This window comes from Heloderma suspectum, chromosome 4 (assembly GCF_057233095.1).
Source record: "Heloderma suspectum isolate Gila_16-S chromosome 4, 16-S_ref, whole genome shotgun sequence".
Taxonomy (NCBI): Eukaryota; Metazoa; Chordata; class Lepidosauria; order Squamata; family Helodermatidae; genus Heloderma; species Heloderma suspectum.
In genome coordinates this window covers 241,511,862-241,651,119 of record NC_139461.1, presented here as the reverse complement: position 1 = coordinate 241,651,119, position 139,258 = coordinate 241,511,862, and the positions used below count along the sequence as shown (strand labels likewise).

Below are 139,258 nucleotides of genomic sequence, written 5' to 3'. Positions count from 1 at the left end.
GCTCCCCCTCCTCTCCTTGCAGTGGTGAAGGGTCAATTCTTCAGTGAGATGCTGAAGATGCATTGTCAGCATCTGGGGAGTTCAGCTCTGCAACCCACAGCTTCCACCACCCCTGCCTCTGGGAAAAGCTCCTCTTGGCCCCCTCCCCTTGAGTAGGATGCATGCCAACAAGGTGATGGGCCTGTGTGACCCACCAAGCCATTTCTAGTTCACACTCACAGATGATGTGGAGTACCTGAGATTGCAAAGGTTTTCTATCGGATCCTGAGTATAAAGAAATGTTGGGCAATCACATCTCTGCACTGAGAGTGAAGATGGGAATGTACTACTCAGGAGTGAGGGCACAACCTCCTGCATGTTTCATATATAATTGGAAACCAAAAGGAAGACAGTGATAGAAGCACCTGAATGTCAAGCGTCACAACGGTGAGTCAAGAAAGCTATTTTATTATCTCCATCCTTATATACTGTAACACACACACACACACACACACACACACATCATTTTAAATTCCATCAACCATAAAAGATCAATCCTTTTTACAGATCCTTTTTCGGAAGGGGGCATTCACTACTACATCACAACAGAAGGGATCAAATTAAGGGTCAGGATAAACTGATGATGGGGAAAGGAGGCAAAGAAACTTGAAATGAGTGTCACATTCATCTACTTTGAGTTCCTCTTGTACTTGACCTAAACCTTTTAGCCCCAAGCTCTTTGGTGACTCCTGCAAAAAGCCTTTGGTGGGCAAATGTTCATAATTCCAGAGATAATGCTGGACGAGGTTATGTTTCCCATAAGCAGGAATATTTGTCAGATCAGTGAATAGTCTCTAGCTCAATATTTTCAACCTTGCCCAACAGATGGATTTTCAAGGTTGCCAGCAGAGGTCTTACCCACTCCTGTGTTCTGCCCCTGAGCCACAGACCCTACCATCCCACTGACAATCAAAACATGTCCCAACAGCATTTTTAAGCCTTTGTGCTCCCTTGGAATTCCCTCTGCAGTTACAGCAGCTATACCTCACCTGTGGTGGGCGAGGTGGAGGGTGGGATGAAGATAGCAATGCTAACCTTTCACTGCCCCTCTCCCAAACTTAAAAAACAAACAAACCCATACCTGACCAATTATATGTTCCAGCACAGCTGATGGTCAGCACAAAACCTTCCAAATAATTTGGTGTTTTAAGCCTACACACACACACACAAAACAAATGTTCGCAAAACTCTGCAGATATGAAAAATACACTCTGCTGTCTCTATACAGCAGAGCAGAGGAGGAGAAAACTTCTTCTGGGGACAAAGGCAAAGTGGGTGTGTCCAAAAGCAGGGTGGGCAGGACCAACATGTGATTCTTAGTCATTTAAAGCCTACTCGGAAGTAAGCAGGACAAGCCTCTGCATGTCTGCTCAGGAGTAAGCAGGGCCAAATCAATGAGCCGCACTTTCAAATAGCATCCCAAATACCAAGCCTCTGCATGTCTGTTTAGTAAGCATGTCTCCTCACAAATAAGTAGGAAGCCTTTTTAAGTGCTCAGCAGGGAGAAGCTCTTCTTTCCAATCAGCCGCTGATCAGAGAGAAGACCTTTTCCCTGCTGCAAGAGGGGTAAGAAGCTGGCGACCAGATAGGAACCTGGGCTGGGTGGATCCATGGAAGTTCTCCTTGCCTGCTGTAGAGCTTTTGAGTTGCTTCTTTTAACACCTTCACTTTTCTTTTGACGTGCTTCTTAATGCTCAGGCATAACACATATGTCAAGCCCAACCCCTGTCCTTCCATGTGGAAGTGCTATACTCCCTGCTGATGAACAGGACGCACAAAATGAAGCATATTAATTTCCGATTCACTGAGCGGTGAACAGAAAAGGGCAGGCATGCTGCAGTGCAAGAAGGGCAGCAGGCATGAGGAGGCTCCTCTTAGGCAACCAAAGGCACTGCCCCCACACTGGGCAAGCAAACAAATGCCAGATTTCCAGGCATTGCCAGTTTGCCTGTCTGGTTGATATTGCCCACAATTGTGCTCTGGCTATAGCTGCCCCTCTGGCCACAGGTGTTACTGGCTCCCTTGTTCCAGACTCAGCCTCTCCTTCTGGGCACGACTGCCGAGTCTCTAGTCGCAGGCTGGTGGGGAATGGGGAGCTGCCATTCATTGCTGATGCCAGCTATTTGTTGGCGGCCTACTTAATGCCTCCCCATGTCAGCCTGTCCGATCACTCAGCTGCTGGCTTCTTGGTGGTGGGATTGATTGGGTAATAACATCACACACTGTGCCCCTGGAAGCAAGCAATGCCGCGACAGCAATCCATCAAATGGAAGAGAGCCATGCCTGCTGGGTGAAGCCAAGGCCTTTGGACCTGGTGTTCAGCAGATGTGCCTCCTAAACTCTATGACAGTGCAGAGCCACCTCTGGCCCGCGAGCCTAACCTGCCCCGTGGGGTTGCCCAATCTGGCCTGTGGCACCCTTCGCAGGCCCTGCCCCCTGCCCTCCCCAAGCCCCTGTCCTGGGGAGAGGAATCCCCACGTTATCTCCAGTCTCTGATCAGATGTAACAAGGGGATTCCCCTCTGCACCACTTGGCCTCCCAGTGGGCAGCCCCATGGGCAGCCTCAGTGAAGGATGAGCTGTTAGGAAATAGCAGCTAAAAATGCATTCCAGAGCTAAACGTTAGTGATTGCATGGTCCAAGGAGTTTCTTTCTCTTCCCCAAGTGTTAGCCGCTTTCATATGCTCACGGGCTTAGCCCCTTTTCTGGAAGCAGATCTCATCCAGAGGACAGTTTTTGTTTTGTTTTTAAATAACCTATGACATTTTTATCCCACCACTCCTCCAAGGAGCTCAGAGTGGCATATATGTTCAGGGGTGTGTATGTGTGTGTGTGTGTGTCCTGGCCCCTATTTTATATTCACAATGACCTTATGAGGTAGGTTAGGCTGAGAGAGGTTGGCTAGCCCAAGTTCACCCAGTGGGGTTCACAGCTGAGTGAGGATTCGAATATAAATACTACAAGTAGGACCTGTAGAGGATGTTGCAGTGGCTCTCCAAACACTGGGAATAATCCCCTCCCCTCTTCCAAGCTGGTGGGGGAGAAGATAAATCTCCCTCTTTTCCAAGGCAGGTAGCCAGTCCCCGTTTTGCAAGCCTGTTGGGTTCTGGGAGTTTTCCTTCCTCTTCCCTTGCTGGGAACTAGCCAGTAGATTAATTAATTAATGCAAAGCTACCCTGCCAGTGGAGACTGGTGGCTCCAATTTCAGTGGGGCTGTGAATGCATTCTGGGTTTCAGTCAGAAAAAGCCAGAACTCTAAAGGAACTATCCAAGGTGCTGAGCCCTATCCCCAAAATAGGTTCAGCACCTTGGGTAGCTCCTTTAGAGTTCTGGCTGGCTTCGAATGAAACCCAGGATAGAGTCACAGCCCCACTGAAATCAGAGCCACCAGCCTCCACTGTGCCGTGCACCCTCCTACTCCCCTGCTGACTAAAAAGAAACACCTTCTGCTTGCTTGCTTGCTTGCTTGCTTGCTTGGCCAGCAGCCAGCTATGGTCAAGACCCTCAGTTACTGACACAGCCAGGGCAACATGACAGCTCCAGCTCCCCTCCGCCTGTTCTTCACAGCACCCATCTGGTGAGAGGAGGGGTCAGGGCTGATGGCAGCCGCTACTGTGCAGATGCCTTGCATTGAGTGCAGAGCAGTTACTAATGGTGACAGAGCAGCATGAGGCTTGTGCCTGTGCTCTGCACTCATGTAGCCAGGCTCCACAGCAACTTGGGGTCAGCATGCATGCACAGTTCTCTTCTACTCCTTTTCTGGGAAGTTTTGCACTTTCTAGAGAGTCTGGGGTTACCGTTGAAGCAATGCGCTTCTGCAGCCTTCAGGGTTCCCTCAAGTATGCAGCATCCTTGTTTGTTGGTTGGCTTATTTTGCCTCCAAAGTGATTGGCACAGGTCCATCTGTGTTCAGCATTAGAGGGAATAACATAAATTCCATATAATTTAGCATTTACATAGCAAATGTAAAGCGTGCAAAGCACTTCACATGCAGTAGTTCAGTCATCCTTACAGCAGCCCTATAAACTAAATCACTACTATCATGCCCCATATTGGATATACAAGTCTGAGGCTCTGTGAATAAGAATTTCTCACAGATTTTGTAGTATTTGCAGCTGCAAACTCTGGGAAATCATGTACACAGGACACTGGGATCAATGAACAAAGGTATTTTAACAATATGTAGTTCTACAAGAATAACACTGCTGCTCTGGGTTCCTTCTTTGCTGCACCAGAGGGAGGGAAAGCAGCAGTCATGCATCCCTCCATCGTGCCTGGATACAGCTTCAGCTGAGAGCCCCCTCCCTCCTGCTACCAACTCTCACTGCCAAGGACAACAGATGGAGAGGAAGCAGCAGCCCTTCCACTGTGCCCATGACCTGCTGAACTTCGCAAGTAGGAATCTAGTCCCTGCCAAGGGCCAAGTATGTCAAAAGGGCCCATGCCCATCCCTACTGCCTCTGCCCCCATCCTCCTCCTTGCTCCCCACCCCCTCTTCTGGCTGGCTGGTCAGCCCCGCTCTGCTCCCAAAAGGAACCTATCTGTATACTATGCTCATCATCTAAGGCCCCCTCTGGATGCCTCTTCTGAGGGAGGCTTGGAAGGTGGCAACAAAGGAGAGGGCCTTCTCAGTGGTGGCCCCCTGATTCTGGAACAATCTCCCCAGCAAGGTCCGTGTGGCACCAACACTGTTACCTTTTCAGCACCAGGTGAAGACCTTCCTCTACTCTCAGGCCTTTGGCAGCATATGATAAAGTTGATCAGGTCCTGGGACTTCTTATTGTTGATGGTTAACATTAATTAGATGTGTGTGTGTGTTGTCTGATTATATGTTTGTTTGTAAATGGTCTGTATATTATGTGCAATATTGTATTTTTAAGGTTTTTAATCTTTGTAAACCATCCAGAGAGTTTTGGCTATTGGGTAGTATAGAAACATAATCAGTGCAATGAAATTAATTTGATTTTTTCCTCCTCCCATCCAATCAGGCCTTGTGTCTGTAGTTGGCATGAGCAGGCACCTGCCACCGAGGGCCCAGGAGGTCAGAAGGGCCCATGCCCAACCCTATAGCTTTGGCCATTCTTCCTACTCACCCCTGTCTCCTGCCACTTTGCTCCTGAAAGGAAGTGCCATTGCCAAGCAGGTGGGCCCCCGCAGGTCTCCCATTTAAAAGGGGGGGAAAGGTTATTCACATTTTGAGTAGCAGTGCTCTGAACCAATAAGGCGCTGCAGATTCTGCAGCAGACTGGCTTTTCCCGAGTTACGCAGATTCCACAGACATGGTCTGGTGTGCGTGTTTTTACGTTTGGGGGAATTCGTGCAATTTCATTCATTTGCAGAGGCACACTTGTACTAATGTGCATTTGCAAATGAATGAAATGTTCAAACAAAAAATCCAGTTCCATCAATGAGCAGATGATGGAAAAAAAGATTCTGACAACCTGTAAAACAAAATCTGTGCATCTCTAGGTATCGCCCCCCAAACAGCAGATTGGCACAAACCAGATGTTATTTTAATAGTGTGGTTAGCAACCATATCTGTGTTTTTAAAGATTCATAGTAGGCATATGTGTGTGTGTGTGTGTGTGGGAGGGATGATTCATGAGACCACAACACATGAGATAGCGAAGTTGAACCTTCCCTCCCCAGCCACAATTCTAACATAAATCCTCCCCATGTTTCAGTTAGCATTACAGAGAGAAAAAGTTCCCATTGGCCCCCAGAGCTGTAATTGCAACACACACAAAGCATAAATTTTGTCAGGACTTCAGCTGTAGACAAAAACTCCCCTTTTCATAGGTGGCAATCCCAATGAGGCAGACAGGCAGGGTAGACAGAAAGATATTTATTGGGATGCCCACATATGAGGACAGGAGGTTTAACCCTTCTGTCTACAGCTGCATTCCTGACAAAATCCCTGCTCCATGTGAGTTGCATTAGAGCTTTGTGTGTGTACGCATGTGTGCATGTTCATGTGTGCATGTGTGCATATGTGTATATACACACACACACACACACACACACCAGCTATGGTTGCTAACTACACTATTAAAGGATCATCCGACATACTACTCCAGCAAAGGACTGGAGTCAGTTGAGAGTTTATATGGTAGTCAGGTTTGGTGTTTCTTGCGCCACCTCCTCTGAAGAAAAATGCTGGTGCTTAAGGGGGCCACACCCTATTCCTCACAGGTTGGCTGTGGCAGGCTGGGGAGTCTTTGGCATTGGCCAGTGTTTTGAAGTAAGTCCTAAGAGAAAGGCAGAGTGACCTCCTCAGGCTGTGGAGGTGGTGGCAAGCCTGGCTCCCGGGGCCCTGCTTGAAGAGTGGGGTCTTCTGGGGTCTGCTGTTCTTCTTAAAGCTACATTTCTATCCAGCTGTTCCACCAAGGCAGTGGGGGGGCAGAATCTGAGGCCTGAGGTTCCAATCTGACCCTCAGGGGTTACACAGATGGCCACGTCCTCTCCCTCCCATCCCAACCACCAATCGTTTGGTGGTTTCCTGGTTTTTGTGTGGCTTTTTCCCCCATTCTAAAAGGATGTTACTGGCAGTAACAGCTTTAAGGTAAAATATGCTGGCATCTTTGGGATTTTAGCCCTGCCCCCTTTTGCCTTTAGCCCCACCCTCCTTTGCCTTCATCTCCACCCACTCTAGACTGTAGCTGCTGAGAGTTGCTCTGAAACAGAACATGGCCCTCAGGCTGAAAGAGGTTCTCCCCCCCCCCCGCTCCAAGGAGTTCAGTGTTTCCCACCCCACCCTGCCCCAATACTCCTTTATGCTCTCAGGGTTCTTCGGGTAATCCAGCAGCCAGTGTTGTTCTTGCTCAGTGTCCTCAGACCTTTCACCTGACAACAGGAGGGTCTGCCACCTGGGTCATGACAGCTTCCTAGAGATATCTCATTGGCCACTGTGGGAACCCAGACGGTGTTCTGGATGGACCTTTAACATGATCCAGCAGGACGTTTAGGTTCTTGCATTAGGTCTCTCATGTTCTGTCCTCCAAAGAAAACTCACCAAATAGCCAGGTGAAAACTCACCAAATAGACTTCCAGATGTCATTGGACTCAAACTCTCCAGGCAGCATGGCCAATGGTCAAGAATGATGGGAGTTGTTGTGCAAAAACACCTGGAGAGCTACAGGTTCTCCACCCTTGCAGTAAAGGTTGTCCTGAATTCCCCTTCCCCTCAATACACACACAACTTAGATAAGGAAAATATGTATGTGTGTATGTATATGTGGGTGGGGGAGGGTTGGGTGCCAGACAATGAATTGTAATTTAAATCTTCTTGGAAGGCACAAAAAATAATAATTTGCTTTGTGCTAACCAAGAATGAGAAATGAAAGTTCACACTTCACTGGATGCATCTGCCTGTGAAAATTTATTTTATTTAGCAATTCTAATGGGTCAATTAAAATATATTAGCATGACAATTTCATTTCTTTTCTGATCGGTTACAAAGTAAACAGGCAAATTTAAACCCTTAAGCTGTGAAACAAACTTCAAGACACCCCAAAAGGAATTTCAGGAGGGAGAAAGATTATCACTGGAATGGCCACACATCTCACACAACACCCTGGGTGCTTCCAGGCGGTGGGCCCCTGGGGCGCCAATCACTGTTTGTCTGTTGTAAGCTAAAACTGGAATTCACATTGACTGTACACGCTTCAGCAGGTCTAGTACTTTTTTTGGTGTGTGCATCTCCCTATGATCTATCACAGTCAAGTCGACAGGGTTGTTCTCTTCCCTTTCCTATCCCCTTGTAGTCGCCACCCACCTCTTCTACTGACATTTTGAAGCAGGTGCTTTGCAGCCCCATTTTAGCTCCTTGTATATGTGTGTGCAAGCTGCAGCACAGGGTAAGTGGTTCACATCTTTACTTCCTAGTAAACATGGTTAAAGTGGGCTGTAAATCTCAATTTATCCTGGTCATTTTCACAATCCGACTAGGAATCTCACCCATCTGCTTGCTTTTTCTACCGCTTGAGTTTTCTGGTGGTTTTCACAGCCCTGGTAGGAAACTGGCCTGCTTGCTTTTTTTAGTCAATTTCACAACCAGGCTTTTGCACTGCAGAATTGGGTTATATTGTCAACCCACCCACTTCTCCCAACATTTGAATGGGGCTCTTTTGATTCACTGTTTCCAAAGGCTGTTCCTTCAAAGGGAAAGGAAAGCAGCAGTTGAAATTGACAAGCTGTATGTCAGGTCTCCCCTTCTAAAAAAAGAAAAAAAGGCAGGTCCTCTACAATTTCAGAGTGCTCCTATTCAGCATAAATAAATTTTGAATAATAAAAAGTAGGGCTGTGCATGGCTTCGGTCCAAATCCTGGATTCCAAAGTGGATCAGGGTGATTCGGACTGCTTTGGTCTGAAACCAAAGCAAATCTGGAGCAGTCCGAAGTGGGTCAGAGCGATCCAAAGCAGTTTGGATCGCTTTGGACAATTTTGAAGCCCAGACAGCCTGTCTGAATAAATGTAACAACTTGCTAGAGAAGGGAGGGGGAGAGGAGGAATTGGGAGGAGGGAACTGAGCCTTGGAAAGTGACATCTCTAGGTGCTAATAGGGCTGAACTTTTAACCCAGCAGTTTGTTTCCTTGCTTTGTACTGCTTGTTCTTTGGCTCCCCCCACCCACCTTTTGTAGTTATTATTCCTTCCCTTCCCATTTTCCAACTCTCTAAATTCTTATTAAAAAATCAACTTTTCTTTCTTCCCTTAATGAGATCCTCAGGTCAGCGGCAGGTTTAGGACAGACAAGAGGAAAGTACTTTTGCACTTCAAAAAAACAAAAACAAAACTACACCAGAGATTTGGCCAACCTAGACAGCATAGTAAGAAGCAGAGACATCACCTTGCCGACAAAGGTCCGTCTAATCAAAGCTATGGTTTTCCCAGTAGTAATGTATGGCTGTGAGAGCTGGACTATAAGGAAGGCTGAGCGCCGAAGAATTGATGCTTTCGAACTGTGGTGCTGGAGAAGACTCTTATGAGTCCCCTGGACTGCAAGGAGGTCAAATCAGTCCATCCTAAAGGAAATCAACCCTGAGTGCTCATTGGAAGGACAGATAATGAAGCTGAAGCTCCAATATTTTGGCCACCTAATGCGAAGAGAAAACTCCCTGGAAAAGACCCTGATGCTGGGAAAGACTGAAGGCAAAAGGAGAAGGGGATGAGATGGCTAGATAGCATCACGGATGCAATGAATATGAACTTGAGCACACTCCGGGAGAGAGCGCAGGACAGGAAGGCCTGGCGTGCTATGGTCCATGGGGTCACGAAGAGTCGGACACGACTGAACGACTGAACAACAACAACAACAACAATTGTCACCTTAAACACCTTCTGATTAGGATCTCTAATCCCCTGTGTGGCTGACAGGTTTTTTACCCTTTGTTTTAGTTTCTGAGAAAAGGAAAATTTATGTAAGGCTAGCACAAAAACTACTAGACCAAACTGTCTGAGGTTTGGCAGGTTCAGTCACCTCCATAGGGGCTGCCAGGTCCCCAAATTTCATGCACTTATGTGGAAGCACTGAAAAATTATAGCTTTTTGCTTTGTCAGATTTTCCTGAAAAAAGCAAATTTTACCTGTGGCTAGCACAAAAACTACTGGACCAAACTGTCTGAAATTTGGCAGGTTCAGTTACCTCAATGGGAGCTGCCAGGTCTCCAGATTTCATCATTATATCATAAAAACTGAAACAGTTATGGCCATTTTTGTTTTCTAGTGCAAGTCAATGGGAGAATATAATCTGAATAATTTGGATGTCCAAATTTTGCTTTGGATCTGGAGTCTGAAGTGGATCAGGTCAGTTCTGAATCAGTCCAAAGCAGATCAGGGCCAATTTGGAAGCTCTGAATCAGTCTCTGAAGTGGATTGAATCAGCCCTAAAAAAAAGATTGAGCAACAGTAAAAGGATTTCAGCCTTACAGCCAGATCCTACATGTGTTTACTCAGAAGTAACTGCTGCTGTGTTCATTGGGTTATCTCCCTGCTTTTTAAGCTCTGAGACATCTTTAGAGATGTTTTTAAAAAGCAATTTGCGGTGGGGGGGGGGTGGAGTAGGGAATATCCAGTATTTTTTGCCAAAGCAAAACAAAGCACTTATCCCCACCAATGTAATTGTGTTATTCAAATAAACAACAGCACCACCTAGAGGTTATGTAGCAGAAAGTACAGAAAGGCAGGAAAAGAAAAATAACTTCATTTAGAGCTCTGATCTTAATTCTGCAACAAAATTGGAAGCAGAAATAGCGGGTGAAACAGCCTTGTCTAGAAAAGCTTAAAAAAATGGCTTTGCAAATGGAAATGCACAGCAGGGAATAGGGAAAGGAAGGGTATTCCTAACACCTTTCCAAGGGACAACTACTGCGACCCAACCTCAATTGCACATTTCCCTGTCCACACCTGCTGAAAAATTGCACTGCCCTCCCACTCTTCCCTTCCTTTACTGGTTTTTTTGTGGTTAGAAAAAAGAAAGATGCAGCAATCAGGTTGATTACAAATGGATTGCAATGTTATCCAGACCCTCCCTAAAATCCCCTGAATGAGGCAGGGCAATTGCACTATAAAAGCTTCACCTGAAGCACTCAGCATCTCTCTTTTACTGTTTGGGACTCAATCCACTGAGAAGTTCTCCTGCATATGCTTCCTTGAAATGAATAGGAACTGCGTGAGAGAACTTCCCAGTGGATTGTGCCCTTTCTTTAATAACCTTTCTTGTCATCCTGACTGCTGCTATTTAATTCTTCCTCCTTTTTGCAACATTCAAAGTTCTGAACAAGAGTTTAGAAAAAATTTAATTCGAATAGCAAGCCAGCAACTGAACGAGCATGCTCTGAAATGAGTGAGAACATTTGCAGCAATTCCTTTAGGCTCTCTGTATTCATCAAACTTGCTTTGTATTCGTGGATATTCTCTCTGTCTCTCTCTGTCACTCTGTCTCTCTCTCTCTCAAAGCACATAGTCCTTGAAAAAATACTGCAAAATATGACTATATCCTGCTTATCTGCAAGAGGGATCTACCCTATACATTAGGATTAATGAACCTTACCAGTTGTGTTTTTCAAAGGGGTCTCTGTGAGTGAGATAGATGTTCAGCTCCTACTAACGGACAGCAACTGCTAAGCATCCAGGAGGCCTGTGTGCCATTGTGCACTTTAGTCATTAATATGCTGGCTTTGTTGCTGCTTAAGCGGTGCCAGGAGACCTGAGGGGGGCAACATCCCTGACCAGTCTCTCCCCTCTCCAGGATGGGAGTGTTAATGTGAAACATACTGGGCTTCATCCAACAGGGCCACTCCGCTTATGCAATTGACATAGTGCTAGCATAAGCAACCTCTAGCACAATGCTAATAGCGTAAAGCTGGTGCAATGCGTTTCCCCAGAAAGCCCATCATGCCAGATTTACGCTATTGGTGTTGCACTAGAAGCTGCTTGCGCTAGTGCTAAGTCAATTGCATAAGTGCACTGGTTCCATTATATACCGCCCACTGTTATTTCCCCCCAGAAATCTAGCATGTGCAACAAAGCTCAAGCCCACTGAAATGCATATTGCCCCTTCCATTACACCCTCCCCCATATTTTTCTGCTGCTGCTACTGTGTAACTGTATTAATTATTCCTTGTAGGAGGAGCAACTCAGTTAGTTAGTTAGTTAGTTAGTGTGCAATCCTATGCAGGTTTAGACACAAAAAATCCTACAACTCACAGCATTCCCCATGCTGGCTGGGGAAGGCTGGGAGTTGTGGGACTTTCTTCTGTCTAAACATGCATAGGATTGCACCCTTAGTTTGTTATATAAAGATATATATTTCCACCACACACACACACACACACACCTTTCTGGTGCTTACACACCACTAAGGGCAGCTAACAACAATGAAAACCAACCATAGCATACAATAACCCCTCATCAACCCCACTCCCCAAATACAACAAAATGAAAACAGAGACAGGTGTAGCAGATAAAGCACAGGCATAGTGTAAAAACCTAACTATCCAATATAACAATATCCTGCCTAAATAAAAAAGGTTTTGTCATATAGCAAAACAACATAAGAGAGAGGACCAACCAAACCTCCTGGGGCAAAGAGTTCCACCATGTAGGTGCAGCTGCAGGGTAGGTCCTTCCTCTCATCCCCATCATCCAAGCCTCTGCCCCAGTTGGGTCATGGAGAAGGGGCTCTCCATCAGATCTTAAGGAATAGGCACACTGGTACGGGAGGAGATGGTCCCTAAGGTATCCTGAACCTAAGGCACTGAGGGTTTTAACAGCCATTACCATTGCTTTGAATTGCGCTCAGAAACAAATTGGTAAACAGTGTCACCCTTGCAGAACAAGTATAAAATATGATCCCATAGAGGAGTGCCCACTGGCATTTTTGCTGCTGCTTCTTGGATCACTTGTAGTTTCCAAAGACTCTTTGAAGGCAGCCCCATGTAGAGCACATTGCAATAATCCAGTCTGGATGTCATTCAGGCATGGGCCACCATGGCTGGGTCTGAGCTCATGAGCAATGGGTGCTGTTGGTGCACCTGCCTAAGCTGGACAAAGGAACTCCTAGCTACAGGAGCTACCTGAGCATCCAGGTGCAAAGCTGAGCCCAGAAGCACCTTTAAATTGCATACCTGCTTCTTCAGTGGGAGGACTATCCCATCCATAACAGGCTGAATTCATATTCTAGAACCTACCTGTCTCCTGACCGGGAGCACCTCTATCTTGTCTGGATGAAGTCTCAATTCGCTAGCCCTCATTCAGCCACCAGTTTAGAACATCAGCAGCTTCCCTGGTAGTAGATGAAAAGGAAAAACAGAGCTGTCAACCTACTGATGACAAAATGCACCCCAAATCCCCAGACTGCCTCTCTCAGTGGTACCATGTAGATGGTAAGTAATACAGGGGATAAGACTGAACCCTGAAGAACACCACACACCAGTGACCAAGGGATCAAACAAGTCACCTTCTGACTTGTTTGATCCCAACATCACCTTCTGAAACTGACCCTTGAGGAAGGACTGGAACCATCCTAAGAGGTACCTCCTAAGCCCATCCCTGGTGCAGAAGGATACCAAGTTCAATCGTATCGAATGCTGGTTCTGCTAGACCTCTCAGCTGCATTGAGATGCCACCACATGCTCATGTACCTTGACCCAAAATGGCAAATTGGGGATGGGTCAGAAATTATCCAACATGGTGGGACCCAGAGAGGGCTTCTTTAGTAAAAGTTTCACAGCCAGCCTAAGGCTGGGTGGCATTACTTATTCCAGAAAAGATGTATTTACTACCCTATTACCCATTCAACCAGACTTCCCTGGCTGCCTTAGGCAGCCAGGAAGGGCAAGGGTCAAGCACACATGTGGTTGATCTCATGCTACCAAGGATCTTGCCCACATCCGCAGGCCATACAAATTGCAACATATCCATTAGAGAAGGACAAGCAGGCACCATATGTGCATCATTAGAATCTGCTATAACCATGGAATTCAAGTCAGAGAGGATGTGAGTGACTTTATCCTCAAAATTAGGGGTGTTGGAGAAATCCTCAGTGGAGTGAAAGGACATCAGATTCCTAAGAATTGGACCTGCAGAATCCACAACGGACCGGCTCTCCCTGCTGGTGTTAGCACCAGCAAAGAGAGAGAGGGGGTTGTCTGTGGCTTGCAGATTTCAGCTTTATTTTTTTTCTTAGTTAGGCAATTATCACATAACTAAGCACTTTATGGCCACCTTTTGTGTAAATTATGCTAATTACGGCCGTAATTTGCCCAAGATACGCAAATTGTGGCTGCAATTTGCATATCTTGCCATTTTTGTTGGGAACCGCACAGAGAGCTTTGGCCATTGGGTGGTATAAAAAAATGAAATAAATTAATAAACAAACAAACAAATTCTAGAGAAAAAAATAAAGCAGAAATTCACAAGCTGAGCCAGGGACTCCAGGGAAATCCATCAAGCCCCAAGAGGGCCAGATTTCCCCATGACAGTCATCCCTCAGACTGGATATCAGCAGATTCGTACATCCCTACTCCAAATGCCTAGCAAAAACATCACAGCAGGCAACCAAGTTGTCTTCCTCAACTTTAATCAGTCCTTGATGTAACAGACCTTTCACAAGATGGAATAGTTCACTGGATGACACTATGAGGATTCAATGGTGGCAGAAAAGTTCATCTGATTGGAGTTTAGGCTTACCGGAACCTATTAGAAGTGTCCACCCCACAAAGCAAGATGTATCTAGATGTTTTTCTGACTACTTTGGGGGAGTTTTCTACTACCATAACATATGATATTGTTGAAGCCCTGGTCAATCTTTGGAATAGGGAAGTGTCATTGACACAGTTGCTCCTGAGCATCCTTTCCCTGCTGCTGGAACCAGTGAGTCTTTATTGAGCAGTGAGCTCAGGGCAATGAAGCATCAGGGATGACAACTCAAGCAATGGTGGAGGAAAACTTGGGATGAATCCAATTGGACCAAGACTAGAGCCCAAAATGAGGCTTAGATGTCTTGAAAGGGGGATTAGACAAATTCACGGAGGATGGGTCTACGATGATAGCTAAATAGAACCTCCATGTTCAGTCACAGCATACCTCTGAATACCAGATGCTGGGGACATTCAGGCCTCTTCTTATCTACTTACGTTCAACTATGAACCAGCTGTGAAGAAAAGTTAAAGCACTGGCCCACATAATGCTTGCTGTGATCAGCTAGATCAGCCTTCTCCAACCTGTGCCCTCCAGATGTGTTGGCTGGCTGGCTGAGGATGCTGGGAGTTATAGCCCAAGAGCTAAAACATCTGCAACTGAAATGGATGCACTGCTCAGAATTCTTTTTCCTCTTGAATTCATTACCACTCCAGCTCTCACAAATGGCGCTCAAAACTTGGCAAATACGATTCTAGGATTTATTTGTGCCTGAGACAAGACTAGGGAGAAGGCTGTAGAAAGGCTCTTTTTCTATGTCACAAAAGAGAGTAGAACATGGAGGTTTAGTGTGGTGCCATGCAGATTTTATGGCCAAACCATAAAAGCACTGGGCAAAGACCATTCCCTCCCTGCCACCGGAGGCAGGCATTTGGCCTGCCAACCTCCCGATTTCTTAATCTCCCTGCGCTTTTTAAATTGCAAATTGTGTGCGTTGCATTTTACTCTCTGACTCGTTTTGATTATGATCTGTGTTTATCTGCTGTTTTATTGTATTCATTTTATTGTATTTATTCATTGTTTTACTTATCTTGTTGTACACTGTCTTGGGCATTTTAATGGAAAGATGGGATAAATATATGTTTAATAAATAAGTAATAATACCAGTGGTTTGGGACAGCTTTGCTGTATAGTAAACCTTAATACAAAGGTCCTCTGAGGCCTGGGGTGGAAAACTTCATCACTGTATTTTTTTTTCCCCCTGCAGTGTTTGAGAATTCATATCACTTTATTTCTCTGAGCAGAGCCTGGCTATTTGTTTGATATAAAATTTTTATTGTAAGTTTCAACTAAACAAAACTGAACATAAAAAAGGAATATATATGTGTGTGTGTGTGTAGTGTGTGTGTGTGTGTGTGTGTGTAACTACATGCATTGAAAGTATCAATTTCAATTGGCTACAACACTCTAGAAAAAGCGGATTATATATAAACTTCAACAAAAGCAGACCAAATATACATGTGCGCAAGCACACATTCGCGAGTGGATGCTGCAACAGACTGATATACAGCACTAGAAGGATAAATGCTCCCCCCCTGTAATGCCATGGATTGAGAACCTAACAACGCTATCAACATTCAAACAGGTGGTATGTAGGTGCCACTCAAGCCTGGCTATTTCTAACTCAGCTATGATGGACACGTGTCCTACCTTACAGAGGACAGTCCTCTGTTTGAAGGGCTGTCCTGTCCAAGTCAGGTTTAAAGATAAAGAGCCCTAAGAAGGGAGAGCAGCAGGGGCCTTGAAGCTGCCCATCAGCAGTTAGCACCTGGACAGAAAAGTGAGCAGGCACACAGGTCACCTGGTCGCAGTCTTCTCCACTGTAGTGAGGTGCATTGTATTTCTATTTAAATTATAGCAAATCTTTCTAAATTTGCATCTATTAAAAAAAAGCATGTGCACATTTTATGCAAATCTGAGTCCTCATTTGACCTCTTTTTTGGAGATTGGTAAGTGGCCACCCTAAACTCAGCTAACATCTTCCCTGCTTAAACCATTTGCTCCTTTGTCGTAAAGACAAGATTCAGGGCCAAGTCATACTTTACGAAGTTTAAATGGCAGATTTATTTAACATATAAATGGCAGACGTATTGCCATGTGTGCACTGGTGTTTGCAGAAATGAACACCATACAATGTGAACAGAGCACAAGTCTGCAACAATCTAGTGGACATACTCTAGGTAGTCATATAGTCAGTAATGCTTCTGCAGCACATCTGTACTGCATGTCCTTATGTTACACTGCAGGTTCCATGTTTACTGCATGCCCCTGTATGTCTCAAGTCATGTATCTCCCCCTTCACACTTTATGGTGTTCTCTGGGAGACATGCAATGCACTCATGCAAACATGAATGTCCCATAAAGTGTGAATCAGTCTTCAGCTGGGTTAACATTGGCCTGATAATATAACATCCTGATTTATAACCCCCTTGAGTTTGATTTTATCATAGAAAAGCAGGGTGTAGAAGTGTTCAAATAAACGTATTTTTAAGTCTGCATTCTATGTAACTCAGGCACTCACTTCCAGTATTTTTTCCCTAAAGACAAGCTGGTCTAATAAAAGATAGTTTAATCGTCATAGCTACATGCGCACACAGTAGCAAAATTAGCAAAGGGCAGCATTATGGACTCTTGTCCAGGGTCCAGAACAGGCACGTATAAGATGGAACTGGTGTGCTATCTGCCATTAAAAAACAGTAAACAATGTAAAGCTCTTCCTTTTCATTGTGCATGTTCTAAAACTGGACTTCACAACATGGCTGTTCCTAGGCACCAATGTATTGGTGGGGGTGGCGTGGGGGAGCTTGAAAGCAGCTCTCCCATCACGCTGCCTGTTTAGACGCTCACACAAGGAGAAGGAGGGGCGTTTCCAGAAGAAGGATCAGCACGATGCTCCCAGTCCTCTTGGCTTCAGAAATAGAGGTCCATGCCTCACACCTCCTCCTTTAGTTCCAGGGAAGGTTTGGGGGCTGATGTCTGTGTTCAGCTCAATCCCTTCCTTGTTTTGTAGCCAGCCCTTACCCCTATTTTTGTTCCCACAGATCTCTTCCTAAAGTTGGTGAATGTCCAGGGTCCAAAAATTGGCTACATGTGTCACAGGGCTTTCGGAAAGGGTCATTCTGTGAGGAGTCCAGTAGAGAAATCTCAGCACCTTCACAAAACTGAATCCATGACTCCTTGCAGGAAGCCATAACAGATAAGCCCTTTGAAAAGTGCATAGCAAAGATACAGCTTTGGTTTCCAGCTAAGGACTGTTGCCTCCCATCACCCGTTGCTGTTCCCCCTGAAGTCATTTGCTGCAGTTTCTTCATCCCATGCCAGAGGTCGCTGCACATGATGGATGGCAGCCCTGTTCTAAGGCGGCTCGCCACACGGACAGTATTGAATCTGCTATGATCATGGATTTTGATCTATGAATAGTGACAGCTGACTGATTGGAGGACATTTCTGGCTGGCTGCGTGGAATGAAGTGGGGGCTATATGCTATAATGAGTATTAGGAATGTATTAAGAGGTAATATCAGTAGAACAGAACAATGTCTCACGCTAATGCCCTCTTTCAGCCATATAAATTCCAGGCAGAATCAAGACATTTCCCATTTTATCACGTTCGATCACATTCCCTTTATTTTAGCTGCACCTAATGATAGATAATCATTGCATCTGACAGGTACCGGTACAGCAGAATGACAGCTGCTCTCTGTCCTTTTATTAAGGAGCTGCTTTCAGGCCATCTATAGAATTATTGTTGGCTTCAGCCCACTAAATAAGGAATATACACACACACACACACACACACACACACACACGTGTCTCACAGTGCATGAAGCATGCACAAGTTGCATGCCTTCAGAGAGAAGGTAGCTTCTCCCTAAATACACTGCTGTATTTGGCTGGAACATTCATTTCTGGGGAAAGGGAAATAGCAAAACGGAATAAAGTAGGTGCTTATACAGAAAGTTCAGAAACATGGGTGCTTCCAGATGATGCGTGTATTGTGCAATCGCCCTGCCGCATTCATGGAATTTTGCAGGGAGTGCAGGTGACATTGTCTTCCATTTGTAGCCCCCGCCCCTTGTTTCCTCATCACTTCTTCCTTCAGTTTTCTTACCAGAAAAAAAAATATTTTAAGGAAGAAAAGATACAATTTCTGCACAATGCTTTTCATATGGTAACAATAGGACCCCCTCCACCTGGAAGCACCCTATATATCTATTCAGTGCCAGATGCTTTGGTAAGGCACTTTCTTGAAAGCACAAGAGGTGGGGCAGAAAAGCAAAAAATAAAAGATCTTATGATACTTCCAACTTTCTTGGGTTCCTTGGGTAAAATCCAATGTAAATCCTATTTAGAATAGACCCACTGATATGAATGAGACTTAAGTTAGTCATGACTAACTTAAATTCCATTCATTTCAAAGTGTCTACTCTAAGTAGGACTTAAATTGGATTTTACCCCCTGTGCAAATTGAGAATAAGGACCCTGCCCGGGGTGGGGGGAGGAGATCTGGTTCCCAGAATAATGCTTAGCCCTCCTTGCTGTACTCTGGTGCCAGCCATGTATCTGTCCTCTTATGTATGCTATCTATCCACTTTTGGGTCCACTTCTTATTTTTCTGAATCTCCATTATCCAGCTCTCCACTATATTAATGCACTGTATCTCCCATGTCAGCATAATGTTTTGCACTTTCTTGAAAGGATAATGATTAACCAAACACATTTCATATGATAAAGCCTGCCATGGTGTGTGTGTGTGGAGAGAGCAAGATACTCCTTGCATAGTTGTTTTCTGTATCCTGTACATCATTAAGTTAGTGATACATCTATGCATGTTGCATATGCTAGAATAGGAGTTCTTCCCTAAAGCAATAACAAGATGGAAGACATTGTCATGGACTGGCAATTTTATCAATCAAGCACTGCTCTTTTGGATAGCTAGCATTTTAGTAGAAGTGTCAACTACTGAAGTATCTAAGGGCGCAATCCTATGCATGTTTAGACATAAGAAGGTCATAAACTCCCAGCATTCCCCAGCCAGTGCTGGCTGGGGAGTGCTGGGGGTTGTAGGACCTTCTTCTGTCTAAACATGCATCAGATTGTGCCCTAAAAGACACAAATAAAGGCCTCCCATAGGGAAAGAATTGCAAGAGACGGATTCCTATGAGCCCACCTATTTGGAAGTTACACATTTTCTATCCAGATAAGCTTTATGGATGGACTAGACTAGATGTATGACAAAAGATGACAGCCACATTGCCCCCACCCCCCACCATCCCTGCCCCCTGCCACCATCCTCGAATTTGATGCTGTAATTTGCAGTGGCAAAAAAGCAGCGATTCTGCTTGAAATCATGGGGAACACACACCTTGTTTTCAAACCAAATCGCACTCCTGGGAGGTTTCCAGGAGTGGGATTCTCCTTCCAAACATGGTGCATTGTCCCTGCATACCTTGGGTTGGATCCAGATTGATGCTGGATAAGCTGCCCTGGTGAAACTGGACTTTCTCACCCCTCCTTCCCTCGGCAGCCCTTCCAGCCCCCTGAAAACAGGAGTCAGGCGTGTCTACTAAATGGGGTGAACTATGGTGTGTGTGGGGAAGGGGGAATCCCCAAAAATTTGGCAGAGGGACCTTGAGCTATTCCTCTTGCGGAAGGCAGATCCCAGATCCAACCCCTTGTTTTTAAACAAAATCACTGCTTTTTTGCCACTGCTGCAGAGGCAAATTCAGCAGAGATGGGGGCAGGCAGTGGGGGCCACACAAAAGGCCAGGGGACCGCATGCAGACTGTGCATTCCCCCCCTCCCCAGTGAGTGTGCTTAGGACTGTAGCCTTAGTGTGCCATCCGGGGAAAGAAAGGATTTTCCCCTCCCAATTTGTCTGGCCCCTCCACCTTCCCAGAATTTATGCTGCCTTGAAGCTGGCCACAGTACAGACAAAGTGAACAGATCTCACCTTGTTGAACTGAGTTACCCACGTTGTACCCTTTAAATTAACATCCCCCTAGCCACTTGCTCTCACTTCTCTTGCGCTCATTGCCTCCTGGAGAGCAGCCAAACCATGCAACATGACCTGATTCTCAAATGACAGAAAGATTCTGGCCCAGGGAGTGTCACCTCCTCTCAGTCTCATGTGGAAAGGGAGTTCCAGGGTCACCAATTTGTTGACTCCTCTATCTAGGACTAGTAGAAGGGTAGACAACCACTGCAAATTTACCACCTGATAAATTCCTATTTCCTAGTAACTCTCCTTGGGAAATTGTTGTTCTCGTTTTGCCCCTTGTTAAAGATTTCTATGCTGGAGATGTCTCGACTTTGGGTTCAGCTTCCTCCACCAAGTCTCTAGAAGTTAAATCTCCAAGTGCGGAGCAAATCCACCTTTTCTCTAGCACACATGCATGTAAAATGCACGTTGTGAATGATGGTGCAGCGCACAACATGTAGCAGCAGGAAGGATCCAGTCTCCAGCCATGTGGGAAAGTTCAGGGGTCCCCAACACGGTGCCCGTAAAGCTCTCTGCTCCCTGCCTACTTCAAGAAATTATTTTTAATAAAAAACTTGAAAAATGTTGAGGCGCCAGATTCTCCTTCCTGTTCCTGAAGCTGCGATTGATCAGCTGTTTAGTGGGCAGGAAGAGAAGGAAAGAGCAGTTTCCTGGCCCCGCCCAATCTTCTTCTGCCCACACAGATCTTTCCCCTTTCCCCTTTCCCCTTTGATCTCTCTCTCTCTCTCTCTCTCTCTCTCTCTCTCTCCATTCCCAGCCTCTAGCCTCATTATTTCTCTCCCCGCAACCCCCCTTGTTTTGCCATTTCTCTCCCTTCCCCTTCCCTAGCTGTCTTCTTTCTTTCCTTTCCTAGCCCTTGGCTTGCTCTTTCTCTCCTCCAACCCCCTTTTTGCAACTTCTCTCCCTTCCCCTTCCCTAGCTGTCTTCTTTTTTCCCTTCCGAGCCCCTAGCCTTGCTCTTTCTCTCCCACTCACCCTTTATCTTCCTATTTCTCTCCACTCCCAGCCTCTAGCCTCACCATTTCTCTCCCCCCACTCTTTACCTTGCTGTTTCTCCCCCTTCCTAGCCTCTAGCCTTGCTCTTTCTCTCCCTCTCACCTCTTTTTCTTGCTATGGTGGGGGACAGAAGGCTGACCAGGGGGTTGGGGTAGGGAAAACTTTTTCTTTTCTTTTGGGGCTGGGGGCATTTTCCTTTCCTTTATGGCTGGAGAAAAGGTGTGTGTATGTGGACTGGATGAGCAGAGCAACCTTACGTATGCCTACTCAGAAGTAATTCCCACTGAGTTCTATGTAAGCATGCTTAGGATTGCAACCTTACATTGCAATCCTCAGTAGAAGCCATTTTTGGGTGGTACCCATAGCAATTTCTCAAATTCCCAGATGGGCCCACAGGTCTCAAAAGGTTGGGAACCCCTGGAATAGTGGGTGGGAGCTTGGGCAGTCATCTTTGGTATAAGCATTGGTGTTACAACGATATTTGTATTTTTGTCTGTGAAATGCTGGAGAGGATGTCGATAGAATTAGGGAACCACTGCTTGAAATTGCCACCTTGGAAGATGGTTGCTACTAGGGCTGTGCACCACTTTGGTCTGAAGCCCAAATAGTGAGGTGAAGTGGGCTGATTCAGAGGCGCTTCATCTTGCTGTGAAGCAGATCAGAACAGCAGTGAGGCATCCTGAACCAAAGAGGGTCACCTACGAGCCACCTTGGTCTGCCTCGTATATTCGGAGCTCTTCTTATGCCTTCTGAGCAGCCCAGACGGGCTGCCTCCAAAACGTATCAACTTGTGAAAGTTCACATGGAGCGGGGGGGGGGGGGAGAGGAGGTGGAGGCACTAAATGTATCAGATTGAGAGAGATCTGGCCACTGGGAGGGGCAGAAGATGAGGGAGGGGGGAAGGGGAGGGGAGAGGAGAGGAGAGGAGAGGAGGAGGGAGGGAGGGAGGGAGGGAGCTTTGCTGTGAGTCAGCCTCCGTTTGCTCATTATGAGAGAGGTGGTGTTACCAGAGAGGAGAGGACTAGAAGCTAGAGTAGTGGTCTCCAAAGTGGGGTGCACGCACCCTGGGGGGGCACAAGACAATCCATTGGGGTGCGTGAGCTGCCTGATAATTGAGCAGCATCCTGCTGCCCTGGTGAGCTACCATTGTGTGCGATGATGGTGGTGGTGGCGGCAGCAGTGGAAGGATGGGTTGGGAGCTGAGGGGAAAGCTCCATAGCATTTCTCTCTTGGTTCCAGTCCTATCCTGCCTCTACTGCTGCCACCAAAAGCAACTGTGCCAGTCTCTGTCAGGCACGGCAGAGGAAGCCTTAACCCTTCCCACTCTCCTTTGGAAGAATGAAGCCAAGAAGAAAGTGTGTGCTGTGACAGCTATGTTAGTGTCTCCCCACCCCATCCTTCTGTAATATGTTTACTGTTCATTCTTGTTGTTTGTTCATTTAAAAATCCAGAAAATTTCACTGTAGTTGCTTATCTACCCCCTCCACACACACACCCCTTTTCAATTCTCTCTCAACCATTAGTTTGCCCTTACTTTGATTCTGTCTAGCATACATACATACATACATATATCTTTCCTTTCCTTGTTCTTGGTTCCCCTCCACCTCCCCTTATCAATTCTTGTATTCCTTCCCTTCCCATTTTTTATCTCTTTTCCCTAAAAAAATAATAACAGTTAAAAACCCCTTTCTCTTCTGTTAGGATTATAGTTAGTCCCCCCACACTTTTGCTTGTAGTTTAGTGTTTGCTTTTATTTTTTTGCTTGTGTGTGTGTGTGGGGGGGGGGGGCTTGTGCTGTGTGGACAAGAGAACAGTGTGTGTCAAAGGAGTGCACACAATCTACATTTCCAAAAACAGTAGGCAAAGGACTACATACATTAACAGCTATTATTTAAATAATACAACACTTAGTGTTGCAAAGCAAGCAAGCATCTTCAGGGTCTTGGCAGGGGCAGAGGTGGTCGAGGTGCTGCTGTGCCATCCTGGCAGGGTGGCTGTGTTGCTTCCTGCCTCTGTCAGTCCAGCAGACAACTGTCGTTGCTCTTCGTTCATGTGCCCACCTGGCAGGGTAACTGTCTTTCTTTGCTTCCTGCCTACCAGCCAGAGTTTTGCCAGGCAATTCCGCCAAAGAGACCAAAGGTTATTGACTGTGAATAGAAAAGTAGTACTAAGGGAAAGGGGTTATTTGCACTTCAAAGAAAACTACAGTGGATTTTAGGGATAGTCACCTCCTCACCGCTTCAACACCTTACTTGATCATCCCTTTATGAACCTTGGTTTGAGTTTCTGAGAACAAGACATTTTACCTGTGCCTGCACAAAAACTAGCAGGCCAAACTGTCTGAGATTTGGCAGGTGGGATGCCCTTTAGCAGGGCTGTGTGATCCCCAACTTTCATGCACTTCTGTGCAAGCAGTGAAAAGTTATAGCTCTTTGCTTTGAGAGATTTCCTTGAAAAAATAAAATTTCACCTGCACCTAGCACAAAACCTAGGGAGCCAAATTATCTGAAATTTGGCAGGTGGACACCCTTTCAGGGGTGCTGAGAGTTTCCCAAATTTCATGTATGTATCATAAAAAGTGAAAAAGTTATGGCAATTTGTGTTGTCCCATGCAAGTCAATGGGAAAACGCCAAAAATGAGTGATTCGGATGTCCGAATCTCACTTCAGATTCAGATCTAAGTTGAAGCGGATGGGGTCCAAATTGGTCTGAAGTGAAGCAGGGCCATTTTGGAAGGCCCAAAGCAGTATCCAAAGTGAAGCAAGGGGTCTGTGCACAGCCCTAGTCGCTACACCCACTGATGAGCTAGATGGGCCGACAGTCTGATAGCATCTGTTAAAGTCTGAGGCCTACAGAGGCAAGGAAAAGAAAAAGGTCAGGCCTAGAGGCCTGGAGTTTTTGTTGGGAGGGGGTATCCCTGAAAGGAGTAGTCTCATTTCCCCCATTAAGTTTCATTTCTTCAGGTTTGAAGGAGTACTTTTGGTTTTGAGGGAGGAGGGAATATAAAGAGAGCCAGTAACAGCAGGGTTGGGGAGACCAGAGCCTGAAGAGGGAGCAGGAAGCAGCAGCCTGGAAAAGTGTTAAGTACAGCTAAGGTAAAGGAACTTGCATTTTGCAACTTTTATTTTCTTTTAAAGCCTTTTGTATCACTCAGCTCTATTGTGTAAATATCTTTACTGGTGATTTGCTTGCTTTAATTTACCAGTAAACTGTGTGGTTAAACCCTGTGTCTAGAGTGTCAATCACCCCATGCCTACAGCCCAAACCCCAGGTTACTGGAGAGGGGGAGGTAAATGAAGGAAGGCTGGATTCTTAAGGAGGCAAGTCATAAGGGGGCCCAGGTCATAAAGGGAACCCTGCCAGCATTATAGATTTATAATTAATTATTAATTAATTATAATTAGCCTTCACAGCATTAGCATTCACAGACAGTGGTGCAGTTAGGTAATTTTAGACTTTGGACTTAGCGGTTGTACACTGACTACCACCCCTCTTTAGAACATAGTGTGTATTATTTCACTTACTTCAAAAGGTGGTAAGTCAGTCATTTGAGTCATTCCCTCCCCATTCTGCTGAGTGAGGACCTGGACCTCTGCCCCAAAGTCCTACCCTGATGGCACCACTTTTCACAGAGCTAAAAGGAAAAAAGGGGGGAACAGTTCATGAAGTGACCATTTATTGCTGCGTGAGAAGCAGCAGCGTTTTTGCCACTTTTGTTGTTCTTGTTAAAGAGCAAGAACAGCCTTCCCTAACCTGGGGCTCTCCAGATGTTTTTTGGACTACAACTCCCAGCATTGTTGACTATTGGCCATGGTGACTGGGACTGATGTGAGCTGAAGTCCAAAACATCTAAAAGGCACCAGGCTGAGGAAGGCTGAGCTAGATGAAAGCTACAGTGGCATACAGGATGGGCATTCAGTATCCAAAGCAATTTCAATTAAAAAAAATAAACAAAAGATCTGCATTTAAAAACGTATGTGGATTGGGGTGAAGGGAGGGGAGAGATGCATTGCTCATTGCCAGTAAATTTCAGGAGTGCTATCTGCCTTTCCTAGTATGCTCTCTTTATCTCTTGTTGCTGTCTCCCAGTTTTCTTCCCATGGGCAGCACTGAAACAAGTCAATGAATATGATGGAAGAACCATAAAGAGACAAGATTCTGATTTGCACCCTCTTTTGTGTATATTCCAGGGAATGGGGAAGGTACTATGGAGCTTTAGTTTTGGGTCATCTCTGGTCATCTCCTGCCTTTGCACCCCATCCTCCAGCCACACACAGCAACCCTGACTCAGGTGTCCATCCTGCTGCCAAGCCATGCTTCTTGGGCCTTCAAGGTCACTCTAATTGCTCCCTTGTGCCTCAGCCAGCCTCTGTTTCAGCCCATTTTTGCAAGAACGATAGAATTTCTCAGTTCAGTGATTCAGATAATCCCTCTGGTCTCAGAAACAAACAGCAGTAATAAGGGACTATAATGCCCTGGAAACTTATTTCAGATTTCTCAAACTTTCCACAGGTTTCTCATCTAGAGGAGAAGAAATGAGAAGTAAACTAACCTTGAAGGGCATTTTCTCTCTCTCTCTCTCTCTCTCTCTCTCTCTCTCTCTCTCTCTGCATAATCCCTTTTGTGTTTTTGTTACCAGTATTGGAGATGTGACTTCCAGCAGCAGGCCTCCCACAATCAGAGCTGAAAATGGCACAAAGTGGAATAAGGTGCACCTTCGCTTTGGTCAGGAGCCAGCCAGGTCAGCCTCAGCTGAAGACAGTAGTGCAGCCAGGTAATTTGAGGCCCTGGACTTAATGGTGTTCTACTCCCCGTCTTTAGATGCCCATGCATATTACTTCAGTACTAGTCCTCGTCTCCCCGGACGCTAGCGAATCCACGGTTTAACATCGTTTCTACATTTCTGATAAGATAGACCAAACAAACACTTAAAAAAAAAAAACAAGTGACTCATCTACCCTGATATAGAAGAAATACTCTGAGCATGTGCAGTTTCTCATTTAAAACTCATTTTAAAACTCATTTAAAACTCACTTAAATCATAGCACCATCATGACTACAGGAATAAAACAGAGTTTGCTTCCACTGCCCTGATGTGCTAAAAACATTCACTTTGGAATAAGCAGCATTTTGTTGTAGATGAGGGGAATATATTTTAAAAACATAATTAATAAAAGGAATATATCTTAATATTCCCCATGTGCATCTTTGCCTGGCCCGTCTATAAAATGTTTTTGAATAGAAGAAAGGATGCTGTAGTGACTGGCATTAGCCCAGTGGGCCCCAGCATGCGCATGCCGGACTAGGTGCTGAGGCTAGGCTGGTTCACCGTGGCCTCCATCACTTGCTGCTCTTTGGGTAGACATTTACTTATTTATTTATCTATCTGTGATATTTATGTACTGCTAAATATAATAAAATCCCTAAGTGGTTCACATTTGGGTTGTAGGTCCCTGGATTTTGCCCCCAAAGCTGACAGGCTTGGGAGTGAGTGCAGAACAGCAAGGCTCTTCTCTCCCGCCCCTGCCCTGCTCCTGCTGCCCCCAACTCCCACCTGCTGGGCCAGCATCCAAACCTTCCTACCACCCCACCAGAAGCAACTGAGGGCTGCTTTATGCACGACCCATTTGCTATGTGCAAATTGTATGGGAAATGATGTGTACATTCCCTGATGTAAGTGAGATAAAATAGAAGGTTTGTCAGACCTGAAAGGGTGCGTGTGGGCGGGGCCGGCCCTATCATTATGTAGATTGAGGCAACGGCCTCAGGTGGCACATGCTGGGAGCAGCAACAGCCATCCCCTGGTCATCTCACCTAGCCACTCAGAATTCCCCTCTCTTAGAGAACAGAGCTGTGTGCCACACAGCCTCTCCTGTACCGTCTAAGCCAGCGTGCTGCTCTCAGGTGGAGGATGCTATCCTATGGCCAGTGTTACAGTCAGATCTAACTACCAGTCCTGTGTATAGGAGTGGAATGGAGTGGGTGGGTGCCATCTTGTCCTCAGGCAACAAAATGTCTTGGACCAGTCCTGATGTGGGGTGTGGGCCCCATCCAATGTCCTGCATGAAAATGGTAGCCATGTCCAAAAGTCCTGGCGCATTTTAATATAGGCTGCAAACTTTGTTTGATCTATTAAGGATCAAGGAAACAGCAAGAGGGGAAGGCATGTATGTGTCCCAATACAGAAGATTTTTTCAGCCCCCCCCCCCACAACTCTTTATCATGCCCTATTGGAAAGGACCTTCCCTCCTCAGCGGCCATTTGTCTTTCTCCCAGTGTGTTGCAAAGAATCTTTCCAATGCTTCCTCTGTTTTACAATGCTCAAAAGTCGTTTCCGAAATGTGTTGGGCATAATAAAGAGTTTTTTTGAGCACCTGAGAATATCTTCTGTTTTGTGATATATTAAGGAGCCAAAGCTTTTGTTGATTAATTGGTGATGGCAAATTTTAATCAGAAAAGCTGGGAGTTTAAGGCCAGACTAGTTGTTATGGTGGGGCTTTGTTGGTTTGGTAATGGTATTGTGTTCCTGCCATAGGAAATGAAAAAGAAGAGGGCCTTTCCTTCTAACAATGAGTTGTAACTTCTCTTTATTAAATTGTTACATTATCTTAACTGTTCTTTCACTATCCCAAAAGGTTTTAGTGACATGAAAATTCATTTAAATTTAATTGATTAATTAAAAGGCAGGGTATTAATCAACGAAAACCTCTTTCATTTTCATATGACTTCCATCATAAGCACCACAGAGCCTGCACGTGAGGTGGGTGGAGTGTATCTACCATCTAAGGCTAGTACCATTTCTGTATGGAGCAAAGAAAGATGTTCTTGCATTGTACAGATATGTGGATTCATTTTACAGGCAAATATAAAGGGGCCCAATGCTAGCATTGAATCTTGTCCCTGAATAGTCTCAGGCAGCAGTCTGAAACACATTTATTAGGGCAGGGGAGCATCCTTCAGCCCAAGGGCCAAATTCAATTTTGAAGACGCTCTCAAGGGCTGCATTGCAGAGGCGGGCAAGCAAAAGCAAAGGAGTGGGGCCAGGGCTGGCCCTACCATTAGGGAGAGCGAAGCAGCTGCCTGAGGTGGCAGTTTCTGGAAGGTCGGGGGAAGAGGCATGGTGTTGGAGGGCAGAGCTGTATGGGTGCCACAGAACTTGCCCTATATCCCCTAAACTGTCCTGCTGCCCTCAAGTGCAATAGAGGCAGCCAGTGTGGAAATACGATTCAACTGCCAGGCTGGTTGACTTCTGTACATGGCATGTTGTCCTTTGCATCAGTCAGCAAAACATCTTGGGCCAGCCCTGGGTGGGATTCAAATACCAGCATATTGTAGCTTCAAGCTCTTACGGCCAGTAACTCAGCCTTAGGAGAGGCATTTTAGTGTTTTAGAATTTGGAGTGGGGTGGGGACTGCACAAAAGCTAGGAAACAACCAAACAATTGGTGGTTGGGGGAAAGGAAGTGGGGCCAGGGAATGAAAGGGGCCCTCTAGGGAACCCTGGAGGGCTAGATTGAGAAAGTCATATTTGGCCCAGGGGCCTTAGTTTCCCCACCCCCTGTATTAGGGAATAAACCCCTCTGAACACAGTGGAACGTCTAACTAAGCATGCATAGGATTGCACAGTCAATGGCCCTAAAATAAAATGGGCATGGTTTAAAGTTGGCCAGCTGCAGGGCTGAACTGAAGTCAGAGACAAGCCCTGGAACTTGTTCACAATACCGGAGCCTAAGTTTGGAACATGCTAAGTAATGGGGTGACATTTCGAAGCATGTTCCGAGTGCCTTTTCCTTGCCACAGTTGCCTTGGATCAGAGGAGATTTCCCAGACCGGAGCGCAATGTGTTCCGATTAGGGTGTTCATATGTCCTACTGTACAGAGGACAGTCCTCTTTTTGAAGGTGCCCTCCATTTGAAGGGCTGTCCATCCCAGATTTAAAGAGAAAGAACCCGAAGGAGGGAGAGGAGCAGGCACCCATCAATAGCACCTGGACCACAGATTGAGCAGGCACACAGGTCACCTGGTCACAGTCTTCCCCATCAAAGTGTGAAGTATTCTATTTTTATTTAAATCATAGTGATTCTTTCTAAATTTGCATATCTGCATCTAAATTAACATATACAAATTTTATGTAAATCCATGTCCTCTTTTGTCCTTTTTTGTGGGCAAAGTATTTCCTCCCTTTTGATTATTCATAAGTGGCCACCTTAGTTCAGACAGTTGGAGCTCTGGTGCATTTCATTTGGCCAGGCATCATCTTTAATGTCAGTGCATGAATAATAAGTTCACATTCTTTTCTCTGGGGTTTTTCCTTTAGCTCCTTTCACATTTTTCCTCCCTGTACCATCCCTTCTCTGCCCAGAGAAGACAAATATTTTGCAGGCTGTAGTAGGCTCAAATTTCCTGACAGTCAGCTAACAAAGCCTTCTACCACTAATATTAAGCCACTTTCCCTAAATGAAATTCCAGGTGATGCCACCTGCCAACACCCAGGTGGCACCATCTGGGAAGCAATCTATAAACCTGCCTGGTAGTGGTGGCCATTTATAATCTGCATAATTATCTCCAAATGGTCCTGCCATTCACAGTAGTTTGGATCCAGAATTGTCATTCCACTAGCAGAAGGATGCTGCTGGTGGAATGGGACTTCTCTATTCTCTCCTTATCCCTGTAGCCCCCTGGGCACCCTTTAAATCTGCTCTGGAAGATTGTGGGTGGCTCCAGAGAAGATCTAGGGGGAGAATGCAGAAGTCCCATTCTGCCAGCAGCATCCTTCTGCGGACAGAATGATGATTCCGGATCCAACCCAGCATCTCTAGAAGATATACAGAAGGATGCAAGAACCCCACATCAGTAACAGTAAACACCTAGGTGAAATCTACATGGCAACAGTTTCTGAAACGTCTTCTGATTTCACCCAGATTTTCATGAAATGGCTTTGGTTTGTCAGCAGCACACGAAGCAGAAAAAGCGGAGCATACACTACCTAAAATCCCACTTTCACAGGTCGAATGGCCCTTGAAAACCACCATACTTCGGGGCTGTGTGAGCAGAGTCCAGCGAGTAGAACTGAACATCATCAACCACGTAGGTGCTGCTCAGTGAATGAGAGACGCCTGTTCCCCACCCCTGTCCATGCTCCCCTGCTAAGGGAAGTTTAATGGAATCACTGAATTAAGCTCCTGTAGTTTCCCCCACACTTCTCCCCTCTCATCCAACATTGGGATATTTTGGAAGGTTAAAACAGTGCTATTGCAGTATTGTGAAAAATCAAAACAGCCTACTATGATATTATGAAAGGGTAAAACAGTGCCACTGTGATATTGTAAATGGAGAATTGAGCTGGCTTTCTCAGCTTGCTGTTGCAGTCCAGCAATGCTCACCCAGCTCAGATTCGGCTGCCTTCCTCCCTTTCCATCCATTTGTTCTTCCCACAAGCTGGGTGAAATTGACATGCAGCTGGCTGCCTGATCAAGGGAAGCCATCATGGGAGGGGAGAGACAGGACGGGATGGGGTTGACTGGCTCTCTGCAGCGACACACCCCAATGCAATTAGCTCCCTCCCACTCCTCCCTGTGCTGCAGCCACGGCTACTACCACCTTCCCTCCTTTCTCAGCTGTCTCAGCCTCTCATGGGGGCTTTCTGATTATGCTCCATCTTTTTCCTCCCTTACAACCACCCGATGCTCCCTCCCTGAGGAAAGCAAGGGATAAAACCCTACGCTGGAGCAGCTGAGACCTCATCGCCTTCACTCTTGCAGTCCAGGAAGAGAGAGAGTTTCCCCCTCCACTGCTCTGCCTCTCCCCGCTGCGACAGTGTGTGATCTTGTGAATGGTGAAAACAGCACTACTGCAATATTGTGAAGGCTACTGTGATATTCTGAATAGGTAAAAAGAGTGCTCTTGAGATATTGTGAATGGGATGATTAAAGGAGCACTACTGCAGTGGTGAAAAGAAAATCCGATGCTGTGAAGAACAATATTGTTTAGGAACCTGGAATGTAAGATCAATGAATCAAGGTAAGCTGGAGGTGGTCAAACATGAGATGGCAAGACTGAACATCGACATCTTGGGGATCAGCGAACTAAAATGGACAAGCATGGGTGAATTTAATTCAGGTGACCATCATGTCTACTACTGTGGGCAAGAATCTCTTAGAAGAAATGGAGTAGTACTCATAGTCAACAAAAGGGTGGGAAAAGCAGTACTGGGGTACAATCTCAAAAACAATAGAATGATCTCAGTACGAATCCAAGGCAAACCATTGAACATCACAGTAATTCAAGACTATGCCCCAACCACTGAGGACGAAGAAGCTGAGGTTGATTGGTTCTATGAAGACCTACAACACCTTCTAGAACTAACACCAAAAAAAGATGTCCTTTTCATCATAGGGGATTGGAATGCTAAAGTAGGAAGTCAAGAAATCACCGGGATAACAGGCAGGCATGGCCTTGGTGTACAAAATGAAGCAGGACAAAAGCTAATAGAATTTTGCCAAGAGAACACGCTGATCATCGCAAACACTCTTTTCCAACAGCACAAGAGACGACTCTACACATGGACATCACCAGATGGTCAATATCGAAATCAGATTGATTATGTCCTTTGCAGCCAAAGATGGAGAAGCTCTATACAGTCAGTCAAAACAAGACCTGGAGCTGACTGTGGCTCAGATCATGAGCTTCTTGTTGCAAAATTTCAGCTTAAATTGAAGAACGTAGGGAAAACCACTAAACCATTCAGATATGACCTCAATCATATCCCTTATGAATATACAGTAGAGGTGAGGAATAGATTTCAGGGATTAGACCTGATAGACAGAGTGCCTGAGGAACTATGGACAGAGGTCTGTAACATTGTTCAGGAGGCAGCAACTCAATCCATCCCAAAGAAACAGAAATGCAAGAAAGCCAAGTGGCTGTCTGATGAGGCTTTACAAGTAGCTGAGGAAAGAAGAGAAGCGAAAAGCAAGGGAGAAAGGGGAAGATATAGCCAAATGAATGCAGAGTTCCAGAGAATAGCAAGGAGAGACAAGAAGGGCTTCTTAAATGAACAATGCAAAGAAATCGAGGAAAACAACAGAATGGGAAAGACTAGAGATCTCTTCAAGAAAATCAGAGATCTCAAGGGAACATTTTGTGCAAAGACGGGCATGATAAAGGACAAAGAAGGCAGGGACCTAACAGAAGCAGATGAGATTAAGAAGAGGTGGAAAGAATACACAGAAGAACTATACAGGAAAAATCTGAATGTCCCTGATAGCCATGATAGTGCGCTCACTGAACTTGAGCCGGACATCCTCGAGAGTAAAGTCAAGTGGGCCTTAGGAAGCATTACTAACAACAAAGCTAGCAGAGATGACAGTCTTCCAGCTGAGCTATTTAAAATCCTAAAAGATGATGCTGTTAAAGTGCTGCACTCAATATGCCAACAAATTTGGAACACTCAACAGTGGCCGCAAGACTGGAAAAGGTCAGTTTACATTCCAATTCCAAAGAAGGGCAACGCCAAAGAGTGTTCAAACTACTGCACAATTGCACTCATTTCACATGCCAGCAAGGTTATGCTCAAAATCCTACAAGCTAGGCTTCAGCAGTATGTGAACCAAGAACTACCAGAAGTGCAAGCTGGGTTTTGAAGAGGCCGAGGAACTAGAGATCAAATCGCCAACATTCGCTGGATCATGGAGAAAGCAAGAGAATTCCAGAAAAACGTCTATTTCTGCTTCATTGACTACACTAAAGACTTTGATTGTGTGGATCACAACAAACTGTGGCAAATTCTTAAAGAGATGGGAGTACCAGACCACCTTACCTGTCTCCTGAGAAACCTGTACGAGTGTCAAGAAGCAACAGTGAGAACCACACATGGAACAACCGATTGGTTCAAAATTGGGAAAGGAGTACGACAAGGCTGCATATTGTCATCCTGCTTATTTAACAGAGTACATAATGAGAAACGCCGGGTTGGATGAATCACAGGTCGGAATTAAGATTGCCGGGAGAATTATCAACAACCTCCGATATGCAGATGATACCACCCTAATGGCAGAAAGTGAAGAGGATCTAAAGAGCCTCTTGTTGAGGGTGAAAGAGGAGAGTGCAAAAGCTGGTTTGAAACTCAACATCAAAAAAACTAAGATCATGGCATCTGGCCCCATCACTTCCTGGCATATAGAAGCTGTGACAGATTTTATTTTCTTGGGCTCCAAGATCACCGCAGACAGTGACTGTAGCCATGAAATTAAAAGACGCTTGCTCCTTGGGAAGAAAGCTATGGCAAACCTAGACAGCATAGTAAGAAGCAGAGACATCACCTTGCCGACAAAGGTCCGTCTAATCAAAGCTATGGTTTTCCCAGTAGTAATGTATGGCTGTGAAAGCTGGACTATAAGGAAGGCTGAGCGCCGAAGAATTGATGCTTTCGAACTGTGGTGCTGGAGAAGACTCTTCCGAGTCCCCTGGACTGCAAGGAGGTCCAATCAGTCCATCCTAAAGGAAATCAACCCTGAGTGCTCATTGGAAGGACAGATACTGAAGCTGAAGCTCAAATATTTTGGCCACCTAATGCGAAGAGAAAACTCCCTGGAAAAGACCCTGATGCTGGGAAAGACTGAAGGCAAAAGGAGAAGGGGACGGTAGAGGATGAGATGGCTAGATAGCATCACCAATGCAATGAATATGAACTTGAGCACACTCCAGGAGAGAGTGCAGGACAGGAAGGCCTGGCGTGCTATGGTCCATGGGGTCATGAAGAGTCGGACACGACTGAACAACTGCGATACAATGAATGGTTAAAAGAGTGGTACTGCAATATAGTGAAAGGTTGAAACAGTGCTACTGCAAAGTAGTGCTAAGCGGGAAAAGAAGCCTGTGTCCAAAAATGCCCTACTGCTAATGGGGGGAAAGAGGGAATGGCAGGGGAAAAGAGACAGCCCCACCCCTTGACCAGGATGCAGCCTGGTCACAGAAACACCCCTAGGCATGCCCAGGATTGAATGTGGAAGGATGGGGCACACTGCAGTGCAACCGCGTGGGAGCCGTGTTTAAGGAAAGCAATGCACTAAAATGACTTTGCGAACATGCGCCTGTTCCAGAGGGAACCTGCGAGGTTGCTGTAGATTGGCCACAGCATCATCTGTCACGAATGACCCCGATGTGCTCTTGCTCCGCACTAAATCAGCCATGTAGATTGGGCCCTAGATAGTGGCACATCTATAATACATAAAAACATGTGTGCAAATGACATGGCAGTCCTGCTCACATTAATATGGAAATACACAGTCACAACCCCCTGGGAATTATGGCTGCCCACTGCACACATAGCTTCACATAGCTTCAGGTGTGTGCCTTTCTGGTAAATGGTGGGCTTCATTCTAAATGTTCAGTTGTTACTCTGTTGCGTGGGAAGTTCACAGCAGGGAAAATACAATTCTAACTTCCATAGCAGGCCACCCAATCACATGCACTACATGAAGAGGGCATGTTTCTACACTGGTTCTGGATTGAGGCTATGGTAAGTATAAAACTACCCCCACCACCACCACCACCACCATGCCCTTTCTTCCATATCTGAAATGGCCTCTGTCTTTTCTGCTCTGGCTTATCATGTGCCATTTAGTAAATTCCATCACAGCAAAATAGCCAATTAAAAAAAATTCTAGACATCCATCCCATTTGTACAATGACAAAAGAAGCCTATTCACATTTGGGATCTTCTCATCCTTTTTCAGTACAGCTGCTGTAAATGTATAGTCTTAATTGCTTGACAACATCTGCTTAGCATTAAATCAATGCACCCATTTAGTCAGATTTAGTTAGAGACTGTGGTCCTGGTGGAACACTTGAAAGTCACACTTGCATTAAAGCCCTCCTTCCTGTTCTCCATGTACCCAGGGACTTGGTGTCCCACAGGAGGAAGTGGTTCCTGAGCTTGAAGTCAGCTTTTCCCCATTCGAAAGTCCAGATGTTTATGCTGACAGACCCTTTTCATTACCTTTAATGGATCGAAATTGAAGAGGACGAACCTCCTGCAATAAATGTTTAGAAAAGACTAGAAGTTAGGTTGTTAAGCAAAAATGTCCTTGGGACAGATCAGACACCAACCAAATGCAGGGTAGGCATTGTTAACGTCTCTCTTCTGCATGTTGCCTTATAATGAGATGGTACTCACTCTTTTTTTCTCCTGCTTTTTAAGTTGTTGTTGTTGTTGTTGTTGTTGTTGTTATAATACAAGCCATGTGCATGGTGCTTTATGAAGAATATCTTGGAATTGTTGTGATCTTGGAATTGTTGTAGCTGAATATGAACCAACAATGTGATGTGGCTGCAAAAAGGCAAATGCTATTTGGGGCTGCATTAATAGAAGCATAGCTTCTAAATCCCAGGAAGTACTAGTTCCCCTCCACTCAGCACTGGCTAGGCCTCATCTGGAGTACTGTGTCCAGTTCTGGGCACCACACTTTAAGAAGGATGCAGACAAGCTGGAGAGGGTTCAGAGGAGGGCAACAAAGATGATCAGGGGACTGGAAACAAAGCCCTATGAAGAGAGACTGAAAGAACTGGGCATGTTTAGCCTTGAGAAGAGAAGACTGAGGGGAGATAGGACAGCACTCCTCAAGTACTTGAAAGGTTGTCCCAGAGAGGAAGGCCAGGATCTCTTCTCTATCATCCCAGAGTGCAGGACATGGAATAATGGGCTCAAGTTACAGGAGGCCAGACTCCGGCTGAGCATCAGGAAAAACGTCCTGACTGTTAGAGCAATATGACAATGGAACTAATTCCCTAGGGTGGTGGTGGGCTCTCCCACACTGGAAGCATTGAAGATGAGGCTGGTCAGCCATCTGTCAGGGATGCTCTGACTTGGATTCCTGCATTGAGCAAGGGGTTGGACTCACTGGTTTTGTAGGACCCTCCCAACCCTACTATTCTATGATTCTATGATTCTATGAACATATATGACAGACCTCTATACCAAGGGGTATACAATATAAAATATAGATAACAGGGAAACAACAGAGGAAGGAGGAAATGGGCACATGGGTAAGCAGTGGAAGAATTTGTGATTATTTCCCATATAATTCCTATAATCCTTACTAAGTGTCAGTTAACTGCCACTGCCTCTACAGGTCCTTTGTTTGACCAGTCAAAAAAGCAGCATAGTGTTCTCTGAACACACTTCAGTGGCATGGAAATATGATACCCTCTAAAAGGCACTTACAGCCATAATCTCTGGGCGTCACCAGTAAATGGAAGAGACAAAAGCAGCCAGCAAATCCCATCCATGACTTGCTAGAATTACAACTAAATTTGCAGGAAAAGCTGGCCTCCCAGTGAGCCACTACAAATGGAGCGACCTCTTCTGAGATTGGATTCACTACCTGATCTTACCCGTGTTTACTCAAAAATAAGTTGAGGCTTACTTCCAAGCATGTATATGCTTAGGACCAAGCCTTCGCAACACACTCATGCAAAGCATGCTCCAATTGCAATATTTCCCTTGGGCAGCCATCCCACAGCTCTCTCTTTTTCCTGCGCTGGAAAAGAATGTTATCCATGCCACTGTCAAGAAACATGGAAATGAAATTGACAAGGATCATCCCCTCCTAAATAAGATGTTCACTGCCGCACTGGAGAGGTAGAGTGCACATCCTTGCTGCTGAGGCAAAGGGTAGCTTCCTTAGTGTTTGGAAATACTGTTGGTTGGAAGGGCTAGAATGAAGGGCCAGCACCTGAATGATATTGCAGAGGACCATTCAACATCTATTTTTTAATAAATAAATGGTACGCAAGTGGTACAGCCATGACAGGGAGAAATTGTGTTGTCTGTCACTAATGATATCATGGTCATTATCCAACAGATGCTGGCTTCAATATTATGTTCCTGTTCAAGGTGCATATGTGCTCATGTACAAAGGTTTAAATTTCACTGTACGTAGAGATGAATGTGTATGTCGGGGGGGGGGGGAGTTGCGGAGTTGCCTGTCTGTGATTGTTCTTGCACTTGTGGATTCCATGTGTATATTCTCTTCTATGCACTTGCAACTTCATGAATGTTGATAAAGGGAGGACTGAAGCTCAGCGGCAGAGCACCTGCTTTGCATGCAGAAGGTCCCAATTCGAATCCCCAGCTTCTCTGGTAGGACTGGGGAAATTCTTGCCTGAAACCCTGGAGAGCCACTGCCAGTCAGTGTCAACAATACTGGCTAGGTGGTCTAACTTGGTATAAGGCAGCTTCCTATGTTCCTAATGGGTATATTAACATATGTGTATGTACACATAGTTGGAGGTGTGTGTGTGTGTGTGTGGATTGCATTACTGTGGCTTGTCAGATAAACAGTGTCTATCCATCAAGTTAGAGCTTCTGTATGCTGGGAGACCAGGACCGAAGGCTCTCATGTGATTGGATGCTGCGAATATTGATTACGGCTTGATGAATCTGCACTGTCCCACTGAGTAATTACAGGCCATTTCACAGTGTAGCATCATCCATCAAACCCCCGGTAACACTAAAGGAAAAAGCAATCACATGTTTGGAAAGAGCTTCCCCTTCCTTTCCCACATCCTTCTCCTCTCCTACATAGACCACACTCTGCAATCCTAAAGGCATTTACTCCTTGATGATCCCATTCATGTCAGTAGAATTGGTTATATATTAGTAGTTTCTGAATTAAAAATATTAGAATGGCCAGGCTGGTTCATACCATAGTCCATCTGTCTCTGCATCCTACCATAAGAACATAAGAGCTGTGCTGAATGAGACCAAAAGAATATCTAGTCCAGTATTCTGTTCCCAGAGTGCCCAACTGTAGGCCTATGGGAAGCCCACAAGAAGGACATGAGTGCAATTCCATCCTTCCACTCATGTTCCCCAGCAAGTGGTACTGAGAGGTATACTGCCTCTGATAGTGGAGGCCATGACTAGAAGCCACTGATAGCCTTGTCCTCCATTAATTTGTCTAATCTCCTTTTAAAGCTGTCCAAGTTGGTGGCCATCACTACATCTTGTGGCATCAAATTTCATAGTTTGATGATCCTCTGTGTGAAGAAGGACTTCCCTTATCTTTCCTGGGTCTCCACCATTTAACTTCATTGGATGAGCCTCATGTTTAGTATTGTGAGAGAGGATAAAAAACCCTTGTCTCTTTCCACTTTCTCCACACCATGCATAGTTTTATGCACCTCTATCATGTTCCCCCTTACTTCCCTTTGTTCTAGGTTTATAAAGCCCCAGACATTGTAACCTTTCCTCACTGGGGAGTTGCTCCATCCCCTTCATCATTTTTATTGCCCTTTTCTGCACCTTTTCCAGCTCTACAATATCCTTTTTGAGGTGTGACCAGAACTGCATACAGCATTCCAAGTATGGCTGCACCATAAATTTGTATAAAGGCACTATGATATTGGCAGCTTTATTTTCCATTCCTTTCCTGATGATCCCCAACATAGAATTTGCCTTTTCGTAGGAGCTTCACTCTGGATGTCATTTTCACTGTGCTATCCACCACAATCCCAAGATCCCTTTCCTGGTCAATGACCACCAGCTCAGACCACATCAGCGTATATGTGAAGTTAGGAAGTTTGCCCCAGTGTGCATCTCACTTGCTTACACTGAACTGAATTTGCAATTTTAATGCCCACTTCCCACCCCCCAGTTTGCAGGGATCCTTTTGAAGTTCTATACTATCTTTTTTGTGTGTTTTAACCACTCTAAATAATTTGGTGTCATCAGCAAACTTGGCCACTTCCCTGCTTACCCCTAACTCCAGATCACTGATGAACAAGTTAACAAGGACCAGTCCGAGGACTGCCCATCAATAGTGGCCAGCCAGAAGCCAGGAGAAAGTACAGTGCAATGACAGTATCCAACCTCTGTTGCTAACCCATGACATCTGGCAGCCAGAAACATACCGTCTCTGAACAGAGTTGCAGTTTTGATTGTCATCTTGTAGCTCCCAATAGGTCTATCCCTCCTTGTATTTATCTCATCATTTTATATGACAGCCACCATCACAATTGCAGCCTTGATGTCTGATCTGCTTTCAGCTGTGCCTGAAGGTAGTCTTGGATGGAACCCAGGAGAGTAATTACATTGTCAGAGCTCACCGCAGGAGCAAATTGGTGTGTCTGGAAACAATAGACAAGGAAGCAAGTCTTAGGTAAAGCCTCAGTGTGTCCTGTTTCAGCTGCTATTGTGCATTGGAAAGCTGTGCATTGTGCATTGGAATTTGCTACAGAAGCAAAACAACAACAACAATACCCAAGTATCTATCTGAGGCTGAGTATGACCTGCTAGCCATACCATAAGTGCTTTAAAATTTTCAGTCTGGTAGCTGTAACCATGTGGACAGGAGAACACCTCTAGCTTCTGGCTACAGAGCAATGGAATGTTTTTCCACTGGAAATGTTTTTCCACTCTCAACAGCTTTCAAAACTGAGCTAATCATGGGCTACAAAGCCAGCCTTAAGTATTACATAGAACGGTAGTGGCATTCTGGACTGTACCACTTTTGACTGCAAGAAGGAGTCATATTTTTGAATGCACTACCTTTGAATATACACAACTCTCCTAGCATGAAGCAAATCAGACATGAAAGTTTAATATTGTCCTTCCCCTTTCAGGCTTCCCTGTTTTCCCTGAGCAATCCTCACAGTAGCTGGGGGAAATGAATTTTCCCAACAACAATATATTCAACTATTCCTGTTGTAATATTTTTGGGGTGGCTTGGACTTGAATGGATAATAAAGACCCATTAGTTTAACAAATACCTACAAAAGACATATTACACGCATGCACACACACACGCGCGCGCGCACACACACACACACACACACACACACGGATCGACACCACTGCCTGTAGTTGTTTTTTAGTCTCCTTGGGGGCATGGCTATGGGGACTGCCATGATGAATGTGTGCACTTCAAAATTTATCAGTACACCACTGATTTCAAAAAGAGTCCAGACTGAAGGGCTGTCCATGGATATTTGTGGTCAACATCAGAGGGAGAGAGAGAACACAAGGCTGACTTCATGGGAGTAACAAACAGTATTAGAACAGTTGCAGATGGGAAAAGCCAATCACATCAAGCTAGCCCTCTTTCATCAGCACCTCAGAAAGGACAGAGCAGCTGTTAATCTGATGTAACACTTGATATTGAGTTAATGCATCTGTCAATAAAATGAGTAGAATGAATGCTAGTGTATGGGCTTGGGTTTACTTATACTTATTGCATGCAACAGGATTTTGCCCCTCTGTTTATTCAGTAGGGAAGCTTCAAGTTTTTCAAATGGAACTCAGATTCTGCCCTCTCCACACATAGTTTACCAGCACAGACAAGGGCTTTCCAGTGACAATTCCAGGCAGATGAAGACAGTCAAAATGGCTCTCTGATTCTAAGCCCTGATCCTAACGCTACTCTTGCCAACCAACTACTCTCCTGGAGCACCTTCCCAGTGATGCAAGACATTTAGGGCTTTTTAGAACTGGGGTAGGCAATCTGGTGCTCACCAGATATTTTGGACAACAGCTCCTGTAAGCCCCAGCCAGCATGACCAATGGTCATGGATTATGGGAGTTGTAGTCTGAAGCATCTGGCGGGAACCAGGTTGCCTACCCCCTGGTTTAGAAAAAAAGCAACCAAATTGGAAGGAGGGAGACTTGATAGAGGTGTATAAAAGTATGCACGGTGTGGAGAAAGTGGATAGAGAGAAGTTTTTCTCCCACTCTCATAATGGTAGAAGCTGGGGTCATCCAATAAAGCTGAATGGAAGGAGATTCAGCACAGACAAAAGGAAATACTTCTTCACACAGCACACAGTTAAACAATGGAATTCACTACCCGCAAGATATGGTGATGGACACCAACTTAGATGGATTTTAAAAGGGATTAGGCAAATTTGGGGAGGAGAAGGCTTCTACCAGGAATGATAGCAGCCTCCAGATTCAGATGCAATATGCCTCTGATGACCAGGTGCTGGAGAATTGCAGTGAGAGAGTGCTATTGCCCTCCTGTCCTGCTTGTGGGTTTCCTATGGGCATCTCATCTGGCTGGCCAGTGTCAGAAGCATTGGACTAAATCAACCTTCGGTGAGATCCAGCGCAGTTCTTCTTGAGTTCTTATGCACAATCTGTGTGCACGCTTTCATCATCACTATTAGCCATAGAACCATTCAGAACCATCCAATTCTACATGCCCAAGAAAACATTGCCTTGTGTTTCTTGAATGGGAATCTTTCATGAGGTGTGGGAAACTGCTTTTGAAATTGTGGGGGCTTTCAGAAGGCATTTCCACCATGGCATGGGATGGGAAGTTCTGCTGTTCCAAAGAACTAATAAACCCCCCTAGAAATGCCCAAACCCTTGGGGATGCCTCAGGTAGTTCTTTGGTCCTCACCCCATGTGTGTTGCATGCAACACATATCTACCTATTTCATATTGCGTTCTTTCCGACTGCGGCCCATAGATTTGGCATATTTCCCAAAATAGCCAGATTGCCTGTGAGCCACACATGCATCCTGCCCTACCCCCATCCTTCATCCCATGTGCATTTCAGCCAAACTGCTTGGATTTCTATCACCATCTGTGCCACAAGCCAACTGCACTGGCTCTAGAATGGAGTGACCTCCCAGCTCTTGGCAGGAGTCCGGCAAATTAATTGTGCAGTCTTAATTAAAATTAAGTAATTTTTCATTGGTGCCTGCGACGGTGCTTTCCTGATGATTTATTAAAGTGAGCTATGGATAAATTAGTCACACGCTGACTGTCGTTGCTGTATGACAGATGAGCTGGAAAGCAGTGAGCACAGCAAAGAAGGGATGTCGTGCTCCAGCAAGTAGCATGGCCTTTTCCCTTCAGAGGCAGCCTCCATCCCCCTCCCCTGCCTCTGGGATAATTGGATCCTGCTTCCAAGGATGTGTCTCACCAGTTTGCACCATTGAGCAGGAGACACTACAATTGCTGCTTGATTCACTCTCAACTGCTTTGCAAGGTTGCCGATGGCTTCTCTTCTCCATGTTATTCAGGGCTCATATGCTTAAAGCTGCATCTAGCTTTGGTACAACTGAAGGGTCCTTCTCGATCCAAAAGAAGGAATAACATGCCATGGAGCAAGCCTGTAAGGACAACACTGAAGGCCTGGGGCTCACAATTGCTTGCACCAATAATTGAGCTACGCCAGGATCTCGATCCACTGGTCTACAGCCAACACTCAACTAACTGGCCAATTAAAGCAGTTAGAGACAAACCCCTAAAAACACACCCGCAAGGCAGATTTGAAAGGGTCCCAATGCGTGTCTTGTACACTACACATGCTAGGGTGCCCGTGTGTCCTCTGTTTTGAAGATGTCCTCTATTTGAAGGGCTGCCCAGTCCAAGTCCTCTTTAAAGAGAAAGAACCATCAGAAGGGAAAGCAAGAGGGGCCTTGAAGTTGTTCATCAACAGTCAGCAACTGGACAGCAGAATGAGCAGACACACAGGTCACCTTGTCAATGTCTTCCCCACTGTGGTGAGATGTACTGTATTTGTATTTAAAGTATAAGAATAATTGATTAATTTGCATCTATACATATACATGAGTATTTGCAAATTCTATACAGATTGGTGCCCTCTTTTGTGGTGATCCCTAAATAGCCATCCTATATCAAGCCCCAGCAGTCTACATGCATTGACAATGGCTTCAGCACCACTCGAAGCCAAATCAGACGTGACGCTAAATATGTCTTTGCATTTAATGTGCAGAGGCTTCTAAAAAAAATGCCCACAGCATCCCATCAGCAAAATGGTCAGGACCACAGTAAGCATGATGGGAGAATGTCACCCTTTCTCCCCTGATGTGGTCCTGAGGAAAATCACTCCCCTGAAGCAGTGCTTGCACTGGGAGGAAATTGGCACCAGTGGGGGATTCCCTCCCAATGCAAATGCCACCTTCCGAGGAGGGATTTTCCTCTGGGCCTCATCCGCATTCCCAAGGAAAGTCAACCTTCCCTAGGCTGGTACCCTCTAGATGTGCTGGACTGCAGCTCCCATCATTCCCAGCCAGCATGGCCATTGCCATGCCAGTCAGGGCCAGCATCAAAGGTAGGCATGGCTGGGTACCTGCCGAGGGCCCACACCCTGGTAGGGGCCCACTGACAAGAGCCCTTAGCGTTGCTCCTCCTCTTCCCCTGCTTGTCGCTCTGGCCCAGACAACAGAGATGGTGCAAAGGAGGAGCAGCAGATGCCCCAGCCTGCTTGCTCCCTGGCTGTCTGCCCGCCAAGCAAGCAAGCAAGCAAGCAAGCGGTAGCAATGATGAGAAAGAGGGGGAGGGGGAGGGAGAGCAAGAGCAGCTGGTGACAGTGGTGGCAGGAAGGGAGGGGAGGGGCGCACTGTGGCTGTCTTGTCCAAGGGCCCTCAAAAACCTGGACACAGCACTGAAGCTGGCTGGGAATGGTGGGAGTTGCAGTCCAGCATATCTGGAGGGTATCAGGTTGGAGAAGACCAGTTTAAGCTCTCCCTCCATGCCTCCCTGCAATCCCCAGCCCCACAGGGGATGCTATTTGCTTCTCTCCCTTCTTTACGTGCACGTTAAATGTAAAGACAAATTTTAAACATTGTGTCTAGTTTGGCCCTTACGCTCCCTGACATCTACACCACAAGGGGGGTGATCACAGAGCTGGTGCTGGCAGAGGATGGATTTTTACGTGAGATTCTTTGTCCACCTCCTACACACGTCTGGCTTTGTGCTAATGCAATGAATGTTTAGCGTGGGAAGCTTCTGGGCAGATGCATTCTAAGGGCAGTCTCAATTTAAAAAAACAAAACAAATCTTACATCAGCCTGTGTAGAACGAATGTACAACCTATTTCAGCCGGAATGCACACTCAATTTAAAGGTGGCTCTCTTCCACACCCTCTGCCCTGTTCACGTTTGCACATGACACGCAGACAGCGCAAGAGAGGCTCACAGTTGAGGCTGTGTGGGAGGTAGGGTGGCCTATTTTACAGAGTGTGGTCCTCTATTTGAAGGGCTTTCAGGGGCCACCCTAGTGGGAAAGCAGCCCCTTTGGCCTGAATTTGAGCAGAGATGCTTATCGAACAGTCTCCTTGCTGAGAGACTGAACATAATGTACACCACCCGGCTTTCTTGTTTGTCCAAACTCCCAGGGCTTAGCCCCAGAACCTGTGCCAAGCAATGGCGAAGGAAGGGCGGGGGGGGGGTGCAGGCATTTGCAGTGCTTCCTCTGTGTGACAGGGGGCGCGCTCTTCCCCATTGCATCACTTGACAGCGGGGTGAATGCATGGCCTCTTTTCCTTCCTTGGCTGCTGTCTGCTGCCCAATGGTGGCAGGCAGGAAATGCAGCCATGCGCACCTACCTGAAGAGACCTGGGAAACTGTGCAGAGACTCTCCCGCATTCTTATCGTTGCTCCATGCGTTTCTGATTTTCTGATTGGTTCACAACCTGGCACCAGGATTGGTTAGGGCCTCTGAAGCACCATCAGCCCCAAATAAGTCTGCTGCTGGTGATCTGCTACCATTGGCTGCTCGAGGTGCCTCTGCTTTGCCTTGAGCTGATTTGCTTGGCCCTGTTAGCAGTTGCTCCACAACTCCTCTCTTCCCGAGCAGCGGCAGATGCTGATTGTATAAATCGCATATGATAATCAAGTAGTACAGCTGAGATTTCCCACTTAGGCATGATACCCCTCAATGAGAGCTCTGCTGCTGCACTGGAAAATGCTGTCATTCATACAGAGAATCTCTCCTGCCCAGTGGGGGCTGGCGGCTCTGACTACAGTGGGGCTCTGAATCCATTCTGGGTTTCAGTCAGAACCAGCCAGAACTCTAATAGAGCTATCCAAGGTGCTGAACCCTGGCCTCAAAATGGGTTCAGCACCTTGGATAGCTCCTTTAGAGTGCTAACGGAGGCCCAGTCACAGTTCCGCCAAAATTGGAGCCACCAGCCTCCACTGCTCCCACCCCTTCCAGGACACTGTGATCTCCTCTCTCTTATAGTTTTCCCCCATTCCCACTCTCACTCTGCTCTCATGGTCCAGCAAGGAACTCCCCTGTTCATTACCTTAAAGCAGTCTTCCCCAATCTGGTGCCTTCCAGATATGTCAGACTACAACTTCCATCTGGGGATGATGGGCATTGTATGTCACATCTGGAGGGAGCCAGGTTGGGGAAAGAGGCTGCCCTAAAGGACAGGAGACTTCCTTGGAAGATGGCACGGTCAGTGGAGATGCTGCAGGTGAAGGGGTGAGAAAGGGGTGTGCGTGTGTGTGTAGGTGTAGGAGGCCTCCATCATGTCTTGAGAAGCTACTGCAGCCTTCCCAAAGCTGGGGCCCTCCAGAGGTGTTGGACTTCAGTACCCATCATCCCCAGGGAGTTGCAGTCCAATACATCTGGAGGGCACCAGCTTGGGGAATGGTGCGCTACAGGAACAGATGGAATGGCAGAGGGGCCACTGGGACAAGGAGATCCAGCAGCCAGTGCATGTGTGTGCATGAGGGGGGGAAGCGCATTTCCTCCCAGGGAATGAAAATGCTATGTTCACCAGAGGCGCCTCTATATTTGGGGCGAATAGGGCAGCAACCCTCTGCCTCTCCCCAGCCCGCTTGTGGCAGAGAAATCCCCCCCCCCAACCAGGTGCATTTGTTCCAGGGCACAGCATGCAGCTGCCGTTTGCCACACATGAATGTCTCCTGCCCTCCTCCGACAATCTCAGCAGCATTTGGAGCATCTGCCCTGCTCTCTGCCCACCCCGCCCCAGTGAGCACCAGCCGCCACTGATGTTCACTCCTGCCCAGCCATCATGTTCCATGGAAGCAAGAAACCAGCCCACCCACCACTTATGGACTTCCTCTCTGCTGGGCTGCCTTTCTTATGGATTTGTTTGCTTACGTGATTTTATAAGCTGATTTCCAGGGCAAGTCCAGCATGACATGCTGTGACTTATCAAGATGGAGCGCATGAGGCTGAGGCATTTCCTTTTTGCAAGGAAGGAAGGCAGGCAGGCTGCAGAGGGCGGCTGTGGGGACTGAGCACCCGGGAGCCCAGCTGGCTGGGCTTCTTGAATCTCCCCTCTGTTATGCTCCTGGGATGGAAGCAGCCTGCCCAGCAGTGCCCCAAGCCGCCTTTCAAACGCCTCCCGCCTGCCCTTCACATCCCACTGCTCGGCAAAGATGCCTGCCGCTCCTTCTCCCCGCCCGCCTTGATTACAATTCTGCCACTGTAAGCAATGCTGATGAGAGCACAGCACTGTCAGCTGAGAAATATGGCATTATACAGCTTAATGGCACAGAACTCCTGCAGCACTGCTGTTTGAGGGAGCCCATTAGTTGACTGATAGAAACATAAGATTATAAAATAACTATTTACTCTGAGCCTGCTGACACGATTGCAGAGGCACAGGAGGCGGCGGGGGGCGGGGGGGACAAGGCCTGCCCCTGTGACAGGCAGCACAAAAGTGTGGGCACAGTGAAATTCTCGGAGGGGAAGTCCACCGGAGCCGACTTGCTGGCCACCACTAGGGGGTGTCACTCCAGTGCTAGACCTGGAAGTCGCTGGACGTAAGCAGATGGGGCAACGTGGGGTGCCACAGACAGTACAAAATTGCTGCCTCCTGGTCCAGAGTTGGTGTATGTTTCCTGAACTGCTAAGGAGATAGTCTGTAGGAGCATTTCCGTTACCAGCCATTAATTCCCACCTGATACAGTTTAAAGAGGGTACCAAGGGGAGGCTCTTTTCTGCTGTGGCAATTCTCTCCCCCTTGCCGTGTGACAGGCATGGTGTTTCAGCGCTTGTTAAAAACTCATTTGTTACCCAGGTATTTGCTGATTTTAATACAGGGGTGTTAAAATGAACTCCCCCTGTGGCCTTTAGTGCAGCCCCACTGCTTCTAGAAGGTGCAGCAGCAGCAGCCAGGCCCAATGCAAGGTCTCTCACCACCTGAGGCAAGAGAGAAGGCCACCACCGCTACAGCATGCCCCCTTCCCCTGCCCCCTTACTTTTGCCTTTTCCACCACCATGTTGGCTCTATGGAGAGATGTGCAGCCTCTGGACTCTCGTGAGACCTTTATGAGAGTTCCACAGCCATTTCTTCCAGCTGCACAAGACGAGGGGAGGGGAGAGTGGGCAGCTGCTCTAGAGAGCCCCACTGGCTGCTCTCATGCTGTGGTAAATGCCGTGGTGGGAGAGCGGCTGGCAGGGCTCTCCAAAGCACCCTCTGGAGACCGAGGGGGTGCGGAGTGGAGCAGGGCCATTCACTGCCCCTCCCACTCTGCTGCCTTATACGGGCACCTTACCCTGCTCCATGGGTGGGTTGGCCTGGCAACAGCAAAGCTATCTGCAGTTTGCCATTGAATTTTTTCAGTGTGACACGACAGAGGCAGAAAAGGGCCAAATGTAGCTTTAAAACAAGCTACATTCTGCCCTTTTCAGCCTCAGTTGCATCACGCCACTGAAATTCAGTGGCAAACAGCTGACTGCTTTGCTGCTGCCACTGTTGTGCTGCCAAAATTTGGTGGTGCAGTGGATGTGGCAAGAAGGCTGCAGCCCCCAGGCAGGTCCAGGGGGTAGAAATCCCCCTCCCCGAGCTTCCCAAGCCTGTTTAAATATCTAGCTTAGTAGACTTTTTTGCTTTTGTTGTGACTTTGTCTTTTATTTTAATTGTTGTTTCAATGAATTTTGTACCCTATTCTGTGATTTGGTAACGAAGAGCAGTATATATATAACTATTTCAAACAAACCAATCAATCAGTTTCACCCTACAGTAGGCCACAGAGGACAGAGAGTAAACTAATGATCGCAGTGTCGCAATGCCCCTGAAGGTGCCCTTTTGTTCCAGAGAAAAATGCAAGAAACCAGTGTTGTCTCCAGTGTCAGAAGTGGCAACACTACAACAGATGTAGGGCATAATCCTATGCATGTTTAGACAGAAAAAAGTCCTACAACTCCCAGGGGCACGCTGGGAGTCATAGGACTTTTTTTCTGTCCCAACACGCATAGGATTGCACCCTTAGAATCAGGAGAAATATGTTCTGTTATGCCCATAAGTTTCTCTTTGGTCTTAGCCAAATTGTGTCCTATCTACCTCTCCCGCTTCCATTCACTGCTGAGGTCTTTGGGGGACATGGCATTGAGCAGCATTCTATATATCTCAAGAAGCACAAGGTTTCCAAACCCTAATGTGTGCAAATACCGCACCAAGGCAAAGAGACGACATTTTGTATTTAACAAAAGATCCACTGTTAGCTGCACTGCAGCATTTACTAACAGTGGAGATGGGTTTTGGGGGGTGGGAAAGGGCTAGGCTAAAGTAATGTGGGGAGGAGAAGGACCACATCGTTGCCATGGAATTTCCTGTGCTTATTTCACTTCAGCAGCTGTTGGTGGTACTTAAATCCCAATGCAACAGTGCACTGAAGCACAACCTAAACAATCATTCTAAATCTTGCCAAGTTACAAGTGTACAGACATGATTCTGAGTCTTGCCCCATCTCCCAAGTAATGATCAGAACTCAGTTTTATGATTCTCACATTCCCCCAAACCACTGGATCATTACACTACCTTCAGACTAAGAGATCCAAAGGGGGAGTTGGATAAGACCCACTTGGTTTTCTCCCCCTCCCCATCGTATCCTTGGTCTTTGCTTGTTTGAATGTAAGCCCTTGTGGTTTAACATCTTAGCACATTTTGGAGTAGTCCATTTCCAGTGAATATCCCCTTGCATAGATGCGTTCTACAGTGGAAGCTGGCAGCTCCAATGCCAATAGGGCTGTGAATCATAGAATCATAGAATAGTAGGGTTGGAAGGGGCCAAAAGGCCATCGAGTCCAACCCGCTGCTCAACGCAGGAATCCAAGTCAGAGCATCCCGGATAGATGGCTGTCCAGCCTCATCTTCAATGCCTCCAGTGTGGGAGATCCCACTTCCTCCCTAGGTAATTGGTTCCATTGTCGTGTTGCTCTAACAGAAATCCACACTGGGTTTCAGTCAGAACCAGTCAAAACTGTAAAGGAGCTATTCAAGGTACTGAACCAAATCCCCAAAATACATCCAGTACCATAGATAGCTCCTTTAGCATTCTGACTGAAACCTAGAGTAGATTCACAGTCCCACTGTCATCAGAGACACCAGCTTCCACTGACATTCTAGTTTTTCTGTGAGTGAGCATTTGTGAGCATCTCTACACTAGCCTAAAATCCCACATTTAAAATGGGGCTTTCTCCTTCCATTTTAAAAGCAAGATCACAATGAACTGCCTTTACACATGCTTCCTTTCCCCCCAATTTTCCCCCTTTATCTGAGTCTTCCATATATTTCATTATACAGCCACTAGATGGTGCTGTGGTCTACCTCCTCTTATTGTGGGTTTCCCTCTTTTCACAGGAACTTAAGTGGAACTCAAGTGGGATAATTTGATAGCTCATTATCTCGAATCTTTTAAAAAATGGAATAAAGGTCATTTAGTCTGGGAGATGCCCTGGATGTTGACAAAGTCAGCTAAAGGACCCACAAACTTCCATGAGTAACCAAGCTCAATAGCAGGATAAAAGCTCTGTGTGAAGGAGCCCTGTGTAGAAGGTAATGCGGCCCCATTCCATGAAACTGGAGAAGTTTGTTTCCCCTTAACAGGGATCACTACTAGAGAACAGGCTATTTGCAGAGGATGTCTCATCTCTGAGCTTACTAATGCTTTATTTTGTTGCTAGGGCTGTTGGCGACACTTGAGGATAGATTATAAACATGACGAGCATTACAACAGAACACTCGTCTCAAGGAGAAAGTACCTCATGTCATCCTGAGCCAAAATTCTGTGCAGGAGCGTGTGCAGGTGGGAGTGTCAGTGCATGTTTTCATCCACTGTAAAAGGCTTCCATGCTTTTGGTGATTTTTCAGGGACTCCTGAATAGGATGAAAGTAACCTTTTCCAGCCTTGGGACCCCAGATGTTGCTGGACTACAACTTCCACCATCCCTGACCATTGGCCATGCTAGCTGAGGTTGATGGGAACTGCAATCCAGCAACACCTGGGGATCCATGGTTGGGAAAGGCTGGGCCAAAGTGTACAGTGGTGGCATCCAGCTGAGGGAGCCATAGCTTTGCTCCCCAGCCCAGAAGACAGAGCTGTCCTAGCACAGCAAAGAGGGAAGCACCAGCCTTATTGGGTGGCATAATCAATAGCTGTGTCTTCCACCCCAACATCCATTCAGCCATCAACGGTCATGGCTCTGCTCCACCCTCCCCTGACTCCCATTCAGAGTTAGGGCAATACGGTGCAGGAATGTACATGCAATTCAATTCAACAAAAGGAATTTTTAAAAATTGCCATGCTGTTGTCATAGAAGAGCATTTAGAATATCTAAAAGGCTCACTAGAGAAGGATCATTAAAAGGCCATCAGGGAAGGAGAAGGAAGACATCCCTCAGGAGGGAATTCCATAACTTTGGAGCCACCATTGACCAGACCCCACTACTAAGCCACAGCAGTCTCTGTTAGCAGAGAATGGGAAGGTTACGATGGCCCCAGGAGGTGGCACTGGCTCTCAGCTGCTCAGCAGGCCAAGTCTCACGAAAGCTGAGCAATCCCGGCCATCATGAGACATGTGAGAATGAGATTTCCCCAAATCTCATGATGGCTGAGGTTCTGGCCATATCACAAAATCTGGGTCATGATTTGGTGGATGAGGCTATATAAGGCCTCATCACATCTGGCATGGCCTCAGTTGGAGGCTCCAGGCATTGGGCTCAAGGATGAGCATGGCACCTGAGGGGCAGAAGCGGCACACACAGCCAGGCCAGTTCCCCCTGTGCAAAGTGAAGGGACTGGGCCTCTTTGCCCATCAGCTCCCTTCGCCCCCTCCAACTGGAGATTGATTGGCAAATAAATAAATAATTGGAAACACTCCCAGTTAATATCCTGCTGTGACATTTAATAAAGGTTGCAGCAATGTTTCATCCAATATTGGTGTCTGACTCTGTATTGTCACCACAAGGCCCAATCCTTCATCGCTACCCACTGTGCTTCAAATGAACAAGGCCCACAGAGCAGGCCCTCCGAAGGAGGAGGACTTTAAAGGACTTAGAACTTAAAAGGTCAATACCAGTACTTTATATTGGGCTCAGAAACTAACTGAAAGCCAGTGAATTGTTAAACTGGCATTATGAGTCTACATAGGCTGCTCCAGTCAAAACCCTAACAGCAGCCCCATTCTGAAGCAGCTGAAGTTTCCAGACACTTTTCAAAGGCAGCTCCTCTGTAGCTCATTACAGTAGAATGGAGTCATCGCTACAGCGTGCATCACTGTGGCTGGACCATTCCTCACTAGGAAAGAGGGCTGGTAATACAGAGGCTTGGCTACTACAGCAACCTGAGCATCCAGGGGCAATGCTGGGACCAAGATCACCACCAAGCTATGAGTCTGAGGGTGCTTCCAGATGGAGGGCTCCCTGCAACCAGAAGGCATTGTACAGCTGTTCCGTTTAGGGATGGCAGAGAATTCTGCCACGGATCTCGGTGAGGCCGAATGCCAGTGCATTCGGCCCCCCGAACTCCATGGCGGAACGGCCTGCCACCCCCCCACCCCCCCGTGGATCCCCCCCGGGACGAGACTTACCTGGGGCAGATCTTCCAGGTGGCGGCGGCTCCGGTGGCCATTTCCAGTGTTAAAAAAAAAAAAAAGACATGATAGGCTACGTAAAGATTTACGTAGCCTATCATGGCTAGGTTAAAAAAACAACACCGACGTGATAGGCTACGTAAATCTTTACGTAGCCTATCATGTCTGACTTTTAAAAAAAACAAAACGCGCGTACGCAAATTTGCATTCCTTATTTTCGCTGTCTTAGTCTACGTAAATATTTACATAGACTAAGACGGGCCAAAATAAGGAATGCAAATGGCGGCGGCCGTAGCCGCCGCCATTTGCATACATGTGTTTGTTTTTTTAAAGTCAGACATGATAGGCTACGTAAAGATTTACGTAGCCTATCACGGCTGACTACAGGGATGCAAACGGTGGCGGCTATGGCCGCCACCGTTTGCGTCCCTGCTAGCCAGCGGCCGGATGTCCGGCTGCTGGCGGAGCCGGCTGGCAGCTCTGCAGAATCCCCGTGGAGCGGACCTGGCCGGCCAGGATTCCAGGGGGGAGGAGCAGAGCGCCTCCCCCCCCCGGCGAGGATTCCGAGGGGAGGGACGGAGCGCCTCCCCCCCCCCAGCGGAACCCGGCGGAGCCAGGTAAGGCCAATTTTGTACATCCCTAGTTCTGTTCTTTTGTTCTTAAAAGATTTTCTATGTTCAGGAAAAAGATGAAAGAGGTCACATGTAGAAGACTTCATCACCTGGAAATGCCCCTGCCCCCCCCCCACACACACACTAAACTTCAGTGAATAAGGCAGGGTGATGGTAACATAAAAGTCTAATCTGCAAGCACCGCAGGTCTTCAAACAAAATGCAATGCTGTCGGACGCAGATTGTATACATAGCTCTGGATTGGACTTATTCATAAACCCTACTCAAGTGTTCTGATTCTAAGTATACTAAACACGCAAGGAGAGGGAGCACACTAGGCCTGCCGCCCTCTGTCACTGCTTTTATGACCCTAAACTCATGGGAGGCAAGTTTCTGAAGAGGAGAGCCTCCTGTATCCATGGAGACTCTCCACATGATTCAGAATGCTGGAACATTGGGGTTCTCAATCACATGGGGAGCCTCCATGGATACAGGAGGCTTTCCTCTTCAGAAAGTTGTCTCCCATGAGTTTAGGGTGATAAAAGCCATGACAGAGGGGGGCGGACCTTGTGTGCTCCCTCTCCTCACACATTTTCCATATTCAGAATCAGAATGCCTAAATAGGGCTTCAGTCAACATTTCTTCCCTTGTCTAGATTAAGCTTCAGTTTGTTCCCACTCATTCAATTCATCACTGACTCCAGTTTCTGGTTCAGAACATCAGTAATATCTTAGGATTCTAGAATTAGGATGAGGAGGGGCAGATTGCAATCACTTGAGAGACAAACAACTAAATGTTTAATGATATCTTTATAATATTATAATAACAAACAGAACTTTATTTGTTTGTTTGTTTGTTTCTATAATGCCCAATAGCCAAAGCTCTCTGAGTGGTTCACAAAAATTAAAACCATAAAGTACAACATAAAAAAATATAAAATATGAAAGCTTAAAACTACAGTATAAAAGTACAACCAGAATAAAACTTAGCAGCAATGCAGAGATTTAAAATACATATTTAAAACTGCAGAGCTAAAAGACTAGAGTGCTAAAATGCTGGGAAAATAGAAAGGTCTTCACCTGGTGCCAAAAGGAGTACAACATAGGTGCCGGGCAAATCTCTCTAGGGAGCTCATTCCACAACCAGGTGCCACAGCAGAAAAGCCCCTCTTCATGCTAGCCACCCGCCTCACTTTCTTTGGCAGGGGCTCCTAGAGAAGGACCCCTGAAGATGATCTTAGGGTCTGGGCAGGTACATATAGTTATATTTGAACTATATAAATCAAATATAAACAGCTCTAACTTTAAACCACAGTTACAAAGCACATCATCATTGTTTTTAGACCAGTAACAGTTGCTTGTCCCAGTTCCTTCAGTCTGTTGTTCCTGGTTCCTGTTGTGGAGCTTCATGCTTCCTTTCTGACTGAGGGCAGCTCTGTCTGCCTCTTTCTCTTCTTCACCACCCCACTGTCTTCCCTGAACTTCCTCCTCAGCTGAACTCCTTCACTCTGCTACAGTGGTGTAGTGAAGCCATGAGTCACTGGGACCCAATGCCAGCCTTTTTTTTATTAGCAGGGACACTGCCATCATCTGCCATCATCTGCCACTGCCCTCAGACTTCCCTGTTCCCTCTGAGCTTAGCTGCAGTAGCTGGGGGGAAATGAATTTTCCCAGCAACAATATATTGTTCTCTGTTTTAATTCACAATATTTGGGGGGGGCTTGCTCTTGGATGGGCAATTAAGGGCGCAATCCTATGCATGTTTAGACAGAGAAAAGGCCTACAACTCCCAGCATTCCCAGTCAGCCTTGCTGAGATTGCGCCCTAAGACCTTTTCACTTTACAAAAGACCTGCTCTAGGGAAGATGAAAACTCCTAGAAATGGTTTGTTGATATGGATCAACACAGTTGCCTGAGTGTTTGGACTCTCCTCAGGGGTGTGGCTCTGGGGACCATCATGATGAGCACCTGCGCTTCAGAATTCACCACTACACTCTGCCACTGCCGCTGCTGCCGCCTCCTCTTCTCCAGCTGTTCCCCCCCCTCTCTTTTCCTTCTTCTCCAGCTCCAGCATCCTCTCAATCTTCCATTCCACTCTTCGCTCCCTCCATTCTGTGCCCCTCACATCCCAAGCCCTAAAGGAGCAGGCATTATGCATCTGCCACTGCCTTCTGAGGATCTGAGGGAAAGGAGAAAGTGAAGTGGGAGACACCAGCATGCTGATGGCACCATGCCCCTGCTTCTTGGATAACCTTTCCCAGCAGTTTCATATCGATATTGAGCAGCATGGGAGGCTTTCCACAGGCCGAGGGCCACCAGAAGGAGGAGCACCCTCCTAGCACAGCGTTCTGAAATCTACCCCAAAATAGGACCAGAACCACTGCAAAGCAGTCCATCCGAGCCCCCCAGGTCCATTCCAGCCAAGCGATCTGGAAGGATGCAATGGTTGATAGTATCAAAAGCTGCTAAGGGTGCGATCCTAGGTGTATTTAGACAGAAAAAAGTCCTGCAACTCCCAGATGCTCCCAGACTTTTTTTGGTCTAAATGTGCATAGGATCATACCCTAAGAGCTCCAGGAGAACCAGCAGAGAAACATTCTTCCTGTCCATTTCCCAGCAAAGATCATCAACTCAGTCAACCAAACTGTAAGCATGACAATTATTAGATATTTAAAACAGAAAGCAAAAGGGGAAAGCAGCTATTTGTTCCTATCCGGAGGAGAGAACACATGTTTAATGCAGAAATCTGAAGGAATGTATAAATCTGCAGCACAATATGGGTCAGCCACAGAAAGGCAAATTACAAATATTAAAGCTTCTCCTACTGACCCCCTTCAACAGTAAAATCACTTGGCTGGCAAAATCAATCCCTCTGTGGCATCCTGTACAACCAGCTTGTGGATTAGTAGAGAGAGAGCAGATTGGAGTCCCAGAGACCATTCTGTTTCTGAGTCACTCAACCAGAAACAGAGTACAGCTCTCTCACTCTCCTCCCGCCCCCCCCCCCGCCCCATCTCTTTGAACCTGCGGTATTCTTCTTGACACAATTGGATCCCACTTACTGGAAAAGCTTACCATTTCTACCAAGAAAACCCTACACCTAGCTTTGCCATTCAGTCATTTCCAGTGGAGCTATCCAAGGTGCTGAACCCCTTTGGGGGTTAGAACAGCTCTGACTGGTTCTTCTGACTGACACCCATAGTGGATTCACTGCTCACTGACATAGGAGCCACCAGCCTCCACTGGTCATTTCTACGGTGCTTCTAATAATTTGAGAGAAACAATAGACTTTCCCCCCATTATCACAGGCTTGTTAAGACCCTGACTTGCTTGAGCTGGCAACGGCCACAGCATTTCAACGTGGCAACTGCACATAGATAGGTCATTTGATGATGGAGAGTCCCTGAGGTAGCATGAAGCCATGATACTTGCACGTCCTTAGGAAGGAGGAATTAATCCATAGCCCAGCAGCAAGCACCATTAAGTTTTGTCACCTGCTATCCATCTGCTTGTAAAAAGCTCACTCCACAGTTTGCTCTCTTATTTCATTACAGGCAGATGAACTCGAGGTCAATGTATCCTGATGGACTATGGCTGGTGGGGACCATATTGTGGAGTTCCATGAGACTGATGTTCAGCAGAGACTTTCAGGTAAGAAAAGCTGGAAGAATTTATGGCTAGTAAATCAATGCTGTGTGGCAAAGCAGAAGAAGTGTTCTTATAGGCTGGGTGCCACAAGAAAAGCAATGAGTGATCTGCAGATGTGGCAGTCACTGGAGAATGAGAGCAATCATCTGTGTTCTTCTCTTCACAGATTGCCTCAATACACTGCTGGGTTAAAGCCAGGGGCAAGGTTCTCTCTCATCTGTGAAGTTAGTCAGCAGAGGATGGGCTTTTTTGCTAGCTGCAATAAACTGGCACACACTAGCGGTGTGTGCGTAAGAGAGGGCACACGTTATTTTAGTGCTGTGCTGAACCCCCACCTGCTCTTTCCCAACCTCTTCATTTCCCTGTGAAAGAGGTAGTTGTTTTTCTGCCTCTTTCATAGGGATGTTGAGAATTTTGGAGAAAGGGTGCAGGGCTTCAGGGCTTCACCGTAAGGAGGGGGCTGAGGGTTGGGGTGTGTAGACTCTGTATATTAACATTTTTTCCCATGCTATCTGTGCAGCCTCACCGGCCACTTGAGCTTTCTGCAAAGCCCAGTAGAGGACTTAACCAGGACTTCCTACCTTGGGGCTTTCCAGTGCTGCTGGCTGCTGAGGGCCTGAAAGCTGAGTGAGGATGGCGACTACTTCTCCTCCTCCTCCTCATTAAGAAAACCTTTCACAAAGTGCCATAGTTTACAGCCAAACTAGAGGTGACATTAAAATTAGGGTGGCCACTTATGCATCATCAAAAAAGGGGGACAAAAGACAGCATAGATTTGCATAAAATTTGTATGTGCTAATTTATATGCAGAGATGCAGATTTAGAAATAAATACTGTAATTTAAAGAGGAAAACAGTACATCTTACCATGGTGGGAAAGCCGGGTATCAGATGACCTGTGCGTCTGGTGCTGCTAACTACGCCTGGGCAACTTCAAGACTCCTGCTCTCCCTTCTTATGGTAACAGGACTTGGGCAGCAGCTTCAAATAGAGGATTCTCCTCTGTAAAGTGGGCCATGAGGCCACCCTCCATTAAAGGCATCTTTGCATTTAACATGCATGTTCTTTTTAATCAATCTGATTTCGATATTGACCATCTGGTGACGTCCATGTGTAGAGTCGCCTCTTGTGCTGTTGGAAAAGAGTGTTTGCGATGATCAGCGTGTTCTCTTGGCAAAACTCTATTAGCTTTTGTCCTGCTTCATTTTGTACACCAAGGCCATGCCTGCCTGTTATCCCGGTGATTTCTTGACTTCCTACTTTAGCATTCCAATCCCCTATGATGAAGAGGACATCTTTTTTTGGTGTTAGTTCTAGAAGGTGTTGTAGGTCTTCATAGAACCGATCAACCTCAGCTTCTTCGGCCTCAGTGGTTGGGGCATAGACTTGAATTACTGTGATGTTGAATGGTTTGCCTTGGATTCGTACTGAGATCATTCTATCATTTTTAAGATTGTACCCCAGTACTGCTTTTCCCACCCTTTTGTTGACTATGAGTGCTACTCCATTTCTTCTAAGGGATTCTTGCCCACAATAGTAGATATGATGGTCACCTGAATTAAATTCGCCCATGCCTGTCCATTTTAGTTCTCTGATTCCCAAGATGTCGATGTTCAATCTTGCCATCTCATGTTTGACCACCTCCAGCTTACCTTGATTCATTGATCTGACATTCCAGGTTCCTAAACAATATTGCTCTTTACAGCATCGGATTTTCTTTTCACCACCAGACACATCCACAGCTGAGTGTCCTTTCGGGTTTGGCCCAGCCGCTTCACTCTTTCTGGCGCTACTTGGAAATACCCTCTGCTCTTCCCCAGTAGCATATTGGACACCTTCCGACCTGAGGGGCTCATCTTCCGGCGTCATCTCTTTTAGCCTTGTGATACGTTCCATTGGGTTTTCTTGGCAAGAATACTGGAGTGGGTTGCCATTTCCTTCTCCAGTGGACCACATTTTGTCAGAACTCTCTGCCATGACCTGTCCGTCTTGGGTGGCCCTGCACGGCATAGCTTATGGCTTCACTGAGTTACGCAAGCCCCTTCGCCACAACAAGGCAGTGATTCCCCCAATGGCCAATGCAAAGAGCAGCTCCTAAGCAGCACTTTTCATCAAGACCACCACAGGAAGCAAAAGAAGGAACTCCCCCCACCCCACCTGCTGCAGTCCCAAGAAACATCAGTCCACCTGCCTCTGCCAGCAGCTGCTATTGGCATTTTTAAACAGGCCCATTACATGCAAAGATGCATTCGCTTGACCCTGGCCCTGGAAAGGAGAAGTGCTATCTGTTTTAGATCAGTGTGTGGGAGCAGGGGAGATCACCAGCAAGATGCAAAGGCCAGCATTTTGATACGTTTTCAAGATTAAATTGCAAAAGTGCAGGTATATTTTAAGAACACTTAAACTATTTATTAAACTAGTTATTATTTCATAACTATTTATTTCTTTACATTTACATTCTGCCTTTCTACCCCAAAAATGGTGCTCAAGGAGGATAACAATAAAGTACAGATTAAAAACAAAATCTTAATAAAAAATAACATAAAAACAAATAATTAAGACCACAATTAAAGACACAACAATAAAAGACATGAACAGCATCCAACCAATTAAAAAAACCTTCAGCAAGCAACACACCAGGTTATATGCCAAAGACCTGCCCAAATAAACCTGACTTTGCCTACTGGCAGTAGGACAACAGAAGGGGGGGGCAACCTAGCATCCCTTGGCAGGGAGTTCTAGAGCCTGGGAGCAGCCACTGAGAAGGCCCTCACTTACGTCCCCACCAAATGTGCGGGGGACACAAATGAACCTGATCTTTACCTCTGAAAGATCAGGTTTGTAGTGTGCGGTTACTCCTAGATCCATCACTGTCACTGGAGGCCCAAGTGGCCACAGTGGCTCAGAGAGCCTTTTACCAGCTTCAGATGGTTCACCAGCTACAGCTTCTCCTGGACAGGGATAGCTTGGCCATGGTGGTAGAGGCATTAGTAACCTCAAGGCTGGATTACTGCAATGCACTGTATGTGGGGCTGCCCTTGAGGCTGGTGTAGAAGCTGGAGCTAGTGCAGAATGCAGCAGCTTGGCTGTTGTCAGGAGGTGCGCCTTTTCAGCATGTAACTCCTTTGCTGAGGGAACTGCACTGGCTGCCTATTTGCTACCGGGCCAGGTTTAAGGTATTAGTGCTAGTGTACAAAGCCCTAAACAACTTGGGACCAGGATACCTGAGAGAAAGCCCTCTCCTTTACCAGCATGCCTGATCACTGAGGTCATCAGAAGGCTTGTCCTTGGTGGTTCCACTTGGACCCATGGCCCAGCTGGGGTCCACCAGGAAAAGAGTCTTCAGTGTGGTGGCCCCCTTCCTGTGGAATTCCCTGCCTTTGGAGGTCATGCAGGTGCCAATGTTGTGTTGCGTTTGGCACTTCCTGAATATTTCAAGAGGCCTTCCTTGAGTGACCAGCCATGATTTATTAAGTTCAGAATCTGTTTCTTTTAAAATGTTTCAATTGTTTTAATATGGTGTTTTATTCTTTTATCTTATTGTTCCCTGCTCTGAAATCTTTGATCTGGAGCAGTATATAAATATTGAAAATAAATAAATAAAATGTGCCTCCGATGGTGGTGGGACCCAGTGAAGGGCCTCCCCTGAAGATCTTAAAACTATAGCAATGTTGTATCAACATACTGTAGGTCAGACATTTTTAATTTTTTATACTAAAGAGATGTGTACGTTTGGCATGCATATTTAGTGCATGGGCCCATTTAATCGTTTATACTAATAGTCACTCACTGTGTAGAACCAGCAAGTTGCCCAGAAATACAGGTGCTTCTAAGAAATAATTACATGTGGTCTGCAGCACTGTCTGTGTGCATGTGCATGCATGTGTGGGAAAGAGACAGACAGAAAGACAGACTTCTCTAAATTGAAGAGGCTAGAAAGCACCACTATGTTTGCAGCATGAGGACTGTGTCAGATGTTTCATTCTCTGGCCCTGCTTATTCAAGCATCCCCAACTGCACATACAGTGCTTAGGCACATACAATTTGTACATGTATTGGCTCGTTCAAACAAAACATTATGCCAAATAGGCATAGGGCAGCAAGTGTGGGGTCAGCAGGCATGGGGTGGCTGTGATCCTGCATTTTCCTTTACATGTATTCAGAGTAGTGGTCTTTTCCTACATAACATAAATAGTTAGCTATGGCGCTTGCTACAATAAATGCTGATTCACTGTATAATTATACACTGTTGATTTATTTATGTAATGCTAATTAGGCACACATATACGAGTCTATGGACAAATAGATTCACTGCTGTAAGATACTAGTTTTAGATGCATTTTTGTAATTGGCTCTCAGCCTATATAGCCAAATGCAGCAACTTCTGAATGTTAAAGGCACCACTCCTACTAGCCAGCACTGTGGTTCTGGGAACACTAGGAATACTTGTCTCAGGACAAGAGGGAATAGCATTAAATGATGGGCTTGAAAACCAATTGGCACTCTCTGGTATTATTTGAGTAGTGAAGAACCCAGCTCCATTAGCTCAGTGCTCCTTTCTGACGTCAAACTTTCAGAATCAATTTTGTAAACTGCATGGAAATCCTCCAGTTTGCAGAGAAATGAAGTGTATTACAAACCACCTATTTTCAGCTTCAAATAAAACACCACACATACTTTTATATTCACTGTATTCTTTTAGATGCCAAGTTAAGACCTCCTGACAGGCTTTTAATTTCTAATCTGGTACTCTGATTATTAAACTGACTCTTCAATATTTCTTTAATGTTTTAATATTTTTTATATTTTCATTGTAGTATTTATTGGGCAGTATCGAATGGTGTCATTCTGCAAACTCAAATAGCGCTAGTGGAGGTCCATGGAAATGTTCCATTGTGCAACCACTTGCACCCCTGTGCTTGAGTAAAAGTAGCTTTAGATTCCTCTTGCACATAATTTGGAACCTAGTTTCTACTAGGGCAATGTTATTTGCACTAGTAAAATGACACAGTTGGATACTGCCCATTGTTTTGATGGTTATTTTATTGTTGTTTTGGTTTGGGGTTGTTGTTTTTTAATGATTGTAAACTACCTCAAGGGCATCTGCCAGTTGGGCAGGATATTAATTAATTATTGTTTTGTGCTCACCACTCCACTATAGACAAAGAGTCCTAGGGGTATCAGTATAGACTCCGAGGGCTAGAAAGGAAAGACACTTCAATTCAAGTGTCAGCCTAGTCCAACCATATTAGCTAGCACCATCTGAAGTAATCTCAGAGCTATTTCAGCCAAGACAAATTTCCTACATAGCTATCACTTCTGTTGCCACATAAGAAACTCCACACATCTTGCATGGATACAATTAGGTATGATCAGCACATACTGCTATATGTACATGTGGCAGAAAGCCTCAATTATTTCACATAGAGAAATAGGTGCATCATAGGTCCATTGAGTAGAGGTTGGACTAGATGACCCTCACATTCCCTTCCAACTCTATGATTTTATGTGTGATTCTATGTGTTCTTTCATCAGACATAAAAGGGCACATGCAGTGGAAATAAAATTCATCTTGTGTGAGCCCTTAGTCCTGCTTGAATTGCAAGAAGAGAGAAAGAAGCCAGATATCCCAGAGCAGAAGAAATCAGAAGAGGATAACCCACCTTGGTGTACCCACCAACTTTCCCCACCTTCTAGATGTTGGTTGGTTTGTTCCTTGCATTTGCAGCATCATTTTGCTCTTACAAGAAGTCTGTAGAAAGTGATGCAGAAAGTCTGATAAGTGTATCTGAAACACTTGACAGTAGAGAGCAAGTTGCAACAAGTAATTAAAAGAAAATTAAAGTTTTGCTTATGAGGCTTCAAATTAATTATTGCCTTCCTCCAAAGATGCCTTCACTCACATGCACCACAGAGTTTATCTAGTTAGCTGTCTGGGAGGGGACATGATGACACTAGATGCTGTAAAGGGGCCCAGAGTGGCCAGACAAATGCTTAGCTTTAATGATATTCACAGTGGAAGCCATGAATTAACTAGTGCACCTCAGAGGGGCACTACCTGGCTGCTTTACTCTCTGCCATCTAATCAAGTAACTGACATAACATCATCTCAACAATGATATCACAGACAGATTCAGCTGCCCAAAGGAAAACAACTACACTCCTTTAGCACAGGGGAGATTAAAAGCAGATCAAATTCAGATGAGGCTTCCCAGTTTTGATGGTGGTGCTACAGCTGCCCCCAACTTCCTCCCTCTTAAAAAAATCAACAATAGGTAGACAGTTTTCCAGGGAACCACAGGAATCCAGAAATAAAGCACGCTACACCCCATTTACAGCTTTAACTTCCCTACAATACAGCTCTCTGTTCTAGGAGATTGACCAACTATTACTTTCTCTCTCCCTCTCCCCTCTGGAGTCTACATCCCTTTCATGCAGAACATTTTGCACTGCTTATTCTGCATATTTTCCATGATGCTCCCACAAATTATTTCAATGTACTGCAGTTCTCTTCCCATCATTTTGAACCCTCTAGGGCCCAAGTTGGGCTAAAACTGTAAAGGTTATACCCCCAAACTCTTATACAGACCATATGCAACATTCAGTTTTAGGGCTGTTCCTTTTAATGTGTCCTACCAAACTGTAGGAAATCTTGTGGCAAACTTTTAATGCAAGATCCAGAGGTATCTGTATTGCTATTGCCTACAAAAGCAATGCAGAAATTGCATAGTCTCAGGGACGGGGGATTTCCAAGCAATTCATTTTCTAAGCATTTCTTTCCAATTCGCCTCACAGGCTATGAATCAAAGTAACTGATTACAGGTAACACTGCTTCTATTTGTTTGTTGAATTTTCAGGTACCCCTGTGGCCCTGTGTATTCCAGTAACATATCACACAACATAGAAACTGCCTGGAACCTCCTGAGCAGTGAGAGAGAGGTGGACAGATCTCAACATTGCAACAGGGCTAATTAGCATCAACATGAGCATTGTTACTCATTTCAGAATTCATTGTGCAAAGAATCTCAAGTTTCATTACTCTTTCTTTTTTTAAAACAAGGAAGTTTCTAGTGCTTAGGCTACAAAGATGAGCTTGAATGTATTAGTCAATGCCTGGTAAAATCTCAAAAGCCAGAGAAAGCTCTAAACAAGATCTTCATTGGACCAAGAGCAAGGGTTCAATATATTCCTTTGAATCCACCCCACTTCCCACCATGATTAGCAGCTGCAAAAATAAAAATAAATGAAAATAGTAAATATATGCAAACTTGCCTAATGTATACGTTTTTGTAGAATCCCCCTTTTCTGGGTGCTGAACTGGGTACAGGATTTTTATTTATTTCAAGTGCATACACAAACACAGCTCTTGCTCAGAGTCAGTCCCTTCAAAATGCATGAGAAGGAAACCTTCAGGAACATGGTAGCTTGTGGCCATCTAGCAAAGCTAAAGCCTCCATCAGGCAAATAAAACATTCCCCCCTAGAGTAGAGCATTTCACATGTACTAGTTTATACAAAAGGACAGGTTGCAAAGCGGCTTATCGCTCATTTCATGCCTGTTGGGCTGTGATGTCTGATCACATTTAGTGTACAGTGACAATTCAGTTCTGGCAGGGAGAGTGAATTTTTTTTAGCTCTGGTATGTTGAGATCAGCTGTTGTTGTTGTTGTTGTTGTTGTTGTTATTATTATTACAGCAATAAGGCACTTTTGAGCCGACAAGGCTGTGCATGGGGAGATGCTTTTCTGGGCTGGAAGACAGAAAAGGCACTCCAGTGTTGGCATTAATCAAACTCTACACAGAGAGAAACTCCCCATGACACAGCATCACTTTTCCTCCTTTCCAAAAGATGAAATGAAGGAGCAATATATCCTTTCTACAATGAGTTCCCCCATCAATGAAAGCCAAATCGATTCCTGCAACAGGAGGGGGGGGCGCACCTCCACCCTGAAACAGAAACCACCTGCGGATGTTTCAAATGAGATGCAGTGCTGTCCAAAAGGGACAAGTCCATTAGGAGGAACAGGAATTTAATTACACCGTATTTTTTATCAGCAGTTTGAGTTGCGGATTGAGAGACACAGCACCAAAAGGGCCATCAAGGAAGGCAGATTACCAGAAATTAGACCTTTTCATGCATCAGACTGACAGCTGTGGGAACCTGAGGGAGGATACTTGTTGCTGCACTGTAATGTGAGGGTCTGGGAAGCAGCAGAGGTAAGAGATAACAACAAAATGAGGGTATTGCAGAGGAACCAGAGCTTGCTCAACATCTCTCAGGAGGACTACGTAGAATGATGGCAGGAGCACAGCCACATCCGTGTCTTGGTGCCTCTCCTTAAGGCAGCCTTGCCCAGACATTTGAGCAGTGAAGGCTGGTGGCTCCCATGTCAGTGGGGTGGTGAATCCACTCTGGGTTTCAGTCAGAACCAGATGGAACTTTAAAGGAACTCCTTTAGAATTCTGACTGGTTCAGACTGAAACCCAGAGTGGATTCACTGCCCCTCCCACTGACTTGGGAGCCACCAGCATCCGCTGCATTTGAGACCTGGGGGCCATGAGGCTTGGGGAATTAAAAATGGCTCCCATCAACCTTGCGCTCAGAAAGATGCTCCTGAGTTTTCTCAATTAGCACCCAGAACAGTGGGCAGCAGGCATGCTCCTTGCTGTGGCTCAACAGTAGAGCACATGTTTTGCATGCAAGAGATCCCAGGTTCAATCCTGGGCATCTCCACGTAAGGCTGGAAAAAGTCCTGCCTGAAATCCTGGAGAGCCCCTGTGAGTCATTGTTAATAACACTGGGCTAGATGGATCAATAAGGCAGCTTTCTGTGTCCCTATGTTCCTAACTGTAGCATAGCCCAACTAATATTCCCCCCAGTGTCCTGTCACTCTTTTACCTAGCCTTTCCCAACCTGGCACCTTCCAGATGTGTTGAACTGCAACTCCCAACAGTCCCAGCCAGCATAGCCTAGCTGGGAATGTTAGGAGTTGCAGTCCAACACATCTGGAGGGCACCAAGTCAGAAAAGGCTGCTTTTACCTATAAGAACATAAGAAGAGTCATGCTCAATCAGACCAAAGGCCTATCTAGGCGAGCACTCTGTTTGGGCAGTGGCCAGCCAGATGCACATGGGAAGCCCACAAGCAGGACATGAGTGGAACAAGACCCTCCTGCTTGCACTGTCCAGTCTCTGGTATACAGAGCTCAGGGATGGGACCATGCTTTCTGGACAAGGGTAATGTGTCTGGGATTTCTGGTTGTAGTTCTCTCTTCCTCCCTCCCTTGGGCTGATGTCACTGGCCTTATATGAGCAAAGAGGAAGATCAGTGCTGCCATGGGCTTTCCTTGCTTTGACACAGGCATAAAATGTGGCATGCTTTGGAACGATGGACAAATTGGAATGGGTTCAGAGGAGGGCAACCAAGATGGTCAGAGGTATGGAAAACAAGTCCTAAGAGGAACAGTTGAAGGAACTGGGGTACGTTTGGCCTGGGGAAGAGAAGACAGATGGGAGATGTGATAGGACTCTTGAAATACCTGAAGGGCTGTCCCATGGAAGAGGGCAAAGATTTGTTCTCTGCTGTCTCAGAGTGCAGGGCCACATGTAAGGGAGGATAGATTTTGACTGGACGTTAAGAGAAATGTCTTGGTGGCAAGAGCAGTTTGATATTGGAACCAATTACTGGACCGGGGGGAGGGGAGGCTTTGCCCTGCTGGAGTTCTTCAAGCAGAAGCTCCTGTTCTAGCTCTGGATTTCTTACCCTGAGCAAGGAGTTGGACTAGATTGGGGGCTCGATTCCGTTGTGGATTTCTCCACCATCCCTATGCACAGCTGCAGTGTTTTTACTGCAGTCCATTCTGTGTGTATGCGTGACCTGTCACAGTACACGATGTAACATAAACATTTTAAAAGCACATTTGAGCCTCTCTCACAACATTTGTGCCACCTGTTATTGTTGTTAAGGCAACACACAAACCCCCACACAGAAGATACTGCAATTGTATGTTTTAGCCAATGTCGTTCCTACAATTGTGTTACAGAAAGGAAATGCGCTTAGGCCTCTTGTGCGTAAATGCCTAAGGCTTCACATGGATGTGTGTGGTGGCTTCATGTGTAGCATAATGTACGTGTGTGTAATGAATGCTATGCTCTATGAATGCAAATGTATGCATGTTGCACCACCCACCAAATGGAGATCTGCCCCTGAATAAAAGACAGGTGGAGGTATTTGGTGCCATTTTTAAGTTACATTCGCCAAGACTAGATGTGTGTTTTTCATCTTTCACCTGCTATGCCAGTAAGCCAGATGGCCTGGAGCAAAGCACTGCTAGGGGCATGTTACACTAATGTTGCACACATCTACATTATTTCTTGTATTCCTTCAGGAACAATTCAAGGGACTATTCATAAGCCCTAAACAGCCCAGAATACCGAATGTCTACCAAATGTCTACCTTTGAATGAGAGCGCCCTCTTGAGGCATCAAGTCCATGCATCAAGTAAGAGAAAAGTTTTCTCCTGCAACCAAAGGAGTTTCCAAAGTGAAATAGGATTTATGAGGCTTGGAGCCACATCCAATAAGTTCTCAGTAGAACTCCTCATCCTCCCTGGAGATTTGACCGAATTTCTATATGTCTGGTTTTGGGATCCAGCAGAGTAGCCAGTGGTGAGGTTTTGGTTTGTTGTTTGCTTGTTTTCTGTTAAGCTTTAACTGTTTTTATTCAGTTTTCAGCCAGATATTCGATATTTGCTTTGTGTCCTTGGGATGGTGCAAGGCCATTCATTTGAATAAATGAAAAGGACGGTCATGAGAGTCTACCCACAACTTGCACTTCCCTAGATTCTGTAGCTTTTCAAAATATACACCCGCTCTTTCTACTCATGTGTGCTCACGGCCACACATGCAAAATGCGCCACCAAAAACAGAGGACAAAAGATGACACAGATTTGCATGGCATTTGCATATGCTAATTTGTATCTAGACACACAGATTGAGAAAGAATTACAATAAACCAATTAGAGATACATCTCACCATAGCTGGGAAGACTGCACCAGCTGCTAATTGTTGATGGGCAACTTCAAGGCCCCTGCTGCTCTCCCTTCTTAGGCTTCTTTAAGCTAGGCTTAGACTGGACAGCCCTTCAAGTACAGGATAACTTCAAATAGAGGACTATCCTCTGTAAAGAGGAACACACGGCCAGCCTAACTCAATTAAGATACTCCAGTAGAAGCAAGATTAAAATCAGGTCCCAAATATTTTCTTCCTGAACAATGAACTGCGGCTCAGTGGAAGCTAGGAAGAGGGGGAAAGTCTATCACAAGATTCCAGAGCATTTGGGCTGTGAGGTCAGCACAGAAGAATAACAGGCCCATGCCAAGAAATAACAAAACGATAGCATGGGAAGCAAAGAAGTAGCTCTTGTAAGAAGGAGCCCTTCTGTTTGTATAATGGCCAGTCTAGATCCAGCCCATTGTTTCCAGAGGAAAAGGCTTTAAAGGGGGGGGGGGGGCTTGTACAGAACAACTGCTCAAATTGTATGCTTTTATAACAAAGCCATAGTGATGTTCTTGCCAAAAGCAAGTGTGGAATAGAACTGCCACCTTTTCAGACAACCTACACAGTTTTATCTATCGACTTAAAGATTTCACATTGCCTATCCTGCATGTGCATACAAAACAGCCCTAAATTCTGCTATTTTTGGAAAAGATAGCCTGCATCTGGAAGGAAGGGCCGCATTCTAGCTGTGGAGAAGGGCAAAACAGCTGCCTCCATTAGAATGATTCTGGTCCTACATCTCCCACAGGAAACTGCACATGTGACTTCCTGCAAACATCTTTCAGAAGAGCCCTTTGGGTAAAATCCAACAAGTCCTGTTTAGAGTAGACCCACTGAAATGACTAACTTAAGTCCCATTCATTTCAATTGGTGTACTCTAAGTAAGACGTAAGTTGGATTTTATCAATTGTTTCCTGATTTCCTTTACTCCTCCATGTTAACACTTGCAAATTGCGAATTTTGCCTCAAATTGTGAATCCTTCTCCATAACCAACCACATGTATGTAAGGGCACTCATGCTCACCAATTTTGGGCTGGCATTTGCTTCTACCTTCAAGGACTACTTTTCATTTAAGCTTTTGTTATTCATTTATGCTGTTATAATTTGTTGCTCTTTAAAGTGCCATACTTTAATCACCCCTTTCTGAACACACACAATGCACATGATTTTCTGTATATTCTGCTGTGCTTAGCTTTACTTCTGATCTTTGAGTGCTTGATGCTGGGAAAGACTGAAGGCAAAAGGAGAAGGGGACGGCAGAGGATGAGATGGCTGGATAGCATCACTGATGCAATGAATATGGACTTGAGCACACCACGGGAGAGAGTGGAGGACAGGAAGGCCTGGCGTGCTATGGTCCATGGGGTCACGAAGAGTCGGACACGACTGAACAACTGAACAACAACAACGATGCTATCTTTTAACTTTGCCAATGTCTTTTGGATGTATTATTCTAATTCCCCAGATGTATGATTTTTTATTCATTTTAAGTCTTCTTTAATAAAACAAATCATTGCTTTCAAGGACTTGCCTGTGTTTTCCAACTCTCTTGTTTGGGGTATGAGGTTTTCCTACATGCCCAGAGTTCAAAGCCAAAAGATCCCTCATATGTGTGCTTTACATGGATGCTCACACACATCCATGTAAATTAGAGCATACATCTTAACAGCATGTACAACAATTAACATATACAAATGCATACATATCATGACGTTGCCCATTATTTCTCACCTTACAAACCTAAAAAATTACGTGAGGAAGGGGCCTATAAATCATCACCCGTATATTTCTGTGGAGGATATTTTCCTTCCAACGGACTGCAACCAAAGGAGTTTCCCAAGTGAAATAGGATTTATGAGGCTTGCAGCCACATCCAGTAAGTTTCCGTGTTGGTCAGTAAATGCTGGATAGGCAAGGGCAGTCCGCTAATGTCAGTGGCCCGCGTCAGAGATGCAATGTGTACTATACCACACTGGAAGATTATTGTTGTTGTTAATACTATTATTAGTATAGAGTATACTATATATAGTATACATGGCCGATAGCCATGCTGGATGAGAATGATGGAAGTGGCAGTCCAACACATTTGGAGGGCCCCTGATTGATGAGGCTAGTCTACTAAAATTGGACCTCCCCCCACTTTCCTTCACAGGCGAGCTTGACATTGCTGTAAACCTACTCAACACTGAGTGTTGGGAAGCGGCTGGAGGCTTATGCTGCTTTCTTGGCATGGCGGGGAAGATGGCTGGTGGCAGTCTGCCTTCCTCCATCCCAAGCTGGGAACAGAAAAGGGGCAAGATAAAGGCCCATGCACAGTTGGTGTTCAGCTGGTTCGCGCGATCAAACAACCCATCATCAAAAAACCATGGGTTGAGTGAGTGTGTGAGCTGGTTCTCATGCACTTGCCCGTTTTCACTTTGCTAAATAACCCAGGAACACCCCATTCCTGTTGTGACATGAGCACTTGGCAATCTCATGTCATGACATGTCACGAAACCTGGCACTCTCGTGACACAAAAATTCTGGGTTGTTTAGCAAAGCAAAAGTGATGAGCACACAGGAAGCAACACACTCACTCACTCGGGTGCGGCCATGACTAACTATGGGTTCTTTAATCCATAGTTAACCATTACGTGTGAACCAGGTCATAGAGTTGCTAACCAAATTGGAGGGAAACCTGATTGGTTTCTGCTTTGGGACCCATTGCTAGAAACATAAAGAGGTGTGGCTGTTTCCCACCTCCTCAGCCTTGTTGTAATAAATTGCCTAGCTTCCAAAAAAGGGCAGAGACACCCAACTTCTTTTGAAGAAAGGCAGCCATTTACTGAGGATAACAAGTGGTGGAGGTGGCTGACGAGCTCGCCACAGCCAATTTCCTCCCACTGAACTCATCAACTGAACAGCTGCATCCCCAGGGCTTCCAAACACCTTATCCAGAGAATTGCCAGTCCTCACAGGGAGAGGAAATTCATTTATTTTTCCCATAGGAGTAAATAGCATCCCTTCACTTATCAAGGTTTACAAGGGAAAAGTAAAGGTTTACACTCAAGGACACTATTGGGGTAGGAGCTAAGCCTCTGCCTCTGCAGATCCTTGTGTCTAGAACTGGATCTGGTTACCCTCTTCCCTGCTGTGGACCATATTGCCGCTGATGTACTTCATCTCGTAGTACATCAATGGGAAGCGTTTCGCGCCCTGGTTTCCCTTTCCTGGTCAATTTAGAGTGTTACAAAGTGGTGGATGCAACTTTTAATGATATAGTTATTAATTCAGAAGTAGTTAACCATTCATATCCACTGCAAATCAGCCGGAATACACTTACTGATATGGAATGCATATGGGTATTTCCAAGCAGACTGCAAAGCTGTGAGATTTTTAACTTAGCATGTGGGAGTGATTATGGAAGGTCAGCCCATTTGCCATTGCTTTCACATTTCATCAGTTGGGGCTCACCCAGCCCTTGTCCTTATGTCAGAAAGCTAGGTGCCTCTGCCTATTTTACACATGAAAAAAGAAGAGTGACTTGTTGCATTGATTCCAGCAATGAACCCAGGGATCTTAACTTGCATTCATCCTGCTTTCTGCAGCTACTGGGATGGTGTGTCACAGATGTCATGATGGAACCTGGTGACATCACAAAACCATGTGGTGAGCAGTTTGGTGTTTCCATTGGAAGGCCTGCTTGAAGTCAGGGCCCAGGGCTCGAGCTGGATCTCTGGAAGTCCAAGGCGAGGAGATGAAGTACTCAGAGCTGGTAACACCTAAAAACATGGTGTCTGCCGCTACGGGAGCTGGTGCAATCTTCCTGATGGCCAAGACCATCATGGCAGGGATCAAGTGCCCTCCCTACAACCCACAGCCACCTACCTTAGTGACCAGTGAGTGAACGTGGGGATTCAGGGAGATGGTGAAGCATTCCCATAGCTTGTTACTGTATTCTAGGAGTGGTCATCACCATGCAACAAGCTATTCAGATGTGGGTATATCCACATACAGGACTCCATGTGGCCCTGGTTGAACCCTCAACTGTCAAACTGAGAGCATGGAGGGAACTGTATGTATGTATGTACACACACACATACATACATACATATATATATATATTCTCCAAATCACCTTCCCCAAGCTGTTACTCCCCAGATGCTTTGGACTTTAACTCCCATCAGCCCCAGCCAGCACAGCCAATAGGCAGTCCAAAATATCTGGAGGGCATCAGGTTGAGGAAGGCTTCTCCAAATGAATATGTGGGAATATATACTTCTGCCAAATTCCAGGTCATTTGCCCTATTTCATGTTGCCATGTGGTGTTAGTCAGCCATAAATCAGGCTCTTGGATATCTATCAAAGATTGATTCAGCACAGACAGGAAGTGCCTTTTCCCCATCCAAACTGGGCCAGAAGTTTTCACTGTCTTAATCCCAAAAGTCTGCCAAGAAGGGATATCCTTGTGTTTCCTTATTAGCATCACTGACCCATACATCCTGTCTCGGTCTCTGCTGTGTTCTTTGACTTGTTGAGTTGTTCCTTTTGGAGTCTGCATTGTCTTCTAAGGCCTACTGTGCATATACTGAATATACACATGGTACTTTTTATCCATCTCTCTGGGATGAAGCGATTTGCCTAATTACCTGTGGACTGCTTTGAATTCAATATCAGATATCTCCAAGTATCTGTCAGGGTCCTCCTTTTGAGATGCCAAAGTTGGGGAGAGAACACTTTGTTGAAATTGGAAATGCATCAGAAAGAGTGCTTTTGAAGAAGACATGCTGTCAAAATGTTTGGGGCATTTTTTTTCAGTCTGGTCCATACTCCGTTCAATAGCAGTTTTAAGGCATATGCTCATTTCTGCCTTCCTGCCATCCTTGGGGGTGCCTCCTTCCCTTTCTGTGTTTAGGAATTTCCCAGGCACACCATAGTAAAACTACGATGGACTCTGGAGAACTCAGGGGACTCTTGGACTCTCTCAGCCTGAGGCTAGATGACTACTCCAAGAATATGGTACTCCATGGCATCACGCGGTGTGTTTATCTACTGGATACAGAGGTGAGAATCCAGAATTGCAAGATGTACAGTACACTTGTGGAAGAGCAACCCAAAGGCAATCAAGTGTGGGTAGGATAACCAGGTTTAACCCATGTAGCAAAGTGTCATGGACCAGGACCCCAAACCCTCATCCTCAGAGGACCCTGACCCGATGTCCTCTGAAGAAGAGGCTCCAGAGTTAATGGTTCAGGGAGAGAATTTGGTCATGGAAAGGCAAGGCTGCCATCTCTACAGGACCCAGTTCCCAGAAAGATTCCAGGAGTTGGCTCCCCTACATCCAAAGGAGGTTGCCTTGCCGTCTCTGGACTCTGAGGACTCCAGCCATTCCCACACTACATGCCACAGCCATTCCCACACTGTTGCAGCTGGAGGCGGCTAAAACAGACCAGGCCACTTTAAGAGATAAAGCCTGAGTCAGGAGGTAGAGCCAACCAACCTAGGAAGCCAGACTCCTGTTTGAGGCTCAGTCTTCTCTGCTCCTTGTTGGAGCAACATACAGACAACCCTGTCTGACTTCCAGCCCCAGCACCATTTGGAGCTTCCTGTGATGCTGATCTATTCCTGTCTGGCTTCCCTGTGAAAACTGACCTACTCAGACCCCTGCTAAAGATCTGAGCCTCTAGTAGAACCCGGCAGCCTAAACAACAGCAACACCCGGCAATGTGAAGTCCTCCCCATAGGTAAGGCAGCACAGGGCATTGACAGGACCCACAGCCTGAAATGATGCACAAGATAACAGATTACCAATACTACCCCTGATGGTGGCAAACCCTTACCTTTAACCATGGGCCCCAGTAATGTGGGCAGGCAGGGAATGGGGAGCTTTATTTAAAGCCCCCAAAAGGCTTATGGATGGAGTTACTGAACTCCCCCCTCCAATCTACTCCCTCTCTCTCAGGATTTTGGAGCCTGGCTTGGGAAGGGAAGGAATGACCTTGAGGGGATGGACTGCAGGGGCAGGGGGGAAGGGAGAGTGGTGGTCAGCAGGGGGAGGGTTTCACCCTCCACTTGCATGCCCATTTTGTAGTTGAAATGACACTCTAAGCACGTTACTCCATTGGAGGCAGACCCCTGTTTAAAGGTCATGTAGTTGCTGCAAAGTGAGATGCAAGCACCTCAAAAGAATAGGGATTTTGGAAGACACCGAAGCCCTATGATAATGCAGGAACCTTACTGGAGCTAAGCAAGCCTGGGTCTGGTCAGTGTGTCTTTGGGAGACTGTCTGGGAGGGAACCCTATTTATGCCACATTGAGTTCCATAGAAGAAAAGTGGGATAGAAATAAATTACACCCCCACCCCCTTAAGATTATATTGACTTATTTTAGAATGCAACATATTAACAAATAGAAGATGTTAATATTTAATTGGGCATTTTCTTTTGAACGAATGTCTGTTGTCAACCACAAATACTCTGCAACGACAAAATCAGGATGTGATCTGTTCTCCAACCATGACATTGGCTTCTGCATTCTCATTTGCGACTGCGTCATATTTTTAGGTTCTTTCCTAAGCTCATGACATCTAGAAACTTAGGGCAGAATCTGGAGTTAAGTCCCATTTATTTCTGTGCAAGAATTAAGACTGGACTACTGTAACATGCTTTACATGGGCCTGAAAACCACACAGAAACTGCAGCTAGTACAGACTGCAGGTTAGACTGATGATGACCAGTACCAGGTTTTTCGCTCCTCCTTTACACCAATCAGCCCTAATCAGCTTGGGATCAGGATACCTATTGGACCATCTCCCATATGAATCTGGCTGTGACTAACATCATCAGGAGAGACCCTCTTGTGTGCCCCACCTCTCGCTGAAGGGCGGTTAGTGTCAACAAGAGGGATTGATCAATTAGGGCATCAACCCTTTGAAACACCCTGCCTTGGGAAATCCACTTGGCCCCCTCTGTGATGACATTGTACTACCACACGTTTGTGTTGCCTGGCCTTTGGCATGAATCTTAGTGAATTCTGGTGTCTCGCTTCTTTTTGCTGTAGTCCTTTCCTTTTCCTGCTTTGTAATTTTATCTGCAACTTGTTTGCTTGCATTGCATGCTTCTGTGATTGTCTCTTTAATGTTCTTGTCTTAGCTGCCTTGAGTGGTTTGAGCTGTGAGCAAGAAAGGTGGGAAATAAGTACTCTTAATTAGGAAAGAAATGTTTAAACCCTATACATTGAAATCAATGGGCTCAGCGTAGAACTGAAAGATTACAAGGTGTTATTCAAAAGTGACTTCTATTTTTCTTTTTTTGGTGCCTCACACTTCGTTTTAGTGCCCCCATACACACACAGCACATAGTGTAACGGAGCCAGGGCTTGCAGGGTCGAAGTGCTGGGACTTTTTTTATTAGCAGGGCTGGTGATATCCTTGTCCCCTCTGAGTTTAGCTGCAATCCTCCCAGTAGTTGGAGTGGGCGGGTAGCTTTTGCAAGTAACAATATATCATTGTGTGCTATCCCTGTTGTAATGCAAAGTATTTTCTGGTGGCTTGGTCTTGAATGGGCAATTAACACCTATTCGTTTTATAAAAGGCCTGCTCCTAGTGGGGATGGGAACTGCTAAAACTGGTTTGTTGATATGGATCCACACACAACTGCCTGCATTTTTGGCCTTTCCTTGTGGGCGTGGCAATGGGGACTGTCATGATGAGTGCCTGCACTTTAAAATTTACTGCTGTGCCACTGCACACTCCCTAACTTTGTGTGCTCTGCTTTTCCAGGCATCTGCGTGTACCTATGAGGATATCAAACTAGTGGCCTCCTTCCTGGATGATCCAGACATGGGCATCAAGATTCAGACACTGCATGCCCTCAAAGCCTTCACTGGCATCTGGAAGTTTAGAATTAAAATTCAGGTGATAGTTTGCACTAAAGTCTTGTCTCAGACAAAACTAAATCCTATAATCATATTTGCCAGGCACCACGCAGCTTCAGGTTTCACACTGGAGTTCTCCTCTAGCCGCTGGCTCAGTCTCAGTGGCTTTGCCCAATGGGGAAGCTGCTGTGTGGAGGAGTCCCCCACCCACCTGTATCCCTCACTGTTATCTATGATCAGAGATAACTGTGGGAATTTCTCCTGGGGCTTGGAGTCCAAGTCCCACCATCTGAAGGGATCCAGGAAGCTCCACAGGCTGGGTGAGGAACCTCTGTAGACCAGATTAGATCCATGCACCAGAGGTTTCCCTCCCCTGACATTGCACTTCTGTGTCAGGCTTCATGCATCAAGTCAGACAAACACATGCATGCTTGCCATTTGACATCGTTCCATGTCTCATCAGTTGATGGTTTGCCGCAAAACATATGAATTGGCTCCACTGAAAAGCAATGAGTCTCTGATGATGGGAGTGCTGTGAAAGCTCTACCTGTGGGGTATTGTCTGTGATGGCTGTTTGAGACATGCAAGCAAAGTCATCACTTTCTATGTATAGATAGAGGGGCAGCCCAACCTTTCACTTTAGCAAGAGCTGCCTGCTCTTAAAATTCCTGTGTGGTGAAATCACTGCAAAGTTTTGCCTTTCATCTTTGGACAATTCGCTCTAAATACACCCCTTTTACCTGATGAGATTTGAGATATTACCATATTTGGCATGTCTTTTAATATCTTTCTAGGATGTCCAGAATTCCAGATTTATTAAATGTGCCTTCCAGGTAGATATCAGAATTCACAGTTTGTGTGAACCATTGAGAAATAACACTTACCATTCTAAACTGACGTGATGATCGTGCCTTGGAAACCATTTAAAAATAACCACAAGCACGAAAATCAAGGTTCATAGAACCATGGAGCTGGAAGCTTCTCAAGAAGCCAAATCTGTGCAAGAGTCCAGCTTCCATACAGTGTATTGCTGTGCATCACCATATGGAATCCAGACAATTCTGGCCTTTGGTTTACAACCATAAAATGCTGCTTGGCTTTTTTGCAGGAATTTATCCCCAAAGCTCTTGAAACCATCACCAGTATATGGGATAATGATGTGCACGTTGCTGGACTGCGGTTACTAAATGGGCTGCCATTGCCAGTTCACACACATGTACTGCTGAAAAAGCGCATGCCTGGCTTAATGGAGATTCTGCAGATGGGGACCACATTGGCCCAGGTACTAAGGCTCATGTTCTCCCCCCACCCCTCTTCACAGCCAAAAACTCTGAACTATCATTAGGGCATTATGTGGAAGCCATCACAGACAGACACTCCACCTGTATTGCTGATATACTCTGGGGTTTTTTCCCCTCTTCAGGTGCAGGTTCTAAAATACCTTAGCATGCTAGCCCAGAAGGAAGATCTGTTATTTGACATAATGAATTGCCAGGTAAGAACTTACTTACTTCCGCCATTGCCATTGGGAAACCTAGGAAAGGAGCAAAAGGCATGAGAAGAGGGCAAGACTAGACTTTAAAGTCCACCACAGCTTAAGGGGCTCATTGAAAGAACAGACACAAGCATATATCCTTCCTATTGCCTGGGATGTGTTCCTTATAAAAGAATAGGAAGTCAGTCACTCTCAAAGGAAGTTGAAGTCAGCCAGCCACAAGGGCAGGGCACTCATGCTTAAGCCAGCTCTACCATCTTCTTTTTGAAGACTGAACCAACTGTTCTGCCTGTTTTTTAAGGTGCACCCTGAATTCCTCAACCTCTTCCAACCTTCCCAGCCTGGGAACCTGCTCTTTGAGCTGCTGGTGTTCCTGGAACGACTTTGTGAGGGTCGCCTGACTCCCCACTACCAGTCGGTGCATTGGCAGTACAATGAGTTGTCCCTTCATGAGGTCCTCTTTGGAGATGATTCCCGCCTAGCTGACTGTCTTCTCTCCCTCATCATTCACCCTGAGGAAGGGGTGCAGATCCAGGCCTGCAGGGTCATCCTGAAACTCCAATTGAACGAGGAGGGGGAGATTACTGGCATCCGCCACTCTGACCCCATCTTCAGCAGCTTCTTCTGTGACTCCATTGTTGAATCCGCACGTTAAATCCTTGCAGAATTGAAGAGAGAATTAAATTATTTAAACCAGAATCATCAAAAGATACTAATAGTTTGGGGGGAAAGTGGTGTGGTGTACCTACTTGGTTCCAACAGTGGAAATGGTCTGATTTTTACTAGAGCATCAGCTGTCTTAGACCTGTCCTTTTCTCAGTGGGGCAGTTTCCAGGTTAGTCTGTAGAAGATGATTAAAAACAAGGTAGACTAGTGTTCTGCCCCTAGGAGACAAGCTGAATGGTCCTTCAGTCCCTTTACACCAATAGACTACTTACACCAGGAGTGGAAAGACTTCAGGCTGGTCAGATCTACTTTGGGTTTTACTCAAACCTCAGGATCCACTAACCAGTATGGATGTGAGAATCAACAATTTCCAAGCTTGCCTAAATTCTCCCAAAATCACTTTGCAGCTTTGTTTCAGCTTGCTCTAATTTTCTATCTGTTTTTTTAGCTCATTCAAATGGGAAGAGTGCACATTTTGAATAGGAGAAGTGTGAATCTCTGTACAGCTTTTTCAAAAGGGCACACTTTCCCACCGTTGACTGAAGCATGAAAATGTGTATTATTATTTTTTTAAATGCACATCTCAAAGTATGCATTTTTTTAAAAATAACATTTTTCAAACATGATTGCAAATTAGGGAACTTGCAAACTTTTCTCAAAAACAGCGCACAGATCCCTACTAAATTTGCACAGATCCCTACTAACTAAAGCCAGGTGCAAAACACATATACTTGCCAAAACACAAGTTACCTTAAATGTTTCTTTTTCTATTCTAGAATAAGTGCAGGACACCCATCCAGACTGGGACCATAGTATGGCGGGTAGAGGGCTTTAACCCTCCGCTCCCCATGGTTAAAGCCCCCTATCCCCAAGTTAGGATCCTGATCCAGATCAGGGCTCTGCACTTGCTGTAGTGGGAAAAAAGGGAAGGAAAGACATTACCGCTAGCTACAGCTTTAAAGTAATGTGAGCTTTGGGTCAGAGGATGAAAGAACAGGGCGCCTTTGAGCACAGTCAGAGCATAAACATTTGTTTTCAGTAACAGAACTGAACTGAGTGCATAGTCCTTTCATGCAAGAGTCCACTTCTGTTTAACCCAAGTTTTCCTCATTTCAGCTAAGTTAGGACAGGAGTCATTTTGTTGCTGCTATTGTTAAATCACTGAGAATCAGGACCCCTTGCTGATCTTCTGCAAATCACCCAGAGATCTACCAGTAGATTCTGATCTACCTTCTGCCCACTCCTAACTTGCACTTCTGTAGCACTGGTGTAACTTAGCCAGTATTCTATATTCAGCCAATACAAAAGTTGAAGGGGGAAAAGCCTCTAATAAAAGGCACAGAACAGCAGCCACACTCCCAGCATCCATGGCAACTCCACCTGTGCCCACCTCTCACAGGCTGGCACAGCAGCAACACCCCCATGTCAGGCAGCTACAGGAGGACCGAATCCACTCATGGCAATAGAGGATGCTCCCACGAGAACAGTGAAGAGGTGAGGTTGCTCCCTCGTGCTGGCTGCCAGCATGTGTCAGAATCCGAGCTGGCCATGATGTCAAACTCTTCATCCTGCGTTAAAGATGACTGCCAGGATCTAGGTGGGACTGCAGCGCCAGCCTTCTGCCTGTTCGGCAAACAGCTGAGTCAGCAGCAAATGCCAGTGGTGCAGGCAGCTTCCGCTATCCTTTCAATGGGCTCCTCAGCACCTAGCTGCCCTCCAATGCTCCCCACAGCGATGGGGGAGAGTAGCTGAAGGGAGAGAGGTTCTCAAGGGGTGACAGTCTGCTTGAATTCTATCCTTGAAATTGGGCAGGGCTCCATCCCTACCTAGAATGTGGGAGCGGGGGAGAAGGCTGGGGGAGATAATCCAAAAAGGGAAAAAAGGAGGACAAGGGCAGCTGTCACAGAGCTGAATTAAGTTCTTGTTTCTCTGCCACTGGGCAAAGCAGGTTGGGAAGGCAGGGATGCCCCTTCCCTAGGGGGTGTAATGTCAAGAACCCTGACTCACTTTCCTGTTCCAAGGGGAGTTTTTTTTATTGCAAATAATCTAGAATCCCCTCAGAGCACCTGAAGAGAAACAAACCCATTCAATCAAAGGCTTTCTCATATGAGCAGAGCTAATGATAAAGCCACTTCGATACTAAGAACATTCCATCCTGTTAGATTGAAGCAGCACATATGCCCTGTTCCCAACTCACAGGACCAATTCATACAACCCAAATGACATATTTAAAATGTATGTTGTGTAGGTTCACACTGCATCTCACACAGGCAGAAGTAGTAATGTGATTACTACAGCATATGCCCAGTTTGTAATCCAGTTTGCTACTCAGCCAGGTTCAAGGTATTATTATTGACATATAAAGCCCTATACACCTTAGGACCAGGTTACCTGAAAGATTGTCTCCCCCTATAAAGATCCTTTAGACCAGTACGATATTCAGGGGAAGGCTTGTTGTCTGTGACTCATCCTGCAGAGTTCCATCTGGCAATGGGCCTTCTCTGTGGTGGCACCCTCCCACTGGAATGACCTCCCCTCTGCAATACATCAGGCACCAACAGTCATGTGCTTTCAACAATTATTAAAAATCTACTTGTTTATCCTGGTTTTTCCCAACCATTAACTTGTCTAAATGTTGTTGTGCTTTTCTAATGTAGTACTGTTTTATCATTTTTGCAAACCACTTTGGGATTTTTAAAATGGGAAGCAATATATAAATATTTCTAAAAATATTTAATAAAAATAATAAATAATCCAATTCAAAAGAATTGTGGATGTACTCCCATGGCTGGAGAAAGGTGTGTTGTGGGTAACATTACATTAGAAACATAGGCTACTTTCCCATAAGTTCAAACTCCATCCTTTCAAACATTAACCTCTGACAATTTACAGGGGGAAATCCCATACGCACAACTTCACAGGCTGAAGTTTCACATTATAGGTATTTTCCTGGCATGTGTCCAGTGCCTTCACATTTTTAAACTTCCCATCTCCCCATACTAGTCCTGAGATGTCCCATCTACCTATACCTTTCCATCTTTCAACACTCTGCCACATATGAAACTCAAACATAATGAGGAAAAAGACATTCCAAGGCTACATACTTTGGGACTTATGAAAATAGGCAAATTATTACATTTCAGAGTCCAGATGTCAACCAAAGGATCCCCCCAGATTAAGACAATTCAATCAGACATTTTACATTAGAACATTTATTTCTCAGAGAGAAAATATAGTTTCAGACAGTCAGATTATAGTAGGTAAAATTAGCAATTTTTTTTCTTTACAAGCATAGAATTTTATTACCTCTTATACCATCTGATATAAACAGTTCTAGAAAGCAAATAAACTCACTTTCTACAATAAATAGAGCCATCTGTGCTTTACAGCAGACTGACATGTCACGTTTAGGTCCCATCGCAACAGCAGGATATTAGCCAATTCAAATCCTTAAAATGTAATTTTTAAAAAATGAAAGAAAAAGTAAAATGCAAGATCTTAAAATGGTTATACATAGGTCACAAGTCCACAGCTGAGCTACAACCTGGGAAAAGTGTATGTTGCTTTAAATTAATTACACTGTGTGCATACAAAAGACCCAGCAATGCAACTGAGGACTTAAGAATGGTAACAATTGGCCTGAATAATTTAGAATACTATTTTACAACTATGTACACAAGTTCCTTCCATAGCCACACTCTTCAGGCATTATTGACTATTTAAAAAAAGTTTCCTCTTCATCTTCTTAATATGTTACAGATATTTTCCATAAAGTGTGGTTTTATGTCCCAATATATAAGAGGTGGTACTTCTTTTAAAAAAAGTAGACCACATAGAAATGGCAGTGATTTTCCCCCATTAACATTTTGTTCCACAATCTCTTTAGTATGAAAAAATAAAATAATAAAAAATATTGAGTTTTAAAGAAAAAAACGATGATCTCTTCAAATTACAATCTTGCTCTGCACCTTTGGTTTGTAACACTTAAAAAGAAACAACAAAATCTAGATAAATCAAACATCAAATCTGAAATGCTTTGTTAACTTGCAAACTTCAGCTCTCCCTGTTTTCCCAGCACATGCAAGTTAAAAAATAGGATTCTCTGAGGAGTTGTGCTCTATTTTTTAACAAATCCCAATAACGGAAGCTCACCAAGCACAAAAGCAAATGGTGAAATATTTATGGGAAAGCAAAGGATGAAAGTGCAATGTGTTCTGGTGAGCAAGAAGATAAGATACCATTTTGATTCAACCCAAAACAAAACGGGGCCATTTTCCAGGATAAGGAGGGACTGTGGTTTGACATGGATGCCCTGATCAAAAGCTGCACACTTCAGTGTACATATGGCACTCTATGCAAGCAGATATGAAACTGGTGAAAGCACTCCACATGCAGTGCGCAGCACAATGGCCCAACTCCAACTAGAGGCAGAGTGCATATGGAAATGGGTTTCTACACATAGCATGCCTGCTCTTCATAGGCAAAAGGCTGCTTCCGTATCCAGCACTCACGCAGATTCATGGGCGTTATCCCAAGTAGTGAAGTGAATGAGACACCACCTACTCAGATAGGACTTGGTATGCACTGCCCCTGAACTGGGGTGACAGGGCCAAATGTTTTCAAAACCACAAAAGGTTGTATTTTCTTAATGCCCTAATAAACCTCAGTATCTAATATTGTACCAGCAGGTTGGCTGCTTTCTAAAAGAACTTTTAAAATACTGTTTTGTTCCTGTTTCAACAATATATTAACCTGACGCTGAAATGTAAAAACTACTTCATAAATGTAATCACACAAATCATTTTACAAGTAATTTCTTCTTCATATTTAAAGCTCTGTGCATGTAAGTGTGCATGAGGGAAAAGGGGAACATTCACAAAATATCACCTCTATCTTTTTTTGTCAGTAAGATCTAACATAAAAACACATATAAACCTAGGTATGAAATTTCTAGACTAGGCTATAAATGTTATAAATGCAGTGGGGGCAAACGAGTGCTTTTAAAAATAACATGAAAAGGGATGATGAATATCATTGTAAATTTGGCACACAAGAGTCATCAAGAGGATACTGGGTTATTTATAGTAGTGGCAGGCTCCAGAGAATTCTTCAGGACTAGCTGAAGATTGAAAACACAAGAGACTTGTGAGGCTTCCAGTCCAATCAGCAAATTAGCTCTGCTTCTCACGTCTAAGATTCTGCCAAGGCCACGGCACTGCAGTGAGCTGCTCCTGACATCCTCTTACCAGTTGGAGCATTTCATTACTTCCTCTCCTGCTGGCTCTTCAGTGAGACATATTCAGAAAGAACCCAGACAGACGTTTTGGCACATATCAGATACTTTACAGAAGCTTTTCCGACTGCTAGGAATAGTGCTTCTCTGCTATGAACACAAACGCAGCAGTCACACCTTCCTCCAGGGAAGTCCCCCCACTGTTTAGTGTACACCAAGGCCCACTGTGCCTATAGATGCAGACATTAGCTCCAGGAAAAGCAGGAAGGGCAGAGCAGGCTTTTTCAGTCCCTACAGATAATTTGGTGTGACAAAAGGATGGTCTCCCCGAACCCGACTCATATGGATCATGGCTCGGTCATACGCAATCTGGACAGACTTGCGGATACTGGTTTTCCGTCCCTCCATCATCTTCAATTTATCCACTGTGTCATCTACTCCAAGGGGAAGAACTTTTTCCCGTGGAAGCCACTGCCTGCAATTCAAGAGCACAGAGACAGACAAAGGTTATTTATGGAGAGTGTAAAGAAACGCAAGGAAATGTATTTCCAGTAACCTTGGGTGTTAGTTTTCTCCCAAACTGCACAAATCAGCCCAGAAATTTATAGAAATTTTCAATGCTATTCATTTTAACTGGCAAGAAAACTCTCCAAAAAACATCAGTATGTCTGATGAATAGTATTGCAACATGCACACTCTCCAGCAGAGGGAAGTTGTGTAATGGCTCTGCTTGGTGCTGAAACAAACAGAAGGCCTTTTCATCATTCACTGGAGGAAGGAAGAACTATAGGTCTGTCATGTAGTTACATCATCTGATATTTTCCCCAAAACTTCTGGGTGCTTAAATATTTAGCTGGAAATGCATCAGAGTAACATCCTGGGACTCCATAGTCCAAAAAAAAGCTATTTCCCTTTGTCTGTTTATATTTGCTTACCACGTCCTCTTGTTGTCAAAAAAAAGGACAAGGAAAAGCTTTTCTCCAGCCTCTGCTTGTTTCTGCTCCCCTAACTTCAAAACCTCCAAAGGGGGGACGGGGATTGGGACTCCGTTATGAAGGAGGCCCTCTCGTGGCATTTCGGGATCAATTATCTGAAAACACAAAACAGATAGGTAAATACTCTGGAGACACATCACAAACCTCAGAAGTGCAGTCCAAAGATACAGTCCTGTTCTGTACTGCCTAAGGACACTGGAGACAGGGTGAGAAGGTGAGCAGGCGTCTAATGCATGATAGTGGGATGGGAATTCTTGATTTAAAATGCAATTAAGCAAACATGTTTCACAACTGCCTGAGCATTTAGTCTGGATGGAGTATGGAGCCAAGAGAATTGTGAAAAGGAATGCATTAGTAGAAGTAATGCAATATGACTAATTATTTAATATGTGCAGTAGGGCAGAGCCCAGCAGTGATAAGAAGACTGGAAGCCTTTGTAGCTAAATGCTTCAGAAAGCTTTGAACAACTACAAAGAGACTGCAGCTTGTATGTACTCTGCATTTCCATTTGTCCAAAGTAGTAATTTAAAGTAACATATTAGGTAGATGAAAAACCTTTCACAGCAAGACAGAGATATTCACTAGATGGCTTCTGCTCCCCACACCACACCCCACCCTTCTGCTAAAGTTATCTGCATGCACCTGTCCAGAGACAATCTGGTATAGCTTTCTCTGTTGTTCAATACTGAAAGATTCCCGCTAATAGGTACAAATGAGGAAGACCTGTGTGTTATTTTTGTCAACTTAGAATTTTTCAAAATACTTGTTATTCAAAGGACACTTCTCCCATCCCTGCTGACCCACCATTCAGTTCACTCCATTTGCTGTCTCTTGCACCAGTTGTATTCATCTGCAAGCCTTTCGATTTAAGGACCCTATCACAGCCAATTTCCTCTTGTTGGATCATAATTAGACCCAAACATTTAAAAATTTTGACATGGAAAGGGGGGGGCGGGAATTTCCCTACCCCCTTTTTTCTTAGTTGGAGTTTTTACTTGTGTTTTCTGCTGCATAAATATGTGGACACAAAATGGCCTCCACTTGTGTTAGTGGCTATACAGGCTCCTTAACTATTGCTATAGCATTTATTCAGTATGTCAGTTGCAAAGCACAAGCAGGCTGCTTGCAATATATTAATATTCTTTATGCTTATCATACCTTGTGGGTTTTGTGTCTCATGTTTCATTCAAATCTTATATTCAGCTACTTTGAAACCTAATGTTTGATTCTAATTAGATTTTGTTATTAGCTTTTAACAATAATGGTATTAGGCTGCAACCCTATACACATTTACCTGGGAGTAAGTACCACTGAACATAATTGGGCTTACTTCTGAGTAGACGTACATAGGATTGAACTGTACAGATATTTTTAAGTATTTAACAAAAATATTTATTTGAAGTGTCAACTACTTTTGCCTAAGAGAAAAGCAGTTAGTGCTCTTAGTAGTGAGATGCTATATCTCTAGTGGTATTACATTTTTATCATTGTTTATCCTTCCATGTTTTTGAAATGTGTATACCATTAGACAGATGGTCTAGACAGATGGTGATGGATAACTGTTGATTACTATATACTCTGGGCTGTTTATTTGTTTATTTATTTCCCACCAAAGCACTGAAGATGGCTAACATGAATAACCCGAAACATCCACTAAAAGCATAAAGTGGGTAAGTGGGAAGGAGGATCCCAGAAGAGTGATTGAGGTAGGCAGGTGAAGATTTGCCTATCTCCAGTTTATCTGTTCCTCCCTTCTCCCACGGGGCTTTCTACCATCAACTGACCTGTCGGAAGGATCCTTATGAGTTATTTTTATATTGTATTTACTGGGGGGTTTAATGTATTTTTGTTTTACTTGTAAGCTGTCTTGGTAGGATTTTATCTTTTTATTTTTATTTTTAATCTCCCCCATCCTCTACTTGTGCCTTTGATTCGTTTTACTTAAATACAGGACTTCACGATCTCTGTTGAATTTAATCTTGCTGGCTTTGGCCTTGCATTCCAGGCTCTCATTTTGGAACTTGATTCTGTTCACTATTGTACCATCTGCAAATTTGATAACTGTCCCCTATGCTCCTTCATCCAAGTCATTTATAAAGATGTTGAACAGCAAAGAGACTACGACAGAGCTCTCTGGCTTTCTGCTCAAAACCTCCCTCCAGTTTGATGCAGAGCCCTTAATGAGCACTTTGGTACAGGTTTATATATGTTACTCTTTTACAGTGCTCCAAGGAAGGTTGAAATTTGTTGGGGAATTTATTTATAAAAACAAGGCACTACTTTTAAAACACCAGTCTGAAGTTCAGTCTCTCTCTCCTTGTTGCTTCCCTTTTCTTCTGTCTGGCTTCAATCATGTTTAAGCATAAATGTGGTTTAACCTTGTGTTGTCAACAACACTGTGTTCAGATCTTTTCTGCAGTACATGGCTCTGCATTGCACAGTATACTTGATTCCTGCCACTTTGCACTAAGGGAGAACTAGGGGAGAAAAAGCTTGCAGAACTTGAGAAGTCATCATGTTTAAAATGGAACAGATTTTTTTTTCCGCTCCCACAGCTCTCCTTACAGTGCAACTGTAGTGATGGCAGCAATAGGGAAGTCTCTTGTGGAGAAAATGTTCCTGCTTCATGCACCCCGTTCTAGCTTATCTTGGTAGCATCTGCTGTATAAAATGCACAGGAGTGCCCAGTTAGCAAAGGCAGTTATTGCTATTCTGCACATGTGAAGAGTCTCACTCTGAAAAGTGCTGAATGATAATAGCTGATATAAGTTAACTATCACAGTACAACAAAATGCTACATACACTGAGATAATAAGAGTCACAGGTTGAACGATACATCTAATGGGCCTATTTAATGATTTATCCACACTTTGGTCAGAGAATACTTTAAAATATGTCTGATGGCTACCTGCATAGGCTTCCTAATGGCCAGGTCTGCTGCTTTTATAATAAAAGAGGAAAACGTAGACCACACTATTTAGCTCACACAAGGGGTGCTTCCAAGGAATGCTTTTATCAAGTAATCACTCAACCTCATTAACGGAATTTTACAGAAGGTTCAGATGTCGTCTTCATCTTGTAACTTACTGTGTTTTCCCACTGCTGCTTCTGTCTTTTATCGTTCCACACAAAAATCCACTAAGGGGGAAATGATGGAATAGCTGTACAAGGTCTTTTCATTGTTAGTGCTAGCAGCTGTCTGTCTGGAAGCATGCACACTTAATCTTTGCATTCACATCCTTTGTTCTCAGTGGAGCAAATCCAGCCCTGATAATTCAGAATTATCTTTCTGCTCAACACCTCCCTCCTGCTCAAAACTTCCTCAAAACTTGCAATCTTTTAAGTAACAAGTTCATTAATTGTTTATGTTTTCTGTCCTGTCTTTCATTTTGCAGTAACCAGATAAACACATTGTCATTACAGATATGAAGGGCGCTTCCAGATGGAGGGCTCCTAGCCCAGTCAGAAGGCATTATACAGCTATTCCGTCTTTTTCTCGTGGACGGATTTTCTGTGGTAAGAAAACAGATGGAAGAAGCTGTGAGAAAACATGGGAGGGTGTAATTGGAAGACAACGACATCTGGAACCCCAATGACATTTCATGAATGAGGCAGGGCAACGACACAATAAAAGCCCTGTCTGGAAGCACCCTAAGTAAGACTCTCAATGGAAATGTCAGTGTGGAGCACAATTTTTCCAGAGGATATCTTCTTTCTCTAATAAACTGTATTGTGTGCTTAGCACTGGATACAGGGCATCAAGATGCCCTCCATGAAAAGGAAGCCACTTGTGAACCAGGTATACATACCAATGCTGGGTAAGAAGGGTAGCCGCGACACTTTGCCCATACAAGTTCCAGAGGTTCTAGTTCAGCGTGCTCCTCAAAGGGCATCAGTAGGTTTCTACCTAAGAAGTCACAATAAGAACTGGCTTGGAATTATATTCTCCCATGTCAAGAGCAAGTACTTTTCTCCATGAAAGTAACTGTAGATCTCTGGGTGAAGGTTAGCGTTATGACTATGAAACTGAGAAAACGTATCCTGTATCTGAGATATCACTTCTGATTTGACTTGTAGCTTAAATAATAAGGTAGGCCAAAGACGCTAAGTAAAAATGGCTGTAGTAAACGAAAACCTAGTGCTCTGTTCTGCCACTCCCACTTGTCGGAACGGGGGTTGCTGCTGGGTGTTTCTGTGTGGAGTCTCAAGCAGAAGCACCTGTTAGGGTTCTGGGCAGAGACGTGTGAGCAATGTGCTCAAGTTCCCCTGAAGTCACGCTGTTTTGTGCAAAGTGCCCTTTTCCCAAAGTTCCCCCTTTTGAGCTCTAAGTGTGCACAACGTGGGGCCAGGGAGATATAGCCCCATGCCACGCAGCCTATCAACGAGATATGGTCTCCTCGTGTGGGGTTTATATAGTTTGTGGTGATGTGCTGTGACTGGGTGTTGAATTCACCATATTTTAAGTTCTGCCATGGTGTTCTGGGCACTGGTGATTGGACTCTGGTGGCTAGAAAGGACAAAGAAGCCACCATTACAGTCACCGTGGCCAGGGCTGGCTCTCTCATGAGGCAGGCTGATGCCCCCACATCAGGAGGTCCTGCTGCTGCTGCACTCCCTCCCTTTGCCACCGCCATGTCTCTACCCTCCTCCCTGCCTCCCCACCCCATTGCAGCTGCCTGTTCTGCAGATCCTCTCAGGGCAAGCAGAAAGGCCTGTGGTACAGGGGATTGCCAGGGACAGCCCCTCCCACAATGCTCAGCTCTAAGGAAAGACCCCTCAGAACCAGGTATCTGGGCATGTCTCCCTCTCTGAAAAGCTGCACCAGCCACTTTTCCGGACAATGTGGCTTTTCAGAGAGCTCATCAGCCTGCCCTGCAGAGCGGGCAGTGGCAATGGCGATGCAGGAGGGAGGGAGGGCAGTAGAGAGGAGGGAGATTGACACAGCGAGCTGGGGGAAGTGGGGCAGGCGTGGGGGAGGGGACGGAGGAGTGGGGTGGCGGCAATGGCAGCCAGCAGTGGTGGATCATGTGCTGTCCCGCCTCAGGCAGCAGAACAGTTTGCACCAGAACTGTCCATGGCACATAAAAGGTAAAGGTAAATGTGTCCCCAGCCAGTTGTGTCCGACTCTAGGGGGTGGTGCACATCTCCATTTCTAAGCTGAAGAGCCAGCGCTGTCCGAAGACGCTTCCGTGGTCATGTGGCCGGCATGACTGAACACTGAGGTGCACGGAACGCTGTTACCTTTCCCGCCAAAGCAGTACCTATTTATCTACTTGCAATTTCTTGCTTTCGAACTGCTAGGTTGGCAGAAGCTGGTACTGAAGACGGGAGCTCACTCCGTCATGTGGCACTCGGGTCTCAAACTGCTGTCCTGCTGACCTTCCGGTCTGCAGTTCAGCGCCTTAACCACTAAGCCACTGCGGCCCCTGTCCGTGGCACATAAGCATATGCAAATATGCAAGGCACTGAAGCTCTGTGCCATGAGCCCTGCTCAGCCCCACTTCGGCGTCTGAAGCTTCTCTGGATATTGACGACAGATTTTCAAGCTTTTCTTTACAGCTATAACATTTGCCCCCTTCATGGATCACTGCCTTGTTGTGGCGAAGGGGCTTGCGTAACTCAGTGAAGCCATAAGCTATGCTGTGCAGGGCCACCCAAGACAGACAGGTCATGGCAGAGAGTTCTGACAAAATGTGGTCCACTGGAGAAGGAAATGGCAACCCACTCCACTATTCTTGCCAAGAAAACCCCATGGAACGTATCAGAAGGCTAAAAGAGATGACGCCGGAAGATGAGCCCCTCAGGTCGGAAGGTGTCCAATATGCTACTGGGGAAGAGCAGAGGGTATTTCCAAGTAGCGCCAGAAAGAGTGAAGCGGCTGGGCCAAACCCGAAAGGACACTCAGCTGTGGATGTGTCTGGCGGTGAAAAGAAAATCCGATGCTGTAAAGAACAATATTGTTTAGGAACCTGGAATGTCAGATCAATGAATCAAGGTAAGCTGGAGGTGGTCAAACATGAGATGGCAAGATTGAACATCGACATCTTGGGAATCAGAGAACTAAAATGGACAGGCATGGGCGAATTTAATTCAGGTGACCATCATATCCACTATTGTGGCCAAGAATCCCTTAGAAGAAATGGAGTAGCACTCATAGTCAACAAAAGGGTAGGAAAAGCAGTACTGGGGTACAATCGTAAAAATGATAGAACGATCTCAGTACGAATCCAAGGCAAACCATTCAACATCACAGTAATTCAAGTCTATGCCCCAACCACTGAGGCCGAAGAAGCTGAGGTTGATCGGTTCTATGAAGACCTACAACACCTTCTAGAACTAACACCAAAAAAAGATGTCCTCTTTATCATAGGTGATTGGAATGCTAAAGTAGGAAGTCAAGAAATCACCGGGATAACAGGCAGGCATGGCCTTGGTGTACAAAATGAAGCAGGACAAAAGCTAATAGAGTTTTGCCAAGAGAACATGCTGATCATAGCAAACACTCTTTTCCAATAGCACAAGAGGCGACTCTACACATGGACGTCACCAGATGGTCAATATCGAAATCAGATTGATTATGTCCTTTGCAGCCAAAGATGGAGAAGCTCCATACAGTCAGTAAAAACAAGACCTGGAGCTGACTGTGGCTCAGATCATGAGCTGCTTCTTGCAAAATTTCGGCTTCAATTGAAGAACGTAGGGAAAACCACTAAACCGTTCAGGTATGACCTCAATCATATCCCTGATGAATATACAGTGGAGGTGAGGAATAGATTTCAGGGATTAGACCTGATAGACAGAGTGCCTGAGGAACTATGGACGGAGGTCCGTAACATTGTTCAGGAGGCAGCAACTCAATCCGTCCCAAAGAAAAAGAAATGCAAGAAAGCCAAGTGGCTGTCTGATGAGGCTTTACAAGTAGCTCACGAAAGAAGGGAAGCGAAAAGCAAGGGAGAAAGGGGAAGATATAGCCAACTGAATGCAGAGTTCCAGAGAATAGCAAGGAGAGACAAGAAGGCCTTCTTAAATGAACAATGCAAAGAAATCGAGGAAAACAACAGAATGGGAAAGACTAGAGATCTCTTCAAGAAAATTGGAGATCTCAAGGGAACGTTTTGTGCAAAGACGGGCATGATAAAGGACAAAGAAGGCAGGGACCTAACAGAAGCAGATGAGATTAAGAAGAGGTGGCAAGAATACACAGAAGAACTATACAGGAAAGATCTGAATGTCCCTGATAGCCATGATAGTGTGCTCACTGAACTTGAGCCGGACATCCTAGAGAGTGAAGTCAAGTGGGCCTTAGGAAGCATTAGTAACAACAAAGCTAGCGGAGATGACAGTATTCCAGCCGAGCTATTTAAAATCCTAAAAGATGATGCTGTTAAAGTGCTGCATTCAATGTGCCAACAAATCTGGAACACTCAACAGTGGCCACAAGACTGGAAAAGGTCAGTTTACATTCCAATTCCAAAGAAGGGCAACGCCAAAGAGTGTTCAAACTACCGCACAATTGCGCTCATTTCACATGCCAGCAAGGTGATGCTCAAAATCCTACAAGCTAGGCTTCAGCAGTATGCGAACCGAGAACTACCGGAAGTACAAGCTGGGTTTCGAAGAGGCAGAGGAACTAGAGATCAAATCGCCAACATTCGCTGCATCATGGAGAAAGCAAGAGAATTCCAGAAAAACGTCTATTTCTGCTTCATTGACTACGCTAAAGCCTTTGATTGTGTGGATCACAACAAACTGTGGCAAATTCTTAAAGTGATGGGAGTACCAGACCACCTTACCTGTCTCCTGAGAAACCTGTACGAGGGTCAAGAAGCAACAGTAAGAACCAGACATGGAACAACCGAGTGGTTCAAAATTGGGAAAGGAGTACGACAAGGCTGCATATTGTCACCCTGCTTATTTAACTTATATGCAGAGTACATCATGAGAAATGCCGGGTTGGATGAATCAGAGGTCGGAATTAAGATTGCCGGGAGAATTATCAACAACCTCCGATATGCAGACGATACCACCCTAATGGCAGAAAGCGAAGAGGATCTCAAGAGCCTCTTGTTGAGGGTGAAAGAGGAGAGTGGAAAAGCTGGTTTGAAACTCAACATTAAAAAAACTAAGATCATGTCATCTGGTCCCATCACTTCCTGGCATATAGAAGGGGAAGAAATGGAAGCAGTGACAGATTTTACTTTCTTGGGCTCCAAGATCACCGCAGACGGTGACTGTAGCCATGAAATTAAAAGACGCTTGCTCCTTGGGAGGAAAGCTATGGCCAACCTAGACAGCATAGTAAGAAGCAGAGACATCACCTTGCCGACAAAGGTCCGTCTAATCAAAGCTATGGTTTTCCCAGTAGTAATGTATGGCTGTGAGAGCTGGACTATAAGGAAGGCTGAGCGCCGAAGAATTGATGCTTTCGAACTGTGGTGCTGGAGAAGACTCTTACGAGTCCCCTGGACTGCAAGGAGGTCAAATCAGTCCATCCTAAAGGAAATCAACCCTGACTGCTCATTGGAAGGACAGATAATGAAGCTGAAGCTCCAATATTTTGGCCACCTAATGCGAAGAGAAAACTCCCTGGAAAAGACCCTGATGCTGGGAAAGACTGAAGGCAAAAGGAGAAGGGGACGGCAGAGGATGAGATGGCTAGATAGCATCACGGATGCAATGAATATGAACTTGAGCACGCTCCGGGAGAGAACGCAGGACAGGAAGGCCTGGCATGCTATGGTCCATGGGGTCACGAAGAGTCGGACACGACTGAACAACAACAACAATAACATTTGCATTCTTTAAAAAGATGAAATCCTCACTATACAATTTGCCAAAACTATGTTACTGACAGCTGCATGATGGAACAGATCCTGCCATTTGCTAGGCTATAAATTTGCTAGGCTACAGGCCATAGCTTGACATCAACACACTTACAGTATAGGCTTACAGGATGATCTTATGCATGTTTACTCAGAAGTACGCGTCACTGCTCAGTTGTGCTTACTTGCATGGAAATATGCAAAGGATTGCAGTCCTACAGCACAACCCTATACACATCTACTCAGAAGTAAGCCCCCTTGAGTTCAAAGAGGACTTGCTCCCAAGACATGTGTATGGGATTGTAGTTTTAGCCTTCTTCGGCACAACCAAGAGGAAAAACAGCACCCATAACCTAGTAGTACATATCGTAGCTGCGCACTGTGCTTAAGAACACACGCACTGTCTTCTCACCTGAGCCCCTGTATTCCAAGTCTCCATTTACACCATCCAAGAAAGGGACCCGAGCAAGAGCAGGCTTTCCTCGGCTACGTTTGTGTGGAGTCAGACCACTGTGAAAAAGAAATATGAAGATTAAGTTACATGATAAGACAATGCTTCACTTCAATGCTTAGCTTGAGTTCACTTCAAGTTGTGCCATGGAGTGAAGGAAGTGAAGGAAGATGTGGAGCCAAAACATAGGGGAGTGCTTTTTGGGTGGTTAATTCCTTTGGGTGAGTAATTCCTTTGGGTGAGTAATTCCTTTGGGCCTGATTAGTGACTTCAGCAGCCTCCTTTTGGCAAACAACCAGACCTTTGCAAGATGTGGGTGGCCAGACTGGCGATTAAAACCATACAAATGAAAATGGGCAAGTCTTACAAAATAATTGCTGTATGTCATGGGTAGTCTTAAAAATTATGAGGCTGATCAGATGCTTTTAGGACTTGAATCAGATGCAAAGGAGGAGTGGAGAATCCAGTTAACTCAGGCAGGCTGTGCACTGTTGGTGAGGTTGGAGGCAGGGGGGCTATTCACACGTCATGGTGACATTTACTTAATTAGCCCAAGATTTGCAGGGACGTGTGCCATGCATGAGCCACTTCCATTTTCTGTACACAACCTCCAATTGGTGCAATCAGAGGTTGTCTGCAAGACATGCAAACTCAGACTGAAGGTTGTTTAGGAGCTAAACAACCCAGAAGTTAACCAAGGAACAAATGATGGGTTAACCACTGGGTTGTGTAGCCCCTGAACATCCCAACAGTCTGGACTCACATGTCATGCTCACAACCTTTGATTGGGCTGAAACCAAAAGGGGCTCACAGGCAGTGAGTGTCCCTGCAAATTGTGGGTTAAATAACCCACAATTTGCTGCCATGACATACGAACTGGTTCATTGTGTGATGGGGCAGCAGTGAGCCAATGTAGAAACAAGGTTGGCTCTCCATGGCCAAATGTTCAACTGTAAAGCTAGAGGGGAAAAGAAATTGGCAGTGATGCTCATTTGGGCTAGGCAAGCTAATGGTAGGGCTGTGTTTTAATTTAGGACTAGTTTTCTTTTAAAAAAAAAAAGTGGAATGGCACCTGCACTTGATCCTATAGCACAGCCTTTCCCAACCTGGCACCCCTCCAGATGTTTTGGACTACAACTCCCAACATTCCTGACCATTGGCCCTACTGGCTGGGACTGATGGTAGTTGAAGATCACAACATCTGGAGGGCATCAGGTTGGGGAAGGCCGCTATAGCCATCGACGGGTCTGTTTTGGGGACAGCAGGTGGGTTTATCTGAAGTATTTAAAAACAAAATACAAAATGATGGAAGACATAGAAAACAAAGGTGCCACAGGATGAGAATATGATCAGGCGCCACCATCGTCATTAAAATCAATTTACTGCATACTGCCCAGAATACATGGCTGGAATAAATAATCCCAAAACTTGTAAACCCTGAAACCATATATATAGCCATGGGTACATCTACTGGAATGCTGATGATGTCAAAAGAAGAAGAAGCCCAACTTCATTCATAGCCACTGAGACTGATGCAAGCAAAATGTTAAAGTATGAAGAGAAAAAACTAGAAATTAGGAAAGAAATAATGGCTATTCTGGGCGAGACCTTCCAAAAGGGGGCTCACCTGCAGATGTCAAATGGGCGACCACTACCAAGGCCAGAACTGCACTCCGAGTCAGACCCGCTCTCCGTATGCTTCCTGTAGCCATTGGTCACTGCTGCTGAGAAGAATGTATGTAAGAATGAGTCTAGCTGTACACACTGTTCTTTTAAAAAAATCTTTAGACACCTTACAAGGAAAACAGAAACAAGACCACATTTCTACGATGCAGCTAACCATGCTACTTTGTTCATGTTCAGTTTTGTTGAAAGAATGGATTTAAGATTTAAGAGAATGCATTAAATTATTTTCCCCAATGTCTGTGCACAACTGCAGCCAAGTGTCATCTTGCAACTGCTATGTTCAAAGAACTAGTTCAACAGTAGCTGTCTTCCTTCTGTGCTATTGTGTTCATACAGCAGTTCTTAACAGTTGCTGCCCATTAACAAGATGTTCCTTATTCACTTCCCTTTTCCCCAGCCCCTGGTATCTCTTCAAGCCCATTGATACTGGTGAAATATTTATTTTGGCAAAGACTGCCTTCTTTAAAAAGCCAAAAACTCACCCCCGCCCCCTCAAAATAAAGTTTTGCTTAGTGATGTATTCCTGCACTGAGTTCAGCTTCAGAAAACATTTAGCAAGGTGCATTTTCCTTCTGGATAACTGCCAAACTTCCATCCCACATTCTGAAAACCATTTTTCATACTGGAGACCAGGTTCTGCACAAGAATGTACTGAATCCAGCTGTTTTGGCAGCTACAGAAGAGTTTAGGGGTATTGCGGGACTTCCAATGCCACAATAACATTATGTGATGTTGGCACAGGAAGCCCATGTGCATGCATAGCACAGCTTATTATGGTTCTTAAGCTGTTCAGTTCTGTTCCAGGACCATTCAGATTCCAGTGAGTTCCCCAGCAAACCTAAGATGAGATTGCATTGAACTTGTAAAGCATTTTACAGCTCTAAGCAGTTAACGCATTTGCTGAATGGAGTAATATTGAGAGAGGGAAGTCAAATACATGCAAAAAACCCTCCTTGTTAAATTATGCACAGCAGCCTGGGAATAAATGTGTGCAGTTTTGACTCCTAGGACTGATGTAACATTTAGCATTTATGACAGTGTTCCTCTGAGTGTACACGTACTGAAAATTTATGGAGAAACATGATCAAAGTAACTTTTCTAGGGACATGAGCAGAACCCTAGATTCCTCTTTGATTTTGCTCATAGTATTTCCCTAGAAAAGTTACAAGGATAACATATTTATTTATTTTTAATATTCATATTCTACTTTCCCCCTTCTTTCTAAACAACTTACAGCATTTGCATTAAACTGATAACCCATTATGTGTTTTGAAGATGAGTTAAAAAAAATAATCACAGAAGCACCCCAGTTACTTCTGAATTGAAACCTCAAATGGCAGACTATAATGGAACTCAATCAAAACATAAACTCATTGGGCCAATTCCCAAGGTGGGTGGTGGCGTGTGCAGGTGGCCATTTTGAATATTAAATGCCTGGCTGCAGCTTGTCATATTGTGCGAAACTGGGGGCCATGGGTTATGAGAGGGTTAAACAGGTTAAATGGTCTGTTGTTGTTTTATGTGAGGCTTGTTTAACCCTCTCATAACCCGCAGTTCCTGGATTCACATGATACAACAAGAGCTGAATATGCAAATCCTGCCTGGCAGACTCCGCAAACCACTGTGGCTTAAACAACCCACAGTGAGCTGTTTTGATCACACAAACTGGGTCACTGAGATTCTAACTAAAAAAGCAACATTATTTTCTCAACATAAAAACTAATTCAAGGAAACCTCCAGCTCTCTGTGCTCTTATTTTCCTTTTGTGCATTATACCAGAAGTATGGGAAGTGGGACAGTGGGCTTAAAAAATTAATCCTGCAAGGGGGCTTACATGGCCGATCCTGCAAGTACATTCAACTACACTGAGGACAAGTATGGATGGGTATGGTATAAAGTGCTGTTGTCCGTATTCTACAGGGATTAGATGTGAACTGTATGTGTATTTGTCACCCTTCAAAACCAGGCTGTGGTCACACCCTTTATTCAAGGGTAAGCAGCTTTTAAAGTGAACCTAACCAAACTTTCCAGAAATCAGATTTTATGTTGGAGACAGATAAACAAAAAGAGAAGGAAGCAAATCAAAGTAACATAATATGGCTTACAGTTCTCTCTAACACAATAGGCTACCATAAGCAACCTATTCACAGCAATGACAACTCAGATCTGGCCTGGATCTGACTCTGCATATCATCCGCTATCTGGTCAGGATTATGGATAAAAAGGAAGCTTTGAGCTTGTGGCTATGCCTGCACCCGTGGTTTTTTGTATGATTATTATGGTGGCTTAGGGATTCCCCTGCTGCACATGCCAGTCACATGCTGGGGGATTAGCATTATTACCCTTGGCAACGCAGCTTGTTGTGTCATGCGAACCCAGCCCGCAATGGCCAATGGCTTCTGGGTGGCTTGCTAACCACAGCAGAAACCCACCCTCGCCAGGTTTGCATGACACGACAAGCCATGCTGCCGAGGGTAATTATTCTAATCCTCCACTCCACCCCCACATGTAACCAGCATGTACAGGGTGGTTAACAAGCCACCATGGTTTATTAATCACCCTGTGATAATGCGAACCAGGTCACTGTGAATAAGTAGCATAGCCCGTATCTTGAGTCATGTTCCTGATGAGTGCTCTACTTGTGTATCTATTTTGTTTTCCCCTGAATATTAAGTACTAATTTCATGCATTGTCCCTTGTGGTCAACTGAACTAACATTTCAAATGTCCCTCATCGCAGCCATTGTCTTATTACTCCTCAACTAATAACTGTCTTCCCACCACCACCTTTTTAATGTTTATTTTAAATGCTGATTGCAGTCATATCCACATGTGCAGCAATCCTCTAGATACCTCACTAATTTCCTTTTGGGGATGTGTGCATGTGTTTGTTTCTGCCCTCGACTAATCCCAGTAGGTTTGCTCATCCACAGAGGTCTGTTCTACTTCTTTGTCTCTTTCCGCACCCATCATGGCAGGGGTGCAATCTTTTCCTGTTTCCTTTTTCTTTCTGTTGACTATTGGTTTTCAACAAATAAACTGTATAACTATCTTCTACATATTCCATAATACTTGGCTTAAAAATAAATAAAGCAAGGAGCAGCCCTCAATTCCAAGAGGGGAAATTGCATATAGAGTACATATATATAGCATCAGAACATCACAGAACAATAAGGGCCAAACAAATGTTAAGACGCAAAACAATATGCACTGGTGCAGACACAACTGGGGGTGGGGGTTGCTGAGTTTCCATTAACCGGTTATGAGAACAGCCTCTCCCTAAACCAAGGAAGGAAAGAGTAGGAATGAATAGACAGTTCTCACAATGGAGGGGTGTAAGAAGTAGGGTCCCCCCAAGGATTTGTATTGGGACTGGTGCTTTTTAACTTGCTCATAAGTGACCTCGAGTTAGCATGTTTATTCAGAATCAAGCCCCACTGATTCAATGGGCTTACACCCAAGTAAATGTGCACAGTATTGCAGCTGAAGACAAATTCTGAAATGAGTCAGATACTAGCTTTTATTGGACAAACTCGGTTATATGTAATTACACCCCCACACACACACCCAAGGTAGTATCTGATTCATGTCAGAATCTGTTCAGGGTAGTATACAATTGATAAGATAAAGGACAGATAAAAGGAAGTACTTCTTTGTAAACTGCCCAGAGAACTTTGGCTGTTGGGCGGTATAGAAATGTAATAAATAAATTCTTCACACAATGCACAGTTAAACTATGGAATTCACTTCCAGAAGATGTAGTGATGGCCACCAATTTGGATGGCTTTAAAAGGGGAGGGGACAAATTCCTGGAGGAGAAGGCTATCAATGGCTACTAGTCCTGATGCTTATATATTATGTCCAGTATCAGAGGCAGTATACCTGTGTATATCAGTTGCTAGGGGAACATGCGTGGGAGGGTGTTTTGCACTCATGTCCTGCTTGTGGGTTTCCCCTGGGCAGCTGGTTGACCACTGTGTGAACAGAATGCTGGACTAGATGAACCTTGGTCTGACCCAGCATGGCTCTTCTTATGTTCTTATGAGAAAGTAGATACAGTTTCCTCACTCTCTCATAATACTGGGATCCTCCAATGAGATCCCAATACCGGGGATCATCCAATGAAACTGAATCGTGAGAAATTCAGGACAGACAAAAAGGAGTACTTATTCACAAGGCACATATTGAACTAGGGAATTCACTACCGTAAGATTTAGTGATGGTCACCAGTGTGGACAGCTTAGGCTATCAAGGGCTACTAGTCGCAATGGCTATATGCTACCAGTCTCAGGGGCAGTATGCCACTCATTATCAGTTGCTGGGGAACACGAATGGGAGGGTGTTATTGCACTCTTTCCTGCATGTAGGCTTCCCACAGGCATCTGGTTGGTCACTGTGGGAACAGGATGCTGGACTGGCTAAGCCTGTGGTCTGATCCAGCAGGGCTCTTCTTAACATGTAGTAATTATTTAATCTCTCTCTGGTCTAATTTCAATTAATTCTGCCAATTAAAATTTCATTCTTTTTCTTAGGAAGCGTTTGCTGTGCAATTATAATAAGAGCAGAAAACTCTCTGAAGTTCATTATAAATTTTTTTAAAGAAAGTGTAATAAAAGCAGGAACAAAGATTTAACAAGGGAGATGGGAGCTAGGAAAAAAATCTAATCAGTTTAGCAGAACATTGGAATCTTTCGGTAATCAATTTCCTCTGTCTCAGTTCCACCTTCTTCATTTTACCCAACCTGTAGCCCAGTTCAGTGAGCCACTGAGCTGTCAAATAACAACGTCTGCATCTTATAATGCTGTACTAGCATCACAAACCAGCCTAGGATACAGCACTAGCCTCACAGAGTGGTTACCACTTTCATAACAGGCACCATACAAGTGATGTGACGTAACGCCAAGCTGCTGCACAGCATAGAACAAGGTGGAGAGGGGAACTAGTGGGGACAACACTTACTACATAGCCAGCCTTAAAAGCATTCCAGCCAACACAGAACCAGCTATTATCAGGTCAAACCTAGGCCTCAATACTGCTGTACAGTTTGGTCACCAGGAGCACATTACACCAGTATTCTACAGTTTACATTGGCATAGAATTCAGGTGCACTTCAAGGTGATAGGTTTGGCCTATAATACTCTAGTTGTGGCTTTATATATGTAAGAGTCAGTATTCTCTCTTATATCCCATCACAATCTCCATAATGAACTAAGAAGCACCCTCCTTTCCACTGTGTGCAAAGTCCATACAAGAAGCACAAGAAAAGTGGTGACTCCACATTTATGGAATTCTCTCCCCCTGGGTATGTGTGAAGGGTGAGCATGAGGTTCTTCTGGGAGTGCTAAGGCCTGTGGAGTGGTTTTTACTGGGATTTGTGTCTTGATGTTTCAGAGGTTCTCTTTAAGAATTCATGCTTTTAAAATGTTGGAACCCAGTATCAGCCTCTGGGATGAGACTAAATAAACGAATGCATGTAATCATATGAAACACACACCATCCCCCACATAAAATAGAACAATGCCAGCCAGAATGCATGCCTAAGACTGGACAATATCTAAGTGGGAGATTTCACCTACCAGTTTAAGCCCAATTCCTGCTCCTTAACGAGGTACTGCACAGGCACTACTATATTTACTTAAGATGAGACTATATGCCATTGGGAGTTTATTTCACCCAAACGTTCACTTTATCCTCTGTGCCTCTTCCAAGATAAATTTTGATATTCACAGGATCACTCTGAGAAGTGCTTCTCCAAGGACACACTTAAGAAATGGTTACCTATTTCTGGTTTTCCAGAATGGAAAAGATCATTAAGCACGAACCTGTCCGATAGTATTAAAAACTGATCCAAAGATTACCAAGCGCCAATCAGAATCTCTTTTAATGACTGAGAAGACATATGTGCTAACAGCTTAATTTAGAAGAAAGCAGGAGTGAGGACAAAGGTAGAAAGCAATATGTTTCCTTTACTGCTTTCAATGTTTGTTTCTTTTGGTATGCCTCCTTAAGTAGCGTCTTAGGGCTGGCTCAAAGGTTTACATTCATCACTTGATGGCTGCAGCATCAAATGGTGACTTGCATGTGTGAATGAGCCATCACAGATCAAGCACCACTGGCAGAACTTTCATTATCATCTTAAATACTGTTTTTCAATGGATTCAAATCACACATTCATTCACTTGCGAGTCATCAAGTGTGAAGTAATAATGTACAAACATGGGTGAAACAGCCCAGGGACATAGTCAGGTCAGTGCTGTGGCCCGCTGTTTGGTACTCCAGACCTTATAAATAGGTGGAGCCCCCTAGTACTTTCTGCCTCTTCCCCGATCCTCCAGACTTCTTATGTTACCATCAAACCAATATTATCTCTCTGCATACTGATTTGTTATATTCTGGTGCATAACTACACAAGATCAGAAGCAAAAAGCAGCAAGAAAGAATCTGGTGTAAACTTTTCACATCACTTTTCACTAAAAAAAACCCCCACACACCCTCAACTGTGCCAGGGTTCACTCCACTTAAAAGAGCTGTGAATAAAATCTCTCTCTCTCTCTCTCTCTCACTCACTCACACACACACCCCAACAAAAACATGGAAAGAGATTTGTATATGATTCAGCTGAAGGCTGAAGAAGTGGTGCAGCATTTTGCTGGGTAAAGAAAAAGAAATTACTCTACCTACTGCACCTCAAATGATCAAATATTACACCCCTCCTAAAGCAGCCTAGCAGCATCAAGGAAGAAAAGTCCCAAATTAGCTACGGATTTAAAGGCCAGTAAATCTGACGTCCTCCACAACACAAGATCCTCCTTGCTTCCCCTCGTCCTTCAGAACAATAGCACTAGTTGCTGGTGCTGGAATTCACATGACAGAACTCAGTTCCCGCAGGGACTCAGGGAAACGTTGGATGCTATGGAGGTGCGGGGACTTCTCGCCAGCAGGCAAGCAGTGCAGCTACAAGGCACCCCTACCCTGGGGATCTCTGACCTTCCGAGAAATCAGCAGAATGAAAGCTCAGGGGAGTCACCTGTCACTCCTGCCTGCCTGGGGGATTTCTCGCCATCGCTCTCGCTGCAGCTCCCACTCTGTGGCCGTTTCCGGGATGGCCGCTCACCCTCTATGCTGGAGGGGGAGAGCTGCCCACTCTGGCTGTGGTCCTCTCCATTCTCAAGGGGGCAGTCCAGACCTCTTTGTAGTTTCACCCCGTTCTTGGCTTTTTTAAAAAGGACAGATGTCCGCCTGCCCACTCCACTAAACGGGGGGCTGGCAGAAGCGCCCGTGGCCTGAAGGGCCAATCCGTTCAGGCCGTTGTCGCTGAGCAAGCGCTGGAAGGCGTGGCTCTCCCTCTGCAGCGTCTTCTTATCAAAGCGCTCACCCTCGGACTTCAGCCGTTTATGTAGTCTGTTCAAGGACTTGGTTTCGCTAATGGGTTTGAGAGTTGGAGGGTCCTGCAGAGAGTCCAGCTCCGATAGGGAGGGTGCAGGTCCTGTGGGCTCCAGGGTGGGGGGAAGTGGGGGCTTGGTGTCATCTGCTAAAGAGAAAAAGAATCTGCTTGAACATTTTAGAAAGAATTCCCCCAAAGTACGGATCACAGCTTTCTGTGCTTTTCTACGGACAAAAGTCAGTTGTAAGTCAGTGTGATAGCTAACTTTTGTTGCATAACCTTAAAGAAGGCATCCAGAGTGTGTGTGGATATGTGGGATCATAACTGTGTCACCCTGCCAAAGAACTAGCAAATGTACCTGTCATTTAACCAATAATGTTATTTAAGACATGCAGTCCTGCCTATTTACTTGAATGTAAATTCCATTCAATCTAGTGGGATTTACTTCCAAGTAAACATGCTGAAGATTGGGCTGCATGTCACTTATTGTCCCACCATTCTTAACTCACTTTTTCAGACCCTCATACCTTCCAGGTAGTTTGACCTCCACACATCTCTGTATGGCATAAAAGGTTTAGGAGATATGGGAAGACCAGAGGGTCAAAGAAGAAGAGTTTCAAATGCAAAAAAATGGCCTAGATCCTGTTGCAAGTCAATGGGAAACAGTTATGTGTTCTTTTGCTTTTAAAAATCTGCCACTATCCTTGCACTAAGGTCATCAAAGGCACCCAGAATTCTCATCAAAGAAACAAATCCAGATCCCAGATTTCTCCCCACTGAGCCTTCCTTCCTCTCTAACATTAATGTGTTTGAGCATTTCATTCCAATTTATGGTGGAATGAGATCAGAGATTAACTTGCATTCTTCCCCCTTTTAAGGTTCTGCTGCTGTCCAAGCATTATTTTCTGTCTGTGCAGTGCCCTGGAAACAAGTTATTCCCTCAACCGCCTAAACAGCATGGATTCTCAGCACTGCAGCGAAGCATGGCAGCTAAGCTGACCACATCCCCAAAAAAGAAATGTCACTATTCAGGAATTTCCTAACAAAATCATAAAGAGAGTGCAGACAGTCTCCAAATGCGTACACCAAACATCATATTGCCCCATTTAGTACAGAGCTGAAATGAGAGACTGGTACATTTTTAATCCAAAGCTAATTGTGGATTAACCAAAATAATCCAATGGGGTCATTTCCCCATTCTGAAGCAAGTTCTAAAACATCACTTGGGGATAATGATATTCTTATGTTTCTCAGATAATGATTAAGACTAGTTTAGACTCCCACCCACCACCACCAAGTGGCTCTTTAAAGTGCCCCTTAAGTGTTCCTTCAAGTACTTGTATGACAGAAATTAGGACTGCTGAAAACCATTCAGCAAAGTCCTAGGAGTCTCTCCTCAGCCACAGTTATGACCTGACCTTAAACTGGCTCACATACCTCTCATTGAGCAGCTACTTAGCACATTGCATTGCTACAAGGCTGACAATTGGATTTCATAACTATTACCCCCTTTTAGAAAGCTCTAGAAGTCTGAAACTGTGAGATGTGTGATAACATATTAAGGACGCAACCCTATGCAGATAGGCAGCCGCCTCCGAACTTGGAGGGGACCGCCTATCCAATGCAGAGCAGGAGAAGCATGGAGGGGATCATTCCCTCCGCGTTTCTCCTGCCCTGCATTTGCATCTAGACAGCCGATTCTGGCTGGAGCAGGGGAGGAGGCTGCTGGATGACACATAGGATGTGTCATACCCGGTATTTCCACCCCCCTGCCCCAGAATGCCTCTTTGGCCTCTCCACGCTCCTCTTGCAATCATGGAGCACAGGGCTGTTCTGCACTGCCTGCAAGGCAGTGCGGAAGGGGGGGAAGGTTGGTTCTCCGGGAACCAACCTCAGAGCACGGGCTCCAAGGTAGGTTCCCAGAAAACCAGATACCCTATGGCCATCTAGCTGCTGACTAGCGGCCATAGGATTACTCCCTAAGATCTCAATCTGCATTTTGCAAAAGAGGTTTTTTAAGGTGCCAGTGTCACTGGGAGAGGGGGGAGGGTTGAATACGCCTTTAACAACCTATGCAGATCAGAAACAAAGACAAATGAAAGGGTCTCAAACTCCAAATCATTTTTTTTAAATTAACAACCCTTATCAGTTCATAGGCCTGGTTCTCAGGAGCAGCAGGAAGACAGAATGTTACTATTTGTTCCATCCTATCAGTCTTCCCCACACCTGGTTGCTTGAGCAAGCTATGCCCCCGCCCCTTTCTTCCTGTCTCCTGGCATAACACTTGCATACCTAATAGAGCTAGCAAGAATTCTACCCAAATTATATATATGCCATCAGCAATACATGGGATTATTGAAACCCACTGTTGGAAGACCTTGCTGCTCCAGTAGCTCTTTAAAAAAGCAGGCATACATCTGCCCCTCCCCTCTCACTATGGCAGTGGAAAGAGAATGAAGAGGGGTTAGAATTTATTCTAACAGTTTGATAGGGGCTGTTGATACTGCTCTTGTGAGTAGAAAAATGTTGTGGTGAGACAGCAGATACTAGACAGAAAGGAAGTAAGCAAACAGTAGGGAAGGTGGTTAAGCAGCCACGACCACTTGGATATGAGTTGGGGAAATATGGAAATAACTCCAGCTCCCACAGAATGGACTGCACTCCTCAATCCTCCCCTCTCAGGGACTGTATGCTCACACGCAATGGTTGAGAACTTTGTACTATCCTGGCTGGTTTGTTGAAGATTCTTGAATAAACAGGCAATGGGTGTGAAAATGATACAATTTGCAATGAGCTTTGATGTACACAAGGGTTTTGCTTCATTTATCAGAATAGTGTGGAAGAGGAATACCAGTATGGGCTGAAACCAGGACCATATGAATAACTTGGATTAGTTGTAGGCAGATGCAAGGCATCATGTGCATAGTGATGGCTATCTGGATGCTCTGCTGTTATCTACCAAAGACAACCCAAATTGTTGATATAAGTTTGCAACATCACCACAAATAAAAACATGTCATGTGAATTGGCCTTTAGATCTTTTCCCAGTAAGAGTGGTTGATTAACACCTTTTAGCATGCAGCCAGTGTCACTTTGTGAGTGAAGTTAAGTTAAATCACTTCTAACGTTTTATCCTGTTTGGTTTAATTTTGAAGCTATAAAGAGCTAAATGTTGAAAATGTGAAGACTTTTATTTTTAAGAACAGTATATTTAAATGGAAATTAAGCATATTAAATATTGGGTTTTTCTTCTTTATATGTAGCCTACCAAAAGGAATGCGTCAAATTCGTATTGCGCTCACTTGCAAAACTAAGATATTTGGGAAGGTTAAAGATGGTGTTCTGCGATTCACACACCATGTGTTAATTTGGTTGTATTATTTTTCTACTTGTACTGAGAAGTATAGATCACTGTAAACTACCAGCACATAAATGGCCTTTTGACAGAAAGGACTACATTATAATCATCATGAGATGGTTGAATCATGTATTCATCTGAACTGAAAGCCTTTATGAAAGGCTTCATGTTTTAAATTATTATTTCTGTTCTATTAGAAAGCTGTTTGTGCAGATCTCAAACTCTGTTACTGTGGACAATTCTCTCTCATAAATTACGTGCATCTCAGTTAAAAATACACTGGCTTGATATAGGTAGATCTTGTATCCAAGTACATGTGCTAAGAATTTAGCTTTATACCCCTACTTTGCAGTTGTTTGCTAACACTTTTATCTTTCAGAGTAACCTATGGATGTCGAGTATCTGATGCTCACTAATATTTTTTAATCCTTTATGGTAATGCCAGTTTAAGACAGGTAATATAAGGGTTTAAAAAATAAATAAATCTCAGTTTCAATGAATTGCTGATGCTGATAATCAGTGCTTGCTGATGCTGACTCTAATGCCTTCGTTACCACAATCTCGTCTTTTCATGAATATAGAAAGATTTTATATGGCCTGCCCTAATTATGTCAGGTCGCTTTGTCGTCTGATTTCTGTTCTTGAGCATTTACGAGTGTTCACTTTCTACAAGTCAGTAAACAATGTCCATGGCTGAAATTACAGTTTTGCATGGATTTGCTTAGTTTTATACACAGAAATTAGCGCTTTTCTACTATACTGAATAAACATATAAGGCAGCACCTATGCACCACCAGCCATCTGGCACCAGGGGCCACTATTCTTCCAACTTTGCATTTGTCATTGATCACTCTGATAGTAAGTGCACTGCACATACCAAGAGGGCTTGCTGCTCTGTGGCTGCAGGTAAAGCTTTACAAAGATGCTAAAGCTGAGAAAAGAGCTGCCTGTAACAAGCTGGTGTATTTGGGGCTTTTGGACAGCACAGAGGTCAACAACCGTGGCAGGTATGCAGACAAGTTCTCTGACAATATGACAGCCAGCTGATCCACACTACATTTAGCAATCACAATTATTTGTGATTTATTTCATAGTATTAAACTTCACCTAGGTTATTGTTTTGAGCTTTTCAACAGGAAGAGAAGGCAGACAATGTCCAACAGCCATTTCCTTTGCTGCTGCCATGAGAATGACATTCTAGGTAAAGCACTGACTTGCCCAACCTATAGCAAAGGGCCAGCTCTGAGTGTTTCTCTGGTTATTTTTTCCTATGTATTGTACTTCTCATCTTCATGGTGTGTCAAAACATACGGACACTGTTTTCTCATCTGGCTTTTAAAGCACAGTCAGAAGGCTACTCAGATACCACCAAATGCTGCTATTTTGGAAACAGAGCAACCCCCTGCTCAAAAGCAACTAAGATCCTGACTGGCTGCAATCACTTGTGTGCTATTCTGTACCTATCTATGCTATCTTTGATTCACAGCAGACCATGGGACCACAAGCCAACATCCCTTGTTTTAATCTATTCAGCTTCCTTTAGAGCACCTATGCAAAGTTACAGTTCCTTCAGAATCTCAAGCTATAACATTTACATACATACTATTCTTGCAAGTATGTACCCAATAGCTGACAGACACTTGAGGAACATGAAACTGATAGCCTTCTGATAAACTTTAAAAAATTTCTGATGAGATTGCCAATTAGTACTTCCAGTGTAGGTGTCTTTGTGATGTTTCTAGGAACTGGGATAAGATCTTCAAACACATTTCTGACTATCTAAGCTGGGTCCCTAGCAGCTTTGGGTAAGACCTAGCCCAGAATACTCTCGAGATGCCTCAGAGATGTCAGCATAAAAGGATTCTGGCTGCAGTCATAAAGATTCAAGACTGGCACACCTGATTATCATCTGCTGCTTTCTCCCAAACTCTCCAGGCCTTGTTACAAGAATGTAAAATTTGATAATATGCTACACAATATTAAGGATGTTTCTGATACTCTCCATTCCTTTAGATGATTTCTGTGTGTGTTGTTAAAAGCAATCACTGATTATACATTGACTTCTTCCTAACAGAGTAATATAGGATTCATGTCCTCAGATCGGGGGGGGGGGGGGGGGGGGTCCATTTACCCAGCTAGCTCCCAGGGGACTCCCTTTGCAGCACAGCCTGAATGGCTTCCCTCAGAGATCTGGTGAAACCTCTCACCTTTCTCAGCATCTTCATCCCGTTCTCCTTGTAGCATTTTCTCCAGTCCCTCCTCCCATGGAGCTGGATCTCCATTTGGCATGGTTTTGTTCTGCTGCTGGGCCAGCTTTTGCCGGATAGAATTGATTTCACGTCTCAAGAGGCGGATGCGGCGGGTTCGGGCACCGCTCGACCTCATGGTGCTCACCATGTCCAGCTTTTCCAGTAGCTCCTTCAGTTGCACCTCTAAGGAAAGGTGAGCCCGGTTCTCAGGAAGGAGAATATTATCAACTGCAATGAGAAAAGTAGTGGTATGAACTGCCAGCGATTGACGCCTCCTGCCAATTAAAATGTTCTCTGAACTCGTCAAGTGATTCAAGCTATCAATGCCACACCTATGCATAGCTCTTACCAAAGCTACCTTTGAACGTCATACCGGAAGCAGCGAGTAAGCATTTTTAAGATGAGATTTCAAGAACATATAGGATATATATCACACAGCCAATGGGCCAGTTCACACATAATGACAACTCGTGTGTTCTCGGGGACAAGCAAAAGCTGTCAGGATGGACACTGAGCCCATAGAACCTCAGAGCAGTTCTGATTCTGAGGAGGAACAGCCGTCCATGGAAGAGGAGCACGCTCATCCCTCCCAGGCCCTGCAGCTGGCAGAGATTCCTCCTGCCGGCATTCCAGACATAGATAGCAGTCCTGGGAGTGAAAGAGCACGGGAGGAGGGCTGGCTGGATGCTCGACGCAGAGAGCGACGAGCTATGGAGGGCATGGAAAGGAGGCGTAGCGCCCGTTTGGCGCGCAAGCAACGGTCGCGTCCAGAGGACCCAAGGGAAAAGGGGAGGGACTCTCCCTAGCCCATAAGTTCAGGGTCTGCAAGTGATTCTCGTTCAAACGGGGACCAACTGTTTCCAACCCGGGGCATAGATTACTCTGCTGTTCATAGCTTAGTCGCTGGTGATAGAGTTATTAAGTTGTAAAAGGAATAAAGCCTTGAAAAGACTCCTTTTTCTGTGTCTGGAGCTGGCTATTGGAGTAGACTGAAAGAGGCCAGCTAGGGCCTCCTGACAGAAGCACTGCCTTCGGCACACTTGCTACTTCCGCTTTCATTAACAATCTACAATTGCCCCATTCATAGGTTGTTAGCTGACATCCGAACCCAGACACTCTGGGTTGGTACGGGGTTAAACAACCCAGAGTTAACCCATGGATCACTCCTGCTAGATTTTAGCAATTCTTGGGTTAAATAACCCACAAGCTGCCAGTATTTAAGAACTGGGTCAGTGAGAAAGAGAGAGAGAGTTCACGGTCCATGGGATCAATTGGAAACTGAGGTGTGGATTAGGATTACCAAAATATTGTTGTATGGGATGTTGCCTCCAAACTGGTTTTCTGAATTACTATCTATCTTTACACTTGTGGACTTTTTATCTTAAATTACATTTTATTATTAAAGCAACAATCCCCAAAGCAAACTCACCATCCTCCCAAGAAAAACGATAGAAGTCTTCCGTCTTTGGCGATTCAGGCAAGTGAATCCCTACTTGGGGGTCAAAACCAATACTCTCAGCTTGTCGCCGTGCATGGCGTAATATTGCCCCTCCAAGGTCTCTGAGCCGTACAGCTGCTCGATGGAAAATGGTGTCTTTAGAATTATACCTCATGCAATTGGTAAGAATAAGGTTAAAGTCTTCCTCAAACTCATCCAGTGTTCGGTACTGGTGGGACTCCAGCTTCTGCCTCATGGTAGAAAAATCCATCGGCTTGGAAATGAATTCCAGGTAATCTGGAACCTAAACATATAAAACCTGTACAATTACAAAAATCATTTACTAGCCAACCAGGGCATACCCATCACAAGCACTCTAAATGCCCTCTCACTGGCACTGAGGTAGAGCACAAATGCTCAGCAATATCACCCAGTCAAGTCATACCCCATTCTGCTCTGGCAAATGAGATGACCTTGCTGAGAAGCAATAGCCGACATCCTCAAAACAGTGGGCAGTAGGGAAGCCCTCTGCATAAGCACGTTGGAGAAATTCCTTAGTTCATGCAATGACAGAACAAGTGTGGCATGAGCAGTCCAACAGGGCCTTACTCTTGCCAGAGACAGTATTATGTGGGCATCCATCTGAACAGGACTTCAGGTCAAGCCAAACAACGCTTCCAGGTACTTGCCTCACTCAGGTTTACAGGCTCTGCAAAGATCTGGGCTGGATCCTTTTCCTGCAGTAGATCCAGTGTTGTGCGCAGCAGCACATTGAAGGGTGTGAGCTGTAACTCCATAGCAGCTTGCTGAACCTTTACCTGAAAATCAGAAAAACAATACCACCCAGAGATATCAAAGATAGATGAAACAAATGTAACAAACCGGCCCACTCAGCCACGCTGTAAAAATGGGAGTATAAGCTAATTCCAGAGGAAGTTTGGACAGTGCTTTTTCCATCATCTACAATGTGTGTAGTTAATTAGTTAATTACATTTCTATACCACCCAATAGCCAAAGCTCTCTGAGCGATTCACAGCTTTGAAAAAGTTGCCTGTATACTACACAGGAGCACATATTTCAAGAAGGCATTTTCTTGCCCCTTATGAAAGATGCTATAAACACTAAAACAGCCTCCCATAAGACATGGGAGCAGTCCTGTTCAACTTACTTCATATAGTTTGAACAAGTCAAACGTCACTTAAAGCATAAAACAGCAAGTTTAAAACTGATGTTTAGATATGTAATGGCATTTCCTGTAAGCAAACTATGTGAACTGCAAAGATCACAAATGCCAGCTTTGTTGAATCCAACTAGCTAAAGGTTAAAAGAATAGCAGTATATGAGACAGCAAGCAAGGCCGACATCACCATTAGGGAGAGTGAGGCAGCTACTTCAGGAAGCTGATTCTGGGTGTCACGAAAGGGCAGCAAATTAGTACCGTTGTATTTTTACTGTCATGAAGGGGAAGATGTGCTTGTGGGATTTTCTGCCAAGGTACCAAAATAATTTGGCAAGCCTTGGGCACTATGCACCTTGACTTGGAGGGGGCGGGCACCATTTGCTGCTCTGCTTAAGGTAGCAACATGTCTTGAACCAGCCCTGACAACAGGACAAGTATGGCACAAGCAGTCAAAACAGTAATGAATATAACTATGGGAAGTAATAGCCCCAAACTGTGGTAATAAAGATTATGTCAGTAAGTTAAATATGTAATAATTCCTCACGTGCTATTTCTTGCACCTTTCTCCAAAGTGTCATGATCTCAGGACTCAATAAAGTACTAGTTTAATATATACATTTTATTTTAACAATCTAAGCATATTTGATCATATAGCATTAATATGAAATAAAAGGTATTGATCTGATATCCAAAAGAATGCTGCTTACAAAAGGCATGTTTATATTAAATATAGCTTTTTCATTAAAGACAAGGTATTAATAAAAAAAAGCCTAGGAAACAACACTGGAAAAAGCGTTCAACCTATTTTGGACAGGAATGTGCTCCCCCTAAATAGGACCAGGTTTGTTGTTTGGGGATACTGAAAGATCCAGCATTCTCACTGGATGCCCAAGTGATGTCCATGGCACACAGTGCTTTTCACCAGTGGTGGCTTGAGCATTAACTATGACTGTTCATGGACAGAGATAGCCTAGCCACAATCGTCCATGCATAGGTAATATCTCATAAGAACATAAAAGCTGTGCTGGATCAAACCAAGATCCATCTAGTCCAGCATTCTGTTCACGCAATAGCCAACCAGCTGCTCATGGGAAACCCTCAAGCAGGACATGAGTGCAACAGCACCCTATCCCCCATATTCCCCAGCAACTGGTATACATAGGTATACTGCCTCTGATACTGGAGGTAGCCATCTGGAATAGTAGCCATTGATAGCCTTCTCCTCCAGGAATTTGTCCAATCCCCTTTTAAAGCAATCCAAATTGGTAGCCATCACTACATCTTGTGGAAGTGAATTCCATAGTTTAACTGTGCATCGTGTGAAGAAATACTTCCTTTTATCTGTCCTTTATCTTATCAATTGTACACCACCCTGAACGGATTCTGACATGAATCAGATACTATGGGGGGGCGGGGGTAGTATCTGACTCATTTTAGAATTTGTTTTCAGCTGCAATGCTGTGCACGTTTACTTGGGTGTAAGCCCAGTGAATACACTTGGCTTGATTCTGAACAAACATGCTTAGGATTTCACTGGTTTTTGGACAATAACTTATAAGTTCCAGGACACCTTTAGCAGTTCCAATCAATGGCATTAAATAGTGCCTGTCTCTCATTAGCAGTGTAAACTAAAGCAGTGTTTGCATGGACAATGAAACTATCCTGTAGAAAACTTAAATATCATGTCTAGGCTCAAGAAACAACGCTAATAGACCACCAAGTCATGTTTCTACCCACCTGCTCACGTTTAAGTTTCTCACGCTTACGAATTAATTCGATGAGCAGCCGTGCCCTTTCTAAGTCATGCCGCAGTTTCTGCCAATACTTCAGTTCTTCTTTCACTGCAGTGGTCTTCTCATCCTGCTCTTTCTGTGAAGTGGAGATAGTTTATATTATTTTATTTTGCCTGCTCTCACTTCATATCTCTCGATTCACCTCTCTCTTCCTGTCTACAATCATTCACAATCAGGCTCTATCTAAACCACAGAATATGGTTTATATGCACTGTGATTCAGTCCAGTTGAGCCCTAAGCATAGATTTGGTTTTGGCTATCTAAAGAAGACCATTCCAGTTTATAACTGCATTCTTGAAATGTTTTAGCGATGCTCACTGACATTCTTGTTGTACCTTTTCAGATATAAGTTGTTATGTTATCCCAGTTCTATAATTGAGACCCAGGCTCCATTGTGTTGGATTCCTCTACCAAGGACTACTTGCAAACAAACAAATGATGGGGCATAAGCAAGTATCAAATATTAATTCTGGGTGAAGACAATAGTAAAGTGCATGCCTTGCTCACTGTTGATGCTATGTGAATGTTAGGTAGTAGTAGTAGTAGTAATAAAGCTAGAGTTTGTGCCCTGAGAAAAACAAATAAGCCAGACCAAAGGGAATGGACCACAACAGTAAATGAGAAGGTATGGCCATGTGACATTAAAAATTATGGAAAAGTGATGTTCAGCAGGGCTGATTGCTTCTAAAGTAAAGACAAATGTAAAGATCTACACAGGAAAGAAAAACAAAGAGGACAGAATCCAGTGATTAATATCCAGAATGAAAGTAACATTCAAAGGAAGCAAATGCTGCAGTCATCTATGGGATGACTTTAGAGTATTTTCATGATAAAGATGTTGGCCAATGAAGGCTTTGCTTTTCTCTGTATTGCAGTCTAATAAAACAAAATACACATTGTTACAAAGAGTTGTTATGCACCCACTAAGAGAGGATGTAGAAGTTCTATTCCTACTACTCACTACAATTTCCCAAAATTAACCACCCATCCACTTCTTTTATCTGGCAAACCTTCTCAGAAGCTTTCCCAATCAGAACCCTTCCCACTTTTCTCTCATGCTATTTCAGACAGCAGTAAAATGCCATACCTGTTCTGCATTTCTTTGGGACTGTAAGTGAGAGTGCAGACGCCGTATCAGTGGGACACCATTTCTTGACTGACGCTTTAACAGCCAGTAGTTGTGAAGCCTCTGCATAAACTGATTCTTTCTCTGGAAGGACAGTCCACTGCAGATTTTATTCAGCCTAGGGAAAAGAACAGCATCAAGAGATTTCACCATGTATTAAACCCAGCTTCAGATTTAAGCTCATGTGAGACATGGTAACCCTCCCACTTCAGCAATATGGTGCCTAATTTTGTAATGTCATGTGGGTCCATATTAGGAACTATACAAGTACCACAAGTTCATCAGAGGCTTTTCAGCTGTGGAACTGGTTCCACAACAGCTCTACAGCTCCAATTAAGCAGCAGCAACAGTGACATGGGCACCATCCAGCCACCAGTTGAGCTCAATTGGACCAAATTACTTCAGAAGCTTAACGCAAGCAACTTTCATACAATCATTTCAGTGTACTGTTATAAGCACTAGGCAACAAACTGAACTGTAGAAGGCTGCAGTCCTGCACATAATTAGGCTACCTATATCCCATTGACCTAAATGGGATGAACCTATGTTGTTGTTGTTGTTCAGTCGTTAAGTCGTGTCCGATTCTTCGTGAACCCATGGACCATAGCACGCCAGGCCTTCCTGTCCTCCGCTCTCTCCCGGAGCGTGCTCAAGTTCATATTCATTGCATCGGTGATGCTATCTAGCCATCTCATCCTCTGCCATCCCCTTCTCCTTTTGCCTTCGATGAACTTATACTCACCCCATAACTTGGAAGGTATCATTGCTTCCAAAGAAGCTTTTCATCTAAAAATTTGTATCTATTTTCTATCCTGTTTCAAAAGACTTATATGTTACATTGTGGTAGACTCTGCCATGTAGCACTCCTTGCACATAACACTGTTTGCATTCTTCATTTATCTATTCAAAATATTTTAAAGTATTTTAAATGTTATTTGCCTTTGAGGACAGAAAAGCTACAACTGTGTCCATCAAAGAAGTATAAAACATATTAAATACATTTGATCTATGTTTTCTGGCAGTGTTGTTCAGAATTTGCTATAGTGGCCATAGACTAGAAAAGATGGCATTTAAGCAGAAAACTGAAGAGAAATACTAGACTAGTTTATGGATCAGCATGGAACCTATGACCTGTTGCACCACTCACCGGTAAGAAGGGATCTGGGTGACCATCAGTAGAGGCGCAGAAGCACAGGTTTCCTTCTTTACCTTCTGCTTCAACTTCACTTTGTTCTTGTTTTTGGGAGTGCCCTCCTCCACTGTCTCATTCTTTGCAATAACCTCCTCTCCTTCATGAACAGTAGCTGTACGCCCTTTCTTCACACTGCCAGGAGGGGAATGAGCCTCACAATAAGCAGTTTTGCGCACAGTAAATGTTGTGCCGTTGAGGCTTGTCTCCCTCATGGGCTCAATCTTCATGAAGAGACCAGCCCTCTGGGCACAGGTAACATGGAAAGCAGTGTAGCAGTTCACCTTGTGACACTGGATGGCTGCTCCCATTCCCTTTTGCTTGCAAATGTAGCATGTTAGCTTCCAGCGAGCTGGTGGGATATTTTCTATCCCTTCAATTGGTTCCAGAAACACAGTGTTTGCAAAGCAGACTTCTGGAATCCAGATGGCACAAACAACATGGGCCCAGTGACCATCACTGGTCTGTTTGAAGGCTCCACCTTTGTTTGGGCACAAAACACAGTCAACTGGGCGGGAAGGGGACTGTAGGCAGCAGCGACAAAGCCATTGCCCCTCAGGGATGTAGGGCACCCCGTAGCATTCCTGGTGCACAGCCAAGTTACAAATGTCACAAAACAAAATAACATTGCTGTTATGACACTCATCATCCATGCAAACACAACAAACAGCATCCTCATCTATCAGAGTCTGCTGGGCCCCATTATTACGGCTCTCCAAGTAGGACTCCTTCTCCAGCCGATCTACCAGCAATTCAAACGTCTCAGCAGAAATTGACCCATAGCCATCATTCTTCCGCTTCTCATTGATCATGTCAAGCCAAGCCAAATCCTCCTCATCCATATCATACTCCACTTCAGCATCAACATCCTCAGGTGGTTTCTCAACGTACTGATAGTATGCTGAAGGCAAGGGTGGAGCATCTGGCTGGCTGAAGGAGTCAAGCATGCGAAAGCTGGGCTGCGGTAGATGGAAAGATGTCCCAGGAGCATGTTTCGTGCATGTCTCTCTTTTTTTGCCTTTGCACTGAGTTTTCTTGGATTTCGAAGGAAATAGTGGCAGTTCACTGTTTTCTTTGTTACTGTTGCATTCTGTGATGTCCTGGGCAGTCAGCTCATCCTCTGTGATGATCTTTAGAGGATCATAAATACTGATTCGATGGAGACGCCCTTCAATATCAACTTCCACTATTCTCTGAGCCTGGGCATATGTCAGAGTCTCCCGTGTGGGTGAGCATTTCAAGCTGTATGGTGAAGGAGAACGTCTCCCTTCTAGGGTCTGCCGGGACCTCCTCCGAGGTTTCCTCATAGCAGCAACTCAGAGAACCTACAGCATAAGCCAACAGAAAAGCAGTTTAAACAGCAGCACATACAAACATGAGCAGTAAAGATTCCAGTACAACATAGGGGCTAACTCTTTAAGGGTGCAATCCTATGCATGTTTAGATAGAAAAATGTCGTTCAATTCCCAGCATGCCCCTGCCAGGACGGCTGGATGGAGGGATGCTGGGAATTATAGGATTTTTTTCTGCCTAAATATGCATAAGATTGCACTCTAAGCTGATTAATTGGTTGAAGTGAATTATAACTAATAGGGCTGAGAGTCAAGAGCACACTTGTTTATTTCGAGCCATGTTTGGTTGTGGGAATAAAAAAAGAAAATATTAAAGATGGGTTATAAGTGAGTGGTAGACAGCTTTTGTGTATGAAAAAGCAACTTAGCTCGCACTTTCTCCAGTATCTCAAAAATGTACCTGACGTTTTGGCAATATTGATTTATTATTGAAATTTATTTAAACTGAATTGGTAACTCAGTTAAAAGGCAGGTCATTAACCAGCTAGCAACACAATCCAATACATGTCTATACATGTACTGAGTTAGTGGGGCTTACTCCCAAGTAAGTGGGTACAGGATTGCATCCTAAAATTATTTAATCAATTAATATCCCTTAACATTAAAAAAATCCTGAATATGAACCCTTAGATCCTTTTTATCTCTCATCCTTCTCAAATGTTTAAGAGAATTGAGTATGGTGATCATTTACAGAAAAAACAAAACTAAGATTCCATGGCTGGCAGATGGGAAAGCTAGAAAGGAACATCTGTAAGAGAAAACCTGGAAGCAAAGAACAAAACCCAACCAAATTTTTAAATATGAAGAAATGAGCAGGAGGAAGACACTAATTTGAAAAGGCTTGAAAAAAGGACCTAATGTGAGAAATACCAACTCACATGAAGAGGTTAGCTGAAGCATGCACTAAATATCACACTGTCTCTCAGTGTATGAGTGCAGACTAAAAAGATAAATTTGGGCCATGGGGCTTATCTCTGACTGCACTGTTGGGTGTGTGACACTTCAAAGTAGCAGCTTACTAGTGCTCTATGCCACTTCTGAGTGTCATTTTGGCAAAAAATACAACTTACAAATGCCTCAAATAAATAATACATGAGATCCATATGTCACTGAGGTGTATAATGCAGCGCTTCTCAACATTTGTAAACTCAGGACTCTATTACAAAAGACTGGGTTTAACCCATTTGCAAACCACGGATCAGTCTAATTCTGCAAACACTTTTTCACTGAAGAAAAATAGCCAGAGTTAGATCCTACAATAGCAATGAATTAGCTCTGAATATAAAGAAAAACATATTCCAGAACTGACTGCATGGCTGCATTCACATGTGCTAAACCATGCTTTAGCATGATGAGGATGGGGCAAAGCAAGCCTCAGGCTTGCATGCTCCCCCATCCCCCACCCCCACATCTGCTCTGGCACAGTTGCAAACTGGAGACCAGAAGCTTTCACTTCCAGTTTAGGTTAACTGCAAGTTAATGTTATGCCTGAACCCAAAACTGTGGTAAATTTTGATGAATTATGGTTTGTTGAAGCAAGCTTCATAAACCATATTTTAACTATGACTTGTTTCAACAAATCATAGTTAAAATTAACTACAGTGGCTGCATTCGGACATCAAGATAAGCCATGGCTTATGATGACAGGAGTGACATGTGATGAGCCTCAGGTTTGTACACTCCCCCTCTTATCTCCTCCTCCACACAGCCAAGGGGACGCCTGATGTTTCTGCTTCCACGTTGAGAGTCACTGAGGCAGACAAGTGAGCAGCAGAGACAGGCTACCAGCAGCTCTACCTGAGTCACCCCAGGAAGTTCAAGCAAGGGTTGTGCTCCTGCTGTGGGTGCTCAAACAGTCATGGCCTGATCCACAAGTACGGATGCAACATGTGACAGCAGCGCTTCCGCCGGTACACCAAGGACATTGGCTTCATTAAGTTGGATTAAAAGCCAGTTTATAAAGATGGCTTGAAGAGACTTTTGAAGAGGCTGAAGAATGCTGGAGGATTTACCTGAATGAGCAATCCTTGCCATACATTGTGTGAATAAAAATAAATATGCATTCATAAAAAAATAAAGAGGGCTTCCACATTGAGGACTGGACTGTGCCCTTGCTGCTTGGAAGCCCCCAAAGATTCCTACGTCCTGCTGGGTTGAAGCTGGCAGGGAGGATGAACAGCAGAGGCGATCTTGCTTTCCTATCCTCTGACCTCCTATATTTTCACTAGATGGGCTTTTCAGCCCATCTAGTGAGGGACCTTCAGAGGGGGAGGAAAAGAGGTTGGAGGAGGCTCAGAATAAATCATATCCTGGCCTCTCTGGTCCCCTGCTCTCCTTGCCCACCAGAATGCCCCCTTTTCTCTCTCTTGATTTTCCGAACTCAGAGAGGCAGCCAGCGCCTCTTCACACTCACTGCAAGGGGTCCAGGTCAGATCTCTGACTCCCCGTCCCAAGGTTAGAGCACTGTCTCCAACCTTGGAAGGGGTTTTCCAATCCACCTGAAGGCTCACTGCAGTTTATCCTCACAACACTAAACCATGGTTTAGTGTACAGCATTATATGCAAATGATGCCATCCAGACCAAACAACCCAGGTGGATTTGGAATTGCACTCCTATAATCTGAGTTCAAGGAAAATGTTCAAAGAGCCAGGCTCTGAGAAATGCAAGTGCCAAATTGGTGTTGCAAACATTTTTCCTGGCTAAAGCTCTCTATTTAACTATATGCCAGGCAGAAATTCAACAGATGCATCATTCCCAAGCATGGGGACCTGCACCTGATATGCAGCTCCTAATGGTGTAGATCAGGGATGGGGAACCTCCAGGCCACAGACTGGATACAGCCTATGGGAGGGTCCCCATCAGGACCACCATCTTCTTCCTGCAGGCCTGGAGAGTTAGACTCTGGAGATCGCTGACTGGAGATAAGGGATTTTCCCTGCTTTCCCTCCACCCTTGAACATGCTGCATTTAGGCTTTTTGAAAGCTTCCATTGTGGCTAACAGAGGCTTTTTAAAAGCCTAGCTACAAGGAGTGAAGGGTTAATAGATCCTCTGTTAAGATAAGCCATATTCTAATTGTAGCAGCTACAATTCAATTGTGGCTACAGAATACGGGCTTTCAGCTTGCATCTGCTTAAAGTGTACATACCATTCTCAAACTACTTGTTGTGGAGTAATGTCATTTAAGTCAGTAGACCTACTTCACAGTGAACGGTTTTAAGACTGCTGCAAAATATTAGAACTGAGAATAATCCCAAAAACCTAATTGCCCAACTACTAAAATACTGATGCCAACACCTAGAAATTTGGTGTGTCCCCCCCCATCTCTATAAAGGTTCTAGCATCCCAAAATATGATGCTGCCTTCTAAGCATTTTAAATATTTTAGCAGGATATATTAGCCAATTGTCTGAATGGCTATAAGAAATCTAGTCCCCTTGGTCTTGATGAGGTCTTCAGTTGTTAAATCAGCTGTGCAATAAAACTGTTATCATAAATAGTAATGCTGCAACCCTGCGCCTGCTTACTTGGAAGTAAGGCCTTCTGAACTCAGTGAGACTGTCTTCCAGGTAAACATGGATAGAATCAGAGTGACAAAATGTCTATAAAATCTGCAGAGTTGTGTGTTCTTTTTGAAGAGAATGATAAAACTCTTTAGCCAGACTAAACCTGCAAAATGTTCAATACAAAAAGAACCTGGAAAGACACAGCAGCCAACCGGTCATCCAGGTACTTCAGAATTAAGCATTCTGCATGTATTGGTGGGCATCACTTTTGAGTAATTGTCCTTAACCCTGTGGTATCAGCACTTTCATATGATTTGCCAGCCAGAGGCAGGGAGCTAAAATTTACAGCAATCAGTGATGTGGGTTTTTCAGAAAAAAAAAAAATTAATCATAAAATTTTCCACTGTCCTAAAATAACTGAGATCTGATTTAGTATGTTCAACTTATGTTTAATAAACAAAACGTTAAAAATATACCATGCTCATTTTACACAGTACAGCAATATTTCAGACATTTTTACAATAGCTAAACGTATTTGAACTGATTAGGAAAACAATTAAATAATATACGCTTCCTACACAATACTATACAAGTCTACTCAGGTGTAAGATGTCAGTGATGCAATGAATCTGCTTCTGCACCTTGGATAGCTCCTTTAGAGTTGTGACTGGTTCTGACTGAAACCTGGAGCAGATTTACCCCACAATGACATCAGAACCACTAGCCTCCACTGTTAAACACACTCAAAGCTTTTACTTAGAAATTATTGTTATTGGTATGTGTAAATATTTTAAGCCATGACAACTTCATAAGACACTCTTTCCCTATATTAGATTTGGCACTAAAAATGTTAACTTACTAATTTTAGCATGCCCAAAGAACTGTGTGCATAAGTATATGTGCTTCCTAGGGATAGTCACCTGAAAAAAACTGGAATGATGTCTGCTATCCTAAACACATTTACTAGGGAGTAAGCCACATTGAATATAGACTTACTTCTGAGTAAACAAACATAGGATAAGTGCGTATAGGATTGCGCTGTACCGCTTTGATTTTAGGTTTGACTCCTTTCCAGTTGCTCAATTTGACTTATTTGTGTTCATTCATCATGTTACTAATTAATTTTAGTTTTTCTAAAAATAGAAACTTTTCAGTGGTAAAATATAACAATGGGAAATTTTCTATGGCCACACCTCTGGCAGCAATTTTCAAGCAGCCATCATACAACTCCTTGAGATTGGGTTACTGATATTTTACAAGTATTGTAAACCATGCTACCAGTATTTCAGGTAGATGCACAGACACAACTGTTTCAAGAGTACAGAATAAGTCAATCAACTTTTAAATTATATGTCACCCTTACTTCATGGAGTTCAGAGCATCACTGTAGTTTCAGAACAACTCTGTGAAGTAGGTTAGGCTAAGCAATAGTAAGTTGCTCAGGGTTACCCAGAGGTTTTCATAGCTGAGCACATATTTAAATCTGGGATTAATGGGCAGTATTTGATGGTGGTGCAGCACTAATGCTAACAGTAGGGTGCTAGCATAAATTTCAGCAGCAATTTGCACTAGCAAGCACATTGTGCTAGTGTTGGTTTCCCCTTCATGGATCACTGCCTTGTTGTGGCGAAGGGGCTTCTGTAACTCAGTGAAGCCATAAGTGATGCTGTGCAGGGCCACCCAAGACAGACAGGTCATGGCGGAGAGTTCTGACAAAATGTGGTCCACTGGAGAAGGAAATGGCAACCCACTCCACTATTCTTGCCAAGAAAACCCCATAGAACGTATCACAAGGCTAAAAGATATGACGCCGGAAGATGAGACCCTCAGGTCGGAAGGTGTCCAATATACTACTGGGGAAGAGCAGAGGGAATTTCCAAGTAGCGCCAGAAAGAGTGAAGTGGCTGGGCCAAAGCCAAAAGGACACTCAGCTGTTGATGTGTCTGGTGGTGAAAAGAAAGTCCGATGCTGTAAAGAACAATATTGTTTAGGAACCTGGAATGTCAGATCAATGAATCAAGGTAAGCTGGAGGTGGTCAAACATGAGATGGCAAGATTGAACATCGACATCTTGGGAGTCAGCGAACTCAAATGGACAGGCATGGGCGAATTTAATTCAGGTGACCATTATATCTACTACTGTGGGCACGAATCCCTTAGAAGAAAGGGAGTAGCACTCATAGTCAACAAAAGGGTGGGAAAAGCAGTACTGGGGTACAATCTCAAAAACAATAGAATGATCTCAGTACGAATCCAAGGCAAACCATTCAACATCACAGTAATTCAAGTCTATGCCCCAACCACTGAGGACGAAGAAGCTGAGGTTGATCGGTTCTATGAAGACCTACAACACCTTCTAGAACTAACACCAAAAAAAGATGTCCTCTTCATCATAGGGGATTGGAATGCTAAAGTAGGAAGTCAAGAAATCACCGGGATAACAGGCAAGCATGGCCTTGTACAAAATGAAGCATGGTGTACAAAATGAAGCAGGACAAAGGCTAATAGAGTTTTGCCAAGAGAACACGCTCATCATAGCAAACACTCTTTTCCAACAGCACAAGAGGCGATTCTACACATGGACATCACCAGATGGTCAATACTGAAATCAGATTGATTATGTACTTTGCAGCCAAAGATGGAGAAGCTCTATACAGTCAGTCAAAACAAGACCTGGAGCTGACTGTGGCTCAGATCATGAGCTGCTTCTTGCAAAATTCCGGCTTAAATTGAAGAACATAGGGAAAACCACTAAACCATTCAGGTATGACCTAAATCATATCCCTTATGAATATACAGTAGAGGTGAGAACTAGATTTACGGGATTAGACCTGATAGACAGAGTGCCTGAGGAACTATGGATGGAGGTCCGTAACATTGTTCAGGAGGCAGCAACTCAATCCATCCCAAAGAAAAAGAAATGCAAGAAAGCAAGTGGCTGTCTGATGAGGCTTTGCAAGTAGCTGAGGAAAGAAGGGAAGTGAAAAGCAAGGGAGAAAGGGGAAGATACATCCAACTGAATGCAGAGTTCCAGAGAATAGCAAGGAGAGACAAGAAGGCCTTCTTAAATGAACAATGCAAAGAAATCAAGGAAAACAATAGAATGGGAAAGACTAGAGATCTTTTCAAGAAAATCGGAGATCTCAAGGGAATGTTTTGTGCAAAGACGGGCATGATAAAGGACAAAGAAGGCAGGGACCTAACAGAAGCAGATGAGATTAAGAAGAGGTGGAAAGAATACACAGAAGAACTGTACAGGAAAGATCTTAATGTCCCTGATAGCCATGATAGTGCGCTCACTGAACTTGAGCCAGACATCCTAGAGAGTGAAGTCAAGTGGGCCTTAGGAAGCATTACTAACAACAAAACTACCGGAGATGACAGTATTCCAGCTGAGCTATTGAAAATCCTAAAAGATGATGCTGTTAAAGTGCTGCACTCAATATGCCAACAAATGTGGAACACTCAACAGTGACCACAAGACTGGAAAACGTCAGTTTACATTCCAATTCCAAAGAAGGGCAATGCCAAAGAGTGTTCAAACTACCGTACAATTGCACTCATTTTACATGCCAGCAAGGTGATGCTCAAAATCCTACAAGCTAGGCTTCAGCAGCATGTGAACCGAGAACTACCAGAAGTACAAGCTGGGTTTTGAAGAGGCAGAGGAACTAGAGATCAAATCGCCAACATTCGCTGCATCATGGAGAAAGCAAGAGAATTCCAGAAAAACGTCTATTTCTGCTTCATTGACTACGCTAAAGCCTTTGATTGTGTGCAGCACAACAAACTGTGGCAAATTCTTAAAGAGATGGGAGTACCAGACTACCTTACCTGTCTCCTGAGAAACCTGTACAAGGGACAAGAAGCAACAGTAAGAACCAGACGTGGAACAACCGATTGGTTCAAAATTGGGAAAGGAGTAAGACAAGGCTGTATATTGTCGCCCTGCTTATTTAATTTATAAGCAGAGTACATCATGAGAAACACCAGGTTGGATGAATCACAGGTCAGAATTAAGATTGCTGGTAGAATTATCAACAACCTCAGATACGCAGACGATACCACCCTAATGGCAGAAAGCGAAGAGGATCTAAAGAGCCTCTTGTTGAGGGTGAAAGTGGAGAGTGCAAAAGCTGGTTTGAAACTCAACAAAAAAAAACTAAGATCAGGGCATCTGGCCCCATCACTTCCTGGCATATAGAAGGGGAAGAAATGGAAGCAGTGACAGATTTTACTTTCTTGGGCTCCAAGATCACCGCAGACGGTGACTGTAGCCATGAAATTAAAAGACGCTTGCTCCTTGGGAGGAAAGCTATGGCAAACCTAGACAGCATAGTAAGAAGCAGAGACATCACCTTGCCGACAAAGGTCCGTCTAATCAAAGCTATGGTTTTCCCAGTAGTAACGTATGGCTGTGAGAGCTGGACTATAAGGAAGGCTGAGTGCCGAAGAATTGATGCCTTCGAACTGTGGTGCTGGACAAGACTCTTACGAGTCCCCTGGACTGCAAGGAGGTCAAATCAGTCCATCCTAAAGGAAATCAACCCTGACTGCTCATTGGAAGGACAGATGCTGAAGCTGAAGCTCAAATATTTTGGCCACCTAATGCAAAGAGAAAACTCCCTGGAAAAGACCCTGATGCTGGGAAAGATTGAAGGCAACAGGAGAAGGGGACAGCAGAGGATGAGATGGCTAGATAGCATCACCAGTGCAATGAATATGAGCTTGAGCACACTCCGGGGGAGAGCAGAGGACAGGAAGGCCTGGCGTGCTATGGTCCATGGGGTCACGAAGAGTCGGACATGACTTAACGACTGAACAACAACAAAAGTGTTGGTTTAATTCTGTTTTCCAACATCATTAGCGCTAGTACTACGAACATAAGAAGGGCCATGCTGGATCAGACCAAGGGTCCATCTAGTTCAGCATTCTGTTCACAGTGGCCAACCAGCTGTCGACCAGGGACCCAGAAGCAGGGCATGAGCACAGCAGCACCCTCCCATCCATGTTCCCCAGCAACTGGTGTACATAGGCTCACTGCCTCTGGTACTGGAGGAAGCACATAGCCATCAAGACTAGTAGCCACTGATAGCCTTTTCCCCCAGGAATTTGTCTAACCCCCTTTTAAAGCCATCCAAACTGGTGGCCATCACTACTTCCTGTGGTAGTGAATTCCATAGTTTAACTATGCGCTGTGTGAAGTATGTCCTTTTATCTGTCCTGAATCTCCCACCAATCAGCTTCATAGGATGATCCCGGGCTGTAATATTTTGAGAGAGGGAGAAAAAATTTTCCCTATCCATGTTCTCCACACCATGCATAATTTTGTAGACCTCTATCATGTCTCCCCTTAGCCTCCTTTTTTCCAAGCTAAACAATCCCAGCTGTTGTAACCTTCTCTCACAGGGGAGATGCTCCAGCCCCTTGATCATTTTAGTTGCCCTTTTCTGCACCTTTTCCAGCTCTACAATGTATTTTTTTAGGTGTGGTGACAAGAACTGTACACAGTATTCCACGTGTGGTCGCACCACAAATTTATATAGGGGCAGTATGATGTTGGCAGTTTTATTTTCAATCTCTTTTATAATTATGCCTAACACGGAGTTTGCCTTTTTTACAGCAGCTGCACACTGGGTTGACACCTTCATTGAGCTGTCCACCACAACCCCAAGATCTCTTTCTTGGTCAGTCACCGCTAGCTCAGATCCCATCAGGCTATACTTGAAGTTGGGATTTTTTGCCCCAACATGCATCACTTTACACCTATTTACACTGAACCGCATTTGCCATTTAGATGCCCATTCTCCCAGTTTGGAGAGATCCTTTTGGAGCTCTTCACAATCCCTTTTTGTTTTAACCACCCTAAATAATTTGGTGTCATCTGCAAACTTGGCCAATTCACTGCTCACTCCTAATTCCAGATCATTTATGAACAGGTTGAAAAGCATTGGTCCTCACACAGATCCCAGTGGGACCCCACTATGTACTTCCCTCCATTGGGAGAATTTACCCTTTATTCCTACTCTCTGCTTTCTTTTCTTTAACCAGTTACTGATCCATAAGAGGACCTGTCCTCTTATTCCATGACTGCCAAGTTTACTCAGGAGTCTTTGGTGAGGGACTTTGTCAAAAATCCTTTTGGAAGTCCAAGTAAACAATGTCTACCGGATCACCCCTGTCTACATGTTTACTGACTCTCTCAAAGAACTCTAAAAGGTTAGTGAGACAGGACTTACCTTTGCGGAAGCCGTATTGATTCTTTTATAGCAGGGCTTGTCCTTCTATATGCTTACTATTTTATCTTTAATAATGCCTTCAACCAATTTACCCGGAGCAGACATTAAGCTAACTGGCCTGCAATTTTCCGGATCCCCTTGGATCCAATTTTGAAAATTGGTGTTACATTGGCCATCTTCCAGTCCTCTGGTACAGAGGCTGATCTTAGGGACATGTTGCATATCTTGGTTAGAAGATCAGCAATTTCATATTTGAGTTCTTTGAGAACTCCAGGATGGATACCATTTGGGCCTGGTGATTTATTTGCTTTCAATTTATCAATAAGTTTGAGAACTTCATCTTTTGTCACCACTATTTGCCTCAGTTCCTCAGACTCCCTTCCTGAAAACATCAGTTCAGGCACAGGTATCTGTTCTATATCTTCTGCAGCGAAGACGGATGAAAAGAATTCATTCCACTTCTCTGGAATCTCCTTGTCCTCCTTCAGTACTCCTTTAACTCCATTGTCATCCAATGGTCCAACTGCCTCCCTAACTGGTTTTCTGCTTCTGATGTACTTAAATAATTTTTTATTGTTGGCTTTGATGTTGTTAGTGATATGCTCTTCAAAATGCTTTTTTGCATCTCTTATTGTCTGCTTGCATCATCTTTGTGCAAGCTTGTGTTTCCTTTATTTATTTATTTATTTATTTCATTTCTATACCGCCCAATAGCCGAAGCTCTCTGGGCGGTTCACAAAAACTAAAACCAAACAACACACAATAAAACAATTTAAAATATATAGAACATTAAAACCACAATATAACAATACAACCACAATAAAACCTAGCAGCAGTACAGGAGTTTAAAATACAGATTTAAAACAGCAAAGATAAAAATTTAGAAAGCTAAAATGCCTGGGAAAATAAAAAGGTCTTCACCTGGCGCCGAAAGGAGTACAATGTAGGCGCCAGGCGAACCTCACTAGGGAGCTCATTCCAGAGCCGGGGTGCCACAACAGAAAAAGCCCTCCTCCTAGTAGCCACCCGCCTCACTTCCTTTGGCAGGGGCTCACGGAGAAGGGCCGCTGATGATGATCTTAAGGTCCGGGCAGGCACATATGGGAGGAGGCGATCCTTCAGGTAACCTGGCCCCAAGCCATTAAGGGCTTTGAATGTTAACACCAGCACTTTGAATCGGGCCTGGAAATGGACTGGCAGCCAGTGCAGCTGGAAAAGTACTGGCGTAATATGAGCTCGCAGGCCAGTCCCTGTTAACAATCTTGCTGCCCTATTTTGGACCAGCTGAAGTTTCCGGACCGTTTTCAAAGGCAGCCCCACGTATAACGCATTGCAGTAATCCAGACGAGAAGTTATCAGAGCATGGATAACTGTAGCTAGGCTATCTCTGTCCAAATAAGGGCGTAGTTGGTATACCAGCCTAAGCTGATAAAAAGTGCTCCGTGCCACTGAGTTCACCTGTGCCTCAAGTGACAGTTCTGGATCCAAGAGCACCCCCAAACTACGAACCTGATCCTTTAGGGGGAGTGCAACCCCCTCCAGAACAGGTTGAATATCACCTAGCCGGGCAGACGAACCACCCACTAACAGTCTTGTCTGGATTGAGTTTCAGTTTATTAGCACTCATCCAGTCCATTACCGTGCCCAGGCACTAGTTCAGAACAGCCACTGCCTCACCTGGTTTTGATGAGAAAGAGAGGTAGAGCTGGGTGTCATCCGCATATTGATGGCACCTCAGCCCACACCTCCGGATAACCTCCCCCAGCGGTTTCATGTAGATGTTAAACAGCATGGGGGATAGAATAGAGCCCTGTGGAACCCCATGGCACAATTGCCATGGCACAGAGCAATAATCCCCCAGCACCACCTTCTGGAATCGGCCATCCAAGTAGGAGCGGAACCACTGTAGTGCAGTGCCTCCAACTCCCAACCCAGACAACCTATCCAGAAGAATACCATGGTCGATGGTATCGAAAGCCACTGAGAGGTCCAGGAGAATCAACAGGGTCGCACTCCCCCTGTCCCTCTCCCGGCAGAGGTCATCCCACAGGGCGACCAAGGCAGTTTCCGTTCCAAAACCAGGCCTGAAGCCCGATTGAAATGGATCTAGATAATCCGTTTCATTCAAGAGTGCCTGGAGCAGTCCTACAACCACCCGCTCAAGCACCTTGCCCAGGAAGGGGATGTTGGCCACTGGCCTATAATTGCTAACATCCTCTGGGTCCAGGTTAGGCTTTTTCAGGAGTGGTCTAATTACTGCCTCTTTTAAAGCAGCAGGCACCACTCCCTCTCTCAAGGAGGAATTTACAACCTCCTGGACCCAGCCGGACAACCCCTCCTTGTTTGATTTAATAAGCCATGAAGGGCAAGGGTCAAGCACACAAGTGGTCGATCGGACTTGGCCAAGCACCTTGTCCGCATCCTCAGGCCTCAGTAACTGAAACTCATCCAATAAAACTGGACCAGACGGTGCTCTGAACGCCTCTACCAATGGAACTGCATTAATCGTGGTGTCCAATTCATGACGAATCTGAGCGACTTTATCCTCAAAGTGCTGCGCAAACTCGTCACAGCGTGCTACCGAGGGTTCCACCGTCTCTCTCCCTGGCCCAGAATGTAAGAGGCCGCGAACCACTCGGAAAAGCTCCGCCGGACGACACTGAGAAGATGCAATGCTGGTGGAAAAGAACTGCCTCTTTGCCACCCTCACCACCACAGAGTAGGCTCAATAGTGGGCTCTTACCTGTGTTCGGTCAGACTCAGCACAAGTTTTCCTCCACCTGCGTTCTAGCCGTCTCCCCTCTTGCTTCATTGCCCTCAGCTCAGGTGTATACCAAGGAGCTGGCCGGGCACTGCTCAGAGGGAGAGGGCGCTTGGGTGCGATCGTGTCAACCGCCCGAGTCATCTCTGCATTCCACAGAGTGACCTGGGCTTCGACAGGAGCACCAGCCATACCAGCAGGAAAATCCCCCAGAGCCCTCTGGAATCCATCGGAATCCATTAATCTCCGGGGGCGGACCATTTTAATAGGTCCCCCACCCTTGCAGAGGGGAAAGGCCGCCAGAAGTCTAAACCTCAGCAGGAAGTGATCTGACCATGACAAAGGGACAGATGTTAATTCCTCTACTTTCAGATCACCATCCTCCTGCCCAGTCGAGAAAACCAGATCAAGCGTGTGTCCTTTTATATGCGTTGGGCCGATGACATGTTGGGACAGCCCCATGGTTGTCATGGCGGCCATGAAGTCCTGAGCCGCCCCGGATACAGCGGCCTCGGCATGGAAGTTGAGATCCCCCAGGACCATCATCCTGGGGGTCCTCAACACCAAGTCCGAGACCACCTCCGTCAGCTCAGGCAGGGAGTCCGATGGGCAGCGGGGTGGGCGGTATACCAACAGAATCCCTAATCTGTCCCGGGTACCCAACACAAGGTACAGACACTCAAGATCTGCACTCGAATGAGCAGGAAGCCTGGAGAGGGAGATTGAATTCCTATAGACCACGGCAACCCCCCCTCCCCGACCCTCAAGTCGGTGTTGGTGCTGCACTGAGTACCCAGCAGGGCACAGCTGGGAGAGAGTAACCCCTCCCAGTTCCCCCACCCAGGTCTCAGTAATACATGCCAGGTCAGCCCCCTCATCCACAATCAAATCATGGATGAGGGAGGTCTTATTTTGGGCCGACCTGGCATTCAGCAGTAGCACCACCAGACCCGAGGGCAGACTGGTAAGGCTGCCAGGAACCATCAGGTTGGGGGAAGAACCAGAAGAGGGGACAGCTGTAAGGTGTCTAGCCCCTCTTCTCCTCAGCTGGCCTGTTAATCCCCCAACGCCATACCTCCCCCTGCCCGTGACCACTGTTATGGTGGCACCTCCCCCACCCCCTGAGTTGTCCAATAGTCCTCCCAGGCACATATTAAAATATTAAGATATAAAATATACAACAGTTTAAAAGAATATAAAAGAGATAAAAGAGAACAGCAGCGAAGAAGGAGCAGATAGTCCACGTTTGTTTCCTTTTGTTTTCCTCACTTGGGCAAGACTTCCATTTTCTGAAAGAAGCTCTCTTTTCACTAATAGCTCTCTTGACACTCTTTTCTCACTTTTCTCTAATAGTTCTCTTTATTCCTGCACTGAGCAGGGGGTTGGATGTCCCTCTAGGAGTCAGTGATGACTCGGTGCTTGCACAGGAGGAACCTTTCCTTTCCTGGACTCGATGGCCTTGTAGGCCCCTTCCAACCCTACTATTCTATGATTCTATGACACTGCTTGTTAACCATGCTGGTGACCTCTTGTACTTGGTGCTACCTTTCCCAACCTGTGGTATACATTTTAGCAGGGCTTCTATTATTGCGGTTTTGAGTAATCCCCAAGCATTTTGAAGGGATTTAATCCTTTTGAGTCCCCCTTTTAGCTTTCGTTTCATCAGTTCCCTCATTTTAGAGAAGTTTCCTCTTTTGAAGTCAAATGTGACTGTATTGGACTTCCTGGGCAATTTTCCACTTAAATATATACTGCACAACCACTGGACACTATCACTTATGTTCAAGGCAAATATTCTTAACCACTGCATAATTCTATACTGGGGGTGGATATTATCTAATATTATGCTAACGAAAATGAATCAATTCATGTATTAAGGAAGAGAACATTAGAAAAAATGGAATTCTCAGTGTTCAGCCCTGCATCCAACTCAACGTACTAAATGTAGTTATAATACTTGTTTGTTGGGTGTTAACTGGAAATACGGCCTTTTCAGTTGCAGCATCCCTTTTATGGAATACCATCCCTAGGGAGGCTCGCCTGGCAACAACTGTGTTGTCTTTTCAGTACCGGTCAAAGACATTTTTATTTGCCCAGGCCCTCCAGCATAGAATGCGAACGGGCTGATTAGGTTTTATCCACTCTGCTGAATGCCTTCTATGTTGTTATTCTGCTTTGTGTACGTTATATTGATATTTTATTATTTTCTTGTATGCCACCCTGATAGTTAAACAGAAGGATGACCTACAAAACTTTTAAATACATAAAAATAATGTTCAGAGAGGCATATACACAGAACCTTGAAAGGAATTAGAATAGCCTATATGGCTACTCTGCAAACTAGTTCTGTCCCCCTGGCTCAGTTTTGTGGTTTACATATGGGCTGCATTACTCCACAGAAGTAAATGCTTAGCAGCCAGAGTGGGAACATTTCAATTTATTTCTGAAAATTCCATGCTTTTAATCCTTAACAAAATGATCAAAATGATAACAAGCTAAAATCAGGATTGTTGATTTTGCTAGACTTTTCATATTGTACAGAACTAATTTTATATTAAAAACAAAGGTCCATTAGAAGGTCCTTGGTCCATTAGAAAAACAACAAAGAGCACAGTTGGGCAAACAAAATGCCACAAAATAGCACACAAGCTTTCGAGTTCTTCAGAACTCCTCATCAAGCTCAATGGTACAAAAAGCAGGGGGTCGGAAGTCTGCATTTCGACTGAGTCTCAAGGTGGAGGAGACTGCATACTGAATGAATGAGTCTCTGCTAGGTGCTGTAGGAATCAGATTACACCTAGGATTCTGGGATGAAGAAGCAATAGCTGAGACCCATTTTTTTAAAATATAGAAGTCCAGCTGTTACCCAAACTGTTTTATTTATCATCATAAAAATACTGACTGAAGAAAGATATTCCTTATCTCTTTTTTTAAAAAAATAAAAGGGTGCTTTTAAGAAACCAATTTCCTGTTTAGACAAGGAAGGAACTCTGAAGAAGCAAGCATTTCAAGTTATACAGAGGGCAGCTATAAAGGATTATGAGACTTGCCTTTGTGAGTGGGTAAGGATAAGGTAAGTTTCTTGGGAAACTGGGAAGTTTCCTTTACAAAAGCCAATTCTAAATGGAGTTTCTTGAGAGGCAAGGAGGGGTAGGTGGTAGGTTGAGAGTGGAAAGGGAGAAAATGAGGGAAGGGGCGGAATAGAAGCAGGGGAAAGGAAAAGGCAGTCAAGAGCATAGTTCTGTTCAGTGTTGTCTCCAAATTAGAGCCCTTATGTGATGCTGAAGCATTGTTTTCTGTAATTACCTAGAAAAAGAATTGAAATAGAAGTTCCACACAGGAACTTAATTTGGCATTATCTAGCAACAGCCTTGCCCATAACCAAGACCCTCCTATGTTTATTCACAAGTATGTCCCATTTATAGGAACATAGGAAGCTGCCTTATACCGAGGCAGACCATTGGTCCATCTAACCCAGTATTATTGACACTGATTGGCAGCAGCTGTCCAGGGCTTCAGACAAGAGCTTTTCCTGCCCTACCTTGAAATGCCAGGGATTGAACCTGGGACCTTCCACATACAAAGCAGGTGCTCTACCACTGCACTATGGCCCCTCCCTTACAGTCCATGGCAACTTCAATTCAAAGTTTATTGCTTGCAGATTCTGTCAGTTTTTTGTTTCTTCCTGTTGATCCCAGCTGGAGAATTAGTGATGAAGAACCTGTTAATTGCCCCTTGAATGGCCTTTCTTAATTGCCCCTTTGGGGAGGATGTATCCTTTTTCCATGGTTCCCATCATAAAAGTTTCCTTTTGTATGCCCAAAGGGCCAAAATAGGTGTGATATTAAATGCAGAATTATAGGACTTTGTGTATTTCTAATAATCTGTTATGCCCTCATCTTTGCCCTAATTTGACCTCCAGCAGTGCAGATATGCAAGTGTGTAATTGCATCAGTGTATTTCCATTGGCGGAGGCTTATCTCAATTTATGCCAGCATAGTAAGGCTTCTGGCAAGTCCTATAGTTTCTCAGTTGGCATACCCTGAGTATAGTATTTTGCCCTTAGGAGTCTATTTGCATCTATTATGTTCCATTTGTATATTTGTAAATAAAACATATATTACAAAGACATGCGGGCCATGTTCTTTAGTTATCTTTCATCTAAAGAAAACCAAACCCTGCAGCGATGCCCTTGGAACTTCTCCATGTTCAGCAGAGGATATAAACAACTTTGCAAAGTCTAGAATTGGGAATGTTTGTATAACTTAGGCTGCAATTCTATACCCACTTAACTAGAGTAAGCACTATTGAATTCAATGGGACTTACCTCCAAGTAGACAGGTATAGGATTGCACTGTTAAAGACCAAGTGCAAAATTGAGCTGTTCCAGCTCTCCCGTGATGGCCAAGAATATAGCCCTAATTCTGAGCTTACAACATTAATATAGGAAAAGGAATTGAGACGTCTCTAAAGTAACAGAGCATATCTGCCAGCTTTTTGTTTACTAGCTTTGCACCTACAGTGCATAGCAGGATGGCATGCAGAATTTAGAAGGTGAAGCTTTTCCTGGCAGGGGGGTAAAGTGACTGGAAAAGCTTCACCTGCTTAAAGTTCTGCATATCAGGCAGCTGTTAAAGGCACAGGATTATGGCCAGTAAAAACATGTGCAATCCTAATAACAACTGCATGAAAAATAGAAAATTGAGAATATGCAAATAATATGGAGGTCTGGAAAAACATATTTATAAATCATATTTGTTTTACATTTTTGTGAACTTTAGAAGTGATACTCCTTTAATGAATGGTTTATGGAAGGGATCACTAACAGGTAACCTATGAGTCAAAAGTGGTCAATAAAACTGTTTTATCAGGCCTCTCATGACCCTGTCAAATTTTAATCAAAGTGTGGTAAAACGTTTTTCCACTTGTAAAGAGAAGAAAATCATTTTCAAAGGTTGTGAGAGGCAGAGCTATTTCACACATTAATGATACAATTCCAGTTGGATTCTGTAAATAATGCCCCAGCTATGCCTAATACATACATTTGACACACTTAGCCTAGGTGATTGCTCATCTTACTATAGTGCCTAACTACTAGTGAAGGAATCAATTGTGTGGCAAGATACACTTCTAGTCCCTTGAACCACTGCCTAAAGAAAAGTGCCCCCTTCCCAAAGAATACAAAAGCTAGCCATCCCTGGTTCACCTATCAAAACCTTTTTGTCTACTACCATGTTAAAGCATTAATGTTGCCAGCAGGCTACATAAGATAGGTATTGCTCTAGTTTGTCACCAAACAATAGTATAGGTTATCTCTCTGCTGAAAATTTGTCAAATTTATTTTGCATCTCTATTTGTCTCCAAACTGTGTTTTATGTTTATAACACCCTTGATCCCACTCCTTACACATGCCTTTAAATCATATTTCTATCATGTATGTCTTGAATTAAAAACAAAGTACACACCATGCATGCAAAACTATGATTCAGCTCTGTGCCATATGTTGATCAGTGAGCTTTAACCAGTATAATGATACAACAGATTATCACACCATTATCTAGACTGTTTTGTGCTTCTGACACTGAAGCTTCTGAGGCTGGCTGAACTGGTATGATGACTCAGAGGGCTGGTTCACATGATCAAAACAAGCCATGGTGGCTTGTTGTGAGCTGTGGCATGTGCCAGGCATGATTTGCATAATCACCACCCAGCCACGGTTTATCATGTTGTCCGAACCCAAGCAGCATGGCTTGTCATGTCAAACAAATCCTCAATTAACCCTACAATAGCCCATGGATTATTTGAGGGTTGCTTAACCCTCCAACAAGCCATGCCACCCGGGTTCGGACAATATAATAAGCAGCGGCTGGGCAGTTATTATGCACATCACACCCAGCACACTTGTTTAAGCCACAGTGTCTTGTTTTGATAGTGTGAAGCAGGTTAGAATGTTCAGTTGCTCAGAGAAATAAACATTTTGCTCTCAGCCTTCTGTGAGGAAAGGCAAAGTTGTCAGTTTGGTTGGGATCAAAACTCCAAACAGGATGACTGAGAACTATGGGGAAGTCCTGGAACATAGGTATCTAGAGGATAAGATAGGCAATGGAAGAAGAAAGGGGAATCTAAAGGAAGGATAGATGGAGAATGAGGCTTGAGGAAAAGAACAGATGATGAGACAGGGAACTGAAGCAAGGAGGAGCTAATCAGAGAGGGGGGCTCTGAAGAAACATCTTAGTGCTTAAGATCAGAAGGGAGAGAGAAAGGTGTTTTAGGAAAGCTAGTGGGCAAAGGAATATTAGGAAAGGAGAATTAGGAAAGGAATATTGGTAAGGACAGGGTGGCTAAAGGAAATTGGACAAAGCAGGAAGTGGCCTGAAAAGCAGGGACCTGAGGAAACAGAGCCATGGAAAAAGTAGGACTGGGGCAAAAGTACAGTAGGACTGGGGCAAAATTAACATATGACTAAGATACAGGAGGGGCTGTGTCCTAGTAGAAGGAAGAAAGTGGGCAGGCAAGGGAGAAAGCTAAGGAGGCATAGGGTTGCCACACCTAGACTTAGACTCTGACAGGGGAATTCTGCCAGTTGTGGCTTCTACTGTCACAGCAGCATTGTGACCTGACAACCCTAAGGGAGCAAGAAGAGTCAAAGCATGAAGCAGTGAGGAGTGGGGCTGAACTTCCACATACTGACTAGAACTAACCAGCCAAATTAGACCAGTCTGTAGATTTGTAGTATGTATTCAATGAATCCGACATGAACCCCACAGTTCTAGGACAGGAATATCCTGCAGCACTTAAAAGAATGTTTTTTCTTTTATCTATATCCCACTCTAGCAGCAGAAGAAATGTACGCAATGGAGAAGTACGTTCAATGAAGGGAGTTTCTTGCCACAGAATGAGCAAACCCTGTCATGAGAAGAAGGTGGTCCTAATTCATGAGTAGTTGTTATGCCTCAGTGGACTTGAAGCATGGAGTAAGCCTTAAGGTGACAACTTACTTGCTCCCATTCTATGGACCACATGGAGTCAAGTAATAAAACATAGACCACACTAGATCCTCTTCACTCGTGTGTGTGTGTGTGTGTGTGTGTTCATTCCCCCCTCCTCCACCCCGGAAGGCTCATATAACAGAAACCACTCAAGAGGGAAGGATCTACCATGAACTGTGCCACAAAGGTCTCAGTAGGGGCGACAGGCTAAAAACTCTTCAACAGAGAGAGGACTCTCTGTCACCAAGTTGACATCAATATGAGGAGTGTATGTTTCTGTGTCACTTTCTGGGCAATGACTTGTAACGTTCTGGCTGTAGTTCTTCCAGTAATAAATTATGTCTAAGAACTCTGGTGCTTGCACTGATCTGTGCCAGGATCCTAGCAGCAGCCGTTCGCAGGAGGTCCGAATACACAAGCACGAGAAAACATCGAGACTGCCATATACACAGGGAAGCAGAAATACACCAGGCCTCGCAAGAGAACCCTTTTTTCCCAGGGGAACGGATTGGGCTGTGTCAGATCTCAGGCCCGTTTCACGTGACAGAGCGTGCAACAATCTTGCTCTACCAGATGCGAGCGGCCCCGCTCCCACCCAAAGCAAGGGGAAGGCAGGGTGGGGAAGAGCGGTTCAATATGAATTTGCCAACATCTACAAGCCCATCCGAGGGGGAAATCCCTCGATTAATTACACAGCAGGTAAAGGAAACAGCTGTAGCCACGCTTTCATTGGATGCCACCACTGTCCATCGTCCGCCCCCACGTTCAATAGCAGCAGCCAGCGCGCGGGCGGGAGCGACGTGTCCCTGGCTAGACCAATGGTGAAGGGGAAGGGGGGCGTGGCCGATGGTGTCCCGGTTATGAGGGCGAACAAGATGGCGGGGATCGGTTTCCCTGTCCCCCCCGCGTTCTCACTCACTATCTCCCTCCTCAACCTCGGTATAAGGCGCTGTGGAGGGAGCCCCGCCCCGCACTCGGAGGGCGCTAGGCCTTTGTCGTCCCGCCACCCCCTTCCCGCCCAGCCCGGTCACCTTCCCGCGACCCTGGGGGCACAACTGAGGGAGGGAAGGAAAGGAACAGGGGGTGGGGGGAGTCTCGGTTCTACTTGCCTGGGCCGCTTCCTTGTCCTCCTTGCGGCGGCACCGGGTCTTCCGCGGGGCAGACGGGCTTGCACCGTCGGCGAGGGGGGAGGGGGGGACAAGATGTCGGCTCAGTCCGTGTCTCCTCAGCGCCGCCCCCTCATGCCCGCGGCTCCCAGCCCGCTCGGCCCCGCTGCCGCTCGCTTCAGCGCCTCCGCCGCGGCTCCGGCTCCTGTTGCGGGGTAGGGGGAGGGAGCGAGGGAAGGCAAGATGGAGGCGGCGGCGGCAAGAGAGAGAGAGCAGCCCGGCCAAACGATGGAGAGAGGGAAAGGGGGGGAGGGAAGGAGGCTGCGAGGGAGGGGGCTGCTACCGCGCTCCGCTCTCTTTCTCTCCCCCCCCCGGACAGGGACCGCCCCCCCTTGCGTTTCCTCCCTGGACTCAAATCTTTGAGGCCTGGGGGCAGCGGTGGGGGGGGGGGCACACCGAGATAAGTTAATGAGCACTGCAGTGTAGCGAGCAGACCTTTGGGGCTGATACTCTCGGATGCGTTATGTTGCATTAGGGGTGGGGGATTCTTGAGCTGGTTCCCTTGGGGGGCCAGTTTGGGGGCTAATCTGAATGCTGGGGATAAAGGAAAAGGGAGCTTTATCTAAATCATAGGGTTCTTGGGATCATCCTGTTGCAGCAACTGAAGGGCTTGTTTGCATGATCAGATTCCTACAGTAAGTCACTACTGAGCAGGAATGTAAGTAACTACTGTGAGTAGTAGGTCACTACTGAGCGTGTGAATCCCATATGTAGATTGTCGCATGTTATGCTTTAATATGTGTGTAATTTGCTTCAGGCATATGCCTTAGGTAGCTGTGGCCAGGAATTAAGTATTTGGGGTATCACATGGTGAACTACATGTGGTGTTATGACAGATTCTGATAAGAGAGTCATTGCCATCTAGTGTGAAGCATCGCTAATGTAGGCCACCTTCTTACAAACAGTAGAGGTGGTGAACCTGTGTCTTGACTGCCAGTTCAGATAAAGGCTCATAGGATGGAACAAGCGTGCACGCACACAGAGTTCAATGCAGGTGGCACAGTCCAGACCCAGATTTTCCATCTCAGCTGCTGAAAGACAGGCCTGGCTTCGCATATCGCACATGTGGTGGAAAGCTTTGTCTCCCTTTGGAGATGGTTATACTTGCTGTAAACAAATCAGTCACACAAATGGCAGGCTGCCACAAACTCACCAAATATGGGTTATGTAGTCACATGCAAAAAGTATGACCAGTATGAGCTGAGTGATCAAAATTAAGCAAGGTCATGCCACATCATGTCTTTTTCAGGTAACATCTCATTTTTCGTTTGGTACTAAAGCACAGCATTAAGAACAGTAGTTGTTTTGTAGGCAGACTCAAGCTTGTCCCACATGTGGTAACTCCAGCTGTCTATGAGCTGTGTAACTATGAAATCCTTTGTAATCCTTCAGATAACCTAATTGCAAAGAGTGTCACTGCATTTTGAAGAAAACATGGGTTGTCTGTGTTACCAGTTTAATGCAGTGTTCCTCTGTATTTCAGAAGAGGCATAAAAAGAGAGGAGACCCAGTAATACAATTTGCTACATGAGAAGCAGATTGAAGGGTTATATCCTTTCTCTTATGTATGAAATAGAGTGATCTGATAGGTGGCACTTCCATGCTATACAGTGTATGAGCACAATCAAAGACTTGGGTATTTTTGTTCTTTATGCTAAGATGGCAGACATGCATTCTTGTTCCTGGCCTTTAATGTAAAAGACACTAGACACGCTACTTACTTACTGTGTTGGTATTTTTCCAGAAATACCTGTGGGTAATGTGCTTGACATTCATCCTGCCCCAACCCAGTGGGTTAGCTGTTTGCCGGATGTTATGCTAGAAATGAGTACTTCTAAAGGTACTTCTGTGCAGTTCAAAGGCTCTACTGAAAAAAAATCATTTCTCTTACAGTTATTTATACCAGCTATCATGGGTGTTAATAGAGACTTTGACCATGCAAGACATGTGCAAAAGATTCAGTTATCAGAAGGTGAAGAACTTTTCATTATGGTTAAAAATGTTATGACTGAGTTGCCAATATATGGTTTGGGGTATTTAGAGATATGATAACGAAAATCCTTGGTACTGCTAATCGACTGGCAGGCTTAGATAGAAAAGAGAGGCTTGGCATGCTATGTCCCATTGTCTCAAATTAGTTCCTAAAATTCATCCACTCATCTTCTGGCAAAGTATCAAAGATACATGGTTTATGTACACAGATTATTGTTGGAACAATACTAATATCTCAGATTATATAATACTAGACTGTATGAGGAAGTGTGGGGGAAGGTGAGACAGGGATATCATGGCCCTTTTAAAGGCAAACACTTCAAAGTACAACTTAAAGGTGACCAGCATGTGTATACAAAATATTTTAGGATGCAATCCTCTGCAAGATTAAACAGAAAAAAAGGCCTACAGTTCCCAGCATTCCCCAGCCAGCATAGCCAACTGGGACATGCTGGGAGTTGTAGGCTTTCTTTCCTGTCTAAACTTGCACAGGATTGCACCCTTAGTTGTATCCAAATTTAAATCCAGGTAGTTATCTAGTTCATGCTGTATTTATAACCTTCCATGCAGAACAAACTATGCTGTGTTCAAAAATGATCAAAATGCCCTCTGATATCTAAATAGAGAAAGCTTCCAATGAAGCAATGCTGTGAGAAAGGCAAGAGTAGTCTGCAATCCCTATAATAAAACATGGGAGAAAGTGTGATCCTTGTGACAATCCTTAAGGCTTTCAAAATGAAAGTACTTTCCCATGGGTGTAATGGGGGATTTTCTTAGCAGTTTACTAACACTAGCCATATCATGTAATACCTCCGCATAATGGAAGAGTACAGCACTAGTTACTGCTAAGGGAACAACTGGGGGGGGGGTGTTTTTAATTGTAGGAGGTGTAGGTTGTAGGAAGTGCTGGAGAGGGTGAGTAGACAGCCTCAAGACAAAAGTGGGTAGAAGCAATTTAAAATTGGCAGAACTTCCAAATAGTGTAGCTAGATGGTGGAGGAACTTGTGAAATGCTGGGAGTTGTAGGACTTTTTTCTGTTAGGCATGCATAGGATTGTGCCCTAAATCACTTTCCCAGTTCAGACCTCATAAGAACCATGCTGGATCAGACCAAGAAACCATCTAGCATTCTGTTTACACAATGGCCAACCAGCTGCCCACGGGAAACCCACAAGCAGGACAT

At 44.8% G+C, this 139,258-nt stretch overlaps 2 protein-coding genes and 1 pseudogene across 9 annotated transcripts; 2 read left to right on the top strand and 1 right to left on the bottom strand.

Moving 5' to 3' along the window:
- The first annotated feature begins 70,858 nt into the window (after window positions 1-70,858).
- On the top strand, window positions 70,859-77,156 carry ARMC12 (armadillo repeat containing 12). The gene is made up of 6 exons (XM_084851656.1): window positions 70,859-71,030; window positions 72,047-72,195; window positions 74,912-75,046; window positions 76,115-76,288; window positions 76,430-76,501; window positions 76,803-77,156. Exons 1-6 carry the CDS (start codon window positions 70,889-70,891, stop codon window positions 77,154-77,156), a joined length of 1,026 nt encoding a protein of 341 aa, XP_084707782.1. The 5' UTR covers window positions 70,859-70,888.
- A 3,207-nt stretch (window positions 77,157-80,363) lies between these two features.
- Window positions 80,364-136,223, bottom strand: BRPF3 (bromodomain and PHD finger containing 3). Of its 8 annotated transcripts, none has more exons than XM_084852927.1 (13): window positions 136,027-136,223; window positions 114,030-115,396; window positions 112,844-113,000; window positions 111,701-111,832; window positions 109,473-109,601; window positions 108,775-109,087; window positions 107,304-107,573; window positions 101,382-101,885; window positions 94,296-94,392; window positions 92,630-92,727; window positions 87,205-87,302; window positions 83,336-83,490; window positions 80,364-82,875 (listed from the first exon to the last, which is right to left on the bottom strand). In XM_084852927.1, exons 2-13 carry the CDS (start codon window positions 115,376-115,378, stop codon window positions 82,692-82,694), a joined length of 3,486 nt encoding a protein of 1,161 aa, XP_084709053.1. In that variant the 5' UTR covers window positions 115,379-115,396; window positions 136,027-136,223; the 3' UTR covers window positions 80,364-82,691. The 8 variants fall into 8 exon arrangements, with proteins under 8 accessions (XP_084709053.1, XP_084709055.1, XP_084709058.1 ...); XM_084852929.1 differs by having other exon boundaries at window positions 94,296-94,389; XM_084852932.1 differs by having other exon boundaries at window positions 94,296-94,389; window positions 101,469-101,885.
- Window positions 115,447-117,461, top strand: LOC146348374 (small ribosomal subunit protein uS14 pseudogene; annotated as a pseudogene).
- Window positions 136,224-139,258: the final 3,035 nt, after the last annotated feature.

Bases quoted from the DNA above. Each gene is read 5' to 3' on its own strand.
- ARMC12 (XM_084851656.1), top strand. From the start codon at position 70,889: ATGAAGTACTCAGAGCTGGTAACACCTAAAAACATGGTGTCTGCCGCT. The intron at 71,031-72,046 runs GTGAGTGAACGT...TTCTGTGTTTAG, and splicing joins GCCACCTACCTTAGTGACCA to GAATTTCCCAGGCACACCAT. The intron at 75,047-76,114 runs GTGATAGTTTGC...GCTTTTTTGCAG, and splicing joins AGTTTAGAATTAAAATTCAG to GAATTTATCCCCAAAGCTCT.
- BRPF3 (XM_084852927.1), bottom strand. From the start codon at position 115,378: ATGAGGAAACCTCGGAGGAGGTCCCGGCAGACCCTAGAAGGGAGACGT. The intron at 113,001-114,029 runs GTGAGTGGTGCA...TCTTTTCCCTAG, and splicing joins ACCCAGATCCCTTCTTACCG to GCTGAATAAAATCTGCAGTG. The intron at 109,088-109,472 runs GCAAGTACCTGG...TTATATGTTTAG, and splicing joins AGCCTGTAAACCTGAGTGAG to GTTCCAGATTACCTGGAATT.